The sequence below is a fragment of the Lytechinus variegatus genome, chromosome 4 (assembly GCF_018143015.1).
Source record: "Lytechinus variegatus isolate NC3 chromosome 4, Lvar_3.0, whole genome shotgun sequence".
NCBI classification, from domain to species: domain Eukaryota; kingdom Metazoa; phylum Echinodermata; class Echinoidea; order Temnopleuroida; family Toxopneustidae; genus Lytechinus; species Lytechinus variegatus.
Window position 1 is genome coordinate 60,314,095 of NC_054743.1, and position 141,944 is coordinate 60,456,038.

At 36.7% G+C, this 141,944-nt stretch overlaps 2 protein-coding genes and 1 long non-coding RNA gene across 3 annotated transcripts; 2 read left to right on the plus strand and 1 right to left on the minus strand.

Annotated features, from left to right (window-relative positions):
- Positions 1-38,909: 38,909 nt before the first annotated feature.
- LOC121414429 lies at positions 38,910-50,516 on the minus strand. Its single transcript, XM_041607605.1, has 2 exons — positions 49,987-50,516; positions 38,910-41,172 (listed from the first exon to the last, which is right to left on the minus strand). Exons 1-2 carry the CDS (start codon positions 50,303-50,305, stop codon positions 40,607-40,609), a joined length of 885 nt encoding a protein of 294 aa, XP_041463539.1. The 5' UTR covers positions 50,306-50,516; the 3' UTR covers positions 38,910-40,606.
- A 3,800-nt stretch (positions 50,517-54,316) lies between these two features.
- LOC121414431 (putative glutamate synthase [NADPH]) lies at positions 54,317-119,079 on the plus strand. The gene is made up of 38 exons (XM_041607606.1): positions 54,317-54,750; positions 59,375-59,520; positions 61,352-61,482; positions 63,964-64,090; positions 65,739-65,864; positions 68,959-69,054; positions 76,012-76,148; positions 79,230-79,434; positions 80,034-80,145; positions 80,812-81,089; positions 82,395-82,555; positions 84,152-84,302; positions 84,585-84,719; positions 85,471-85,631; positions 86,278-86,584; positions 87,342-87,452; positions 99,370-99,567; positions 101,419-101,591; positions 102,187-102,403; positions 103,203-103,403; positions 103,875-104,055; positions 104,708-104,841; positions 105,565-105,681; positions 106,463-106,630; positions 107,440-107,564; positions 108,205-108,343; positions 109,329-109,514; positions 110,021-110,136; positions 110,674-110,851; positions 111,664-111,935; positions 112,283-112,405; positions 113,301-113,478; positions 114,048-114,323; positions 114,750-114,909; positions 115,287-115,450; positions 116,390-116,557; positions 117,438-117,708; positions 118,470-119,079. The coding sequence occupies exons 2-38, from the start codon at positions 59,392-59,394 to the stop codon at positions 118,658-118,660; spliced, it is 6,303 nt and encodes a 2,100-aa protein (XP_041463540.1). The 5' UTR covers positions 54,317-54,750; positions 59,375-59,391; the 3' UTR covers positions 118,661-119,079.
- Positions 119,080-132,356: 13,277 nt separating this feature from the next.
- Positions 132,357-138,921, plus strand: LOC121412776. Its single transcript, XR_005969669.1, has 4 exons — positions 132,357-132,585; positions 136,723-136,906; positions 137,668-137,814; positions 138,744-138,921. It is a non-coding gene; the product is annotated as an uncharacterized LOC121412776 (long non-coding RNA).
- Positions 138,922-141,944: the final 3,023 nt, after the last annotated feature.

The following is a 141,944-nucleotide window of genomic DNA, read 5'->3' on the forward strand; positions in this document are numbered from 1 at the left end:
ATACTTTTAATATTGGCGGGATGTAAAAAAATAAATAAATAAATAAATGGAAAAACAAGGAACTTAACAAAAAATAAAAGAAAGGCGTCTGCAATTTGGCTTATTTCTGTAGTTTTAGAGGTTATAAACAGTGTATGAATATTGGTGATTATGATACTCTTCTGCTACAACTATTAGTTAAAATAAATTGATTAACAAGCCAAAATAAATGAAAAAAAAATATTCATAAATTTGATAACTGGAAAACAGAGATAAAAAGTCGGGAGCTACGTGCATGAGAAGAGCAAGTAAATCTTAATTGGCCTTAAGTTTAAATAGGCATGCTTTTGCCGAAAGTTCTTTATGTCAATGGAATGTGTATAGTTTACATGCAACACCAAATTAACAGAATTAGGGTATTTACACGCACAATACAACTCCGGCTTAAAGAGAATTAGGTGATTTTAACATGATCCATGACAAATCAACCTGAAAAGGAATTATGGGTATTTTACATGTCCCAACGCAAGTCCAAAGTAAAAAGAAGTATGGGTAATTACAGGTGCCAATTTAACTTCAACTTAAATATAAATCAGAGTAGTTGCCGTCAATATGAGTTTATATCGCCAGAGATCTGGTACATTTAAATGAATCGAATCTTGTGGAAACATGAAACCTAAGCCGGTTATCAATTACCATGGGCAACGCCAATACAGGCAAATAAAGGAAAGGACTAGACAAATCCGTGGAATGTATGCTTACATGATCTTTGATTATTCATCAGAACTCACAATTTCTTGCAGAATCCACTGGCATAAATAATGCTCATATGAACAGATGTTGGGGTCATTTTTCAGGTTCAGTAAACTCACTACCACAATTGATAGTTATTTTTGAATATCATTAAGGGTATTTACATGCCGTGTCCCAATGCAACTCCAGCTTAGATATAATCATATATAATTACATTTACCATATTATATCCATACATCTGGATACCAATAAATTTTCTCATACTGACATGCATGTACGGCATAGGCTACCATAAAGAATATATACTCGGAAAGATTTCTGGTTTCTCCTTGCAGGGCTCGAAGAATCTGGCTGTTTGGCGACAGCTTACAATGAGGGCTCGGGAGAGGGCCGTCACCACGGGGAACCACAACCTTGGGGGCTGATTAAAGGCTACGAGGTGTACTAGTTGGTGGAGCCGTGGGGGTACTACGCTTCCCAACTACCCGAGTGACCTCCAAGGGGGATCGACTGAGATACAGCCCCATACCAACCTTAATAATCATTCACGTGGGATCCAATGGATTCAATGATTGGGCAGCTATATAGTGCCAAAGAAAGTAGACAAGCTGGAGATAACGCACTGAATTCAACCAGAGCTCTACGGACTTGGTGCGACATATGTTTCTCAAGCATCTTGCCACGCCTTACTATTATGCACAAGAAAGAACTATCACCTCACAGGCAGCTAGTGACAATGTCAGGAAATCTGTGAACGAATATATATGCCAAGAGAAGGATTCGGTGCATGCACAAGGCGTCATTTATCAACCACATCTTACACTATCATGAACACCGGTACTACAACAGAGGTGGCATCCAACGGTCAGACGAAGGAAGTGACATCCTGACTAGTGATTTCAATAGGGCAGGTTAATTTGCCCTCACTGGACAAGACTTGAATGAATAAGAGAGCTCTAAGAGTCCCAGGATTGGCGAGTGCGATTCCTTTAATTGATCTGGGAATAGCGAAGGAAAGACACTGGACGTGCAGGGAAGTGTAGTTTAATTACACAACCCATGATATGGCACTCATACTATTATAATGGTTTTTCTCATGCTTATATTGGTTCGTTATCTTTTTAACCAAACGGTTCCTTCGGCTCATACCGAAGAGAAATACAAGAGAAACATTAAGATTTAATGAACGAATGAGTAACACCGACAAATAAATTCAATAGATCAATAGCACGAAGTGCTCAAAGGTTAGCAACTGGCATTAAGACAAGCTGATAGTTTTTAATTTAGTTTGGTTATACCTTACAATGCAATCACATCTGTCATATTGGCGTGGGTGCATGGACACTCGCACCTGATTGGACATGGGTAATAGTGAAAATAAACTTGGGAGTTAATTAATGAACAGAGAACCTCTTTCTGCAAAATGGCAAGATATACAGAAACAGTGCCTATCCAATGGTTCTTTTCTTGGTACGAAATTTGCTCTGGTCAGTGCTTAATGGTAACTACTTTGGTGCAAATGAACAAATCAAAGAACTGGCAAAAAAAAAAAAAAAAAAAAAAAAAAAAAAAAAAATTATGGGTGTTGTTTGGGGGCATTTGTTTTGGGGGTGTTTTTTAGTACTTGGCAATTTCATTATCATTTCTCGAAGCATGCAGGGGATGGAATGACCAAGAGCTCTGTGAGCCAATGGCGGGGAAAGGCCAAGATTATCGGATATTTCGTAGGGGGATCCCCGTCCCAGGCAACTGGGACACTGGGTGGAGCCACCATCCTCCCAGCTGGTCACGTGACTCGTGACCCGGTTCCCCCTATGTGGTTAATTCTTAGCCTTACTCTCTCCTTCCTCTGCAGGCATTGACATTTATTGATATTACTGCGATACACATGTTTGTGAAGTATTGGTGTATTAATTAATGTTTGATATTACTGTGATACACAAGTATGTAAAATATTTGGGTAACAATTCCCGAACGGAAATTAAAAGTTGAGAATATGGCAATATCTGGTATATCGTGTAGTATTTCTTCTCACAATATGTTTATTCGATTATCGAATAAATTCTATTGGGAGAGAATACAAGTTTTAGTATGTAAACAAATATTGACTATGAACCAGTTCACTGCCCTTCAGAAGGAGGTCAAGTTCACGTGTACTTCTGTTGGGGGAAGTCGGTCAAAACGCGCACCCGGAAGGATTGTATCACATTAAAGCGTGCGCGGTAATTTTACACATCCGAAATGCGCTAATGCTCTGAATGCGCGATCAGCGCGGATGAAATCGAGTCATTCACTTTTTAATTTCCGTCCGGGAAAGACATTTTCCCACCTCCCACCCCTCATTCCTCATGTATTGATGTTCCTTAAGGTGCATTTACGGATTCCGTCGATATATCTAATCAGTGGATTTTCTTTTTAGCCAAGGGTTGAAAAAAGAAAGAAAAAAAAAATAATATATATATCTTATCAGTATAACATGCGAGACGGGCACGAATGGGTAGCATTAATGAAGTAATTAGCATTCACTGTGCTAGGAATGGTAAAATATGATTACTATGATACATAACACATGTAATTGGTAGAAAACCTGGACTATTGGCCAACAGATGGTTGGTACAAAGCTATTACCTCATGGTTATACTCTAGGGGAAGTTTGGACTTTCAGTTGTCAATGGGGTGGCTAAATGAGTTTGCATGTCTTGTTGCTTAGTAAGATTCATTTATGTATCTTCATAGGCTGATTTTATGTTTTTGTAAAGAAATGGATGGCTGGTTGGGGTTGTACCAGGAGTAACTCCTTGGTTGTATACACATATTTTGGTTGGCTGGTTGGGGTTGTTTATTATTTGGCTGGATGGTTGGGGTTGTTATCAACAAGACTTTAGGCCAACAGATGGTTGGTACAAAGCTATTACCTCGTGGTTATACTCTAAGGGAAATTTGGACTTTCAGTTGTCCATGGGGTGGCTAAATTAGTTTGCGTGTCTTGTTGCTTAGTAAGATTCATTTATGTATCTTCATAGGTTGATTTATGGTTTGGTAAAGAATTGGATGGCTGGTTGGGGTTGTACACATATTATTTTGGTTGGCTGGTTGGAGTTGTTAAGTATTTGGCTGGATGGCTGGGGTTGTTATTAACAAGACTATTGGCCAACAGATGGTTGGTACAAAGCTATTACCTCACGGTTATACTCGAGAGGAAGTTTTGGACTTTCAGTTGTCAATGGGGTGGCTAAATGAGTTTGCATGTCTTGTTGCTTAGTAAGATTCATTTATGTATCTTCATAGGCTGATTTTATGGTTTTGTAAAGAAATGGATGGCTGGTTGGGGTTGTACCAAGGAGTAACTCCTTGGTTGTATACACATATTTTGGTTGGCTGGTTGGGGTTGTTTATTATTTGGCTGGATGGTTGGGGTTGTTATCAACAAGACTTTAGGCCAACAGATGGTTGGTACAAAGCTATTACCTCGTGCTACTCTAGAGGAAGTTTGGACTTTCAGTTGTCCATGGAGTAGCTAAATGAGTTTGCATGTCTTGTTGCTTAGTAAGATTCATTTATGTATCTTCATAGGCTGATATATGGTTTTGTAAAGAAATGGATGGCTGGTTGGGGTTGTTAAATATTTGGCTGGATGATTGGGGTTGTTATTAACAGGACGTTGTAACCTGTAAACGACATGCATCTTGGGTGTTTTTTAGTACTTGGCAATTTCATTATCATTTCTCGAAGCATGCAGGGGATGGAATGACCAAGAGCTCTGTGAGCCAATGGCGGGGAAAGGCCAAGATTATCGGATATTTCGTAGGGGGATCCCCGTCCCAGGCAACTGGGACACTGGGTGGAGCCACCATCCTCCCAGCTGGTCACGTGACTCGTGACCCGGTTCCCCCTATGTGGTTAATTCTTAGCCTTACTCTCTCCTTCCTCTGCAGGCATTGACATTTATTGATATTACTGCGATACACATGTTTGTGAAGTATTGGTGTATTAATTAATGTTTGATATTACTGTGATACACAAGTATGTAAAATATTTGGGTAACAATTCCCGAACGGAAATTAAAAGTTGAGAATATGGCAATATCTGGTATATCGTGTAGTATTTCTTCTCACAATACATTGATTCGTTAACACTTTTTTTTTGTTTTGAATAATGTTTTTATTCTGATTTCATGAACATAACATTTCAATTTAACATTTCAAATCATATATAATACTTTACACTTCATATTTTCACTCTTTTCCACTAACTTAACAAAATCAGGAGTCATATATATCTTTAAAAAAAATCAACAATGAAATCAGTTATTATAAACACTTTTTTTTTAATAATATTTTTATTTTCTTCCTCTTTCAAAACAATAAGTTGACAATCACAATTCATATAAATAAAGATTCTTTGCAAGTATACAATCAATTAACAATCAAACAAATAAATATATCAATATCAATTAGATTACAAATATTTTTAAAATGATTACAAATGAAATCAAACCGCCAAATTTCTCTTCTATAACAATATGAAACTTTTAAGAGAAAAAAAATTACCTCAATATCATGTTAATATCAAAATTATGTCAAATCAAATAAGAAACTCTACAAGCCTTCAAGAGGAAGATTACATATATATGTTTCACTCACCCACGCACCCCACACTCCCTACCACACAATATACCACCCCCCCCCCCCAAAAAAAAAAAACACACACACACACGCACACCCACACACACACACACACACATATATATATATATATATATATATAAACCCCTCAAAAAAAGTTTGGAAATCTGTGTTTGGCCATTAATTTCTCCCAACTCCCAATTTTACACAATGCATATTTTACATTACTCAAGAGATAAATTCAATTCTCTTTAAAACGATACCATTCGTGTTATGATCATGCCATCATGAAAAGAGCATGAGTCAAAAGTTTTGGATAAGGTCCGAATTGAAAAGCTGCAAAGCGAGCCAAAAAAAAGTTTGGAAATCTGAGTTTTGCCTTTAATTGTGCATGAAAAAAAATAAAATAAACTGCTGAGATACTCACTCATCACCACTGAAAAAAAGAACAGTGACATTCAATATTGTGTCATTTTGCAACCTTTAAATTTTGACCTTGCCCCACATTTCAAGGCACCGCACATCCATGTGAACCATAATCATATCATGTAGGGTGTCATTTTTAAGAAAATTAAAGGTCAAGTCCACCTTAGAAAAATGTTGATTTTAATCAATAAAGAAAAATCTGACCAGCACAATGCTGAAAATTTCATCAAAATCGGATGTAAAATAAGAAAGTTATGACATTTCAAAGTTTCGCTAATTTTTTAACAAAATAGTTATATGAACGAGCCAGTTTCATCCAAATGAGAGAGTTGATGACGTCACTCACTCACTATTTCTTTTGTTTTTTATTGTTTGAATTATACAATATTTCAATTTTTACGAATTTGACGATTAGGACCTCCTTGCCTAAAGCACAAAATGTTAAAATAATGGTATTCCGCTTGCTCAGGGAGGAATGAAACTTCATTTCACATGACAATGACGAAAAAATCAAAATATTTCATATTTAATTTAATAAAATACAAAAGAAATAGTGAGTAAGTGATGTCATCAGTCCCTCATTTGCATACCGAAGGAGATGTGCATATATATCTGTTTTGTGAAATGAAGCGAAACTTTAAAATGCCTTAACTTTATTATTTTACATCCGATTTTGATGAAATTTTCAGTGTTATGCTCGTTGGATTTTTCTCTTTTTATTCAAATAAAGTTTTTGTTGGGGTGAACTTGTCCTTTAAGTAATCTATTCACTGATATTAATAACACATTGATATTCACCAAAACCGATGAGGGATTATCGATCAAAACCCACCGAAAAACTTACTCATCATCACGGAAAAAGGACAGTGACTTTCAGTTTTGTGTCATTTTGCAATTTTTTTATTTTGACCTTGCCCCACATTTCAAGGCACTGTACCTCCATGTGAACCATAATCGTATCATGTAGGGTATAATTGTAAAGAAAATTAAATGATCTATTCTGTTCAATTAATTACACATTCATATTTACTAAACCCGCGGAGGGATCATCGATCAAAGTCACATTTTCAAACTTTTTTGAGGAGTATATATATATATATATATATATATATATATATATATATATATATATATATATATATATATATATATATATATATATATATATGTATATATATACATATATATATATATGTATATATATACATATATATATATATATATATATATATATATATATATATAATAGAAAGATAACGTTAGAAAGTTATCTAGATAGTTCTAGAAGCATTTGGTCTAAAAGTTGGAAGCCTGTCTATTCCATACAATCCGGATGAATCTGGTTCCCAAGACAATTTCTCATGTTTGGACCACCTAATTTGCATAACCAAATTGATTGCCAAATTGACCATTCAAAATCTCATTTTTACCATATTATTTTAAAATATTCGCTTCCACAGACATGCTATACCTCGAAATCACGCATACATAGCGTGCACCATTCGAGAAAAAAAATTGTTTGCGGCTAATTAATTATGCAAATTTATGCATATTATGCAAATTTCTCCCCAAACATTTATCATTTTTATCATTATGAACAATTTTACGGCCCTTAAATATAATATCACAGTCAATGTTCACGTATTTAATTGTTCTTTGAATTGTTTATGTACTTCTTTGTATTTTCTGCCATTTGTTTTATACATGTTTTGCAATATCGTTCAAAAACTACTTATCCATTTATCTATTTATCTATTTATGCGATCCTTCACTTAGAATGCCGAGTCTGAGGAACCCTGTTCATTTGGCGTAATGCGTGTCTATATGTATGTGTATTCATTGTGAATGCATGTGTGTGTATACCTGTATATATATCTCTTTATAGTTATTCCATAGAGCTATTACATGGTTATTCAGTCTCTGCATTCGATTTTTATATAGTTGACCTAATGTTGTTTCAGATTCAATGCATGCCTCACCGGTCTGTTTCGTCTTTTTCTTTGGCCTCTAAACTCTATACAGTTTCATTTTTTTATATACACATAGTTTACTGTCACACAGTCAACCTACTTTCATTCATGCTTTTCGGCACGCTTTAAGGGTACCGAAATTTTATAACCTGCATTTCTGCGAGCTTGTTCTGCCTTCAAATCTTTTTGTACTTTACTATGCTATAAATATGGAGGCCAAAGAAAAAGACAAAGAGAATGATAAGAAAATGAAGTTGTAATGATAGTTACTTAAAGCTACCACCACAGCTTTTTTATGTTTCATTTATAATTAGTCTCATTGAGTGTATTGCAATCACTATTTTAGGGCATCTCGCCAGGAACTTGTAAAGATGCTCCCCCTTTTCTTTTGTTCGTTTGTTCGTTCGTTCGCTAAGCCTACGAAGACTTTAGTTGAATGTTGTTGTTACCTGTGCGTTCATGTGATTTTTCGTTTCGTCTTGTGTCACTGTCATTTTTCTTTTGCATGTCAATGTTTTGTTCCTCCCTTTCATTTATTCATGTATATGTTTCTCTGTAAACCCATTATATATGTTTTAAGCAGGACTCGACATTTTCTTTTTTTTAGCACTAAGACGAAATTCAATTATGAGATTTTGCTCAATCTTTCACGTCTGATTTAGCAGATAAGCCATTCTTTTCTTTGAATGATGATGACCTTTTTGATTTACTCCAATCTTCGCCAACTAGTCATACAAATTCTAACACTGATGCTGCATATAACCATTTTGTTGCAAGCACCTTAAATTTAGAAACCGAAACTTTTGATTTGCACCCTGATGAAGACGAAATTCTAAGTCCTTCATCTGAATATATAACCCAGTCTCAATTTAAAGAAATTACTAAACAATTCTCCATAGATACGTTTTCTCTTTTACACCTTAACATTAGAAGCATAAGTAAGCATTTTGAGGAATTTCAATTGTTAATAGATAATCCTTCCAAATTTCCTTTTTCTATAATTGGACTTTCGGAAACTTGGTTATCCAGCGAGTCTAACCTTCCATTTGCCCTGGATGGCTATGACTTCATCGTTAATAACAGGCAAAATAGGTCTGGTGGAGGGGTTGCCCTCTACGTTTCTAAAAATTACGATTACATAACTCATAAAGAATTTATTAAATCAAACGAAATTGTAGAGTCTCTTTTTATAGAAATAAATATTCCCACTTCTAAAAATATAATCATAGGCATTATGTATAGACCTCCAAATTCTAATTCAAATGATTTTCTCCTCTACCTTTCAGATTTGTTAAAAGATCCACTCTTTGTAAACAAAGACGTCTTTATAATGGGAGACTTTAATATTGATATTTTGAAACATGAAAACAATAACATATCCCATGAATTCCTCGATATTTTCTTGACTGCCTCATTCTTGCCTTTGATATCGAAACCCACTCGTATGGCGACTCATTCCGCCACACTCATAGATAACATTTTTTGTAATACCCTGCCTTCGCCGGATTCTTCTGTAGTCATATCCGACATAACTGATCATTTTCCAATCATGTCACATTTCACCCTTAGGCGCCCACTGAACAATCTACACCGGCCATCAAGGCGAAGACCAACTCATGAAAACATAGCCCGACTTGACGCTTCTTTAGAATCTTCAGACTGGTCGCGTGTCTACAACTCAGATGATGTTAATGCATCATTTGAAAACTTCCTTGATATTTTTTGTAATAAATTAGATACTTACATTCCAAAAGTAAAAGACAAAGAAACGGCGTACAAAAAAACACCAAGACTTCCATGGATCTCAAAATCAATTTTACGTTCTATTAACAGAAAAAACAATTTGTACTATAAATTTAAGACAAAAGGTACCGAGCAAGCTAAAATTAAGTATTCCAGATATAAAAATATTTTAACTAAAACAATACGACTAGCAAAGAAAAAATACTTCGCGAAACAATTACATTTATACAAAAACGACATGCAAGGTACATGGAAGATTTTAAAACAAGCCATGAATTTATCAAAGAACAAAACAAGCATAACTAAAATAAGGGATAATGATCAAATTGTTGAAGACTCAGAAATTATTGCCAATATTTTTAACAACTATTTTTCCTCTATAGGGGTAAACTTAGCTCATGAAGTCCCTCCTTCGAGCAAGCATTTTTCTGATTATCTCGGCATACCTAATACAAATTTTATATTCTTTACCCCTGTTGTTGAACAAGAAATTATCAACATTGTGTCTAGTTTGAACAACAAAAAAGTCCTGGCTATGATGATATCAACAATTTTATTTTGAAGGGTGTAATTTCCTCTATTGTAAATCCTTTGGTGTATATTTTAAACCTTTCATTACAAAATGGTCAAGTCCCCGACAACATGAAAATTGGTAAAGTAATACCTCTTTTCAAAAAAGGTGATAAGCTTAATCTCAATAATTACAGACCTATTTCCTTGTTGTCCTCCATATCAAAAATTTTAGAAAAGGTTGTTTACAGTAGAACTATTAACTTTTTGAAAGCACACAATATTTTCTCCGATTACCAGTTTGGCTTTAGAAAAAAACATAATACTGAACATGCCTTATTAAATTTCATTGACAAAGTGGCACATGCTCTCGACAACTCTTCACACATGGTTGGTATCTTCCTGGACTTCTCCAAGGCCTTCGACACAATCAATCACATATTATTACATAAACTCGCTCACTACGGGGTGCGTGGGAAGGCCTTGGAGTGGTTCAGGAGCTACTTATCCAATAGACGTCAGTACGTAACATTAAACGACTATACATCCAATATGCGAAATATAAATTGCGGAGTCCCACAGGGTAGTCTGTTAGGTCCTTTATTATTTATACTTTACATTAATGATTTTTGTAAATCATCCGATATTCTTTCGTTCATATTTTTTGCCGACGATTCTAATCTTTTTTATTCTCATAAAAATCCAAACACACTACTAAATATAGTAAATTCTGAGCTAGAAAAGGTTACTCAGTGGATAAGAGCTAACAAACTATCCCTTAATCTAAAAAAAACCAAATACATGTTATTTAGTAACTCCATAGACACACTGCCCGCAAACATTGTGTTTGATGATACCCCTTTAGAAGTTGTTTCATTTATAAAGTTCCGAGGCATAACTGTCGACAACAAACTTTCGTAGAAATATCACATTGAAAATATTTGTAAAGCGATTTCATGCAACATCGGCATAATAAATAAACTGAAATTTCATTTTCCTCCACAAACTCTATTAATGCTTTATTGAACTAAGGCATTCTCGTTTGGGGCAATACCCACCAAGTTTTATTAAACAGACTTCTCTTATTACAAAAGAAGTCTCTCCGTATAATTAACCATTCTTCATTTCTTTCACACACAGACCCATTGTTTGCTAAAAACAAGCTGCTGAAAATAAATGATCTATATCTGTTTCACTTAGGCCAATTTATGTATAAATATAATAACAATTCACTTGACCTCTTACTTTGTTCTGTTGAAAATGAAATAAATAAAATTGAATTGAATTGAAAATATCCATGGCAGAAAAATATTAAGCTTTGTTAGATTGATAAACTTTGTTTACAACTGTTAATCGTACTCTGGAACAAACACACACGCACCCACATCCACGTCTGTATAGAAAATAATACATGTATGCTTGCAAGGTATATTAGGCATGCCCGATGCTAATTGATGCTGATCCTATAATCACGAAAATGATCAGAATTCAGTGAACCGGTTTTATATAAATCCTTTATGATAAAACAGATAGTACCAATTATCATTTAAACGTATGTTTTGTTAACATCCTTAAATCAAAAAATAGAATATATTTGGTTCAACTCCATCAGAACTGCAATCATCGCAGATAACCAAAGATTAATTTGTGATAAGGGCGTGGGGCTTGTATTAGCGGATCACTAACTATTTTTTTTGGGGGGGGGGTCATTACAATTTTGTATTTATTCATTTGGCGACAATATATATTTCCCAGAGTCAACCATCAAAGTGATAGCTGAAGACTACGGTTTCTATCCATTCGTTGGAAGATACTTTGCCAAACGATAATATATTCAGAATACTAAATGATAAAAATATGGAGCTATAACATGTATCAGAACAGATTAGCTATATGATAAAAGCATAGGCAAGAACGAGTAAATTTCCAGCTGAGTCAATGCAGAGCGATCTTCACACTGCTTCCTATATGACCGAAGCGTGATAGGGATGCCAGATTCCTACAACATTCCTACAACAATGGACTTCATCATTTGCGAATGTGAGCAAAGCGTTTGATGGCATTAACATTCAGTCAATCACTGTTGAAGGTGCTTACTTCCCGCTGTTTCCCTGTCCCCCGTAAACTAGGTATCACAGGCCTAATTCTTTCCCCATAGACTGGTGTGTTAAATTGGCACTTTAAGAAATTCATAAAAAAATAAGGATGAAATTCGGGGGTCGAATGTTTACTACCAGTGGATAGCATATATATCTGGCAATCCATATCTGACCAGAAAAGGGTCCCTCGACCGGCTCATTTTAAAAATAAATTGTGCGTGTTTGAAGACATCGTCGGGGGGGAGCAGATTCATCAACTCACACAGCAAAATAGCCCTAAACCTTCCGCCAGTCAAAATATAGTCCAAAATTGGTGATATTTCTTCCAAATTTGGGAAAAGGAAGTTCAGTAATTACCAAAATTAGAATCAGTGTGAGACGGATAATCATTGTCAATCAGTCATATCAAAATAAAAAAAATAGCAATGGGTTTGGCTCGAATGAATATCTCTTGCTTTCCAATGTTAATAGGCCCGTGCAGCCTGTAATATCTCGCGTGTATTTTTTTTTATCATTTCAGCCTCCTTGCTATTCCTTTACACCTCCACAGCCACATTATAACAAAAAAATGCACAAATAATTCCAATGTATTTGGTAATGACTCATTTAATGCAACCACTAAATGTGGTTTGTCTTTTCTTTTGCAGTTAATGAGCATTATATTAATATGGAGAGAGAATGAGGAAGAAATGTGTGAGAGAGAGAGAATATTAAATATTAATAAACATATTGAAGAGAAAGAGGGGATGGGGTAAGACAGAGGGGGGGGGGGGTGAAACTGGATGGATAAATGGATCAGTTACTTACCTGCTTACCGCCTGCTGAGCCCAATTCTCCCTCTTTGCTGCATCTCCTGATGATTAAAATGTGGATATTAGTGAAAATTAAGTATTTTTGGCAAGTTTTAGTACGTATTTCATCGATCTACTGAAAACTGAAATTTTCCCCTATTTTTGGTTATAGGTCTCACAGGCCTAATTCATTCCCCATAGACTCGTGTGTTAAATTGGCACTTTAAGAAAATCATAAAAAATAAGGATGAAATTCGGGGGTCGAATGTTTACTACCAGTGGATAGGATATATATCTGGCAATCCATATCTGACCAGAAAAGGGTCCCTCGACCGGCTCATTTTAAAAATAAATTGGCGTGTTTGAAGACATCGTCGGGGGGAGCAGATTCATCACCTCACACAGCAAAATAGCCCTAAACCTTCCGCCAGTCAAAATATAGTCCAAAATTGGTGATATTTCTTCCAAATTTGGGAAAAGGAAGTTCAGTAATTACCAAAATTAGAATCAGTGTGAGATGGACAATCATATGCATACACTTTGTCAATCAGCCATATCAAAATTAAAAAAATAGCAATGGGTTTGGCTCGAATGAATATCTCTTGCTTTCCCAATGTTACTAGACCCGTGCAGCCACTATGCTCCCAACGAGCTTTGACAGTTCCTGCTTCTGGTGGTTTGTTTTTAGACGTGAGATGGTTAGTGACTGGTTTGAGGTAACAGAAGTGCGTCAATGTTGCATACTTAAAGGACAAGTCCACCCCAACAAAAACTTGATTTGAATAAAAAGAGAAAAATTCAACAAGCATAACACTGAAAATTTCATCAAAATCGGATGTAAAATAAGAAAGTTTTGGCATTTTAAAGTTTTGCTTATTTTCAACAAAATAGTTATATGAACGAGCCAGTTACATCCAAATGAGAGAGTTGATGACATCACTCACTCACTATTTCTTTTGTATTTTATTATATGAAATATGATTTTTTTTCTCGTCATTGTCATGTGAAATAAAGTTTCATTCCTCCCTGAACACGTGGAACTCCATTATTTTAACATTTTGTGCTTCAGGCAATGAGGTCCTAATCATCAAATTCGTAAAAATTGAAATATTGTATAATTCAAACAATAAAAAACAAAAGAAATAGTGAGTGAGTGACGTCATTGACTCTCTCATTTGGATGTAACTGGCTCGTTCATATAACTATTTTGTTGAAAATAAGCGAAACTTTGAAATGTCATAACTTTCTTATTTTACATCCGATTTTGATGAAATTTTCAGCATTGGGCTTGTCTGATTTTTCTCTATTGATTTAAATCAACATTTTTTCTGAGGTGGACTTGACCTTTAATACGTAGTCATAATAATTACTCATATGAGGATATTCAAGATTCAAGTATGTTTTATTCAATTTAGCAGCCATGAAGACTGAATTGCCGTTGAACTTACAATAAAAACATTTGTAATGCACATAGACATGAATACAATCTCAATTACAATAATAATCTTAATTCAATTTATACCATATAATAATTCAAATATACAGTGATAATTCGAGTTTACAATAACAATGATTCTAATTTGCAATACTAATTTCGATTAACCGTAATAATTTTAATGAACAATAATGATTCCAAAATAAGAGAAATTATAAGTGTGTGCAAGGAAGCGGATATATTGATGCAACATATAATTACAAGTAGGCCTACTGGCAGGAGTTACAGAAAAATATATATTGATGGAGCATTTTCAAGTAGAACGTAAAGGAGAAAAAAAATGTCCTGCTGAACAAAAAATCGAAAAGGTTCCACATAATGAAGATAAAGATACATGGAACGGGAAGGGGGGTTAAAAACATCTTTCAGCAAGTTATTATTTAAGTTTCAAAATAAAGATGGAGAATTAGGCTATGTAGGATGATCTAATACCACTTGGTCTACTTATCAGTTCGTCCAACTTCATATAGACTAAACCCATTTCGTCTACAACCACTTCGACTAATTCCCACTTGGTCTAATATTCAATTCGTCTAATTCCCACTTAGTTCAATATCCAATTCGTCTAATCAGCAGTTGGGCTACAACCATTTAGTCTAATTTCAAGTTGGTCTAACGCCACTTGGTCTAATTTCCACTTCGGCTAATTTTCACTTGGTCATATATTAATTTCGTCTAATTGCCATATAGCCTAATGACCATTTGGTCCAATTTAACTCGGTCTAATTTTCATTTAGACTAATTTCCACTTGGTCTAATATCCAATTGGTCTAATGACCGCTTGGTCTATATAATGACCACTTGGTCTTATCGCCAAACGTCGAAAATGCCCAGTTGTGCTAATTGTCACTTGGTATAATTTTCATTTGGTCTAATTCACACTTGGTCTAATGTCCATTTATTCCAATATAACAGCATTCATTATTACTCATTTAATGGAGAATATTGTAATGGATAAATAAATACACCATGCATCAGTTAATACGTGTCGCCAATATCATCCGGGGGGTAGAGCCGGGTACGGCTGTTGGGCGCAAAACCTCCCTGTGAAGGACAATCGATGACGAGATAGTCGCTCATCGAATAAATTATTCTAATCAAATACAATTCTCATAAATTAGGCCTATATATCGATTATATAGATGATGATGAAGTTATAATTTAAAATCTCCCACACAAAGTAGCTCTCATTCTCATGAATTCTCTCTCACACACTTTGAATACCAATTCAAACCTTGCAAGATGGGGGAAGGTGACATCAGCGAAATGTAATAAATGTGATAACCGGGAAACGGTTCACCACGTTCTTATCTCATGTCCCGTTGCCCTTGACGAAGGTCGTTATACATGGCGGCATGACAATATTCTTTTGTACATATTGGAAACATTGCGGAAAGGTGCACCAAACCAGGATGTAGATATTACATCCGACCTCAAGTCAGAATCCAAAAAACAGGGGATATCTACCGTCCCATTGCAATGTACGCAGACGAATCTGATTCCTTATATATGTGCATTGTGGAAAAATGAAAAGAAACTAGTGATACTGGAACTTTCTGTCCCTTTTGAAACCAACACAGAAAAAGACATGAATATGACTAAAGAAAATACGCCCCACTCATTTCTGACATTGAATCCAATAGTCGATTTGACATTTTCCGAACCTAGAAATGTTCTTTCCGATGAAGTTTTTTTCTTGATTCGTGTTCCTATGGGGTCCTAGAACAAATTCAGCTTGGTTGCCAAAAGTTGCCGTTTGGGCAATTTTGCTAATTTGCATAAATCCAAAATGGCCGCCGGATGCCATCTTGAAAACCTAACTTTTGAACCCCTGTCCACAAAATGATGAGTAATGACTCGTTTTAGGGGTTTAGAGATGTGTAGAACTGATTTCTGTAATCATTTTTGCAATATAAGGTCATCTTTAGGTCAAATCCAAGATGGCCGCCATATGCAATCTTGAAAAATTGACTTGTGTTCCCCTTGCCCCAGAATGACGAGTAATACCTCTATTTAGGGGTTTTGGGGTGTGCAGAATCCATTTCTGCTTTCTATTTTGCAATATAATGTCATCTTCAGGTCAAATCCAAGATGGCCGCCATATGACGCCATCTTGAAATATCAATTGTTGAACCCTTTGCCCCAGAATCATGAATAATAACTCTATTCATGAGTCATTAGGTATGTTGATTCAATTCATGTAGTTATTTTGCACAAAAAAATAATCTTCAGATCAAATCCAAGATGGCCGCCAACCGCCATCTTGAAAAATTACTGTCTGAGGCTTATACGTGTTAGAACTAATGTAAAGGGATTTCAGTAAGAATACTCATTTCTTTTATTAATTCTCAAGTTCATTTCAACATTAATTGCTCAACTTAGAATGAATCCTCTTTAGGTTTGGGCTATCCATTTCGAGTGTATTTTTTAAGGTCCATTCATACCTTTGTACTGAAGAGGCTTTTAGGGTCTTATTTCAATTTGAAAGTGTTTTATCAATATTATTTTTCTAAATCAATGTGTCCAATGATTGGTAGGCATCAGTTCGCCTTAAAAGACGATGGTGTAGCGCTAGGCCTTACATTTTCGAGAGTGACTATAGAGCTCCACTCTAGAGTGGCAGTCTCTAGAGCAAATTTTTACAGATGAAGGAGGATGGCGCTGAGACACGTTTATATAGAGATGCTGCCCTAGCCTTCCTCCTAGGCCTTTGGTCTGCCAATTAAGCATTATTTTCTGACTTTTTGACCCCTGTACTTAGTAGCTCTCCATAGAATGGATGGCGACTATCATCTACACCTTCATAAGTGTTAGTGTCTATGCCGGCAAGTTTTATGTCATATTTGCATGTGTCTTTAAAACGGAGGTGTGATCTATCGATGGGGTGAGACCAATCACACAGCTTACCTTACCTTGGCGAATCCCTTCTTGGATTCGCCAAGGTTTCATGGGGCAAACATGCCCCAACCACCTGAGGTGCCTTTGACTAAGGAGCGAGAATAAGCTTTTGATGCCAGCACGTACGCTGAAGGGCCTCTGTATTTTTCACTTTGTCCTGCCATTTAACGTGCATGATACGTCCGAGGCAGCTGACATGGAAGGTGTTTAGCCACTTTTCTTGGTCGGCGTACGTTTTCCAGGACTTACTTCCGTGCAGGAGCTTGGCCATGACTGTGACAGATTTTACAATCCTGATGCTTATATGCTTGTCCTGTGAAAGGGGACAAGAGACATATAGTCGGTCCAAGGTAGGTGAGGAGTCCACCATAACCAGACGAGTGTGTGCTGTTGATATACATATCTGGAGGACAGTCGGTGTCTTGAGTCTATCAGGATTTCTGACTGTCTCAAAGTCTGATGGATGGTCCAAACCCCTTACATGCACAAGACAGGCAGCTGTTATGTATGACTAGGTCTTGTACTCCCACTTCTTGAGAGGCAGGGGCGACATCGTTTCCGTAAAAAAATTCACGAATGAGAACAATCCTGACCGTGGAACAGTCTTGGGGAGCCTATCTTCTGCAGGAGGCTAAAGAGTGCACTCCTGCTGACCAAGTCAATGGCTCTTGTCAGGAGGAAAAGTCCAATAATAATTATAAAGGAAGTTAATAATTAAATCAATTTTTTTTGAAAAAAAATACGGAGAAATCACTTTTTAATTCAAATAATACTTTAAAGTCATTTCACTGGAAAAGTATGGTTGCACAGAAATAAAAAAGGGATCAAAACTCCCGAAATCATAGCCCAAACCTTAAATGGTTTAATTCTAAAGTAAGCGGTTAATGACGAAATCTATCAACCATCTGATCATCTTAGACATGACTTGACCTCGAACTAAAAATGGAGTGATTAAAAGAAATGAATCATTCTCACTGAAATCCCCTTACATGAGCTCCAATACATAACAACAACCTTATTAGGGACAGCACTTCTTCAAGGTTCAATAGTCTCGGAAGTAGTTTTTTTTCTTAATATGGCGTTTAGTGGTCATGTTGGATTATTTTGATCTGGAGATGATCCTACATTGCAAAATTATGAACAGAAATTGAATAAACATACCAAATAACTCACGAAAAGAGGGATATTATTCATGATTCTGGGACAAAAACTTGAGAATTAATAAAAGAAATGAGTATCTTACTGAAATCCCTTTACATTAGTTCTAACACGTATAAGCCTCAGACAGTAATTTTTCAAGATGGCGGTTGGCGGCCATCTTAGATTTTATCTGAAGATTATCCTTTGTGCAAAATAACTACATGAATTGAATCAACATACCTAATGACTCATGAATAGAGTTATTATGCATGATTCTGGGGCAAAGGGTTCAAAAATTGATATTTCAAGATGGTGTCATATGGCGGCCATCTTGGATTTGACCTGAAGATGACATTATATTGCAAAATAGAAAGCAGAAATGGATTCTGCACACCCCAAAACCCCTAAGTAGAGGTATTACTCGTCATTCTGGGGCAAGGGGAACAAAAGTCAATTTTTCAAGATTGCATATGGCGGCCATCTTGGATTTGACCTGAAGATGACCTTATATTGCAAAAATGATTACAGAAATCAGTTCAACGCATCTCTAAACCCTTAAAACGAGTCATTACTCATCATTTTGTGAACAGGGGTTCAAAAGTTAGGTTTTCAAGATGGCATCTGGCGGCCATTTTGGATTTATGCAAATTAGCAAAATTGCCCAAACGGCAACTTTTGGCAACCAAGCTGAATTTGTTCTAGGACCCCTTAGGAACACGAATCAAGAAAAGAACTTCATCGGAAAGAACATTTCTAGGTTGGTGTATTGAGCCTATGAGACTGTCAAATCGACTACAACAGCTACTCAGTAAAATACTTTCCAATTGAGGTGGGATCAAGAGGCTACATTACCCCGGATAACACAAAACGACTTAAAATGCTTTTAAATGAATTTGGCAAACCAACCCCTAACAAAATTTTCAGAGACAACCTTTCTACTAAAAAAATAACGTCCAATGGGAAAATCAGATTCCTCTGCGTACATAGTGTAAGTTGTGCACATCAATTCAGAGTGTAATCATGCTAGATCATGAGTCCACATACGTCATGGTCTTATTTTTTTTCTCAATGTTTGGTTTTTATCTAAAATGATTTTATCTACACGCCTATAATTACTTTGATTACAAATTAACTTGATGATTAACAGTTTATTATACTTTCACCGAATGTTCCATCTTATTTGGTATAACTGGAACATTATGTTAATCTGCCCTGCTTGCGTCAGTAATGTGACCATGTCCTGGGCTCTCTTTTATTCTCTAAATGTATATGTATTGTTGTCATTCTTACACTGTTCCTTTATTGCTTTTCGCACAATAAAGTGATGTAAAACAATCATTACATCACAGCATGCACATTTACAGATACTGTGGATTGGGTAAACAATTAAGTTGTGGACCTTGTAGCTTATGATGGTCAAATGCCGGGGTTTCATCAGAATAACATTATTATGAAGAAAGAAACGTAACTGATAGTGTGGATACATATCCGGTTAACATGTTTATGCCTCTTTTATAATCATTATTATGCACCATTACGGACGATACTGGAACTTGACGGAAAATAGGCAAATAGTTATAACTATTTGCCTATTTTCCGTCAAGTAGTTTGGGGATTCCAAAAATTACAAAGCCATTGGGTCATGTAATTTTGTTTTGAATATTTTGTTTATTTCAATAGTTAGTTTGAAGGCAAATAATAGACCAGTTAGACATGTTAGACATAGTTTGATAACACTATGACAGGTGTGTTGGGTTAGCTGCGACAACATCACTGCGACCATCTTGGTAGCAGCAATGACTCATTTTTCTTCGTAGAAGTGGTCACGTGTAATAACATAGTATAGTCTATGCTTGCAGACCTTCATCATTTATCACCACAGTAGTCATTCATCTTATCTTCTCATTCCGTTTTTGTCTCACCTGCATAGTAGACTATATAGGCGCCGCTATTCCATCCGCGGCGGCGTCAAAATCAAATCTTAAGCTAAGGATACATTTTTGAAGTGACATCATAACTTCTAAAGTATATCGACCTAGTTCTTGAAACTTGGACATAAGGGTATTCAAGTATTACCAAATATCCGCTTTATTTTCAGGTGACATGACCAAAGTCAAAGGTCATTTAGATTCAATGAACTTAGACCATATTTGGGGAATCAATATCGAAATCTTAAAATAGGTTAAGTTTTTGAAATGTCATCATAACTTTGAAATAATATAGACCTTGGTCATGAAACTTACACATAAATGTAATGAAGTATTACTAAAGATCTTGCCAGAGTTTCAGGTCACCTGACGAAGATAAAAGGTTATTTAGGGACAATGAACTTTTGGCATGTTGGGGGTATTTGTTGAATTACCATCGTAACTTTAAAAGTCTGTAAATCTGGTTCATAAAACTTATGCATAAGAGTAATCGAGTGTCAATAAACATCCTGTGCGAGTTTTAGGTCATATGACCAAGGTCAAAGGTCATTTAGGGTCAATAATGAAATCAGAGTTATAGATATTCCAGGAAATTGTTTATGCTTACCACACAGAGAAATAAAAATAACACAGTTAACAGACGATACGAAGATATTTCTTAATTTGATTAAATCGCTTCATAATGTTATGAAAGAGATAAATAATTTCGGTAATATTGGAGGTCCAAAAGTAAATTCGAATAAGACAAAGATGTTAAAAATAGGGATATTTAACTTAGAAAGAAGCGAGTTCGATTTTACAGATGACCATGTTAAGTATAGGAATATTGGTGGGAAAAAATGAAGATCATATACGAAAGCTAAATTGGGAAGGGGAAATTGAAAAGGTCAATAACATATCAAAAACATGGAAAATGAGACGGCTTTCATGTTATGGTAAAATAATGATTATTATAAAATGCTTAATTGTGTCTCAAATCATTTTTTGCTGGTTCGGTTATTCCAATGCCAGACTACATATACAAGGGTTTACATAAGATAGTATTATAGTCAGGTCCAGATTTGAGAAAAATAGACTGCCTTAGGCAAATCGTGTTAATGCTGAAGTGAGAACTGCTTTAACATAATTTGAGGGCGCTGAGTCCAAATTTGCTCCAACCTTGATTTTGATGTTAAAATCCTCAAATTGGCAAAAACAAAATGGCCGCCGTTCTACACCCATTTTTACTCTATTCTGACCCCCAAGACTTGTAACAAAAATGTTTGTCAACGGTTTTAGGTACTATTTGATCTCAAAAATAACATACTAAAAATCCACCAAAATCCGTATCCGGGAAAATGGTTATTTTTAAGATGGCGTCTAAGATGGTCGCCATTAACTTAAAATTAAAATAACCGGCACTTTATCTACCCTAGAACCCTAGACACCTTTTCCGGTGCATACATGTATTCAATGGTGGAAGGCGAAAAATGAAACAGTGAACATAAGCACTCCAGGTACCTGAAAATCCAAGATTGCGTAAACATGGCTGCCATGGCCTAAAAATTCATAATTCATCTTTTACGTATTTTAGTGTCTTTTATTTGGGTTGTATTCATTGGTGATTTAAGGAGTCAAGAAGTAAACCGGGACAAGTTACAAGGACAGTCAACAGTCCACTATGTCCAAAAATCCAAGATGGCTTTCAAAATTGGAGTCTAACATAGATGTTGTTATCTAAAAAAAACCAAACCAGACATAGTTTGTTTAAAACCTGCCTTGGGCATCTGATGTTGTTGTCTAACCCATGGTTTAATGGGTCAAGAAATACGTTGGGAAAAGTAAAAAGACAGTCTATGGTCCTCCATGTCCAAAAATCCAGGTTGGTTTGCAAAAATGGAGTATAAATATCCAGGCGCGGATCCATGGGGGGGCCGAGGGGGCCTTGGCCCCCCCCCCCCTTCGGCGAAAAAAAAAGAGGGAAAGAAAGAGAAAAAGAGGGGAAGAGGGGAAAAAAGAAGAAAAAGAAGAAAGGAAGAAAAAAAAAGAGGAAAAGGGGGAAAGAAAAAAGAAAAAGAGAGAGAGGAGAGGGGAAAAGAAGAGGGGGGAGAGAGAGGAAGAGGGGGAAGGAAGAAGAGGGGAAAAAGAGAGAGGAAAGGGGAAAGAAAAGAAGAAAAAGGGAAGAGGGGGAAGGAAGGGAAGGAAAAGAGAGAGGAAAAGGGGAAAGAAAGAGAAGGAAAAAGAGAGGGAAAGGAAAAGGAGAAAAAAAAAAGAGAGGGGAAGAGGGGAAAGGAAGAGAAGAAAAGGAGAGAGAGGAAAAAGAGGAAAGAAAAGGAGGAAGAGAAGAAAAGAAAGGGAGAGGGAGGAAAGAAGAGAAGAAAAAAAGAGGGGAAAGAAAAGAAGAAGGGAAAGAAAAAAAGAGAAAAAGAGGGGAAAGAAAGAGAAAAAAGAGGAAGAGGGGGAAGGAAGAGAAGAAAAAGGGAGGGGGAGGGAGAAGAAAAAAAGAGGAAGAGGGGGAAGAGAGAGGAAAAAGAAAAAAAGGAAAGAGAGGAAGAGGGAAGAAAGAAGAGGAAAAAAGAGAGAGAAGGGGGAAGAAAAGGGGAAAGGAAGAGAAGAAAAGGGAGGGGGAGAGGGGGAAAAGAGGAAGAGGGGAAAGAAAAGGAGAGAGGGGAAGAGGGAGGAAAGAAAAAAAGAGAGGGGAAAGAAAAGAAGAAAAAAGGAGAAAAGAAGAGGGGAAAGAAAGAGAAAAAAGAGGAAGAGGGGGAAGGAAGAGAAGAAAAGGGAGGGGAGGGGAGGGGGAGAAAAAAAGAGGAAGAGGGTGAAAAGAGAGAGGAAAGGAGAAAGAGGAAGAGGGAAGAAAGGAGAGAAGAAAAAAGAAAGAGAGAAAGGGGGAAAGAAGAGAAGAAAAGGGGAGACGAAGAGGGAAAGGACGAGAAGAAAAAAAAGAGGAAGAGGAGGAAAGAAAATGATGTTCGAACCAAAAGGGCGCTGAAATGATGTTCGAAGGAATGTCAAAATGGGGGCAGAATTGATGTTTGAACGGGGGGGGGGGGCCAATTAATGTTCGACGTAGGGGCGCCAAATTGATGTTGGAACTGGGGGGGGGGGTCAAAGTGATACTCGAGCTAGGGGGGGGGGCGAAATGGTATTCGAACTAGGGGCGCCAAATTGATGTTGGACCTACATGTAGGGGCGCCGAATCGAGTTTCGAACTAGGAGGGCGCCGAAATGATGTTCGAAGGGATGCCAAAATGATGTTCGAACTGGGGGCCGAATTGATGTTCGAACGGGGGGGGGGGGCCGAAGTGATGATCGACCTACATGTAGGGGCGCCAAATTAATATTCAACTAGGGGCGCCAAATTGATGTTGGACCTACATGTAGGGGCGCCGAATTGATATTCGAACTAGGGAGGGGGGCCGAATCGATGTTCGAAGTGGGGGCGCCAAATTGATACTCGAACTAGGGAGGGGGCCCGGGCCGAATCGATGTTCGAGGTAGGGGGCGCCAAATTGATACTCAAACTAGGGGGGCGAAATGATATTCGAACTAGGGAAGGCAAATTGAGTTCGAAGGAATGCCAAAATGATGTTCGAACTGGGGGCCGAATTGATGTTCGAACGGGGGGGGGGGGGGGGGGGCAAATTGATGATCGACCTACATGTAGGGGCGCCGAACTGATATTCGAACTAGGAGGGCGCCGAAATGATCGATGTTCGAAGTGGGGGCGCCAAATTGATACTTGAACTAGGGAGGGGGCCGAATCGATGTTCGAGGTAGGGGGCGCCAAATTGATACTCAAACTAGGGGGCGCCGAATTGATGTTCTAACTAGGGGGGCGCAAAACTAATACTCGAGCTAGGGGGGCGAAATGGAATTCGAAGGGGGGGGGCCAAATGATCGAACTAGGGGGGCGCAAAATTGATACTCGAGCTAGGGGGATGATATTCGAACTAGGGAAGGCAAATTGAGTTCGAAGGGATGCCAAAATGATGTTCGAAGGGGGGGGGGCAAATTGATGATCGACCTACATGTAGGGGCGCCGAACTGATATTCGAACTGCCGCCTTGTTGTTGGCTCATTGTTCCATATATTGAAAGTTTGAAGTGCCTTGGCCCTGAGGTTTTTAGGCATGGCCTTGGGGATTGATGCCTTGGTCTTGGGTATTAAAGCCTTGGCCTTGGAGGTTTGAGCCTTGACTACAACACTGATGGACATATTGATAGATATTATTTACAGAAATTTTGAAGTTTACTTGCAAGCACTAAGAAATAAATGTTCAGAATTGAACCCCGAAGGGTTGATGCAAAATCAGCACCCTATGGGTTAAAAAATTGAACCCCTGATTTGGGGTTCAAAAATTGAACCCTGCGGTTGGGGTTCATTTTTGCACCCTGCGGGTTCAAAATTTCACCCCTAGGGGTTCAATTTAAAATTTAGGGGTGCAGTTTTGAACCCGCGGGGTGCAAAAATGAACCCCAACCGCAGGGTTCAATTTTTAAACCCCAAATCAGGGGTTCAATTTTTGAACCCATTGGGTGCTGATTTTGCAAGAACCTTTCGGGGTTCAATTTTGAACCTTTATTTTTTAGTGTGCAATATGTAAAAGAATAAATGATGCTTTCATTGTAATGGTGAAAGTTTCGGATGCGTTTTTTATTTTTTGACGAATCGTCAAATACTCAAATAACTGAAATAACTCTATGGTTTATATCGTTCCTATATTTTTTGTTTCATGTAGTAATGCGTAAAAGACAGCTATATACAGTTGATGATACAACACCTTTTCTTTTCTAACCTACAGTGGGAAATCACGTTTTATTTTTTTAACGAATTCCACTGAAAATATTACGAGGATTTACTCAGGCCTAAACTGCATTGCTATCATTTACATTTATTGTTACATCTTGAAATAGTTGATGTATACAAGATACATGGGACCTTGGAATTCATGTTTCACTAGTATTGTATGAAAGAGAGAGATAAGAACTTATCGTCCAAAATGATGCGAACTTAAGAGCATTGTTTTCATATTTATAAAGACACTGACAATAAAGTATATTTTTACAGTAATTTATCTTTAGTATCTTATATTCTTTTTATATACACCGTTTACACGCATTTTGTTTCTTTTGAAAATCTATTTGGAGTATATAAAATTTGAGCAAGATTATAAGATGCATAACCTTTTGATACTTTATATGATTGTTGCAAGAGCGGAAGAGCCAATGTTTGCTGATTAGGATTGACAAGACAACTCACTGTTTTGAATGGAATTCAAGCGAATAACAAAAGATTATATAATATATCCAAACACTTACAGATGAAAGTAGGCAGTGCACTCCCAATTAGTAAATGCTGAGTGCTGACTACTGAATCTACCTCACCTTTATAATAAAAAACATGTAAATTTATATCTTTTTCAAGAATATCTTACCCAAAATAAAATATTAATTTCTTTCATGCAGAATATACAATTTAGTTATTGCACAACCAGTTTTCATACGCGGCGATACAGGGGCGTCATCCCCGTAAGATTTTTCAACCCCTGAAGCAAAAAGTAGAAAAGAAAAAAATAATGGGAGTACCCACAAGAAAGAAGAATGCCTACAATGCAAGAGAGGTTTCTGTGAGGAGTAACTGAACTAGACATTACCCATTCGGCAATGGGAGTCAATATTTCGGAACGATTATTACTTGACTTGAAATTAGGGCCCCCTAAGAAATCCTGGATCCGCGCCTGGATCCCGCTCACATAATTCTAGCAGGGCCTACTCTGATGAGAAGTTAAACGAATTGAAAGCATCAAATGGTTAAAATAGAAATCGCTCGAGTTTCCCGCTCGCATCGATTATTTGTTAAAGTGATATTACATTTATGCATGAACACATCATTATAAAACCATTATTCAATTGCATCTTCTTCATGCATAGGCGGATCCAGGTGGGGACCCGAGGGGCCCGGACCCCCTATTGGTAGAGCAAAAAAGGGGGGGAGAAAGAAAAAGGAAGGAAAAGAAAAAGAAAAGGAGGAAGACGAATGAATAAAATAAGATGAGAGGAAGACTTGGAAAAAATATTTTATGTCACTATATAAAATTTTCGCTCGCGCTTCGCGCTCGCATTGCCTGTTAAGTGATCAAAATATCTTGTTCAACACGGAGCTTGAATATCACGTTTGGAAGTCAGTATTCAAAACATATTTCTCCTTGGAAATCGAACTTTCATTAATTTTTGTGATTTACATATTGATTTTTAAAAAGTGCTCTGTAAAATGTTAGTTTTATGGTCTGAATATTAACATTTTCCAATTGCGCTGCGCGTTCGCGAATTTGGTTTATCAGGTACCTATTATTTTCATGTATTCCACAAAGTTTTCAAAATATCCCTTTTCAGGTCTGATTATCAAAACGCATCAGCTAGCGCTGCTATGCTTGCATTTTTGATTGGCAGGTTATGTATGTCTCAATATTGATTGTATAACAAACTACTTAAAATCCCCTTTTCATGACAGTTTATCAAAAATTTCTGATCGCGATTTGCGCTCGCATTAATGGTTAAAAATATATCAACTAATTAATGATGCATCCTATTCATGAATAAAAAGGTGCTTGAAATGTTCAGTGTTCAGGCCATAATATCATCAGATTCCGCGCCCTCATTATGCATTAATATTAAGATATCAATTTAATAATTAAATTGTCACTTTTGTTTTATCTCGCGCTTAGCAAGATGAATAGGAAGATATATAGTCATCATATTCATATGATAACATGTCCTAAGGATGTCAAGGTCCTATGTCTCAAAATTAAAGTAATAATGAAACATATTAGCTCTTTATCAAGTGCGATTTATATCCACCTTACAAGTTTCCTACAAAGTGTTTGAAATATCAGATCGGAATATCAAATATTTTAAGCTCGCGCTTCGCGCTCGCTTTTATTTTCATGATAAAAGATTGTTTAGAATGCCTAGATTCTAGGTGTAAATCTGAAACACGCGCGCGCATTTTCATTCAGTTATCCAGTTTCAGATCACAATATCGAAAAATTCTGCTCGCCCTTTGTGCTCGTATTAGGAAGATCCCCTTTCTCATCCCTTTCATGATTTACAAAACACGAATAGAGTTTCCCGTTCAAGGTCGAAATCTCGAATTTTTTTTTACGCTCGCACTTCGCGCTCGCATAATTTGATTGTGAAATATGTAATGTCTTCATGGCTAAATGCAAGCAGTCCTTAAAAGGCACTTTTCGATCAGTTCAAAACGCACTTCGCGCTCGCATCAATTTTTTAGTTACATAGCTATCTTGTTCATGATTACAAAAACTGATTAAAGTTTTCCATTCTTTTAATATGTAGAAATGTCAAAAATTTTCAGCTCGCGCTTCGCACTCGCATTATTTGATTAATGAAATATGTAATGTCTTCATGTCTAAATGCAAGCAGTCCTTAAAAGGCACTTTTCGATCAGTTCAAAACGTATACAAACATTTTCTGCTCGCGCTTTGCACTCGCATTACTAATCTTTTTCATGATTTAGGAAACATGAATAGAGTGTCCCGTTCTAGGTCTAAAACTACAATTTTTCCGCTCGCACTTCGCGCTCGCATCAATTGTTTAGTTATACTGTATAGCTATCCTGTTCATTATTACAAAAACTGATTATTAATTTTTCCATTCTTTATGTAGAAATGTCAAAAATTTTCAGCTCGCGCTTCGCGCTCGCATTATTTGATTAATGAAATATGTAATGTCTTCATGTCTAAATGCAAGCAGTCCTTAAAAGGCACTTTTCGATCAGTTCAAAACGTAAACAAACATTTTCTGCTCGCGCTTTGCGCTCGCATTACTCATCTTTTTCATGATTTAGGAAACATGAATAGAGTGTCCCGTTCTAGGTCTAAATCTAGAATTTTTCCGCTCGCACTTTGCGCTCGCATCAATTGTTTAGTTATACTGTATAGCTATCCTGTTCATGATTACAAAAACTGATTATTGATTTTTCCATTCTTTATGTAGAAATGTCAAAAATTTTCAGCTCGCGCTTCGCGCTCGCATTATTTGATTAATGAAATATGTAATGTCTTCATGTCTAAATGCAAGCAGTCCTTAAAAGGCACTTTTCGATCAGTTCAAAACGTAAACAAACATTTTCTGCTCGCGCTTTGCGCTCGCATTACTCATCTTTTTCATGATTTAGGAAACATGAATAGAGTGTCCCGTTCTAGGTCTAAATCTAGAATTTTTCCGCTCGCACTTTGCGCTCGCATCAATTGTTTAGTTATACTGTATAGCTATCCTGTTCATGATTACAAAAACTGATTAAAGTTTTCCACTCTTTATGTAGAAATGTCAAAAATTTTCAGCTCGCGCTTCGCGCTCGCATTATTTGATTGTTGAAATCTTTAACGTCTTCATGGCTAACTGTATGCAGTCTTTAACAGGACTGGTAGGCCTACCTTTCCAATCAGTTCAAAACGTTTATCAAAAATTTATACTCGCGCTTCGCGTTCGCAGTATTGCAGGCACATCTTTTTTCAGAATGTTCAAATTTTAGGAAAAATGCATACAATTTCAAAAAAAAAATTGCTCGCGCTTCGCGCGGTCATTATAAAATATTGGATTATGATATTATACATTTATGTTGATTTAGAGAATAAAGCTAAGAGGTGACTTATAGGACTACCCCCTTCAAAGAAACAAACGAAAAAAAAATCTTCGAGCGGCCGATCGGGGAAAATGTGGCCCCTTTATTGGCGAAGGCTGAATCCGCCCCTGATTCATGTGCTTATGAAATAAGATAATTCAACATGCATTTAAGGCACTTATGATTGCCTGGGGGAGGGAGGGGCCGCCATTGGCGGCGGAAGCCAAAAAATGTAGGGGGTGTGCACTTGAATTTTTGGGATGGACACAGGTACAAAATTGGACAAGCGCCCCCCAAAAAGGTTATCAACCTAAATTTTAGGAGTTGCTAAACCAAAAATTTTTGACAAGCAAAAAAAAAAAAAGGCCAACAACCTAGGGGGGGGGACAACACACGTTTCAGGGGGAGTCCACGTGAATTTAGGGGGGAACCAGGAAAACAAATTGCCCAGCAAAAAAAAAAAAAAAAAAGTTTATCATAAACAAACAAATTTAGGGGGGACCGTCCCCCGTCTAAAATTTAGGAGGGGACACGTCCCGCTTCCGCCGCCTATGGGGGCCGCCATTTTTCCGAAAAGTACACAGGGGCGCCAAAATCAGGTCGAATTTGGGCCCCCCTCCCTTCGAAATCCTGGATCCGCGCCTGTAAATATCTGTCGTTTATTACAAACCGACAGTTTGTTTAATAACCGCCTGGAGAATATGATTTTTTAGTTTAACGCATGGTTTAAAAGGTCAAGTATTAGATTGGAACAAGTTACAAGGACAGTTAGTGGTTTCATTATCTCCAAAAATCCATAATGGCTTCCAAAAATGGAGTCTATATAGGCCGTTCTCACCGAAAAACTGACATAGTTTGTTTAGTATCAGCCCGGGGTATATGATTTTGGTGTTTAACCCATGGTTTAAAGGGTCAAGTAATAAATAAGGACAAGTTACAAGGACAGTCAGAGGTCCAGCATGTCCAAGAATCCAAAAAGGCGGCTTCCAAAATTGGGGGTCTAAAATGGCTATTGTTACCTAAAAACTGTCATAGTTTGTTTAATATCCGCCTGGGTTGGTTTAGATGGTCAAGTAATACATTAGGATAAGTTACAAGGGCAGTCAATGGTCCTGTATGTCTAAAAATCCAAGATGGCTTCCAATTAAGGAGTCTAAAATGGCTGCTGATACTCAAAAATTGACATAATCTATTTAAAATCCATTTGGGAAATATGATGTTGGTGTCTACACTATGGTTTCAAGGGTTGAATAATACTTTTGGATTAGTTACAATGGTATAAAGCGGTCCATTTTGCCCATTATTTAAAGTTGGCTTTCAAAGTGAGTCTTAAAAGACTTCCATCAGCTAAACATAGTCATAATTAGGTGAACAAAATCTACACTACATGTATTGTGGTTTGAAGGCTGAAATAATAAATCGGAACAAATAAAAAAAGATGGTCAGTTTCCTTTTCGTCGTAAAAAGTCCAAAGCGACTTCTAAAATTGCGTGAAAATGACTGCTGTCCCCTCATCATGAACCATAGGATAGTCCTGAGCACAAAAATGACTTGTCTTTAAATACTTATCAGTGAATTATGGACATTTTTAGGTGAAAGTGTACCTTATTTTTTTTAAGTTTGTTTTTGGATATTTACTTATTGGTGCGCCACCACCTAATTATGTCACTAATTCTTGTAAAGCATATTTTCATGAGTCTTAGAAACAGAGACACCAAAATAGTGGCACTAGATGGGATATGAAGTATTGTCATTTTTGTAACAATGGTGGCCAATTTGAATGTAATTTTTGGAGCGTTCTTCATTTTTTTGACAAAATGGACAACAGTGGTTCCCTGTAATCTGTCTTCACCTATATCATATGACCCTTGAAATCATGAGAAAGGCACAAAAATGTTTTTACGTTGTAGGTAGATAGTACATGAACTTTGCAGCCAGATTTTTAAGAAATAGCAACTATTTTTAAGCCATCATTATTATTTTTATTTTTTTGGGGGGGGGCAAAACTGCACCACTGATAAACCTTGAAATTTTTCCATTGTAATTTTTTCCCTTTGGAATCGTGATTTTTATATGTTTTATTTTATTCTCGGTAGACCCCAAAGTTATTTCTACCAGGTGGATATTATATGAATTTGGACCATTTCAAAGTTACAACGTCCATTATAGACGCCATTTTGGAAGGTAATCTTGGATTCTCTGACACACTCACTATTTACCTTGAAAGCTTTTTGATGATTTTGATTATGTACTTTAATTTTGGAGTTGATGGTACAACGACTGTCGTTGTGGACGGTATGACTGTCCAGATAACCTTGACAACGTTTTGTAACTATAACCTGTGTCAATAGACTTTGTTTAATCCTAACATGCCTAAGTTTCATGAAATAGACATCTAAACCCTAAAAGTTATGAAATTTCAAAAACTTAACCTCGGTTAAGATTTGATGTTGACTTCGCCGCCGCCGTCGGAAAAGCGACGTCCATGTCTTGCTTCTGCTATGCAGGCGAGGAAAAAATGGCGGACACGTTAAAGATATCCAATGTGAATATGCCAGCATCGCCCCCAAATTATCAAACATTTTGCCATATTATTTATCAAATCAGCAGCTGTGAATCATGGCAGCCATCTTGGAATTTAAGATGGCTGACGAATCAATCGGACACATTATGTTTGCAACCCTGGGTATCAAAAATAACGCATAGATCCCAATTTTTTAAATATAATCACCCATAAAAATCGTTTAATATGGGAAACTGCATTAAAAATGCCGCCATTTTGTTTTTTGCCGATTTGAGGATGAAAACGTCGGAATCAAGTTTGGCAAACAGCATTTTTGGGTTCAGCACCCCTGAATTACCTTAAAACAATTGATAAATCAGCATTAACACAAAATGCCTAAAGCACTTTTTTCTGAGCACATTTTTTTAAATCTGGATGTGACTATTACGTGCATGCCAGTATTTTGTATTAATTTTGTCTCTCCTTGATTATGTATATTTGTAATTTGTATGTTTGCATGTAAACAAAATGAATTTCCATTAAGTTGGACAATAAAACATTATAAAACATATTGCTTTTTTATGGAATTCAAAGCGTGAGAAAGTTAAAGGGAATTCAGCCTTGGCCACAAAATGTTGTGTTAGGAAGAAGAAAAATGAATTAAAAAGAATGGTGAAAGTTTGAAAGAAATCGGACAAGCAATAAGAAAGTTATAGCTGCTTTAAGACTGAAATCACTAATACTATGAAGATTTCAAATTGGCAACTGGGTAAGTAAATCATGACAAGTGGCAAGGACAACTTTCCCATAGGCCATGTACTTTATTATCAGGGATTTGTGGTTTTCTCCTAAGTACCCATTCCCTGGGGCAGAAATCTAAATATAGACCAGGTAGTATATTGTGTTATGTCCTCATGAAAGAAAAATATGATTTTAAATAAAACTTTGGGGAAAATGACATTTTAGCCTTAATATGTATTGGAGTATATGGAAGAGTATAGTCCTTGCCTCACATCACTATGACATCCCATATGCTGCAAATTTGAAGTCTCCATGGGTATAGTGATTACCAATATTTACAACTTTTAAAAATTCATAACTTTCTTGTTGTTTGTCCAATATTGGTCGAACTTTCACCTAACAACTTGTCTGATTTTCCTTTTCCTTATAAAAACAAGTTTTTATTTGGGTTGGATTCCCCTTTAAACGTAATATTTGTGTCAGACCGATAGTTGAAGGTGGTCTTGGTATGATCGATCTATAATCGAAATCAAAATGACTTATATTGTCTTGGATAAATTCTTGTTTTAATAATTATGATGCAGTCTGGAAAATACTTTTCTCGTTTTGGTTAAGTTACATAGGAGAAATCCTCTTCTGTTTTCAAATGAACTGTCATCCAAAACACATGTTAAAACTTTGTAAAAAAAAAGGGTTTACCAATGTTTTCTATTGAATTTCTATATACATGGGCTCAATTACGTTATTTAGATGAGCAGAATGTTGAAAATATATATCATGAAATATTATTGAATAATAGTAACATCACAATAAATGGACAACCTTTAAATTTTCAAGAATGGAAAGAAGCTGGTATTTTATATGTTAGACAAGTTGTATATAAAGGTAAATGGAAAGATATATCATTTTTTAGAAACCTTTTTGATGTTGATAATTTAGTATTTAGTTTTAGATTGTTAAAAAAAAACATTTCCTGCTCATTGGTTTGAGAAAATAAGTACGATGAAAGAAAAACAAAATGAGTCTCCAGAACAAGAAGAAATCGATATATCTGTTGGTGAACGTATTAATATAACTTGCACCAGAGCAAAAAAATATTATTTGTTGTTTTTACAACAAAATAATGTTGATTTTTATATTTTGGACATCTGGGGAAAACTGAAATTGCCAGAAAATTTAGTTTGGAATAATATACTTTAAATTAAAAAAGATAACAGAATTAAGCAATTCAATTTCAAACTGTTAAATATTACCTTCTAGAACCAATTTGTTCAAGTGGAAAATTGTAAATACAAATCAATGCGAAATCTGTAATGAAATCGAGACCATTAGCCAATTTCTGTTTTTTGCAAAAAGATTAAAGTTTATTGGAAAATCATATCGCGGATGATTTATTTTATTTTCAAAGAAGAAATGGTGATAACTATGAAAACATTAATTGGGTATAAAATAGACAACCCAAAATTTAATTTTATCAATTTGACGATCAATGTTGCCCAGTTTGTAGTTTATAATCATTATGTCAAAGGCAACCTTCGAAATCTAAGCCATAGCAATAAAAGATTGATCACGGAATTCGTTTCATTTGTTGAAGTTTCATTTAAATCATTACGAATCTAAACAATTTTCTGTACTAGAGGTCAAGAAAAATATTGATATATTGTAATTCCTGTTATAAATATGATATCATTTGATTCTTGAAAAAAGTATGTAAATATGTATATATGTAAATATTTTGAAACAATAAATCCTCAAGGAAGAGGCAAAGAGAAAAAAAATTGGGGTCAATGAACTTTGGCCATGTTGGGGGTATTTGTTGAATTACCATCGTAAATTTGAAAGTCTGTGGATCTGGTTCATAAAACTTATACATAATCAAGTATCACTGAACATCCTGTGCGAGTTTCAGGTCACGTGACCAAAGTCAAAGGTAATTTAGGGTCAATTAACTTTTGTCATGTCGGGGTATTTGTTAAATTGGCATAACTTAGAAATTTTATGGATCTAGTTCATTAAACATAGACATAAGCTGATAAGGGTAATCAAGTATAAATTATTGTTTTGCACACATCTAGGATAACTTGATCATGGTAAAAGGTCATTTTGGGTCAATGGACATAATATTTTATTATGAATGTTTTCCTTTGATTCAATATCTGTTTTCAAAGTTTTCACTGCTGCTATATCGAATCGCGTAATGCAGGCGAGACTGCTAGAGGCGTTCCACTCGTTTGTTCTACTTCTTCGCTCCCTCCTTGAAATCTGATGATTAGACCAAATAGTCCGGGTTATAATTGAGCAAGGTGCCACACGAAAAGGGAGAAATTTTCATATAGTGCTTCTAGCCCAGTTTTTTACGCTGAATATGAATATATGAGGTAACCAGGCTGTGTCCTGAAAATTAACCCGTGAGGGCGCTTTTTTCAAAATGGCCGCCAAATTTTCAGAACATTTGAATTTTCTTACATAGATTTTGACATAAACATTCCATTGCCACAAAATTAGTGTCATATGAAAGACAAATAAATTTCCTACAATTTGGTACCATTTATAGGGAATAAGTATGTCATTTGGCTGATATTTTAGGTAGAAAAATGCATTTTTTGTCATTTTTTCCCAAAAAAAATCATTAATCAATTAATTAATTAATTAATTAATTAAAAGATAAATAAATAAGTGAATTAATTAATTAATTAATTAATAAATAAATAAATAAATAAATTAAATGAATAACATTCGACTGGGATCTATTTGTTGGAGAGTGCACGCAATCACTCGTCAGCAAGCTCTTTGAGCTTTGTCATACCTTGGATGTTGTCTCGTAGAACCTTTCGATGACGCTTGGCACCACCCTTTCCGAGACCCTTTGCTCTCTGTATTTATTTGTTCCTTTCTGTTTTCTTTTTTTATTCATTCATTGTAGTTTAATGTATTTAATGATGCAGGGAGAGACAAAAAATCTAAACAATGGTCGAAATAAGTATGTTCACATATAATTAACTGGATTGACGAAATAAGATTTCATGGACAACTTCCCCCCCCCCCCCTCCCACCCTACATAATTAAGATTCGAGTGTTTATCAAGGAGTTTCTGCACAGAGGACTTACTTGACAGGGTTGCAGCCTGGTACTGGATGAGGTACAGAGGAGAATGATGAAGAGCGCCATCTTAAGTTATCGTAGTCTACTTGGCCGACTAAAATACTCTGACATAATTTCTTTATTTTTTCTTTACTCTTTAAAGATATTGCAAAAGAAAGTTTGGGTGGAATCATCCCTTGCGTACAGAGAGAAGGGGCTATGGTTCCCCAAAAGCTTCATGTTGAAGAAAACAAGGAAGGAAAAAAACAAAAGGAAAAATAAAAAAAGAAAATGATACGATTTTCTGAGAAATAAAATATATCACAAAATTTTGCACGCTTCGCTCGCCCGCAGTTTTGAAAGGTACTCGTCCCATATGCCATGTCTGTCCCCTTACAATATTTTGCTTATCACGCAGGAGAATAGTTATCAAAGATTATAATTGGATACCACAAAACTAGTTGATTGAAAAAAATAATAAATGCGTTCATTAAACCAGAGGCGACACCGGAAATGGAATTATACATGGGTCCAACACCCCTGTGTATTTTTAAGAAGAGCGCCATCATAAGTCATCCTAGACTTATGGAGCCCGACAAAAACCGGGAAATTATTTTACACCGATTTCTTTCCCTTTCTCTCATTCTCTATACACTCAAAAGACATTGTCTACTTAAAAATATTGGTAAAATAACCACTGGCGCACAGATGGGAGGGAGATGTATAGTCCAAACAAAAAGTTTCATGATCAAGAAAAAAAAGTGAGGGAGAAAATATCAAATATATAATTTTCTGAGTAGTATAACCGGCTAAAATCTATCGCAAAATTTGATGTTTGTATTTTAAAGGGTAAAAAAAAAACTTCGCTCGCAGTTTTAAAAGTGGTTCACTCCGTACGCCATGTCTGGCCCCTTGGGATTTTTGGCTCATTACACCAGAGAATAATTACCAAATATTATTTTTTTCTTTCTGTTGTATTTTATTATATGGAACATCATATTTATAATTTACTCCCCATTGTCAAGTGAATCAGTGATCAATTCCCCCTTTATATGTGGAATTAGCACTGTTTAATACTTTTATGATTCAGTCAAGTGAAAAGTCAGATCCTATGGTAAGATCTGTAAAAAAATGAAATATTGTATATTTCAAACAATAAAAAATAGAAATAGTGAGTGATGGACATCATCGACTAAGATGTGCATATCACTGCTTAATAAGCGAAACTTTAAAATGCCATTACTTTCTTATTTCACAACCGATTTTGATGAAATGTTCAGTGTTATGCTAGTTTGATTTTTCACAAATCGATATTTTGTTGGGGTGGACTTGTCCTTCATAATATAAATATGTTTAGCCCGGACCATCCCGGTTGATTTTATTTTCTTCCCTATTCTTTTCCCCACATTTCCCCCCCCCCCCCCTCCTCCTCTCCATTCCCGGGCTCCATTACTCCTTTCATAATTTCCCCTTATTTTCCTTTTCTTTCTCCCTCTTCCCTAGTCTTCCTTTCTTGTCTTCTTTTCCCTTCTTTCTCTCTCCCCCTCTTTTCCTCAATCCCTCTGCTTTGAGAGCTCCTCTATTTCACAGAATGACGTAAGAGAAATATTACGTAAGATCTCATTATCCATTCGGCATGCTCGACACTCGTGACGAATCCATCTCAATCCAATCCCGGACAATACCTCCAGAAGGCTCCGTTATGCCCCCCCCCCCCCGGCCCCCCTTTCTCTTCCATCTCTAAATATTTTTCTGTTCACCATTTTGGTTATCAAACAAAGAATAAAATGAAATTTGGTGGACAGTTTTAGAAAGGGTATAGATCTGTGTGCCAAATAAAGGACCTATAATCGTAAGTGTGAAAAGAAAGAGGGGCAAGAAGTAATAAAAAAATTTATATATCGTCGGCCTTATGCCAAAAGGGCCTTAACCCGATTTTAGGGGTTCTGAATATTTTATAATAAATTTAACACATTTCATGTAAAACTTAATAACTTAACACGTTTATCGAAATTGGCTTCAAAAGCAAAAAAACGACCACAAACTTTTGATTATTAGAGAGGCCAAAACCTTTATAAGCGCCATTATCTCGGAATGGCCAAAAGCATGCAGTTAAGGCCCTTTTGGCATAAGGCCGACGATATACGAGACCAGCATCTAAGAGTCTGGGACTATCATTCAACATCGATTTTTCCTGTATTCAACACTCAATGGAAATTTTATGTTATACTAACTCCAAGCAAAACGATTTATTCCTTTCCTCCATGTTTAAATATAAAAGGGATGCTACAGGCAGGAGATATTCATAGCTCAAAAGAGTAAAATTCACACAGCGAAATGCAGAAAATTGGGTCTAAATCGGATAAAAAAAATAACAAAGTTATTGATTTTTTTAAGATTTGCATTATTACAGTGAAACACTTCATAGGCATGACGATGTTCATATCCCCAATTGTTCTTTTGTATTTCATTATATGAAATTAGGTTAATTCATTCAAAAATTTTCTACCAAGAACTAACACAATTGGATTGACAACTGAATAAGTGCACAAGTTATTTATTGCTGCAAATTATTTCATTATAATGGAGACAATTGTCATTAACATAATAATGTATGAAAAAGTGAAACAATTATGATTTCAAGTAATAACCTAAGAAAAAGGAAAGTGGGAATGTGACATCATCAGTCCACCCAGTGAATATTCATGACATGCGTATATTAAAGCGTTTTCACCAAATATTGCTTAAGTTTAAATTTCAAAAACTTCGTTATTTGTTATGCGATTTTGATGACCATGATTTTACGATTGATGGCAAAACAATTGATGCAATTACTCCTGTCAGTTATAGGGACGCACCAGGGGGGGGGGGGGGAATGGAAGTTGAAAAAAAAAACAACACTTGACTTGCTATAATTATGAGGAAAAGAAAGAAAAAACTTGACTCACCGTCAGAGTAAAATCAAGTCATCTGAAAGGTGCAAAAGAACTTGCTAAAAGAAGAAAAAAAATCATCAAACCAAACTTCCACCCCCCCCCCCGGGAATCTAATGGTGCGACCCTAACGAGACCCCTGGCCGGAAATCTACAAGAAGTACATATCTTGACCCTTCTTTTCACGATTAGGTAGACTGCATGTCCATATTTGAGCATAGAGCCACTAAGTAGCTCCATGATTTGAGAAAATTTAATCATATTCAAGCCTTATAAAGCAAAGTACCCCCTCCCCCAAAAAAAATCATCATCAAATCTGCATGGGAGATATGCACGTTTACTCTTTCTCCCCCCCCCCCCCCTTCTAAATACTGACCCTTTCTCTCTGCTCCTGTCCCTCTCGTTCTCTTTCGCTCTCGAAATTAGTACCTAAATTTTATAGAAAATATTCATGTATCAATCCTACATCGAGAAAGAGATGATGCTGTAATATATTATTTAAAATCTTAACAATGAATTGAAGAAAAATGAGAAGTAAATGGCAAATACATCAAAATGAACGATATTACCATAGAGCTATTCATATTACATTGGATGCATTTTATTGTATGCAATACACACAAATACATTATCCATACACTAAACATTTTTTTTAAACGTCTTAAATGTCTTTGTGCGGTCATCATGGAAGTCCAATACTGAAAAACATACACGTACATGTTAGGCATACTAAGATAAAGCACTTTTTTGTGAAATAATGATAAAATTCTATCATAACAGGCTTATCATCATAATGTCATCATCATAATGCATATTTGTGATTTATTGATGGAACTGCATTAAAATTAATACAATACCCAACAATGAATTTTGTTGATGCAAACATGCCTTAAATAAGTTATTTTAAAACTACTTAAATGAAATAATCGAATGGCAAGACAACAAAAAAAAACCTTTACAAGTATAAAGAGTAAAACAAAACATCATGAAATATGAAATACTGCATGTTAGCAAAATATGACAGGAAGAGAGTTATGCAAGAGGGCAAGAGATCTTAGATGCAGTAGTTTGAAAGAGAGAGAAAGATTAAGATTGGTTGAGAAGGAAATGCAATGGATTGTCCTAAAATAAAATAAAGATATTTATTGCATTAAATTGTGCATTTATCTTCAAGGTGTGAGGCGGGCGGGCGAAGGGTATTCCCATTCATATTTTAAGATGAATGTCACCCGATTCTTTATCATCAAAATGTTGAATAAAAGCATGGATTCCTCCTTTGATTACAGGTACAATTCAACAGTAGTATTCCTCTGTCATTGATATTTAATTTCACGTTAAGAATAATTCAAATTTCAACAAAGTTCTATCATAAAGTCCATGCGGTTGTAATGTTAATTGAAACCACATGAGCTTTGGATTCACTGAACTAAATATTTTTTTTGCTTTTTGCATAGCTGAAGTTTCGTTAAATATAACACAAAATGTTTTATGTTGTCAACAAAGGAAAATGTGAATATTTTACAAAACCTCTTATTCCAGCAGACGTGACTAGAAATACTACTGTACATTATAAAGTTAGACTCAATGGAATATATACACTAAAACATACATGTTATAAACTTTGGTTTTACAAACGAAGCACATTGCTTTGCACACAATCATAAATGTAGCTGAAGCAACTATTTAAGCTACAAGTAGCTCACATTCACACACATAAATATTTGTTCATAATGATATAACATTATTTAAAGTATTAGAAATACACCATCCCAAACGACCAACCCACGTCTCCTCCTTTTTTGTGGGGGGGGGGGTACTGCACAAAAATATAAACCTGCAAGAAAATCACTCCACATAGATTAACACTGTTGGAAAAAAAATCCAAGAAGGGGAATCTTACCTTTTTTTGGGGGGGGGGGCGGAGGAAAACTGGTGGGATAGCCAATTTGTCTTTCTACATATGTTTACACCATGGAAGTATATAGAGATTAAAAAGAAAATCCTCAAATTAGACTAAGGGGTGTTGCAAGAAAGTATTTGCGATCAATTAAAATATTCTGTTGCAATTTTACAACTGATAGTTCCCCGTTAGCTGTAGCAAAGCAGATAAAATTTCGTGTTTCAAGAAGCAGATTAGCGATCAATCACTAATTTGCAACTAACTGCAAGACATTTAGGGACCAAAAATAGACTTGCAATTGATCGCAAGTTTCTTGCAACACCCCATTAATAAAATATTCAGTCTTTCATACTTTACTCTGTAAGAGCAGGAGCATTATCACCTATAGCCATAGGGCCTGATACATGTATTGTTAATATGAGTCACCATAAATATCGCCATTTAACTTTAGAAACAAGAGTTATGTTTATTCACTCTCGTCGAAGAGTAGACATTCACCGTGTCCAGGAATCTCGACCTCTTCCACGCATCTCGTAACCGCTCTCAAACTTTTGGCACTTTTCTTCACAACAGCGACTCCCATCACGTCCACGATCTCATCTGCTCTCAGCGACATCATCCCGTGAGGCTCGCATGTGTATTGCACCGAAATCTGCATCGCAACAATCACCCTCTTCACGACATCCTTGTCTTCGGTGATCGACGAACTGATCTCGACTTGACGTTGGCTCGTTGCGATGACGGTTGCGCGACCGAATGGACGTCGGTTCTGATGGCACACCACGAATTCATCCCCCGGTTCGACGGCGCTGATGATGAAGGCATAGCCGTTGGGTAGGGTGTCTGACCAGAAGAAGTTTGTGTTGATGTTGGCATACTGGTCCTCGAAGGTTAGGCGCTTCCCGTAGCCTTGTCCGATGCGAAGGAGATGGAGTGCCCTGCCTCCAAACTGGTAGCGGTCCCCATTCGTCTTCGATGGGATGCGCACGCGGTATCTGAACCCGGGAAGTACTCTTTCATCTACATGCGTTCCTGCAGAATTGGAAACATAAAAATATCCTTATTAAAATTCGATCCCATGTAGATTGGAGCGATTCAAACGAAATAGATTCTGCTAGAGTCTAGAAGAGAAAAAAAGGAATATGAAACTCAGCGATGATTTCTAACAATGAAGTAAATGAAGTAAAATTGAAAGGAATGTGTGAGGGGTGGCGGGTGGATTACTGCGATGGCACGAGACAGTCAGATATACGAATGACCGAGTGGTTGGTTAATTACAGGTACGACACTGACGAGGATTATTACTCACGAATCTAACAAATGGGTTACTTCGACGGTACAAGACAGTGACAACAACTAATACTCACCTGACACTTGCAAAGACGATGCCACACGGTAGAAAACAGACAACAGGTTCAATTCTCAGACTTCTAATATTAACAGGTTGACCACGGCGCCGAGTGGGGAGCTTCTGGGATGCAGGTCCTCACTCGATGGCGGTCTTCTCTCTATTATGTCTCCACGGTGTCTACTCTGGATCTCTTCTCAGATCCAGCACCAGCTTGTGTACGTGCTGTGCAACGCACACACGTACGTAGCAGGCGTAGGAGCATATAAAGGCTCCTCCAATCAGGAGTGCTCCTCGCCTACACACAGCACACACACGGACTTAGTACATACATTGTACGTAGCAGGCGTAGGAGCATATAAAGGCTCCTCCAATCAGGAGTGCTCCTCGCCTACACACAGCACACACTGACTTAATACATACATGAACATAGCTCAATACATAGACTTATAGTTATACACATATTAATACATATAGGGTACTGCATGTACATGGCCCAATTACTACATTCCTCCCGGTTCCATCAGATTGCGACATATATTGTGCAATCTCAATAGATATAAACAGATATGAAGGAACCTGACAGAAGAATGTAATATATGCCTATATGATTAAAACTGATTAAATACACGACATCAATAAAATGCCTCCGATACCGTACACATAAAGTGTGATCTGAGCTGGACATAGAATTATTCAATAACAATCTTTCATTTAGAAAAAGATTGCTGGTCCAGCAAAAATAAATCTCATAATACTAGAGACCAACAAATATATACTTGGTGGAACAAGAACAAGTAAATGGTATTTATCTGGCCAAGAGGGCCCAGTCTGGTCTATGTATTGACATAAAGAATATCTTCTTATTTCGTGCAAGTCTGAAAGAAGATGTTCAGCCTTGCCAGCAATTTACATAAAAGATTCTTTAACTCGTTGTTAGTCTGTTCTTTATATTAAGTTGTACATTGTTCAATTAAAAAGACTAACAATGAAATAAAGCCAATTGGCTGGAGCTCTGTCACCAATTAATATAGGCCTGTACAATGTGACCTTTACAAATATGATATATGATTGGTAATATGTTTGAGCTCTTATAAACATATGTAATGTAATGATACTTCAACCAGATCTGGTGCAAATAAATATAACAACCTGGACTTGACATACATACATAGTATTTTCCCTTGAGAAAACACTACTATACTATTTCAACATCCTGATGTATGACAATATTTCCAGGGTTGTTTATAAAGACTTTGCAAACGAGGTAAAGGATCTATGGTTGAAATATCTACCGGTATATCTTTATGTAGTATAAAATATATACAAATATGATAAAAGAATTATCTATTGCATAACCAATGTTTGCACCTCAAGAGGTAAAAGCTATTAAAATTTAGAGGTGTGCCTTCACCTTCTTGATTGTGTTCATAAAATTAATTATATTGCCTAACAGAAATTTCAATTGCAGGACTTTCAGCAACTGATCAAGGAGATACTACTCCATTCCAGGGGTGGTGGCCAGGGAGGAAGGAGCCATGGACAAGATAAATGGAATTGGCCATTACTTAAACTACAGACATATCTCTGGTTCCACCAGAGGAGAGAACTGAGGAATTCAAGGATGGACAGCTTAGGAGGGGTACTTCCCCAAAGCAATTGCTCAAGATAACTCTGCCCATGCTTGGTATCCTCAGTAGAGGCTCGACTGTCCTCTGACACAGTTACAAGACTTACATTATCTACACCTACGGTATTTACAGTATCATCACTTGCACATGTAGTATGTACAGTTACATCATCTACACATGTGATATTTACAGTTACATCTTCTACACTTAAGATACCTACATGTTTCACTGCTAAACGTTCTGGACAGTTTCTCTTAAAGTGTCCAGACTTGTGACATGCAAAACAAACATCACGACAAGACAACTGGGATTCAGTGTCTTCTGTCGAAGGAGAACCTGTATGCCTATTCAGCTCTGGGACAGCAGTTACCGATCCCTGGACTGAGGACTGGAAGGACTTCATCTGTGCCCCTAGAGCAGATTGAATATTATCAACCTTCTTCTCCAGATTGGGCACTCTGTCCTCCAGACTGTCCTGACAGGAGGACTGCTGAGCATTAGAGGCATGCCCGGAAATGCCTATACAGTTATTTCTGAGATCCTCCTCGACAGTATCGTAAGACCTTTGTCTTGCATATTTTAGCCGATGCTGAAACCACCGAACTAAATCAATGGCATGATCAAGATTTCGAGGACGTGATTGGATAGCGCATTTCCCCGCTTCTTGATCTAATGAACCCTGACAAAACTTTTGCACTATTTGCCTCTCAACAATCTCCTCAGGCAATCCGTCAAAGACGCGTGAAGCGTAGGATAGGACACGATCGGCCCATTCCCCCCTTGTTTCGGTTGTTGCCTGCTGCGCAAAATCGAATTGCAATTGTGCGACAGGAAATTCTTTAGAAGCAAATCTTTGCTCAAGCTTCTTAACAATATCTGTATAGGGAACGTTTATTTTGGAAGAAACAATAATTGATGCGAAATATTTGATTGCATCTTCGTCAAGACAAAAACAAAGTTCATTGAGCTGTTGGGCTTGATCCCAACCGCGATCTTCCGAGTACAGCTGGAAATTACGTATGAAAGTGTGCCAACACCCTCTACCATCGAAGGTCACGGACTTGGGCAACGCGGACACTCGCGCACCAGGAGTATACCCACGAGAATAAGATCTCAGGGCATCGCAACCTCGATCTAAGAGCGGAAGCCTTGAATCCAAAGCAGATGAATGCCGAGATGATTTCAGTTCTTCTGACAATAATTTCATTTTAACAGCCAGACAGTGCATCATCATTGCCATATAACTATCATCAGCTTTGGAATGATCATTAGAAGTATGAGAGGAAGATTGTGGATATGAATCATGTTTATTTGTATTCTGAACCCTGCTGTTTGTTCTGGGTTCACATTGAGTATAAAGTGAATGCAAATTATCAGCCTGAGGCTGTCTACCAGTATTGGGTTCAACATATTTATATTGGCATTTATTAACACATTCATATACAAGATCTGTTAAATCAAGATCAGATAAATAATGTATCCTTGAACAATCAAACTTCTCATAAACAAATTCATCTACAAAATTTCTTGAATAACCAAGCTTGTACAGATTATTTGCCAGTGAATACTTGTATAAGTATCCCCTACCAGTATTACGACTGTCTATAATGTCTTCAACTAATCTTTGTTTTACTCTGGCAATGTCACTTTGCATCATTATGAAATCCAAATAAATTCAGAAAAGTATTATTGATTATCACCTTGGTGATTCAAAAGTATATTCTTAAACATATTGTAAATACTGTCATAAATTCAAATTCAATGATCGACAGTGTAACGTAACAGAATATAGCTTGCAGATCAGTGAAAGAACTTAACTAGGTTTATACTCAATCTTGTGTCACTGAATACACTTAATGCCAAGGAAGGAGTAAAGTATGTTAATACTTGTACTGCAAGAACAATACTAATATAAGTATGTACACACTCCTGTAGCAATGGATGTATTCAGTGAAAGTATATTTACAAATTACAGTGCAGCTTTTCAAGTTTCATAGACTACACGTGTAGAATAGAATATCAAACTTCTACTTCTCTGAGTAATCACAGAAGTGACAATAAGTTTTACTTACTCTACGACTACTAACAGAACCTAACAAGAATTCAACTTATCGAAGCCTTAACAATTACAAGAGTAGCATTCAATGACAATTGTCTATTTCTGATGAATGCAATATATAAATGTCAAACACACATTTATCCTACATCCGATTTTCTTTATTTTTCTTTTGTCTTTTTTTTTTTTTTAGAATGTGGATAAGTTACCCCCCAAAAAAAATGAAAGTGAATGGCAACAAGCCTAAAAATGGCTCTACTATTTAGAGATAAACTTGCGCAAAATGACAGCAGTGAATTTGAATTTCACTGAAGGATTGAATTCTTGAGCCTGAAATTTGCATTCTTGCGCTGAAAATTTCTATTCTGGTTCAAGAATGATGCTCCAAAAATACAACAGAGCAAACCGTATGAAGAAAAGGATTTTTTTTTTTCAAAGAATATTGATATCAAACATTGATTCTGATATCAAAGATCAATAGTATCTGTACCTTTCACTTAAAATCAGAGTAAAGAGTTGGTTTAATTAAATTAAGTATCTTAAAGAGCTTATTAAAATTTAATTCAGTACTTCTTGTACCTTCAGTTGAGATCTAATTAAATTTACAAGAATTATTCCAAAGAAAAATTCCTGATCCAACAATGCTTGTTAAAATTAATCAACTAAGAGAACCTGAATTTCAAACACAGAAAGACAATCCAGGATAACCTCCAAGAAAAATTTCCTACAATTTAAGAACTAAGGGGCCCGAAATTAAATTCCAAGTCCTCGTTCAAACAAGTGTACACCGAGTCAAAAGGCAAAGCAAAACAATTGCACTTGTTGACTCCAGGTATACACTGTCAGGAAATTACAAACACCTGAGAGATTAAATTATCTGCAAAGAAAAATCCCTAAACTATTATGAAGATACTAGATTAACTAGATTTAAATGGGATCAATTAAATTCTCACGATGGAATTTTTCTGATATGAGCTTACAAAAATCAGAAAAGACAGAAGCGTCAAAAAATCTGAAATATATTTTAGGCAAGAAAACCAATCCACAGCTCTAACTCAGCTGATAAGCTCAACTTCAAGAGGTTAAATGAATTTAAATAAATTCTTTTAATTTCCAGCAAGAGTCAAATTGATCTCAAAGACAAAAATGCAAAGTGCTACTGCACAGACACTCAACGCAGGTACGGTACCGGTATACGGCTACGTAAAGGTCGTTGGCTGGTGACTACTACTCGACACCAGACAAAGTTGGGGTGATAAAGTTAAAGATAGATCTAAAAACATGAAATATCAATATGGGAATATGGAATTTAGCTACACTGCGTAAATATTGTGTCAAGAGACAATTGGCGGCTAAATCCAGCAAATTGTCAGTAAAAACTGACGAAAAGTAAACTCGTTCAAAATTTGCCTTCACGAAGACGATAGCTAGCTCGTGAACGTTATCCCTGCCTGGAGTTACGGGCCAGACAGAGAGGTGCGTTGCGCTGGGGTTGGTTGAAAACCGCGCGACGTTAAACCTAAGATTAACTAATAAAGAATGTTCTAATTACAAAATCAACCTCTACGAGTTCCTACTTAGAACTAATCTTCAAAATAAATCAACGGTCAATCACTATAATAGTATGAAATCAGAGTTCAGCTAATTCTAACTCTGATCGACTGTGTTTACGACGAGTCTCGATCTCGTCTCTCGATCAAGTGAAAAATATAGTCACGTGATTCGGCTCGGCAGTGTTTCGCCGAGCGAGCTAGGCGATCGAAGGAAGATTGTCAAATTTGCTCAAAAACAATCTTATTACTTTTTGACTTGCAAATCAAAGGAAATCAAAATCAACCTAGATTTATCAATAGTGTTGATTCGATTTTAGTTCGAATCAAAACGACACATAAACATGTAACATGAATAACATAGAGAACAATATATCTAAGTTATCAAGAAATTAATAGCCTACCGGTTTCTCTGCAAAACTACACAATTTCAAAAATTATGGAGCCTACACACAACCAGCCCAAACTACTAATTATTCGATATGGAAGATATAATTATTCAGACTTCTCTTTCCCAGTCCCAACGGGTCTGACACTGGTAATGATGACAGAAGTCTATTCACATAAATATTTCAGACTTCTCTTTTTCCAGTCCCAACGGGTCTGACACTGGAATTATTATACAGAAGTCTATTCACACAAATAATTCAGACGTCTATTTTTTCCAGTCCCAACGGGTCTGACACTGGAATTATTTATAGAAGTCTATATATTCACACACAATTCTACGAGTGGGTGAACAATTATTTTTAGCAACAATGAATAACAATAACTTTTAGATTGAATTTCAGACAATAACAATCACAGTTATTAAGAGAAACAATCACAATATCAGATGTGATGAATGAAATGCTTTAAAGAAAATTCACAAGATGTGTATTAATTAAAATAATATTCAAGAGTATATTTTTCAAGTTACAGGTAAGATCCGAAGCTCAGAAAACCCACCTATTTTTCTAGTAACAGGTAAGCTCTGAAGTTCAGAAAAAACCCACCTATAACCACCGACACAAATGTAATTTCGAGTTGGGTAAAAGTTTGAAGTAAATTCAGATTATTACTAAACTCGGCAACCAGAAGTATTAAAACTTCTAACACTCTTTCTGCCACTCAATGTGCATAGAACTGGTTGTAAAAAACACTTGCTGAATGTCGATAGAAAATATATACTGGAAAATGTATAAAAATATATGAACAGCAACTCTACGCCCTCAAAATATTGGTATACACTGCCCGATATGCAAGACTATGAAATTCTAGGAAACGTATACCATCTGGATTAATTACCGAGGATCGAGGGAAAAATTTTAAAGTTCAAATTAACTTTTCCAATCCACTAAATCCACCAAATACTCACACCCGACTTTTTTTTTGAAAGTGGTGTGTGTGAATGTTCCGAATTCGGAAGAAAAGTTAAAGACAATGGCGGACTAAAGATATTCAACCCAGAGGCAGACTTCAAAGAATTCACAAACAAAAGCAACGAGATAGTGAGCTACGCAAAAATATGCAAGGAACGAAATTCTTGACCGCGAGCCAAACAATAGAAGAGACTCGCGAAGAATGCGATCAGAAATGCAAGTATAACCAAACAATGAATTGAAGGGCGTGTGCACCTTTGGTGTACTGTGCACAGAGAATACCACGTGCGTTGCAATAAAAATGCAACGTAGTGGACATGAAATAACTTCCTAGATATGGCAAATATATATCAAAATCCACTTGTAACAAACAAGAAATGATATCATGTACGGAAAAATGATAAAACTAAAACAAGATGTGTGCGAGATGCATGCGAATCCACGCAATCCCGGCACACAAATTAAAAATTCTCGAAAACTTCTCACTCACTCTCCGTTCGTTATTCACTTCAAAATCCCTCACAAATCAAATTCGTGAGCAGATATGAAATACGAACGTGTATGAAATGATGAAAATAAAAATGACAGGCGCACAGGACGATCCGAAAACTCGCAATCGCCAATGAAGTAAAATTGATAGGAATGAGTGAGGGATGGATTACTGCGATGGCACGAGACAGACAGATACGAATGACCGAGTGGTTGGTTAATGACAGGTACGACACTGACGAGGATTATTACTCACGAATCTCACAAATGGGTTACTTCGACGGTACAAGACAGTGACAACAACTAATACTCACCTGACACTTGCACAGACGATGCCACACGGTAGAAAACAGACAACAGGTTCAATTCTCAGACTTCTAATATTAACAGGTTGACCACGGCGCCGAGTGGGGAGCTTTTCTGGGATGCAGGTCCTCACTCGATGGTGGTCTTCTCTCTATTATGTCTGCACGGTGTCTACTCTGGATCTCTTCTCAGATCCCAGCACCAGCTTGTGTACGTGCTGTGCAACGCACACACGTACGTAGCAGGCGTAGGAGCATATAAAGGCTCCTCCAATCAGGAGTGCTCCTCGCCTACACACAGCACACACACGGACTTAGTACATACATTGTACGTAGCAGGCGTAGGAGCATATAAAGGCTCCTCCAATCAGGAGTGCTCCTCGCCTACACACAGCACACACTGACTTAATACATACATGAACATAGCTCAATACATAGACTTATAGTTTTACACATATTAATACATATAGGTACTGCATGTACATGGCCCAATTACTACATAAATACACCCCCACCTCCCCCTCATTTTGACAAAGATTCTTGGGCTGAAGGCTGGTAAATTTCAAGTTATTAAAAGATAAAATAGAATGTTCTTTCAGAACTGAGATGGTGGTGGTGCTAATGGTGGTGGTGGTGGTGATAGCTGATGATGACAAATGATAGTGATGATGATGATGATAAATGATGATGATGACGACGATCAATTAATTTATAATGTGATCTTAATTGATAGTGAAGGCGATGATTATTTAGATCTGCACGTTTCATGATGATGATGATAAATGATGATGAAATGATTATGGTAGTTGACGACATGATTCCTAGATGATATTATATTAACAACAAATTTTGTTGGGAGTAAATTAGTTTAGAGCATACAATATTGAGTATACAGACATGACAGAAACCTAATTTAAAGAAGATCCCCATAATACTGTAAATTTGGTTTAACGGTAAAGAAGACCTACCAACCCCCCCCCCCCCCCAAAAAAAAAAAGGAGACAAGTTGAATTACAATTTCAAGCCTATGAAACGATTAGAAAAGTGGTAGATCTGTATCATGATTTGGGCTATGATAGGCCTAGGGCTAGGCCTACTCGACTTACCACAAACGGCCATCTCGTGTTGTCCAAGATGTTCCCCTCCTTCTTCGCAATTGATTCCAACGCCATATTTTCTCCACAAACATTGAGATGAGGGTGGGTACGATTTCCCTGATGTGAAAGAGTTCGAAAGGCGAGGAAATCCAGTGTCGAAGGAGTCCAAATTTTCGTTGATGTCTCGGGCGACACTGAATCCGGAAAGACTGTCCAACTCAACACCCGGTGACTTGAAGAGGGAAGGCACTTCTTCTAGAACCTCGCTATCGGGTGTTTGGCGGTGGATGGCGATTGGACAAGATTGAAGCATGGTAGAATTTGCCATCAGAAACAATGTTCGCTTTGTCCAGAAGAACCGAGAGAAGAACAACTGATTGAAAACCAAGCGGTAAACTGTCGACGATGGGCAAAGAAATAGTAGTAAAAGACTGTAACAGACACAATGATTGCCAGAGAAAATAAGAGAACGCTAGAAGAGGACGTTTCTGTGGTGTATCGCCTTGGAGAAAGCAGCAACGAATACTGTTCGTTCGATTCCAATTCCCGCCGCGCGCCTCCGATCCGCGATGTACTTGTATCCAAAGCTTACACAAAGATGCGGCATCCGTCTCGCGTGGAGTACAAAGTGACCTTCACGAATCGTAGTAAAAAACGCACGTGGAGATGTTTACATAGGCTTAGTCACAAACCCAGAAATTTTATAAAGTTAAATTTCCGGGAAATTTAAAAGCATGAGTAGTATGAATCCATCTCATTATGAATGAATATGAAAATAGAATACATTTAGGGGAATTAATTATTAGGTATTACTTTTTAGATATTTAAATAAACTTTGCAAAATAACGTTCTTAATAACAATGTCTCACTAAGTTAGACTAGCGGTGATTGGCGAGTTTCGTAATGACGCCTCGCGAGTCTGGTAAATTCAGACTCAATACTCGTTGGAAAATTTCATTGGATCTGCTTGAAATGGAAGACGGAAAAAATATTATGAAGCGAGATGAGTCAAGGTCTACACATTTCTCCTGGGGACATTTCTACGGAATTATGGTGTCACATCACAGCCTGTCTCTTTTTTCTACGGAATTATAGTGTCACCTGTCTCTTTTCACCACCCCTCTCATAAAGATGTATATGCCTATATTTAAAGATGAAATCAATGATTTAAAATACAAAATGGACAAAATTAACTGTCGACCAATTTCATTTTGGATACAATATTCGTCAAAGCATGGACCTATACCCACAGTAGGGTGTTCACTAGGTGTATGCGATATCAAATTCGGAGAGGACAAGTTGGCCTATACGCCAGGCCTACAATGATGATCGATATTGGGGGGTACAATGTATCTATGGGTTGAAACCGAGGGCCCAAACCATCACGTGCATGGGGGTACGCCCTTCCAAACCCTTCGATCTGCCCCCGACCAACCTTTTTTTTTTGTTATGACGAGCGCGATCCACAATGTGTCTGCATAAATGTTCTGAGCGCGAGCAGCGAGATTGTCCGAAGAGCGACCAGCCGGTGGAGGGATGAGGGGGGGGGGGGAGGTGGGAGAGGTGAGGGCGGGGCTGTAATCATAAGGAGAGATACATGTATACAGTATTATGATAATAATAATACAGGGTATTTATATTGCTTACACATCCACCTTATTCGGTGCTCAAGGCGCCCCTATATTACCCGGCTAAGCTAGGCGTTCATAGCGCACACAGCTTTTTAAAGGTCAAGTCCGCTTCAGAAAAATGTTGATTTGAATCAATAGAGAAAAATCAGACAAGCACAATGCTGAAAATTTCATCAAAATCGGATGTAAAATAAGAAAGTTATGACATTTCAAAGTTTTGCTTACTTTCAACAAAATATATACGAACAAGCCATTATCCAAATGAGAGTGTCGATGATGTCACTCACTCACTATTTCTTTTGTTTTTTATTGTTTGAATTATACAATATTTCAATTTTTACGAATTTGACGATTAGGACCTCCTTGCCTGAAGCACAAAATGTTCAAATAATGGAATTCTACGTGTTCAGGGAGGAATGAAACTTCATTTCACATGGCAATGATGAGAAAATCAAAATATTTCATATTTCATATAATGAATCAAAAGAAATAGTGAGTGAGTGATGTCATCAACTCTCTAATTTAGATGTAACTGGCTCGTTCATATCATGGACCTAGGTCCATGTTCATATTAACTGTAAGTTTGCTGAAAATAAGCGAAACTTGAAAATGCTATAACTTTCTTATTTCACATCCGATTTTGATGAAATTTTCAATGTTATGCTTGTTGAATTTTTCTCTTTTTATTCAAATCAAGTTTTTGTTGGGGTGGACTTGTCCTTTAAGGAATTACTTCCTACCGGTACCCATTTACCTCACCTGGGTTGAGTGCAGCACATTGTGGATCAGTTTCTTGCTGAAGGAAATTACGCCATGGCTGGGATTCGAACCCACGACCCTCTGTTCCAAAGTCCGAAGACTAATCCACTGGGCCACAACGCTCCACAGCACAGAGTATCAGAGTAGTCTGGTGTGCAAACTCTAATTCACTCTAGTCAAGGGTCTGAACGTGCAGCCTACAATGGGTTAACTACTGAAGGCCCTCTTGAAGTAGCAAGTTTAGGAGGCCTGTATGTGCTAGTCTTTGCGTGGAGACACACTTGTTAATCAAAGCTTCAATCCGATGAGGGTCATGTGCCTGAAGACTATAGTGTAAAAGTTATAGGGATGTTATTTCTTTTTAATGATCAAAGAAATGAGTCCAATGAGTCAGTTGTAAAATAAATAAAATCTTGTCAACTCACTAGGGCCTATTTTGATTCCGTGATCAAATCATACAATGCAGGTGAGATTTTGATTTTAAAGGACAAGTCCACTCCAATAAGAAGTTGATTTGAATTACTGAAGAGAAAAATCCGACAAGCACTGAAAATTTCATCAAAATCTGAGTAAAATTAAAGTTTCGCTTAATTTCACACAACAGGATGCACATCCTGGCTGGTATGCAAATGAGGAGACTATGAAGTCATCCACTCACTATTTCTTTTGTATTTTATTTTATGACATATAAGATATTCTAATTTTCTCATCATTGTCAATTGACTTGACCTTTAATAGGCCTACCTCGATCTTCCCATTTCTATCCTGAAAAAAATGACATAGGCATATATACTCTTTCTGTATACTGATAATAGAACAAATGCATCTAAAATATGCTTGCTCAGCAACAGTAATATTGTTCTATGATGTACAGTATACATATTTTTTTTAATCATATACATATTATTATTATGAAATTTACTAAATGCAGGTGGTCGCCGGCCATCTGTGATATCCAAATGCCCGGTATGGCCATATTGAAATTTCAAATTATATTTTAACCTTTCAATGCCCTGATATTAGATTTTCGTATGAGTCATTTATTATCTGAATTTCAGATTCCTGGCTGGTTGGTGCACGTGTCAGGACATTTGTTGTCGAGTGCCCCCCACCCCCCCCCCCCTCCCCCATTTCTTAAATGTAAACAAATACACGTGCTTTAAATTTCAAAACAACACACGAATGACGGTCAACAAATTCAGCATGTCGATGGCTCATGTCTTTTCTTGAAATGGAAATGCCGCTTCATGTACGACCTTTCTACGCGTTTTTCAATATTACTTACAAATCACGCTTGGATTGTGGCTTCGGCTGCATGCTCATTTGGAGGAGTCTGGAAAATCGAGTTTTCTGATTGGCTAGAATATCACGGCGCTCGGGCTCAATATGGAAGTATTGTTTCCAAATAAGGAAAGCAATTATAATATCGTGCGTTGATTGGCTGACCAAGCTGAGCATCGTGTGAGAGCGTGATTGTGGTACCTGAATGAACTGCAATGTTTTGATTATTTAATTATTTCCCACGTTTTAGTCGTTGTGCAAGGTAATCATGAATAATTTGTAATTATTTGTTATGCAAGATAGAAATTGCCAGAATCGTGGAGCGAGCTCGAAACGATCCTATATTTATTACATGTAGATGATATGTCCATAATTATTTTTACGACCTTTACTTAGGACAAATTATGATGATTATTATAATGAAATGCCAAGACGAATATAGCACCGGGTATAGGTACGGTATATTCAGAGCAGATCTTTTTTAACCCGTATTTTGCTCGGGCTCAAATACTTGTTAATTTAATGAAAAGAAGAAGAAACAAAATACCAAAGCAAAACAATCAATGTCAGCACTCCTTTTATACATGCCTATAAATAAGTAATTATTCACATTTTTCATCAATTTGTTTCTTTTAAAAAATATTTCGTCTCGGTACGCGGTCAGTCATAGCAGCTATCTCAGCTCATTTTTGTTTAGATCACAGACTAGCCGGTCGCCTGCACGTGTGTGATCCCCAGGCTAGCGGGGCCATTCTGCATCAACCAAGCTCATGCACATAAGCCATACAGTATACAGCGCGCTATACTTTGTATCGTAGAGAAGACTGAAGACAGCAAACATTTGAAGACGATTGGAATTGATGTTCCATTAAAAAAAAATTGCTTGTCCTCAAGCAGTTGGAGAATAATCAAGACTGTTCAAATCAGGTGAAAGTCACATTATTGATGGTCGACTCCTGAGACTTTGCAACATCAGGCATCAAGTTCCAATTCCAGCTGCTTCGATCTTCTTTGGAAACGACTGTGACTGTGAGTGTGCGCTGTACTGTACCGGTGCTGCTGCAGATCAGCGATTCACACATAGTAATACGTCGTCGGTCAGGTCAGTCTAACTTCTCTTCCACCATGTCTACCTCCATGTTTCTATTGTTATTTTTGTAGTAGAAATAAAGTTTACTATGTTCATAGAACCGTCTTCAGATATACTGTATTCCAGGAGGCAAACATTAAGTCATCATATATAGATCTATTTATCATTCATCAATTACCATCACCAGCATCATCAAGACAATAGCATCATCTGATCATATTTACAATAATCACCAATCATGCCAATCATCATCGACATCATCATTATCCGTCTCATTCACATCATTATGTTATTGTTATACCAATTTTTTTTTACCTGACTGCTAAGAAAGTACAAATGCCTGTGAGCATGGTGAGTGTGAGCAAGCAACCAGGGGACTAATGGCTTGAGGTCCTCTCCGAGGGACTTGGTATTATTGGTAATGAGGATAAATGCCTTACCAAATGGCACTAGCGCACCACTTGGGAATCGAACCCGGGTCACCGGAATCCGAAACCCCCACTCTACCGACTGAGCTATCGTGCCTCCGTGAATCATCATCATCATGCTCCATCACATCAGCACAAACCACCACCAACCAACACCACCATACAAAGCATCATTTATCATCATCGTCATCAATTAAGTAACAGTAGTACATCTAGCTAAGTCAACAATATGTATTAAACAAGGGGGGGGGTGTAACCTGGACGCTTTAACATTTTGAAGCCTCCTTTTTGGCTTTGAATTACAAACAAAGCAAAATTAATTGAATAGTTGTAATCTTCAGTTTTGTGAATACGGTACTAGAAATTTATGTGACTTTGCTTTTTTATTTTTCCAAATGGCTGGACACACAACTTGTCTGGACACACAACAGCTGGGCATGCTGTTGATTTATGATGTTATCTTTTCATTGATCTTTTTTTTTCTTGTTTATAATCTATTTCTCTTTTGTTAATTTAATTTTACCTTTACATTTATATAGTCATTATATTCTCCAGCTGAGAAGAAATATTTCTGTCATTACTGACTTTACTGTCACTGGCATGGCATTTTGTTGTTGTGGCAGATTGGATGAGTCTCTGGACTTTGAACTACAAGGTCCAAGGTTCAATTCCCACCACAGCACTCGCGTCCTTTGGCAAAGTGTTTATCTGCATTTGCCACTCTCCACCCAGGTGTAATCAATTCATGTTTTTGTGCAATTTTGGGTCTGCATGCATTTACAAAATGATGAGTAATTTCTTAGCTGCGTACCCGGGGGTCGCAAATTTGGTCTCAGAAGTTGCGCGAGACTTGAATGTAAAAAGTCCGTGAGCGACGCGGTCAAAAAATTTTGCGCGGTGGATTCATAACGAAAAATGTCGAGGGGGGGGCTGAATCAGCCCCCAGTCTTTTTAGGGTTAAGCGCTATATAAATGTTGCATATTATTATTCTTCATTATTAGGTCTACATCACGATCTTATCTCCAAGATTTCTGAATGAAACCTTTCAAAATTTTTCCTTCATTGAACTGAGAAGAGAAGGTCTCTATTACAGTATTTTCTCATCATTAGATTTAATTTTGTGCAAACTAGACTTTGCACTATTTTCTGGTCTATAATATGTTACCATACTGCATATGAAATAACAAAATTAATTGGATTATTTAAAGAATAATCAAGACTGTACTATACCACAGAATAATTTATTCCTCAAGTAAGCAGTATTGATTAGAAATGATTTCACAAAGTTCTGCTCAGTCTGATAATAAAACATGCTTCCAGTATGCACAGCAAATTGTTGTGATACAAGGAATATTTTTCTCTGTGAACTACTGTACACGTTTGGTAAACGTTTCTTTGTACTGCATTATAAATAATACAAAATCTATAAATGTAATGTGTGTATGTAATCCATAATGGTAAACAATAGGCCTATTGGCCTAACATAATGAATACAAAATTATATTATAAATCACCTCTTTATTGATAAATCATATAACAAAGGTAATAAACATAATTAACCCAGAATAATGATCTGAGCATAAACTTCATTTTTTGATAATGTTATAAAGATATTAATTAATGAACGCAGGAGACCGCCATTGATAAAATCATAAGAATTTATCTGATTTTGTATCTGATATACATGTAGCTGTTGTCTGAAATGTTATTTTTTCTTTGTTCTTTAAATTGAATGTATGAGCCTGGCCCCGACATTTTTTGCTTTGTTCGATAAGTTTAAGTGAAGTTTGATATTGATCCACCCTTCAAATTCTCAAATCACATGCAATGTCAACAGAATAAATGTGTTTTTGCATTTAGGGGCATGGAAGGGCATGGCATGGGATTGTTTTGTCATTTTAATGCCTTTGTTGTTTTATGTGGCACCAATGACTTTGATCATGTGATCAAATAGTGACCTGGATGATGGACGGAGTCCAAACCCAGGGTCTTGCGCAATTTCCACTCCTGTTTTCAAATCATAGTGTAAGAACAAATCCCCTTCTGTCATAGCTTTGGAAGTTTATCGTCTTGTTGGAATGCTCCCCAGGGAGTGGAGATAGTAGTATAGTACATTTATGTATGCACATTGTGTGCTGGCCTGCATACAAGGATCCAATAACTGGGGTAATAATTAAAATGTAAAGTGCTAAAAGAACGCAACGTTATCATTATTTAATATCCAGTTGAGTACATGTAGGCCTAGATGCACGCTTGCATATTGTTTTTCGATTGTTGTACTGTAATGTTCAAGAAACACTTTTAAAAATGCATATTCCAGTCTGGTTAAAGTTCTGCTTTATTGAATTGATTGTTTGCATTCTTGGGTTACCTTCCGTACACATAAATTTTAATTTGTAAAGTACCGGAAACCTAAGGCGGTGCTGCACCATCCCGAGTTTGCTCAATCTCGAGATTTTAGCCCGATTGGCCCTCTTCACGATTAATCTCGAGATTCAAGAAACCCCGTCTCCACCATCGCAAGAAGAGCGATTCCTGCTCGAGCGAGGTATTGATGCTTTATGGTCTGACGCCGTGAATAAATAAACCCGAACTGCGTCTGGACCGACGAAATAACGCGTTAATTCGTAAAATAGTGCGCTATTGCAATCTCGAGCCGATCATTGTTCAGATCGGGATAATTTGTCGGATCAGAAATAGCGTGCTAATTTGAAAACTCGGGATGGTGCAGACGGCCCTCTACAGATTTTTTTTTTATTTGGGGAGGGAGATAAAGGATAATATATGGTTTTATTTGTTTCTGGCAAAATAATGATTTTTTTTTTTATTATTATTATTATTTTTTTTTTTTGGGGGGTGGATTGACAGTTTGAAAGTAAGCCTAGAATAGATCTATATGTTGACTATCTTATATGACATGCCTGTATCCTGTGACCTCATTCACCTCAAATTCTTGTCCGATAATGACCGTCCTTGAATGCTTGTCCTGAAAATGACCTTCGATTGCAGTGGAAATATATAGGGGTCAGGTCTGTTGGCTGACTCATGTGTAATTGAACACTGTCAGGGTTTTTTATTTTTTGCTATTATTTTTTGATCGCTCCCCTATGCAATGGAGATGTAGATAATAATTAGACAGTGCATTATTAACAAGTCTGTGTACGCTTAATAGGCCTGTTAAATGTCTTTGGCCTACTTTCTCAAGTTCATGCAGAAGACCTCTGTGGGTGTTTCACAAAGTATTTTTATGACTTTAAAGGGGAAGTTCACTCTGAAGAAAACTCTGTTGTAAAAATAGCAGAAAAAATAGTAAAAAATATTGGTGAAGGTTTGAGGAAAATCTGTTAAAGAGTAAGAAAGTTATTAGAGTTCAAAATTTGGGATTTGTGACGTCATAAACGAGCAGCTGCGCCATGTGTTATGTAATATAAAATGTATGAATTTCAAATTTTGTATGGTTCCTGATGACTTAATTTTGTTTTCTTTTCATGATCGGGTGTGAAATGATTTGTCTATTGATATACAAAAGTTACAGTGAAAACCATTTTCAATTTTATGAGAAAATGACATTTCAGTGATTTTTTACCATTCGCTATGTAGGAATGCTGCTCGCATATGACGTCACAAATCAAATAATTGAAATTCTAATAACTTTTTAATTATTTGATGAATTTTTCCCAAACCTTCGGCAATATTTTTTATGATTTTTTCTGCTTTTTTTACAATAAACTTTTTGTCAGAGTAAACTTCCCCTTTAAGTCGCACTTAATACGCATATACGAGACATTACACATAATAATGATCAATACACAGTGTGCATCCTCTAGTCTTTAATAGCATAATATGACCAAAGCAGTCATGCCTTTAATACCGCACACAGCAAGGCACATACAGTAGGCCTACTTATGATTGTGACCCCCCCCCCCCCCCCCCCCCCCCCCCCGGTCATGTAATATGCATCTATAAGGTAATAACCTTTTTAATGGGGAAATGGCAATTTTATTTCTGTTCATCTTAGCATAGAATCCAAACACTTCAACTATTAATACAGTACATCTACATCCAAAGATCTGATTATTCATGATCAAAACAAAAAAGTATTAAAATGATATCAATTGTTGTGGGTTTCATTTTGCAGGAAAATGTCTGTCATATATATTTGGATGAATGATGTGTACATGTATTGCATTTTTTTCTTGTTTTACAGGTCAGTCTTGCTTGACCATGGCATTACCCCATCTGGACACCAATACAGGCCTACCCCCAGCCCAGGGTCTGTACAACCCAGAATATGAGAAAGATGCGTGTGGGGTTGGATTTATTGTGAATATCAAGGGAGAACAATCAAATAAGGTGGGTAAGAATAAGGTGTTGATATCAATTGGTATAACAAATGTGTTTAAAGATGTTATCTCATTTCTTTTCAACAATTTTTTAAAATTTGCCTATAAAGGCAGCCCCCCCCCCCCTCTTCTTTCCAAATCCATAAAATGACCATGTTATGATGATTTCCTGCATGTTCAGCAGCCCCTCTCCCCTTCTTTCAAAACTGTTCCGCAGCCCCTGGAAAGTCCTCATGATCTGGTAATGAAGGAGTTGCAATCCATTTACAGTGTAGTCTCAAATCTCCAACTTTAATGATCGAAAGTTATGAAGACTTTACACAATAGGAATTTTAGAGCATTTGCAATTGATTTTGAATTTTGAAAGCGGGGCTAAAGCTCATAATCCCTTGCCTAATGCCACATTTTTCAAAGTGGTGACTTTGATAGCCCTATTTTTCTACGAAAATGACTTTGAATACTTCCACCATGCAATACAGTATTAAAGATTTGATCATAGGTTTAAACATCGATTGAATTTATAATACATACAATGCAAATGTGTCAGATTCATAGAAATACATACCGGTAATGATGATTTTTTTGCACATTCATTGCAGGATTATCCCTCGATTGCTGATACTCCTTTCATAAACCTATCCTCCAATTAGCCGCCTAAGAGTAATGCGGATAATTCAATAAAAATTGCGTTCACAAACTCCGAAAATAAGCTGCATTATTTTTACGAGCGCCCGTCCTGAAAAAGGCGGATAATCGTCATGACAACTGGACACGCCCCCTCCGATGCGGTTGTGTTGGAAAAGGGTGACCTTGTGACCGCACCATGGCAATTATCCGCATTATTTGGAAATGCGTTCATAAACTCAAAATCTTGTCCCGATGCTGCTATTATGCGGATAATAGCAGCATCAAAATAATGCGGATAACTCTGGTCCTCCTCCAATTTTACGACCAAATTATGCTGCTATTAGCCGCATAATTGGGTTTATGAAAGGGGTATGAGATGATTTTTTTGTATGCATTACGCTCATGAATGTTAGTCATAAATCAGCATGAAAATTGTAGACCACTTCAGGTGGACATTAAATTTGATGAGCATTGACCTGCACTCATTTTTCTTTTTAGATTTTGGTTCATAATGTGATTGTTCCATTAAGAAGTAAGGCAGTGCAGATGTGCTTTATATTGTCTGTTGGTAATATTAAAGGCCTACGTGTTTTCTCCCGAGGTTAAGAGAAGGTCAATCCAGCCTAACAGTAATTGTATATGTACAGCTATATCAGATAACGGCATATTAATTGCTTAGTCAACGGTCAAGTCCAATGTGGAAGTCCAGCCAAAACCCTTTTTCTTTTTACTTGTCTACTGGTGTAATGGAGGCAAATGTCCTCATTTTCTGACAAAATTTCAAACATTTTTAAGGAGGGTGGGGGGGGAGGGGTAGACTGCAAAGACAGGCTCAAATTTGGCAGTTAAAAAACAAAAATTATATCTATTCAATTCTACTGTTATTTTGATCTGTAGAGTTGTTGATTGATGTACATGACAGACTGAAATTTGACCGTCAAACCCATGCTCTATGGTCAAACAAACAATACCATTCTACAAGTGCACTTTTGTTTCATTCTGTAGATTTGTTCAATGTTCTTAAGATAGAGGGGTTTTTTTGTAATGTACAGAGCAAAAAATGTCATATACATGTATTTATAGCAAATCTGCTGGTTCAGTTCTATAGTCAAGCCTGTATTAGGTTCATTTGAAACATAATCATCTATGAGTACAGAGTACTTGCATCTTGTAATACTTTCCTGGAATCTTTCTGTTTTACTTTTTCCTTGTAGATCATAAAAGATGCCCAGACTATCCTATGCCGTATGAAGCATCGTGGGGCTACAGGGGGCGACAATGACACTGGAGATGGCGCTGGTGTTATGACAGGCATACCTCACAAACTATATGCACGTATACTCAGGTAGGTCAAAGAGCACAGAAATGTTTAAAGTGTTACTGTTGGTGTTGGGTGTTTGGTGATATCATTCTCAGCACCAGTCTTATGTCAGGTGTTGGTGTTGATGTGTGGTGCTTGTGTCAAGAGTGTGCTATCACATCAGGTTGGTTAACTCAGCTTCTACTCTGGACAAGAGTTGATAGCTCAGCACCAAGTGATATCAATCTCAGTACCAGTCTTATTTCACCTATTTCAACTTCAAGTGTTGGTGTTTGGTTTTTGTGTTGCGAGTGAGAATGAGAGACTTTCACTTTGCTGAACTGAGCTTCAACTCAGAATGTAGGTTTGCTATAAAAATTAAAACAAGGTGTTGATAGCCTAACACCAAGTGATCTCAATCACAGCACTGGTCTTCTGTCAAGTGCTTATAATGATGGTGTATGTGTTAAGAGAGATACAAACACTAAATGTAGGTTTGCTACCAAATATTGTACTCGAGGTTTTGATAGCTCAACACAACGTGATATCAATCTTAGCACCAGTCTTCTTTCAAGTGTTGGCTAGTGTTGAGTTGTGAATACCAAATTACACCAGCTTTCAACACCAAAGTTTAAATCAACCCAGTGGAGAAAGAAGAGAATAAAGTGGAAAATGACCATGGCATATAGCAAGTTTTGAACCTGAAGGTTTCCAGGAAGAAAATGTGTTGATAAGGAGGGGGGTGAGATGAGAGAGAGAGAGAGAGAAAATGGGGGGGGGAGGGGATTGAAAGGGCTTGGACAGGGGAACTAATACATGTACATGTACATACATGCAGATATAGAGCTTGGGTCCTGGGGAAGGAAACAAACACACCAATTTTTTTAATTCAAATATTGGTTGGGTAATACTGTGTTACTACATGAAGGCCTAATTACCAAAATCAATACAACTTTAATGTTGTTCATTTATGGAGTGGGTTGGTGTTTCTCTTTAATCTCACATATTAATTTGAAAACCATACTATAATAAAATGCAATACAGAGTACATGTACAGCTAGTACCAATGGGGAAGTCCTGGGACCCTGGCTAGCTCCCAGCACTCTCCCATGAGGGATGAAATCCTTCCTGAGCTGCTCAAGGCCTGACCTAGTTTTACCACCAGACACCTTTGCCACGTCAGACTATAAACCTGTGCACCAATACCTTATCATCTACATATATATATATATGTAGCATCATGTAGGCATATGCCGGGCGGTCTCCCCATCTCCTCCTCCCCCTTTCTCTAGAAAGCAAGCCTTTGAGACACCCCCCCCAAAAAAAATGGATTTTGAATGTCTGCCATTCATTAGCCAGTTACTCTGTAAAAACAGTTGTTAGTGATGATAAAATGACTGATGCAATCAATGAATTAGCAATAAGATGCAGTTTCCCTGACCCCCCCCCCCCTTCATTTGACCCGTAGTGGAAATAAAGTCAGAGGACTATGCCCCCGTCATACCCTGTAGGGTCCATGACCATACCCATTCCTTGTCTCATGTTCAATCTTTTTTCCCCCATTTGCTTTTTTATCCTTGTCTCCTTTTCCTCTTTCTGACTTAATCTCCCTCCACCTGTCATCCCCTCTCTTAGCCCCCCCCCTTCATCTTATGTTTAGATCCCCTCTTTATTTAAGCTATTATCTTCCAAATCACTCCTCTTTTTCACTGTACTCTCTATAAAACTCTATCTACTGTCTTTCTTATACCTCTTTCTTTGTCTCTATCCCCCTCTCCCCCTCTGTTTTTCTGTTTCTCCCCCTCTTTTCCTCTTTATTTTCCTTTCTCCCCTTTCTTCCTTTGCTCTTCTTCTCTCTCTTTCCCCCTCTCCCTTCATCTTTTCATGTCTCACCGTGCTATCACCCAGACCGGTCCTTCATTAGAGTCTTGAATGATACATGAAGGTGAAATGCAAATAAATTTCCATTCAAGCTCTGTGCTATGTACATACATTTACAGAGTATGAATGGAGGTCATTTTTTTGTGCTGAGGGAAAATGATATTTTGAAGGTTCAAGTAGCTGAGTTCTAGTAGGAGTAGCCATGTACTAAAAATGAATTGGCCCTCATTTGCTATTAAGGAAATTTGTTTTTGTCATGTTATAAAATCGTTGTGCCATATCATGTACGCGGTCCCCCCCCCCCCCTAAATGCTAGGGTGTTCATAGGGTAATTTTTGCAAAATTTCCACAAAAAGCCCCCCGCAGATCCTACATAAGTTGCAAAAGGGGGGTATCTCCTCCCCCTTCTCCCCTCTCGATCTTCTCCTCTAATGTGTTCGTTAATGAGCCCCCCCCCCATATGCTGTTATTCAAACTCCATTTTTGGTGCCATATTTACTATCCTCCACCTACAAATAGAAGCCATATTTATTGCCCTGAACCCCCCCCCCCCCTCCTCACCCCCACCCCCAACCAAATGGTGAAAATTCATGTTTCAAAAGGGGGAAACATAAAATGTTTCTTCATTTATTTTTATTCATGCAGAGATGAGCAGCAGGTAGAGCTCCCAGAGCCTGGTCACTATGCAACGGGAATATTCTTCTTAGATCAAGACACAGCCAGCCACTGTGAGAAAAAGTTTGAAGAACTTGCCATTGAGTGTAAATTAAAGGTAAAGGGAATTTCAGTATTAAGTATTTACCCCCCCCCCCCACAAAAAAAGCTAGATTGATCTTTTAAAGAATGATTTGCAACACTATAAGGGTGGACGATAACTAGTTTCTCCATCTCTTTTGGACAGTAATTTGCTGTTTTCTTCATTTTTTGTCTCACCTGCGAAGCAGAGTGAGACTATAGGCGCCGCTTTTCCGACGGCGGCGGCGGCGTCAACATCAAATCTTAACCTGAGGTTAAGTTTTTGAAATGACGTCATAACTTAGAAAGTATATGTACCTAGTTAATAAAACTTGGCCATAAGGTTAATCAAGTATTACTGAACATCCTATTAAAGTTTCATGTCACATGACCAAGGTCAAAGGTCATTTAGGGTCAATGAACTTAGACCATGTTGGCGGGATCAACATCGAAATCTTAACCTGAGGTTAAGTTTTTGAAATGTCATCATAACTTAGAAAATATATGGACCTAGTTCATGAAACTTGGACATAAGGTTAATCAAGTATCACTGAACATCCTGCACGAGTTTCACGTCACATGACCAAGGTCAAAGGTCATTTAGGGTCAATGAACTTTGGCCGAATTGCGGATATCTGTTGAATTACCATCATAACTTTGAAAGTTTATGGATCTGATTCATGAAACTTGGACATAATAGTAATCAAGCATCACTGAACATTTTGTGCAAGTTTCAGGTCTCATGATTAAGGTCAAAGGTCATTTAGGGTCAATGAACTTTGGCCGAATTGGGGGTATCTGATGAATTACCATCATAACTTTGAAAGTTTATTGGTCTAGTTCATTAAACTTGGATATTATAGTAATCAAGTATCTCTGAACATCCTGTGCACGTTTCAGGTCACATGACCAAGGTCAAAGGTAAATGAACTTTGGCCGAACTGGGTGTATCTGTTGAATTACCATCATAACTTTGAAAGTTTATGGATCTGATTCATGAAACTTGTACATAAGAGTAATCAAGTATCACTGAACATCCTGTGCGAGTTTCAGGTCACATGATCAAGGTCACAGGTCATGTAAGGTCAATGAACTTTGGCCATGTTGGGGTTTTTTGTTGAATAACCATCATATCTCTGTAAGTTTATTGGTCTAGTTCATAAAAAGTGGACATAAGAGTAACCATGTATCACTGAACATCTTGTGCGAGTTAGAGTAGTATTCAAAGTCAGCACTGCTGCTATATTGAACTGCGTGGTGCAGGTGAGACGGCCAGAGGCATTCCACTTGTTTAAAATTATATCTACTTATATTTGTCTGGATGTGAAGTACATGTATATTATGCTTTATTGTGTATGGTGATACCAGTCAATCTGGCAAAAAGGTTTCAAGGGTTACTTTCCACCTTCTGTCAAAGTCTGCAACATTGGCTTTACAATGTAAACTTTAATTTGCAGTGAATGGTTATTTTCAAGAGCTCTTTTTCATTTTCCTAAGGCTCTATAATATATATATTCCAAGGCTCGTCTGAGCATTTCGTGAGTGAAATCGACCTGAGCCCTCCTGCATTTCCTCCCCTGCATCATATATGATATTTTTCTTCTACTCAAGCGGTGCCCTGAATATAATCAGATTTCTTCCCTTTTAAACTTAAACCATGGACTATTTTTCTTTGCTTTATGTAGGTACTAGCATGGCATAATGTTCCACATGATACAAATGTTCTTGGCCACTCTGCGAGAGCAAGGGAACCGTTGCTACGTCAGGTCTTTGTGACTGGCGAGCAGGAGAAGGAACTATTTGAACAGCGTGTAAGTATGAAAGTCAATTCGATTTGTTTGAGTGATACATATAGGCATAAACAGAGGGAAAGGGGGATCATATACCACTATAAAGATCTCGCTGATCCGGACCAGTCTCGGGCTACATGTGGCCTGCATGTAAGTGGTAAGACTTTGAGTTTATGAGTGGCGCCATCTATTTTGACGCAGCTGTTATCAGCACCAGACCAGCACCAGGCCCATGGGCCCGAGTTTTTTAATGGGTGATCTTAAAAGTAGTGCTCTGCTATAGTTTCTGAACGCAATGGTGCAGACTCTTTTCAGGGCGGGCCTGGTGCGGAGCAAAAAAAATCATAAGTTACTAAAAACAGTATTGAAAATGGTACATTTATTCAACCTCCCATCCAACAATTTCTTATAAACAGTTAATTCCTTTAGTAGGAACAATGAATTTCCTAAAGGTCAACCTGACAATTCAAATCGGGTTCTTTATTTTTCATATGAAATATCATTTGCCTGTACCATTTCAATCTTAAGGACTTGCCCTTTACAAGGCCATTGTTCTGTTACTCATAACCGATGGAAAGCGAAACATTTCAAGATCAAAGCCAAATACCAAACAATGTAAAACAAAGGAAAAAAAGGAAGTTAAACATATAAAAAACAAACACATAAATAAAAACGTACCTCTCCTTGATGGAATTTACATCTGTAGGAGTGAGGCATAGGTCACAGTCTTGTATGAAAAAAAAGACATTGTAATTGATGGTACAACTGATTTCAAAATAGATTGCACATTATGTACAATAATGCACATTATTTACAATGCAGTAAATGTCAAATTCAGTCGTATAATCAATTGCTGAGATTGGTGTAACAGGTCCCAGGTATTGTATGTCAGTGTAATACTGAACTTGAACGTACAGGAAGTAGTAACTTGTTTACTGGATTCTTAGGAAAAGTCCCAAGGTTGCTATGTGTTTTGAATGGTGCTGTTGACCTTATTTCTTATTTGGGTCAGAGAAAACAGGGGATGGGAAACTGTAGCACGGAGGTTTGCGATCAATCATAAAATGACATTGTCCAATCAAGATCACTGTTGCATGTGCATTATGTTCAAAAGTCTGACTGTTGACCAATCAAAATTGTTTTTTTTTAAATTTCAAATAGAGTGCAAACCTTTCTGTTACGGGGTATACATCTGCAAGGTTTGCAAACAGTCTCATATTGCTAATATTAAACTGTTAATTGTTTCTTGCTATCATTGTTCAACATACGCTCCATTTCACTGTAACACTTTGCCAAATTTTTTTGTTTCTTGGCTGATTTTCCAATGGGAATTCTACTCTACATATACTCTTCAAATTATGATTGTTTTAAATAATAGTTTTAATATGAGTTAAACATACATGTATATGTAACTATGAGGCAGACTTCTCAAACAGAGTAAATCAATATCAGGTTAAACAAATATTTGATATTTAGCAGTGATCAGGAGCATCACAATCTAAAGATGTTTGCGTAGTACACATACAAGTTATATGTACATACATGTATAGTAAAGGATATCTTCAATAACACACATGCTTTGTTCCCCTCCCCCCCCCTTCCTTTGTCTATTTCTTCCCAATATTGTGTTCCAACTTTGAACTATTTCTCCCCCTTTCTTTAATAAAGTTCTACTCATTTTCCCTCTTTGTGCCCTTTACCCCCCCCCCCCCCCACTGCCACCATTTGCTACTGTCCTCTGTGAAGCAACACTGAACATACCAAATAACTGACATTGTTTATTTTCCTTTTTACCCCTTCAATGTCCCCTCCCCCACCCATATGACTGTTTCTTTGGTCTTACTCTGAACTTATCTATTTCACACTGAACCATATTCCTTTTTAACAGTAACATTACTCATTGTTAAAGTTTGAAGCTGTATTTGCTCAGAAGCACCTCAAGCATAGATCTAATAGAAAGTGCTACTCCTTCACCCTAAATTTACCTTCCTCGCAATACTTGTTCCATCCCCCTCACCGCTAGCCTAAAGTATTCAGGCTGAAAATGGAATCACAAACCAATTAATAGTCTTGAATAATTAATTGATATATTTGCAATTGTACTATTAAATTCTATTATATTTGAAAGAACATATATGGCATTTTGTATGTGTATGTAATCCCACGGTATTGAAAGTCTATTTCATTCTGTCTATGTGCATATATGTATTTGTAATTTTGTAAACCCGATGTGAAAGGAATTTCCTACACAGGACAATAAATACAATCAATTCAATATCGTTATTACTGTAATTCAGACAGGATCTAAAGTCAATATTTTGCTCATCATTCATGAAGTATCTGTTGTAATATGACTATTAGCCAGGGGTATCATGATAGAAGCACGTGCTAGAATTCTTTGTTCATTGAATTCTGAGGACTTTGATACATATGCAGTAATAAAGGTCAAATCATAAAGGATGATAAACATCAACGTAAATATGTCAAAGACAGAGTCCAAGGTGTCCTACATGAGAGCCATGTTATTGAAAACAAGTGATAAAACAATTCAATATTTTTTTTAATGTAGGTGACATAAGCATAAAGTTAACAATAAAGAATCAGCTTTAATACTTCATCAATTCGAGAAAATACAGTTATCTGAGTACATGTAGATGTACGTGTGATTATTTACAAATGAATACAGTATAGAATTATGAGCACATGCTAATAAAATGCCTGTATCAGTCTATGTACTGGGGAATAGGGCAATGCTTGGAATGTAATGTAGGGTATAAATGAACACAAAAATATAAAAACAAAGTATGATGTATGTTACAAAAAGTATGATCAGATATTCATATTCTTTTTAATGCATGGGCTAACTGTCGCCAACATGTATAAAATACTGTTTTATATACATGTACACCTGTATACTTATTTTGTTCCATGATTTTTAAAATGGAAACATTTTATTATCAATTTTCTTCAACTGTTACCTGGTCCAAAAAGGCCACGTAATGCAATCACATATGCAGCGAATGTTTTGATCATGTTCTTTCTATACAGATTACTTTGTATTACATTACATTTTCTTCATTCAAACGAAAGAAACTTTGTCCTTATTTTCCCACAGGTTTTTGCCTTGAGAAAAAGAGCTACCCATACCATTCCTCGAAAGGATCTGCGTTTCTACATCTGTTCTCTCTCCTCAAAGTCCATCGTTTACAAGGTATGTGGTATATTCATGAAAAGTAGCAGAAAGAATAATAAAAAATATTGCCAAAGGTTTGAGAAAAATTCATCAAATAATTAAAAAGTTATTAGAATTTCAATTATTTGATTTGTGACGTCATACGCGAGCAGCATTCCTTCATAGCGAATGGTAAAAAAATCAATGAAAATTGAAAATGGTTTTCACTGTACCCTTTGTATATCAATAGACAAATCATTTCACACCCGATCATCATGAATAGAAATCAAATTAAGTCATCAGGAACCATACAAAATTTAGAAATTCATGCATTTTATATTACATAACAAATGGGGCAGCTGCTCGTTTATGACGTCACAAATCCAAAACTCTTTAACAGATTTTCCTCAAACCTTCACCAATATTTTTTCTGCTATTTTTACAACCAAGGGTTCTTCAGTGTGAACTTCCCCTTCAATGTGCACCCCACCCCTCCAATAATATTTCATTGTACCAAGTGATTTTGGGTACATCAACTCCCTCACTCTTATAACCAAGCCTGTATGTCTCTGTACAGTACAATCATGTACATGCCATGATGCCCAATATCTTGATAAGAAACCCCCAAACCCTGTTTGATGAGGGGACTGTGGATGCATGCATGCATGCTGTGTCAACATTAAGGAATGGGAATCAATATTCAAGAGTGTGTATCGTATCCCTAAACCCTGATTGCTCTGACGTCAAGATGAGTGGATGAGAGAGCATGAGGCCGTTCTCATTACGCTCTCTAAAACTAGTTTACTGGAAACCGATTCAGGAAACCATTTTGGAAGATCGCTTTGCTAGCGATCCCCCTTGATCGTACGAAAGTTCTTTTCAAAATCACTTCACGCAAAGCGCTCTTGTTGCTATGGAAATGCTCTCAGTGGGATGACACGTAAACCGCAGCATAGGCATTCTACACCTGTCATGTGGAGTAGCACACTCAAAATGTGCGAAGATCGCTTCCCGAAGAACGGTCGTGTCCTCATGCTAAAACCAGTTTAACGAGGCAAAGCGATCTTGAAAACTACATCGCGAGGTGGTTTTCCAAACTGGTTTGGAAGATCGCTTCCAAGACCGCTTTGACCGTTCTCACTACTCGTTAAACTAGTTTTAGGAACATAGTGAGAACAGCCTCCATAAGCTTGGGATGGACAATCTGTTCAAGAATATCTTTGGAATGATATTTTTAACCTTCATTTTCAACCCCCCCCCCACACACACAAACAGTTATTACAACGATGTACAAAAACATAAAAAGTACCACCTTGGCCAGCCACCCCCCCCCCCACACACATAAATGCACTTTTTAAAAAAATCCAGCTGTCCCTGGACTTTGTGAAAAGATCATTTTCTTTTGATATTAAATATATATAGTGCTTATCAAATTTGAGTTATTTGTGAGATGGATGTTTTCATAGTGTCAGTTATAATACATGTACATACTTGTTATAGTCCAAGTCAAATGCAATATTTGATACTAGAATATGCATTGCATGTGCTTTTCACATCTTAAATAATACAAATTTCCCCCTTGATCAGATTTCTTGAGACCCACAGATTCAACAAATAGATTAAAGCAGGTCTTCTTGCCTATAGCATATTCATTGCATCAGCATTAAAGAGGTTATTGAACTTCAATAGAGACTGTGTAATAGTTCTAAACCCTTTATAAGAGGTGGTCAAGTCCAGTTAGAACTGGATATCTGTCTATGCTGTAGATGCTGCTTGGAGCATCTACTTGTAATGAATTACAAAGATGCTGGCAGTTCAACACCTAGCCTTTTTAATATACAAAAGTGATAAACTTTAATATCCAAACAAAAGCTTTGGCTGGGTTTTATTGTGTGTTGAGATTTTCTTGTGCTCAGGTCGTAAAATGCAATTAAGAAATCTGTGGTTTGGCCATACCATCAATGAGATCATTAAAATCATGTGGTGGTATTAATTCAAGCCATTTTCTCATTCACTGAATATCATGCTGGTATGTTAGCAGTCTACCTTGAAACAGATGTTCAGTGTATATAGCTGGGCTGTATTATGCAATGCTTTTCTCTTATAAAAGGGTGATTCTACCGTGTCATATGGGACATTTAACCAACATTTTGCAGTTTCTTTTCTTTTTAGCTAATTGCTTTAATAGCATTTTTTTTATTTTGGCAATGATATTGGTTTAGTCATGAGAAAAAATGACAAAACAACGTTATGGGTGAGTTTAAGGTGAAAATATTGGGTGTCGTACGGGATGCAGAGGTGTCCTGTACATCACTCAACATTTTCCCCTATGGACAACAGAGTTTTGTTGGTCACTTTTTCACAAGACTACCCAGTAGTACCCTAAAAGTGAAGTTTCTTTTTGTTTGAAGAGTAATTTAAAAATGTGGTATTCTAAATGCTAATAAATGGCTATAAAATGATTAGCATAAATGCGAATAATTGATTCGCATAGATTCGGAGTGGTTCTATCCCATTACTAGTAAATGGCTGATTTAAAATGGCTGATTTATTACTGCTCATAGAATCATCCCGAGCAAGTACATGTATTAACCATAAAAGTATATGTATATATACACATGTCAAGTCTTCAACTACTCAAATCTGGCCAAGTTCCTAACCCATAATGCAACATTCTGACCAGTGTAGTCTTGTAATGTAGGTACACTTGAATGGAGTAGGGATACATACATGTACTTCAGCTTAAAAAGGGAGTATTGTATTTTAGACTAGAGTTAATGATTTAAGTTATAAAGTTTTCATCACCACATTCTCAAAATTTATCAAAGAGAATAACTTTGACCTTTGACAGAAATTGGTGATTTGTTGATGAGTACCTACATATAGATTTTGCTCAACTACGTGCCTTTATGGAGGCCTTATATTTCCAATTTTCAGGGTAGACTGTCCATTTTTTTATTCATGGGCGGATCCGGGATTTTCCAAAAGGGGGGCACATTTTTCCAAGGAAAAATTTGACAGGCAAAAAAAAGGTCTTCACTTTCAAAAGGGGAGCACACTTTACAATTTAACGGCATTTTTACATTACAAATTTTAATTTTGCTTCTCAAAAGGATCCTGAATCCACCAGTGCCGTGATTTGCCCATCTTTATCCACTTTATATTGGCCATGGTCATTGGCGGCGGAAGTCAAAAAATTTATAGGGGGGTCCACCTGTAAGTTTGGGATTGAGACAGGTAAAAAATTTGACTAGCAAAAAAAAAAAAAATTAGGGAAGGGGGGGGACCTGTCTGCCCGCTTCCATAGCCTATGGGCATGTCTGAATGTACACCTGTGTGTGCTTATGAAATACATGTACATGGTTTTCAGGTGGCATTCATAGAGACGTAAATATACCCTTTTAAAATATCCATAAATGGTGTTTAAAATAGCTGTCCTTCCATAATCTTTTGGCATGTGCGTGACAACTGCGTTTTCATCTCATAGAAGAAAGTTAAGTACAGTACTGGCAGCCATCTTTTTTGTTGATACTTGAAATCAAATTACACACCCTTGGGGGTCACTACCAGACTGATGGTGGAAACCCAATCGCGTGCCATTAGATTGGATTGTGTAAAAGGAGATACATGCACAAGTATCATGTCGGACGGTGAAGGCCGTTGACTTGTTTTCTGAAGTGCCCTTCTGATTATCAAGCAACACCTGGATATTGTATGCTTCTTGTGTCAACATATCACATGGGCTGTGCATGACAGTATTGTACCAATTGTATTTTATATATTGCGATGATATTCATACATGTTTGTGTCAAATGTTATACATGTATATCATCAATTTTATCTTCAGGAAAGAAATGAAAAATAAATACATAATCATTATAATTCATAAGTACAGTATTCCACTGTATGCATTCGTGACAGTACAAAAACGGAAATACATTCACTGGAGGTATATATACATGTACATATGTTTTTAATGTATACGTGGTCCAGTAAAGTTGCAAAATTAATACTTCCCGTAAATTACCAATTCTCTACAAAGGCAAATTTGGAATTCAGATTATAAATGCTTGTCCCAGTTGCTCTGGATTTTAGTGAGGGGGGGGGGCAACATGATTCAAAGGTAATATTAAAGTTATATTTTTTTAAATTTATATTTCTGTTCATTTATTGATTAATTGATTGATTTATTATTTTATTTATTTATTTTTTTTTTGGGGGGGGGCTGGATTGTTGTACCAAGGCATATTTTCAAGAGCAAGCTCTGTTAACAACCACCTGTTTCCACCCCCCCCCCCTTCCCCATTTACAAATTTATGCATCACCCTATCCTTAGCATGATTTCCTATTCCACATCATGCAAAATATTTGATATCACCTGCCTGAGAAAGACTACCAGTATATGTACGTAATGTAAATTGTAATGTACATGTACATTACATGTACATGGATCTCACAATGTCATCTTCATTAGATGTGAAACCATTCTCACTTTGAATAAAAAACCATATGAAGTATAAAACAAGTTATTTCTGTGTGTGTGTTTGTGCCTCTGGTCATTCTGTAATCTACATGTTCATGTAACTATTTGAAGCATCTTGTTGAGTACCGTGGTGTGCTATTCAGTTTATATTCAATTCAACCAAATACATGTAGCTATACAACTGCTATTCTAATTACACGAGTACTGTTGCTTCTTTCTTATTATCATCATCATATTGTTATTGTCATTATAAATAAACAATGTTTTCATTGTTATTGTTAAGTTTAAACACTAATTGTTGTTATTATCATCATCATCATCATCACCACCACCACCATCATCCTCGTCCTTCTCTTCATCATCATCATAATTTATATCACTGTTATTTTATTTTTCTTATTTTCATTACATGTACATGTATTGTCATCATCATCATAGTTGTAACTTTGTTGTTACACTGTATCTCATTCAAAAGAACTTCATATTCGCAGGAAATTAAATCATTTCAAGCACACCATTCAACAAAGTGTGATGCAATTTCCTTCCTAATTAAAACCGTTCGAATAACCCTGAGATGGGGATTGCTCGGAGAGAAGCCATTTGACGTCAAATGCCACTTGATTATCAATGAAGGTAGTCCTCAAGGGATGTTGACTATAGTGCGTTGGCTGGCCAAACAGACGCAAATATGCATAAGATGGCATCAATTACGTGTTTGATCGTGCATTAGATGAAGAGAGAAAGACTGAGAGGAAAGGGGGGGGGGTAAGGATTAAATGTACATGTAGTATGTGGGACATTGTTTTGATGCTGAAGAAAGTGAAGAAAGCTGGAAAGAAATGTGTTTTTCACAGGGGGTGGGACAGAGAAGGGCCATAGGGGGCAGGTGGGGATGAGGAGGGGGGTTGAGGGGCATTAAGCAAGAGAGAGGGAGCAATAGAGGAGGAGAATGGGAGATTAATCGAGGAGAGAAAAAGAGCAATGGGACCAAAACCAAGATGCTAAATTGAGACAGAGGTCGTCCAAAGGGCTAATGGATGGATATATATACATGTATGTAGATGCAGTATTCAGGAATGACGTAGGTAGGCAGCATGTCTGCCAGGCTGATGTTTTGATTTCAATAACAGCTCTCAACTCATAATTTGGGGCAATACACTGAATCGGTGTTACAAAGCAAAAAGTCTTGGGTCACTTGGGTGAGATACATGTACGACTTAAATGTTGGCTATGGAGGCATACATGTACATATAATCCATTTTTCTCAGTCCAATTTTAATTTTCTTATATTTCTAGCTCATGGTATAATTCAGTCAATATAATTCTGTATATACTACATTATGTACACATGTATGTGACATACATAATTGAATTTGCAAATAGACTCCTTCAGCCTTTGCTTCTGAAAAACAGGCCTTTATAATTATATAGGCCTATATTTCCTACTGACAGGATCATGCATAAAGTATGCTCTCATTTTACAGGTCTTAATATGCAACTTGAACATAATTTTGTACATAGATTGTCATGTGTACACATTATATTGATTGTACTGTTAACTGCCCACTGTGTATTTGAAACCCCTATAATCCCATGATAATCCCCTATCCTTCCATTGTAATCTATCTGATAATACCACCAATAATCTGTCTGGTCAGCCTCAGTTTAACAAAGGAATCAATTGTTGGTCAAGGTTTAATTCCCTTATAATCCTCAATCAAGTATAATTAGAAGTCCTATCATTCAGAAAATTGAATTTGAAGTTCAGTAGCAGTTAGAAATGATGAAGGGACACTGTAGCCTTCATTATTGTAGTACTTCAGACACTTCAAAATTTATTTTAAAAATGCACATGCTACTACACAATGCAATGTGTTTACAGTTCTTTCAATTTTGTGTGTTTAATCCTTGTAGTACAGGCCAAAACATTGTACTTCGAAAGAAAGGAAGATCACTAGACTAATCTCCCCAATTACCTCTTAATCGAATAATGTCAGTTTATTTGTTATTTATTATTCATTTATTCAATTTATTATTATTTTTTTTTTGGGTGGGGTTAAAGTTAGGAGGCTCAACTTCTTTCAGCTTTCTATTTAAAACATAGATATCCATTGCAAGCTGGGTATGGACATGTACATAATGAACTTAAAGTACGTTTTTCCTAGTGGTTCGAAGAGATTGGATTACAAACAATTAAAGACAGACAAATTGAAAACAAAATTTGAATGTCAGATTTCTAGGAAACAAACAAAATTTACACCATGTATCATTTTTATTATACAGCCATGAAACGATTTTCAGTGTCTTTGGTCATAATTAGAATGAATAAAAATTGTTTATTGCAAGTAGGAACAGCCTCAACAAAATAGTGTCTATAAAATGAGATTCAATCCTGATTTTAAGATCTTTACAGTTGATTGCAACATGTTACAATTAGCTAAAAAAAATCAGAAGTTCTTTTGCATTATCTTAAACTTATACTTTATTTTCTGTCTTTCCATCTTTTTACGTAGGGTTTGCTGACACCTCTTCAGCTATGGGAGTATTTTGCGGACTTTGTAGACCCGGATTACGAGACTCACTTTGCGGTGGTTCACAGCAGGTTCTCGACCAACACCTTCCCAAGTTGGGAGAGGGCACACCCCCACAGGTAATCAATCAAAATAATCAGGACATGGAGTTTTTTTTCATACATTGTATTAATGGGACAGATTGAACAACATAAAAGCCATTGAAAATGAACATCAAATGTCAAAGAACAGCTGGGATGCCTTTGTCGAAAATTAGTGAACCGTATCAGCAGTTCCGTCCTAAGTTTCAAACCTGAAGAAAATTTCCAAATATGTTGGTTGTCCAGAGTCCAAGATGAAATGTGCTGTTTTGATGTACCAATTAATATTCAACAAAGACTTCTTGGGTTTGCTTTGTCATAACGGGCATTTGGCAACATTTTCTATGTTCTTGAATTCATCGTGCATCATGGAGTGAAAAGCAGACTTCTCAACCATTCTGAAATGAGAGGCAAGAATCTGAATTTTTCTCTCATGACCTCTAATGATGTTGTATCATTTTCCTATTTGCCTTGTTGACCTCTGCGCAATCTAATGCAAAATACATTTTTTTGTGTGTTTTTAAAACATAATCAAGGTCCCAATTCATGAAGAATTGTTCGTATTACAAATGCACAATAGATAATGCATTTAAACTCTGACTGATTTCAGTACCTTGAAACTGTCATGGCAAATTTGTTTAATTAAGAAGTTTTATGAAATGGGTCCTAGCCCTATACATGCACAGTATTCCTGTAACATGGGTGAGGAGGGCTACATGAGGAAACATAAATTGTTCTTGGTCTGGGAAAAAATTGATTTTTTATCTAATTTTTTTTATAAATTCACTTTTTGTCAAAAAGACAAAATACAATGTGCTGACCAACCCTGATGGTTTTTGTCATTTTTTTTTCTTTATAAATAGACTAATGTTGATAAATAGCTAATAGTGCAAAAGAATATCGTCCACATCCATAGCAGGTAACCCTTTTGCCTGAGCAAACCTCAGTCCTCACAGGTCTTGGAGCACTTTCATAGGATACCTGGAAATAAACGAATGAAAGAAATACTGACCGGTTCTATTTTTTCTCTCCATTATGGTCAAGTGTATTGATACAGGTAGAGTAAATGTGATGTGCCCTTTCAATTCTCTCTGAAACAAAGCTGTTCAAACAGTTCAAGTGGGTATAGAAAGATTGACACCGTTCTCATTACAGTCCTAAAAATAGTTTATTGGAAACTAGTTTAAAGCGTAATGGGAACAATCAAAGCAGTCTTGGAAGTGACCTTCCAAACACCAGCTTGCAAAACCACCCCCGAATGTGGTTTAATATCAATACAGCTTTGCCTCATTGAACTAGTGTTAGCGAAGGTAAGGACACATTTGTTCTTTTGGTCTTCGCGTACATGTGCATGCATATGGGGCGAGCTATTCCACGCAACCTATGTAGAATGTCTACGCTGCAGTTTCAAATTTCGTGCAAAACTTGTCATCCCACTGATGGCGATCCCATAATCAAGAACTCTTCATGTTATTAGTTTTGAAAACTACTTTCGGGTGATCAGATTGGGAATGCTAGCAAAGGGATCTTCCAATTGGTAATCCAAGTTGGTTTCCTGAACCGGTTTCAACTAAAATAGTTTTAGGATTTGTAATGTGAATGGGGTTAGAAATGCACTTTCTTGTACAGCTGTCCCTAAGACACCCAGCACTTGTTTTAAAATCTAGAATACCCACTCGCTAATTATTTGTAGAGGGAGCTATATTGCACTTAAGAGTAGTGACAATGAAAACCTTTCTTGAGGTCAAGTGCGTTGATCTAATAAACTGTACCCTCTTAGGCTCTTTAAAACAAGCTGTTTAAACATTGTGTAGATGTAGATATGCAAACACATTTCATATCTTGTGAACAAAAAGTGATCAAGGACAAGCCTTTAAGCCTTCACAACATGTACTATAATTGCTCTGAAATATTTGTAAAACCAAGGAGCTAAAGCTTCTTGGAGGAACTAAAAGTAAAGTATATAGTAAGCATAGAATTATCTGTGTCAGTTTACCATCAATTATCAAGTGTTTATTTTGCTTTTTGCCACAAACAGGAAACATACACACACATGTACATGTATTAGAGTAAATGGCAGTCTCCCTTTCCCTACTTGGGTCCTTGGGTATATTTTTATTGTATCTGTATATGAAAGAAGTAGCCTGTTGTTAGACCACAAATGCAGGCCATTTTCGAGCATTGAAGTTGCTTTGTAGAAATAATAATGATATTTATTGATATATAACCAATACCTATTACAAATATGCTGAATGAAATGTGTAGGTAGTTATACAGAAGTATGATAAACATCTACCATTAGATTTTGAATTAAGATAATTAACCCTCATATCATATACTCCTTATGGCTTATCATCCATGTATAATTGTATTTATTCATCCAACTCTCATACATGTATGAGCATGATAAAATAATACACCACATTATCAGTAATTCTCAAAGGTTGCAATAATACACAATAGAATAGCCTGTTAGAACTTGAAAATACATATTATTTTACTATTAAAGGGATGCTCCAGGATGAAAATAATATGATTTTAACAGAGAGAAAAATCAGACAAATGAAACAATTACTCTAGCTCCTGTATCCTTTAGTGACCTGAATTTTGATAATTAACAATCCAATCAAATTCAGTCCAATTTTTTTGTTGTCCTTTTAAAGATACCATGCCCACAATGGAGAGATTGGCACCATCTATGTAACAAGAGCATGATGAGGGCCCAGGAAGGGGCTTTAATTTTCACAAAGTACAGTCTTTACTTGATGATTAACAATTCAATCTAATTTTATCCATATTTTTGTTCTTTTAAAGATACCTTGCCCACAATGAAGAGATCAACACCGTCTGCATCAACGAGAACCTAATGAGGGCTCTGGAAGGGGTCATGAGCAGCTCAATGTACAGTGTTTTACTTGATGAATAACAATGAAGTTCAACATTGACCATACTTTTTGTGTTTTAAAGGTACCTTGCCCACAATGTAGAGATCAACACCATCCGCAGAAATTAGAATTTGATGAGGGCCCTTGAAGGGGTCATAAGTCGCTCAAAAGTACTGTGGTGTACTTGAATATGAACAGTCCAGTCTAATATGTCGATATTTTTGTTCTTTTAAAGATACCTTGCCCACAATGGAGAGATCAACACCATCCGCGGCAACGAGAACTTGATGAGGGCTCGGGAAGGGGTCATGAGCAGCTCCAAGTACGGTGATGAGCTCAAGCTTCTCTACCCAGTGGTGGAGGAAGGTCTTCCAGATTCCGGCAGGGTGGATAATGTCCTGGAGTTCCTCATCATGGCAGGTGGACGATCGTTGCCAGAGGTAAGCCTGACATAGCATTGCATGTTGATGATCAGTCTGTTGTATTTGATGCTTACTATGGACCGTATTCTCAACTTGGGTTTATTTTAGTCCAGTGTCCATTTCATAAAGCTGTTTGTAAGTTAAGAGCGACTTAAAGAATGACTGGTTATCCTTTCTTTCTTATGAGCTAAACCATTGCCAATGAATATACTATTTACCATAAGAAAGGATCACGAGTCCTTCTTAAAGTCACTTTAACTTACACCCACCTGGGCCCTTTTCATAAGGAGTTGCGACTGTTGTAACTTTGCCATTATGGCAACTACCATGGCAACAGGGCTCAACACCCAATCAATGGTATTTGCCCAAATGGCAAAGTTACAACATTTGCAACTCTTTATGGAACGGGCCCCTGGTTTGGAGTTGTGGTTTTACTCTGGATAGCCAATTGTGGCACAAATGCATTTACTGAAAGTATATTTTAGGATTAGCTTTTTTATACCACTGTCAATGGGGGATAAGACACAGTGTTGCATGTTTTGTTCGCTGCTCCCTCAAGTACTTAAGTTTCTGCTGTTTCCATTTCACAATTAAGTCTTTCTTGCTCTTATGTCTAGGCTGTAATGACCATGGTACCAGAAGCCTGGCACAAGGACACGATGATGAGTGAGGAGAAAAGGAACTTCTACCGCTGGGCTTCGTTTGCGATGGAAGCATGGGATGGACCAGGTAAATAGAGAAGAGGAGAGACTCTTCAATCTTGATTGTATAATATTTTAATCTGCATGCTATCAAATCGAATCAATGCTATCAAACAACATTTTTTATTTGTTTTGAGTGTGAGAGATGAGTTGCCTTGATGATAACATTCTGTTCTTATATAGCACTTAACAAGGTCTTTATTACAAAGTGCTTTACAGATATTACATTACTCGATATCATATTCTAGCTTGCCATCTCACATTTAGGAACTTTCTCCATTCCCTGAGGAGTATTCCATCAAGAGACATCGGATTTCGCATTTTATCTGGCTCCCCATGCCCGCGGGGAGAATGTAAACATTTTTGTGCTTTTGATGTGACCTTGTGCTTGTACCCTGAAAAGGGATTTTTAATAGAACTATGGTGGGAAAAGCTCAAATAATGTCACAAAAAATGATGACGAAGATGGTGATGATGACGATGATGATAACTAATGATCGATCAGAGTAAGCCGCATTGAGGGGGGGGGTGGAGTTGGTCGGCCTTTCCCCCCCACCCCCAATAAAGTTTGTACAGCAGCATGTGGGTGAGGGCCACCTCCCCTTCCCCTCCCCCCTCAAATTAAAGTGACACATCTCAAGAAATCAGTCTCCATGTGCTATACTGTTTTGTGTATTCAATTTTATTTCATCAGCTCTGTTCACATTCGCCGATGGCCGCTACGTTGGCGCCATCCTGGACCGGAATGGCCTCCGACCCTCCCGCTACTACATCACCAAGTCCGGCTTCATGGTCATGGCCAGTGAGGTGGGCGTGTGGAATCTTGCCCCGGAGGACACCCAATCCAAGAGCCGTCTCAAGCCAGGCAGGATGCTGCTGGTCGATACGGAGCTTGGAGAGGTCATCAACGATGTCGACATCAAGCATCACATCGCCACCCTGAGACCTGTGAAACAGTGGATGGATGAACAGGTTTGTCTTTCTTTGTTGTTCTCTTTAACCCTTTGTGTACTGAACTTTGTTATTCCCTTAGGCTTTGTACAGGGAACATCCAGATCTGCAGGCAACAAGTTAACAAACATCTAGTACCTTGATAGAGCAGGGGATGAGTCATGAAGCCATTTGCAAAGTTGCACACAATGTTGTGTCTGAGTATGACTGGTGACCCTTTCTTGTGCAGACTTCTCACTGTTTTTAACATAATGGGAGTGCAAATCTTATACATGGAGCTCTGGTCAAATATTGAATGTACCATTCTGATGGATCTTAAAAATGAGAATTTGTCTCTTTAAATGACTGCATTTTATCCGTAGCTGTCAGGAATGAAAGAGATTATATGGTTCCTGTGGTCCGGTGATAAGAGCATTGGACTCAAAATCGCAAGGTTGTGAGTTTGAATCCCCACTCTGCCATTGTCTCCATATTGATGAAAAGGCCTGAGAGTAATATCTGTCATCTGTAAGGTCAGCCACTATGACTGATTATCCTAGACGTACAATGTTTCCGAGGTAAATGATGATATACCAGCTTGGCATTCACCAGCAAAATGCTGTCCTGCCAAGTTCCTACGAGAGTTACCTAACAGAAACAGAAAGAGAAATGGTCACTAGTCATGTGTGAAGGTGTGCATAACTTTCATGAACAGCTTCATGAAACATCCACCTGGATGGGCCCTGTAAATATTGAAATTTACAGTTTCTGTTTCTGTTATCGTAACTCCTAAAGGAACTCGGCAGGACAGCTTTCTGCTGGTATAACCCATTGCATAGGAAACATGTCTAAGTCAATCATGGCTGCATATTGGCTGACCTTTTAGACAACAAAAATTACTCTCGGGTCTTTTTATCAAAGTGGAGACAATTGCAAAGGGGGAATTCAAACTCACAACCTTGCAATTGTTAGTCCAACCCTCTAACCCCTAGACCACATGACCCAAATTTGATTTTTTTATCTTTTTTTTAAATCTTGCCCAAATATGTGGTTTTAATCTGTGGTGTGAAACCATGACTAATGCCACTTTTATGGCTTACCGGTATATTGGTATGGTATCTATTATACCCTACCCTGAGTATTACCCTTTTGAGCTAACAATTTAGGTTCCCTAGCAGAGTTATGCTTTCAAAATCGCTGGTTATTCTTTTTGTTTTAGTTAGCCGGCAGTTAATTTGGAATGTGAACTTTTCAAGTTTTCCCAAACAATGAAAGAAAAATCTTTAATGTCCTTGACCTGTGCATTAATCACAAGATCTTCACCTTGCCTTCCCCTTTTACCCACAGTCCGTCACCCTGGACGACTTCTACAAGGCCCACATGGAGACCAGGGGCGAAGAGCCAGAGATCGGTCCTCTGGTCCCGGTCCAGTCCGACCATCGTTTGGCCATGTTTGGCTATAGCGTGGAGCACATCAACCTGCTTCTCGTTCCAATGGTGAAGAACAAGTAAGCGAGCTTCAAGAACTACTGTACCCTCCCCCTGACTTGCTGTTAGCGTGTCGTCATAGGTTCAGGTCCACAAACTCCAAGTCTGGGCCTGTCCAGGATAACCCTACAAGATTACAGATTTCTTTTTTCTCTCCTCTTCCCTTCTTTACCCTTTTTGTGTTGTTGTTGTTTGTGGGTGTGTGTTGATTTTCACTGCATCTTTTGTGACATGTAAGGTCTGGATTCACATATTTTGGGGTTTGCAATCACAGTTTATGCAGCTTTGAAATTCATGTTAAGATTATGCTTGATTTTAGTGCGTAAGTTGAGAAAGAATTATGTTTAGAGTTTAGACCTGTGCTCCAGTAAGGATCATTGTAGGTTTTATTTGGAAGAATTTAAATGGTCCGGATCAGTCTGCTGCATTCACTAGTCTCCAACCATGTGTAATAGGTAAACCTGGGGCCTGTAACACAAAGCTTAGAAATCATTGTAGAACCCCCTAACCTTTGTGTTTAAACGGACCCTGGTAGATCGACACTTCCAAAAACATAAATTCTTCGAATTCATGCTTTGAACAACACATTGGTTGTCTAGCATAGCCTTGATATGATAGATTCTGGAGCCTCATTTAGGGGGATATATTGCAATGCCATTTGGTTTGAGCACAAGTTTTTATTGAGGGGATATTTTTTGTAGCAGGTTAACTTTTCAAGAATAGCATTATGTTGACATTTTAGGGGAGCATTTCATGAAAGGACTTGCCAAAGGTTTTATTGGACAAGTCCTGAATTATTTGACAGTTGCCGTGGTAACTGAGATACGTGGCCAATAAAAATAAAGGAAAGTTGTCAGATCTGACAGGTTGTTGGACAGAAATGTTAATGAAATGCTCCTCTGATCCCAATGAAATCATTACAGGAGCATGTGTCATACATCCTTTAATTTCAGAAATGAGAAACTGACAAAATAAGCTAAAGAAACAGGAAAATGGATAAGAGGAGAGCATGGGTTTGTTGCACAACATACTTTGTATATGATTTTGACCCTCATGTTTTTTGCAGGTAAAATATCAAAATCTTATTACACTTTGAATGCTTTCTTTATTAAAGTTGTAATTTTTTGCATTTTGCTACACAGCAGCTATTTGTTATTTTAAATACAATGTAACATTATCACAGGGAACTAGTGAAGAGTTAGCTCTTAGGTTGAAGGAATGACCTTGACAGTGGTAAGTAAAGTGCTCTGGGTTTCTGAGAATCTTCGCCCACGGTGGGCTTTTAAAAAGACAATATGGTTCCAGAAGTCAAAAGATAAACTTGTTGACTCCTCAGTTCTATAACTCTTTGTGCAGACACGATCTGGTTCCAGGAGGCAACAGATTGATTCATCAATTCCGTAATTCCCATTGGCTTTGCACAGAGACCATTTTGTTCCAGATTGAAACAGACTGACTTGTTGACTCCGAAATTCTTCATAAACTCCTATTGGCTTTGTGCATAGGCGATCTGGTCCCAGAAGCCAAAGGGTCTCTTGCCACAGGGAACCATTGTAGTGTATACCCCTGTTTATCATGAAAGTAATTTTTTATTCCTCACATCTCTTCCAAACCAGGAAAGAGCCCCTAGGTTCGATGGGTAACGATGCTCCTCTTGCCTGCTTGTCTCAGCGTAATCCACTGGTCTTTGAGTACTTCAAGCAACTCTTCGCCCAGGTCACCAACCCACCCATTGACCCCATCAGGGAAAGCATTGTCATGTCATTGGTAAGAGACATATCTTCCTCATTACCTTGGAACCTCTGGATCAGTTCATGATTTTCACCAGCCATTGGTTATAAGTTACCAAAATCCTTGCGTATGAGTGGGTCAGAGCAAATTTTTCAGTGGAAAATCACTATTTTTTTTGTTATAAATAGTCCCCAGATCCAATAAAGACAGTTTCATTCAAATATTATTTTTAACTTGGAAGGCGAGCAATGGCACGATTATAAGATGGCGCCCCTATTTTACTTATTGAAATTGTTTTAAATCTCTTTTCATTACTAGGCATGTCCCATCGGCCCTGAAGACAACATCCTAGAGCCAAGTGAGAAGCAGTGCAACCGTCTGTTCTTGGATGCTCCGATCTTGACCCTTCATGACCTCGAGATCATCAAAGACACGTCTCTTCGTACATGGAAGGTAAATGTTTCGGATTTGTGGTTGTGGCCTTCCATTTGAATAGGTGTTCAAGAGCTTGGTTCCCTTGGATATCATGAAAGACACAATCCCTTCACATCTCTTGGGCTTTTCATTAGGTTGTGGAAAGGTCTTTTGGTGATACTGATTGGACCTGCCATTTTGTTTAGACCATAGAAACATACTGAAAAGAAATTTATCATTTTACCTGTATATGTACCAGTGTTTATACTATAAATGCAGTTTTATAAACTTTTCAAATCGGGTTATTTCTTGGAAGCAAGAAGAACTCCCTCTTGTTACCTGGAATATTTTTAGATTTTTCATCCAAGCTATTTGATTGTTGACTTGCGTATGCTGCAGGCTCCAATGGGGGGGGGCATCCTGTGCCCTTGCCCTTTAGAGAGACATAATTTTTTTTTCAATGTACATGTAAATGTGCCATTTTTACCCAAGTGGGTCCCCTATGAAAGTGGAGGGGGGGGGGGGGCTTGTCAAATTTCCCACAGACGAAATGACCTTCAGAGTTAGATGAAAACTTTTTTTGTTCTGCTTGTCAAATTTTTATTGGAAAATGTGCCCCCCCCTTTGGAAAATCCGCCCCTTGTTTGCATAGATACTACTATTAGCATTGTTGCTGTTAATTGGTTTATCATAATTATACTTATTATATTTATAATTTATATTTATATATTTATTATTATAATTATATTATTAATTGGTTTATCATAATTATACTCTTCAATATTTATAGACCAAGACCATTGATACCACATTCCCAGTAGAAGCGGGATTTGCAGGACTTGTTCCAGCCATAGACCGGATCTGTGCCGAGTGTTCTGAAGCAGCAGACCAGGGCTACACTCTGTTGGTCTTGTCTGACAGAGCTGCCGGTCCAGAAAGAGTGCCAGTCAGGTACATTCAGATGTTTCACGAAAGTTGTCATTATTGACTATTTACTAAATTGTCATCTCTGAATGGCAGTGAAATAAATGGTTTTGACTGCTAAAAAGCACAAGTCTTTGACTGTTTATTACTGTAATGGTAGCTTGATATTTTAGAATGGCAATTTGTTGGTGCTGAAAAGCTTTAGGCAATAGCTTCAAGAATGAGCAATTATTAGACTTGCTATCATTTATAAGCCATTACTACAGGTAGGTACATGTACATGTATTAAACATTAGTCTTGCAATTAATTGCAAATTTTGCAATCAAATTGTGATTTTGCAACTTAGCCGGGAAAGTTTCTTGCAAGAGTATAAAGTTTAAATTGATTTTCTGTGGTTTTAAAATTGATCTATCATTTGTAAATTCCAATGAAATTATTTATTGCATTTTGCAACATCTTTTTTGTGCTGTGAACTTCTGAGAAATGTTACCAACACCCCTGTATTCAGACAGTGATAGATCCCTAAATATGCAAATTACTGACCAATAACCACTCACATGCTAATGGTTTGTGGTACAATTACTAAATTGATCATGGGAACATCAACATCCTTTCATGTATCATAATTTCCAAATGTAATTGGAATAAATATCCAATCTGCTCATTTCCCAGCTCTCTGCTATCCTTGGGAGCAACCCACCACCACCTGATCAAGACTCGACAACGTCTCCATGTCGGTCTCATCGTCGAGACCGGGGAGGCCCGTGAAATGCACCACCTCTGCCTCCTGCTGGGATATGGTGCTGATGCCATCTGTCCCTACCTCTTGTATGAGTGTCTGATCAGCCTCCACGAGCAGAGTCTTCTTGGAGTGGACTTCGGGATCAAGGAGATTCAGAAGCGGGTCATTGCAGCAACGGAGAAGGGCATCTCTAAGGTGATGGCCAAGATGGGTATCTCCCTTCTACAGAGCTACAAGGTGACATTGCAGCTAGGATTATCAAGAGGTTATCAATACATTTATCAATGAAAATGTTCTTTAGAGTAAGAATTAAGGTAAAGAGTAAAAACTAGTCTGGAGATTGGATTCGTCAACGAGACATTGGGTATCAGAAAAAGGCATCACAAAGGTGATTGCCCAAATTTGTATCTCCCTTCTACAGAACAACAAGGTATTAAAGACTGCTTCTACAATTACTCAAAGATTTATTGTGTGAATATTTCAGTTCTCGGCGAAAGGGTAAATGTATAGTCTGAAGGTTTGATTCTGAAAACGTCACCAGGTAATTTCAGCAATAGACAAAGGCATCTCTAAGGGTATGGCTGAGACTGATACTACGATTACTCTGTAGCCAGAGGGTTTTTATGTGAATGACGTTAATTCTTTGTGGAAGGGTACAGATTAAGTCTTTAAGATTTGTCATCAGGTCATTACAGCAATGGAGAAGGCATCTCTAAGGTGCTGGTTAGATGGGCATCCCTCTCCTCTGAAGTTACAATTGAGAGCGCTACTAGAGTGAAAGAGTTATTATAATGAAATCTTTTCTGTGTAAAATGGTTTCAAGGATTCTCTTTAAGATGAAACTTAGCAGATGGTTTTAATGTGATTTAGTGATGGACCATGTACTATTAGAATTTCAATTTTGTATTTTAATGAATGATTATTTGCTTGTGAAAAAATAAAGTTGATATTAACACCAAGTTCCATTCTTTTTGTTCTCATAATCTCTTTATAGGGAGCTCAAATCTTTGAAGCAGTGGGTCTTTCTCAGGAGGTGATTGAAAAATGTTTTGTTGGGACAGCATCTAGGCTTGGAGGGGCTACCTTTGAGATCCTAGCAGAAGAGGTGAGGAAATACATGTATACAAAAATAAAAATTATCACATTAATAGCATGTGGTAAGCATGCTCTTCCACATGGGCGTTAAAGGGGAATGAAACCTTTGGAACAAATAGGGTTGTGTAGAAAAATAAAAATCAAAGAATAAGAATAAAGAAAGTTTGAGAAAAATCGGACAATAAATGAGAAAGTTATGAGCACTTAAATATTGCAATCACTTATGCTATGGAGATCCTTTCATTGGCAATGCGACAAGGATGTGTGATGTCACTGATGAACAACTTTCCTTTTGGTGGACTATAAAATACCCTCAAAATGTCTCTTTGCTTTTTCTTATGATGATACAAACTCTTTATCCATGATGTATTTTAAAAAAATATGTATTACATGCCCTCATGTAGAAAGAACACATGATCTCTGGATAGATGTGATAAAAGAGGCAATTCAAGTGAAATATATACTAAAGTAATGGGGAGAGTTGTTCATCAGTGACATCACACATCCTTGTCGCATTGCCAATGGGAGGATCTCCATAGCATTAGTGATTGCAATATTTAAATGCTCATAACTTTCTCATTTATTGTCCGATTTTTCTCAAACTTTTGTTGATCTGTTTCTTTGATTTTTCTGTTTTCACACAAGCTATCTTGTTCCAATGGTTTCATTCTCCATTAAAGGTTCAACAGTTTAGCGGATTTACCTTTCTTTTTTTTGGGGGGGAGGGGGTGATTTTCACATTGATTCATCTGATTGTAGCTTGCCTCTGTACAATATTGTGTGAGCTCTTTTCATTATTCAGCTTTTTTCCGATACTCTTCAGGTTTTTCATCTCTTTATTTGGGACCACTCACACCTCTGTCTTCACCAGGGCCCCATTTTATAAGAAGTTGCTGTGATAGCTACCCTTGCTGGGATGTCAACTTTCATTGAAAGGGCCAATTAGGAAGCACTGTTTTCACTGTTATCATGGTAGATGAAATTTTAGCAAGACTTGCTATCATAGCAACTTTTTATGTATTTCGCTGGGCTGGCTGGATTTCTTAGTAAACAAAGCCTTCAATGTCTTACTTATTTGCCACAACTTTGCTTTGCCAAGCTCCCAACTCATGAAAAATTTTTTTTCTTTTAAAATAATTTTATTGCTAAAAAAATCACATGAAATAGTTACATAAAATGTAAACAATGTCAAACAAAGCATGAAATATTTTCTTCAACAATACTGTTTTCAAAACTACACAAATTCTTACTTTTACAATGCTTCTCTATTTCTAAACGATTACAAATCAACCTTTTGAATAAACAAAGTACAGTCCGACCTCTCTTATCCGGCCTCCCCTTATCCGGATCTCTCTATTATCCGGACGCACACTTGCCGAGATTTTTTTTTTTTTTTAATCTAGTACAGGTACGTGAGGAAATGAGATTTCAATCTAAACTCAATCCTATACATAAACCCACTCTGATTACATATATTTCCAAACATAGTCACCCTACACCAAACATATTTTTCATGAAAATATCTCACCCAAATCACCAAAAGAACTTTAGGAATGATAATTTCCAGTAAATCAGGGTGCAGCGCAAACATTTCATCACGTTTCTCTTTTTGCTTCGCGGGAAAGTCTTGCTAGCTAACTTTAGGCCTCAATACGGACAGCGCCATCTATCATGTTTGAGCCTACAGTCAGTGGAACAATGGCTGACATTGCGAAGCTGCGATACCCGCCGCGATGATCTAATTTTAAAACTTGGTTTCATCGAGTCATTCACTTTCTTTCGAAGTATTCTCGATGTATACCTCAGTCATTTTAGCAGGTAAATTATCCAAGAGTTTTGGCCATCGATCGATTTCATTTCAATAAAAAACACTGCCTATAATTTGCACTGACTCTGCAGTGAATATTGTCTTTACCGTACGCCCACTACAATAGTGCAGTGTAGCTACCGCCGGTGGCCTGGGGAGGCAGCCGGCAGCGCAGCTGCGTGTATTTAATATTGGGTCTCCCAGATCCGGATAAATCCCTTATCCGGATTGGTGCTGGTCCCAACGTGTCCGGATAAGAGAGGTCGGACTGTGTTCCAAAATCATGAATTCTACAACTCTGACTTTCTGTTCGAATAAAAATGGAATAAATAGTAACCTTGCATACATGATTAGAATATTCAAAACTCTATGCTTTTTGTTCTTAACTCATATCCTTTTATCAGAGTAGCAACATTAAAATCAAAAGTAATGCCTACAACTTTATACACAATGCTACTAAATTGTTTCCAGAATAATTGTTTTTTTTACAAGTCACAATTAAATGAACGCTGTCTTGAATTTCATTGTCATGTGAACATAAAGGATTATCTATTAACTTCCGTTTATACAAATTACATGTATATCTATGAGGTAAAATAAAAAATTAAACTCTGTTATTCTATTTTCTTTGATAGTTTGTAAATTAAATAACCATACAGATTTCCAATCAATCTCTTCTTGTAAAATATTTCCCATCTTTCTTCAGCTTTAGGCTTAACCCTATCTAGGCCGGGGGGGGGGGGCCTCGGAGGCCCCCCCCCTCAACGAATCGTGCGATATTTTCGCCGTGCGAATTTTTTTGACCGCGCCGCTCGCTGAGTTTTTACTTTCAAGTCTTGCGCAACTTTTGAGACCAATTTTGCGTCACCCGGGTATGTGGTTCCGAAATTACGCAACATTATGTAAGTGCATGTCAGACCGAAAATTGCTCAAAAACGTGATTTCGTGTACAAAGTCAATGCAAATTGTGTTTTCAACCAAATTTCATAAATGTATGATTATTTTTAGTTTTGCTAGTCTAAATGTATTCATTTTATGCTTTTTATGATCACAGAAGAGTCCCCAACAAATTTCATTGAAAAAAACAATGAAAAACAAAAGGTCAAAAAACAAAGAAATACATAAGAAATTGCAAAAAACAATATAATACATAAGAAAATGATTTGATATCACATTTTTTTTCATGTACTCTTGCTTAGGACACCACAAAGAGTTTCTATACCAAAAATTAGTACATTTGGAGCTTTATTTAGGGAGTTAGAGGAAAAAGTATGATTTCGCATACTAATTACGCATAAATTAGCATAATCACTTAATAGCAATTTGCATGAAATAAATTACTATACAATCTTGTAGATTATGTCCCAGGCAACCCGTGTGCCAATTTTCGGCGCGATCGCGCGGTCGACGGCCGAGATCTTAGGGGGGGCCTGGGAGGCCCCCCCCCGGCCATAGGAACTCCCAAAATACCCCGGCCTAGATAGGGTTAATACTTATCTTATTCAAAATCATGGTGTAAAATAACTTTGAACCTCTTTTCCTATTTACATTCATCAAAACATTCTGTGTATTATCTTCACTTTAAGGTTGCAGAATCTCAAAAAGTAACTCAAACTTACATTCCTTTTCCAAACATTTGGTATGGCATTCATTACAATGTTATACTCCTGAAAAAGACTTGCATACTTTTTTCAAATAAAACTTCTATTTCCTTTAATGATTTGAATTTGGAATCTAAAATAATGTCTTTTACCTTAAGAATTCCAATATCGAACCATCTTTTAAAAAACAATACATTTCCATTGCGATCTTTTATTTTCGAATTGAACCACAAATTTTCCTTCTCGATCTGGATATTCTGAAAACCTGATTTATCTTGAACAGTTTGCTTAAAATCAAACCAAGCGTAAATGATCGCTTTATAATAATATGGCATTTTTATTTTTTCTACATGTAATATATGTTCTTTTTTCTGTACAATTACCATGTAATACAAAATCAAATCCTCCATATTGAGAAATATAACTGTCAATAATTGTACTAAATTTCGATTCTTTGTTATTATAGTAATACAAAATCCATTTCAATAATAAAAAAAACTCATGAAGTTGAGATAAGTAAAAATAGTTGCAGTAAACACTGATTTCACAAGAAAGTCTGTAAAGTTAAGATTAAATGTAACAAGAGCACCATGGATCAAGATCTGGTATGAAAGAAACTTAAACTAAACTTTGTTATTGAATGATGAAATCTGAGCTTAAAAAGAATCACACTGTAGATTGCCAACACAGATAAGCATATGTGGGACAGTGCATTATCATTGCTTGAAAGAATGCCTGATAATTTGACTTGAATGTTTATTTTGCTAATTTCTACCATTTGCATAGATTCTTCTAGAATCCTTTGGCATATATTTTTTATTCAGACAAACAGACACTTGGATGGTCATTCTATTGGATTCTAGTGAACGCATTTTGCAATTGTCACCACGACTGGAATTTATCATTAAAACATTATACAAAAAATGTATGAATCTACTTTGTGATTGATTTGGATAGAAATAGACAAGAACTTTGGAGACAATGAATGCCAATAAAAATATGTAAAAAGTTTGAGCTAGTTTTATTTGGTGGAGCTAGTTTGCTTTCAATTTCAAACCAATTTAGTTTAATTGGATTTCATTTTGCATCAATTTAAATGACATCGAATTATATTTGACAGATCAAATTTAACTACTCACTATGGACATTATATTTAATACAACATATTAAATTACAACATGTACCTGTATGTGGCATTTTAAAAGATGTTACATGTATGTGGGGATTAACAATGGCCATTGACCTAAAAAGGTCAATCCTCAAATTGAGCACATGTCAAAAGAAAATAAATAACATATAAACCGAAAAGATAAAACTAACAACACAAAGATATGACACACATACTACACTAATGAATTAACAAATGAAATTTCACTTCCATTGGATGGCATAATTTACATGCATTCTTTTTTTTTTTTTACAAGATTAGAAAGGGGTTTTAGTGATAATTTGTACATCCTTACAATAAGGCGGTGTACTTGCTGACAAGTACACCGCCAAAATGACATTTAAAAAACAAACTTTATATATGTCTTTTGGCCATGTGAAGAAGACCTCAAATATATCTGAAAAACCATGTCCCCTTTACATTCATGCGTTCATATTGTGCAAGAAATGAATATTTCACATTTTTATCAATATTTTTATGTTAATACGTACAAGCATGAACTACAGTGTACAAACTGAATGGTATGCATGTAGTGTATATCTGAAAAAACAATCCTTTACATTCATGTACATCTAGTGAATGCATTCATTATTACATACAATTATCAAAACCGGACAACTTGATAAGTAGGGGAAGGCGGGGTAAGTTGTGACACTTTTGCATTTTGCATGTTAGAATTGATATGACTAATAATATTGTAGTATTAGAAAATAGTGCCTTGCCTTTAACGATTCTTGGGAAATATTTTTCACCTATAACTTTCTACCCCCACACTGAAAGTCATTGTGACCTTTAAAAAAACTATATCAAATGACTCAACTTGCCCCTTCTGTGGGGTAAATTGTGCAACCTTCTGGCATAAGTTGAGCCACAAAAACTATGTATGTGGGAAGAACAGGCAGGTCGATTTTTTATTTAAATTTTTTTCACTTGCTAATTCTCTATAAATACTAACATCCTCTAAAAGTAAAAGAACTGTCATGTGAATTTGCTTCGTTCTGCCTGCATATCATTGGATTTTAAGGTTTGTTTGTTTTGTTATTATATATTACCATAAAAATTACCATGGCTCAACTTGCCCCATGTTGGCTGGCACAAATTACCTCAGTCCGAACTTAATGCGATAATTTTACATCCACACATTTCTTATGCATCCATCATGTAAAAGACTATGACAAGAATGAGCACCCATACCTGGACAAACTCAAGCAGAAGCTCATTGCATTCAAGGAATTCATCCTAACTGGTACCCATTTACTTCTCCTGGGTCGAGTGCCGCACAATGTGTATATATTTCTTGTGAAAGGAAAAAGTGCCATGGTTTGCATTGAACCCACAACCCTCTTTTTCAAAGTCCGGAGACTTTTAATCCACTTGGCCACAATCTGCAAGCCTTTTGTTATTTCTTCATATTACACACAAAATTTCCCAAAATCATATAAAATTGCTCTAATAATGTAGAAAATGTAATTTATACCTCGGTCACATTTGCTCTACGGCGATCATACGGCTAATGAAAAAAACAGCCATTTTATTCTTTATCCAACCTAAGATAGAAAAATGTTAAAACGGCTGACTTGCCGTACAGCTGCTGTAGAGCAAATGTGACCGAGGTATTAGCATCATGTACAGATAAAGACAAAGAAAGGCCAATGGCATTGCAAGACTACTATACCTCCTTTAGTAAAATGTATAATTCATTTCAATTAATGTTCTCAACACAAAAAAGGTATACACATAGGCCTATATATATATGATATAATATAGACATTATAATATTTAACAAAAATTTCAGCAGAAAAAAAAAAGGAAAGAATTACCTACATGTAACAACCCATACGTACAAACAAATCAGATTATAATGAAGTCTAAAATGAAGAAGTACTGATGATTTCATATTATTCTTCTAAAAAACGTTTAGAGAGAGCAACTATCATTTATTTGCTTTGATAAAGCATTCCAATATTAATGGTCCATTATAAAAGATTGAATTTTGAAATAATTTGGTTCTTACTTTAGATATGTACATATATGAAATTGGCTGTCACCTGTGGTTGTATAATTATGTACATTTTGGTTTAAAACAAAATAATTACAAATTGACTAGGTAATAGATATTTATATTCATATTGAACGAGTGTGCCTAAATCACTTTTGTAAAGGTTCAGAAAATTCATGCGTACATTTATGATCTGTTTTCACGTTTAGGTCTCGCCATCTGAAAAAGTATTTTGTCTTTCTTTTTGATGTGATAATACTGCCTATGAATCACAATAATTATCTTAAGAATTAAAATGAGAACTATTATAATTACATACATGTATGTCAAGTGGCTTGAACTAGTACATGTACATATACACGTAGGGTCATTTTTGTTGACATTTGCTGATGTTGATGGTACAAGTTCAGGGAAAGTGAAAGTAGGGGCTGTTGTATGCATTTCATGGTGATCTGACTTTAATGGGCCACAAGGATCTACCATTGAGCTCAAGTTTTTATCATCAGCTAATTTCCATACAAAATCATTACATTCACACATATCTCTGACATTTCTTTGCAAAGATGCACAACAAAAAACTGGATAAGTTTTCTTTGCAATTATGGTTTGCTTTAAATCTTGGACAGTTTCAATTGGTGATGTTAATGGGGGCATTCTCTCTCCATTTTGATAGCAGTCAATTTGACCTGATAGACTCCCAACTGGAGCCAAACAGTCTAATGCTACCCAATTCCCAGTTGTCCTTTCTTTATTTTGTGTACAGAAAGCCTTTCCAGGAAGTAAATCAACATCCAAAGCAATTCTTTTAAATGAATCACCATGTACATTACCCTCCCGATAGGCAAAGAAAATGTATAATCCTTCATCACTTCTAATTACAGAGATAATTGTAACAAGTAGTGTGCAATTACCATGTTCTTTTCTTATTTTGAAAATGAATCTGTCCACTTCTACTGGTCCAATATCAGCATCTGTATCTCTTAAAGTGTATAAAGGGTCTCTTAATCCATACTGTAGTGTGATTAGTGTACTGTTACATGGATATGGGAAGTGAAAAAGTACACTATCTCCTTCTAAAACAGTCTTTCTTTCGTCTTTGGATTTGCACATACATGTATCACATGTGACAAGGATAATAAGTATCAAAACGGTTACACAAATCATTTTGACCTTATACTTTATATAAATTAATCATACAACTACTGCTGATATCAATGATAGTCTGGTAAAAAGTACAAAATCCACTCTGCAGAGTGTTCAAGGTGCATAGAGAGTTTAGAAAAAAACAAGTTTTGATGGCTTCAGGAAGGCTTATTCCACAAAATGTGTCATGCATGAGCCACGGATATTTCCCCCAATTTTTAAAGATAAAATCATTCAAAGTTTGTCTAGATTATCAAAAGGAAACTTAAAATCCACAGTAAAATCCAGGCTTAATTCTTTTTATAAATGTACTTTTTATAAAGGTGTTTGAAATGAGTCAGGTCCAGTAGATTATTTTTCTCCCAAATGCAAGATATGACTTCCTTGTAGATTACATGTACTTGCAAGTTTTGTTCCGTCTTGGTGGCTTAATTGGCTTCAGGATGATGTCTTTCCCCAAAAACAAATCCACTTCTGTGTTGAATGCTGTAGTTTATATTTTGATGAACTAATTTTCTGTAGTACTCTGTAGGTGACTCTCTGTCCGTACTGATATTTGGGATGGTGTATCAACTTGATGACAGTACATGTATTTCTTGATCTCTAAAGAAAATTTGCATTGTGTGACTGTGCCATACAGCTTTGATTTGAAGAGATGCAATATGTTGTGTGGTGTCTGTAGAAATAATATGAATTACAACAAGTACATCATCATCTTTGCTGTATTTTCAATGTGATACAACATGGGTCAGTAGCGGACCGTGACCCAGAGGAGACAAAGCAAGGGGGGCACTGCATTGTCTGAACAATGCTGTGCCCCCCCCCCCCATGCTTTGTCTCCTCCGGGTCACAGTCCGCTACTGACATGGATATTAAATAGGCAAGTATTATTTCAATTTGAAAATCAGGAATGTAATACCCCTTTCATAAACCCAATTATGCGGCTAATAGCAGCATAATTTGGTCGTAAAATTGGAGGAGGACCAGAGTTATCCGCATTATTTTGATGCTGCTATTATCCGCATAATAGCAGCATCGGGACAAGATCTTGAGTTTATGAACGCATTTCTTAATAATGTGGATAATTATCCGCCTTTTTCAGGAGGGGCGCTCGTAAAAATAATGCGGCTTATTTTCGGAGTTTGTGAACGCAATTTTTATTGAATTATCCGCATTACTCTTAGGCGGCTAATTGGAGGATGGGTTTATGAAAAGGGTATAAGTCTTCCAGATTTTTCATTTGCGTTTTTATCATTCATTCAAAAGAGATAATTAGATTCATTTTAATCATCATACAATAAGATATGGATTGAAAAAATTTTAACCAAAATCTTGATTCAAATTTAGTCATTTTGTACATACCAATAATCAATACATTTATTTTTACTCTGTTTTCATATTGTATTTATATTCAAATGTTTTATGTACATGTTGGAACTCATACTCTACGTGCACATTGTAACCAGGGGTGGATCCAGGATTTTCCAGGGGGGGGCACATTTTCCCGAGGAAAAATTTCACATGCAAACAAAAGGTCTTCATTTTCAAGGGGGGGGGGCATACTTCTGTTTTAAAGACATCCTTACATGTCAGATTTTAAATGTGCCTCTCAAAAGGGGGTGTTGCATCGGCTTTGCCCCCCCCCCCTCCCTAGATTTGCCAGTGATTATAACCATTTCAAAGTGATAAACCAAACCATTAGTAACAATAATTGCAAATTAAAGCATCATGTCACATCACATTCCTGCATTTACCCATACATGTATATAGTATGTATAAAAGATAAAAGAAAACTTTAAAATTCAGTTAAATACTGCCACATGAGTAATTTATAGATTTTGATCGGCTGATGACAGAGCTTTGTCTGTATTTCCATAGGGTACAGAACTTGTGTCAAATTGTAATAAAATCATTGTATGTCTTCCCCAATAAAAAAGTACATATGACTCACAGCTTTTTCTTTAAAAGTCCTTTTGCTTGCAGTTCTCTAAATGATATGAACTTTGATATTCAAATTAGAAATTGTTTCATCCTTTCCGATATCCAGGTGATCAGCTTCTCGTTGATTCACGGTGCACATGTTTTTCTTAGAATTTTATCTGGCATCCACTGATTGGCCAAGCCTTGGTTTTTTTCCTTTCCGGGTCTCCTGACCCAAGGTTAACGATTGATCGCTACTTTGAAAGAACAGTTCTGATTGGTTTCTCGTCAGTCTACTGAGCAAAAGGCGCATGCAACCATAAGCTTGAGAGGCCATTCCAAAGGTCTTGTTTGTACAGCTGCATCCCTTTATAGTATCAAGTCAGTTGCATCGGTTAAAGTCCCCTTCCTAGTGCTGTAGCTCGGTTCCTTCAACTCGGTCCGAACCCGGCTCGTAAATCTTATCAGAATCATAGCTCGACCCGGAGAGGCCCGGTAACCCGGTCCGGCTAAAATTGATTTATGTCCATGCAAAAGTACAAAGTTTTGACCTACTTGACTCTTATCTGTGACCGACATCACCTTCTGACCTTGTTCTCAAAAGACGATACAAACCCCCAAAATATTTAATTCATTGTTTATATCATCCAGTAGTAATGTAGAGAGGAATTGAGAGTTTGAGACGATACAAGGCCAAATCGCAATTCCTCACATCACCAGTGCAGCGGTCAACAGCACAGTCTGTGCACCGCTAGTGATTTACTACGAAACATGTGCTTTGAGATGATTTTTGTGTGTGTGTGTGTGTGTGTGAAATCAAGAGGCAGATTACAAACCACATTGTTTATTACGTTATCATTCTGGTGACCCAATTTTCAAACAGGCTCTCACAGAGATTGTTTCTGTCTATCATAGGGCAGATTTTTTTCGGAGGGGTGGAGGTGGCAGAAAGAGTTAATTTCTGAGCGTATTTCATTCTTCATATTTGCTTTGAAGCAATAGAATATTTTAATCAAACTATTTTTTGTGTATGATTTATTTTTATCTGTCTTATTCTAGCCTTCAGCTACCAGTAATAATATTTTTAATAAAAATATTTTTAATAAAAAAAATGAATCAAAATACATTTTTATTTCATATTAAACTTTGACAATCGGTCCAATATCATCCTACCCCCATATCATCCATTTAGTCATCTCTCACGTTTTTTTTTTGTTTTTGTTTTTTTGCTCTTGTACACATACCCCCGCCCCCCCCCCCCCCCTTCTCTCTCTCTCCCGGTAACGGCACCCTCCTCTTCTCGTCCGTCTCGTCCACCCTCTTTAATGTATCCTTTAAATGGGAATTAAATTGTTTTGCACCCACTCCCAGCTGAGCTATTATTTTCGGATCACCGACTTTGTGGAAAATGTCAACACAACAGGGTTTTGGGGGGAGGGAGGGCTTTTATGGTTAGCAGAAAAAACTGGTATAAAAGATATCTCAATAAACCGGACAGATTATTTTACAAAAAAGAGAGAAATATTCTGCATGTCATCACAGTCATAATATCAAAAGGAAAACTTCTTGAGTTATGACCATGCCTAATGGACCAACTGGCCTTTACTTGTAAACAAATTGGACATTCTCACCCAGTGAAACCATTACTCTCAGCCAATCACATGACCAGTCAGACGATATCACATGGCAGGTACTGTGTGCATGTGCGCCGTTAGCCGGCTAGCTATATCATCTCGATCCCTCACACACAAGGCCATAACTCAGACAGGAGGTCCGATCATGATGGGGAAAAAATGAAAAAAAGGTAGGGATGGTTGGCCTTTGACCTGTCCCCTCGACCATCACACTAGGTGGATGGATTGCTTGTTAAAAATAGTTTCACAACTTTTATTGCGGTGACAAATGACACCTCAAATATTATCAAACAATCCGGGTTTATTTTCCGAAACCCAGCCCGTAAAGCTCCGAGCCGGTCAATGCCAACTAGGCAGGATTCAGCCGGGTAAACAATCCGAGCTACAGCACTACCCCTTCCCCATATAGTGCCCTTTTGCGGAACCCAGTGCTATAATCTGTGCATTCAGACACTTCCAAACTCATGATGACACTTTTTATACTGATATGAGGAGAAAAAAACGATGAGGGAATAAGATACGAATGGATTATATAGGCATCTTACAACAGCGAGACTGCTTATTGATTATTCAGTTCAAACCTTAAAAATTACAAAGTGTGAATCATCTTGAAGAGGCTTTTAGATTTTCTTCATTTCTTCCTCTTCGTTTGCAGGCTTTTGAAAGGCACAGAGTGGCATATGCTGAACTACAAGGAGATATATCTACCAATCTCGAGGGTGGATCATACCACTGGCGTGATGGTGGTGAGAAGCATGTCAACGACCCAGTCAGCATTGCCAATTTGCAAGATGCAGCACGGAACAAGAATCAGAATGCTTACACCAAGTTTGTAGAGTCACAGAAGGAATCAGTAAGTGCTTTAAATCTCAAGTAAATTGATTTGACATCAGATCTATTATTTTGAACAAAAGTCTAACATAATATATCTATATATTTCAAAAATACCTGGTGGGTGTTTTATAAAGCTGTTCGTTTTTTAAGAGCGGCTTTAACCCTAAAATGGCCGGGGGGGGGTTGAATCAACCCCCCTCCTCAACATTTTCTGCGATCAGTCTGCCACGCAAAATTTTTTGACTGCGCCACTCACAGAGTTTATACTTTAACATGTAAGTCTCACGCATCTTTTGAGACCAAATTTACGACACCCGGGTATGCGGGTCCGAAATTATGCAACATTTCGTAAGTGAATGTCAGACCAAAAATTGTTCCAAAATGTGAGTTTGTGTACAGAGTCAATGCAGATATAGTTTTTTCATCTTATTCATAAAGATATGATTATTTTTACTTTAAACAATAATAATAATAATAATTGGCATTTATATAGCACTTTATCAATCTACGAGTTATTATTACCCGGTCACTGGATTCATAGCTTTCCAAGCAGCCTCTTAGGCACAAACTTGCTAAACCAACCACAATGACCGTTGTTTCCTACCGGTACCAAATTAGCACCTGGGTGAGAGTGGCAAAGTATGGATTGACGCCTTGCCAAAGGGCGCTAGGCCATGGTGGGATTCGAACACACGAACCTCTGATTACAAGGCGAGAGTCAGAACCACTACACCACGGCGCTTCCACCAGCTGAACTCAATTGATTTTAGCATAATTATGCTTCAAAAAACTTGTGCAATAAATCTGGTGAAAAAACAAAGAAAAACAAAAGGTTGAAAAAAAAAGAAATACATAAGAAATTCATAAAACAATAAAATACATGAGAAACTGATTTCCAAAACGAAGTTTATTTCAATTGCAATTGTTAAGAATGCTACAAAGAATAATTTCACAAAAAATTAGTATTCTAGGAGCTTTATTTAGTTAATTAGAGCAAAAAGTATGATTTTATGCATAAATTAGCATAAGTAATTCATATAAAATAAAATCTCATTATTTTGGAAAATTTTACCATACAGCTTTGTAGACTACATCGCACACTACCAGCGTGCAAATTTTTTGCGGTGCTCGCTCGATCGGCGGCCGAGATCTCAGGCCACAGAACAGCCAAAAAGGCCTGGCTAGTTAGGGTTAATAATGGCTGTTAAACCTTTCTTATGCACTATGGTAGATATCGTTTACCACAAGAAAGGATCACCCATTCTTAAAGTTACTTGTAACTCACAAGCAGCTTTATGAAAGTTTGAAACAGCCCCAGGGACCCATTTTCAAGTACTATAGTTACTTCACTGTTATGGCAGCTAACATGGTAACAGTATTCAGCACCCAATCACAAGGTTTCCTAGGTAGGTACAAGCTCCTAGGGAACAGTGACCATACTTACTGTAGAGTCATAAATCTTTATGAAACAGGCCCCAGGTGGCCAGGGCCCAGTAACACAAAGGTTAGCAATTAATCACTAATTTGAAATTACAAAAACTGATTGCCTCCTTGTCAGTCTACAGACCAAAATGAACATGCAACAGTGGTCTTTAGAGGCCATTTCATGTAACAATCAATCTCTAACCTTTGTGTTATGGGGCCCAGGTCTCATCTGAAATTATGCTGGTGCTTAGAATGTTTTAGGTTGTTCCAAATTACACAAGGTCGGATGAGCAACCACAAATTAAATGTTTGAATGCTCATCCACTTGTCTTTGAACCTTGTTGTAGATGATTGTAGGGATTAACCCATGTGTGGTAAGACTCATCGGAAAGGAGACGAAGTGGTTGTAGACCAATCAATAATTTGCCTTTCTCTTTTACCTTAGGTTCGCATGTGTACCCTGAGAGGTCAGTTGGAGATGGTACCGAGCGATGAACCTCTGGACCTATCATTGGTGGAAGAAGCTGCGTCTATCGTTAAGAGGTTCAACACCGGGGCCATGAGCTTTGGCAGTCTGTCCATAGAGGCACATAGCACACTGGCGAAGGCCATGAACAGGTAAGTGGCTCTTTGCGTCATTTGCTTGACCATAAGATCAAAGGCTCAATGTTCTGATACATGATCCTAATTTCAAGAGGTACATACACTGGTATGAGCTATTTTAGTCTCTCCATAGAGACACACAGCTTATTAGCTAAGGATTGGAAGTCTTGGTTGACCTTGACTGAAGATATGGGACAGGGGGTATCCCTCGTTGTTTTATGAAGTAGAGGAGAAAGAGATAAAAGGAAGAAACAAAGAATGGTATAACATAGAGAGGTCAGAGTGTTCTAGCTCTATATTCTTCATTATTCAATTAAACAAATAATTATGTCACCTTAAAGTATCCTTATATGACTAATGGATTGTTTTAAGAATTTTGCAATTTTGGTACCTACATGTAGATTAATCATAAGTCTTGTAATTAATTGCAATGTTTTAATTGATCGCTGTCTGCTTCTTGTCCATGACATTGACTAGTGTGAATTTATTTGCTTTAGTTCAAATTGATCTATCACTTGTGAAAGTGCAATTGATTGTAAATAATTTCTTGCAATACCCTCTAAGTAGGTTTCATGCTCAGGAAGATATCCCTTCTCTCCCCCCCTTTCAGAATTGGTGCTAAGAGTAACACAGGAGAGGGTGGAGAGACAGAAGACCGTTACCTGCACACCGATGACCCAATGGACAACACCCGGTCGGCCATCAAGCAGGTAGCCTCGGGAAGGTTCGGTGTAACCAGCTCCTACCTGGCCCATTCTGATGACTTACAGATTAAGATGGCCCAAGGAGCCAAGCCTGGGGAAGGTGGGGAACTCCCAGGATATAAGGTAAGGCTTCAAGGTTAGGGTAAAGAGAACTGAAGAAGAAAGAATAAAAGACAATGTTCCTGGGCAGTTCCTTGATTTGTGGGCATCCAACTCTTCTATATGCGGGACCTTTTAAGTGACTGGTCTCCATCTTGTTTTGTAGTTTTAAGTTGATAGGATCAACTTTTAATGGTCTTAAATTATCATGGCTTGAAGAGTGAGTGAAAGAATGGAGAACAATGAAAAATGAGAGTTGGAATTTGGATGTACTAAAATTTTGATTTCTTAAAAAAATGGAAATGCCTACCTTTGATATTCCATTGACTTTGTTACAGCAAATACTGATTTTCTTGGTGTGGGAATTTGACACAGAGCAGCTGGCTCAGTAGCAATCTTCATGCATTTTGTTACTAGTACCTTCACTAGTGTACCTGGGGGGTGTTTCACAAAGATTTAAGCATGACTTAGGTCGCACTTAAATGTCGACGTGTACATGATATGCAACGCGCAATCTTATTGATCAATACGCAGTAGTGCGCGTCCTCTTGGCATGATCTGACCAATGCTGTCATGCCTTTTATACTGCACGCAACTAGACATTTAAGTGCAACTCTAAGTCATACTTAAATCTTTGTGAAACACCCCCCTGGAAAGCTGTGTTAGGGGTCCTGGGGAAGGAGTGGGCAGGTGACCCTTTCATATCGCTTTCTCTCTCCAACAATTTTTTTTTATGGGGGGCCTTCATTTGAAATTCATCTTTCTACTAGTGGATTTACCAAGAGACTACCGTTTCTTACATATTCATTCTTCTCCATCACAGGTCACTGAGGACATTGCCTCCACCCGTTACTCCATCCCTGGGGTGGGGCTGGTGTCCCCTCCCCCTCATCACGACATCTACTCCATCGAGGACCTTGCGGAGCTCATCTACAACCTCAAGTGCTCCAACCCAGAGGCTAGGATCAGTGTCAAGTTGGTGTCAGAGGTTGGCGTAGGGGTCGTCGCTGCTGGGGTAGCCAAGGTAAGTCTTGATTTGAGGAACTGATCTCCCACTTCTTTCTGACTCAAAACTCTACCTTGGTAGTAACATTTTGACATAGACGCAGGGGTCGTCGCTGAGTCCCTCTGAAGGTAGGTGACCTTGCTTTTGGGAACTGGCCTAGCACCTTATTACTCAGAGACCAAAATTTGATGATTACCAGAGAAAAATCAATTGGACTCATTATTTCATCAAGATAATGAAGTTCTGACAGTTTTAAGTTAAACTTTAAGTTCTTAGGGATAAAAACTTTAGTAAACAGAGTTTGAGTAAAATTTGCAACATGATTACACACATGTGGGCATTACCATCTATTGTACCTTATAAAAGGGTGGTGAGTCCCCATCTAATACACATGTAGGACATCTTAGCAAGATGAATCTTTGTATTGACTGATGACAACACTCTGTGTACTACACACTAAAGCTTTCTCAAATATTACATTGTTTATAGGGTAAAGCTGAACACATCACTATCTCTGGTCACGATGGAGGAACGGGAGCTAGCACATGGACAGGAATCAAACATGCTGGGTTACCATGGGAACTCGGTATAGCAGAGACTCATCAGACGTTGGTTCTAAACAATCTGAGGTCAAGGGTTGTCTTACAGACCGACGGTCAGCTGAGGACAGGTGAGTGGCTGTATAAGAGAAAAAAAACAACCCTGTATATATCATTGAGCATTTACATGAAAATGCATAAATCTCGACGATTATTCTGTTTTGTCCCAAAAGTATTTTTGCTTATTTTGATTATTCATGTACAGTGTATTCAGTCAGCATATTGTTACCTTCATCTGTTCTTCATGTTGACAAATCATATCATTATTGATCAACAAAGGATAATAATGATAATAATTACAGGGAATGTTCAGAGGTCCTGAAAACAAGAAGCACCCCAGAATGTACAAAGTATGACGGATGATAAGTACATTTGCGATTATAAACATAATCCGTTCTTCAACAAATTATTCGTATTAAAATCACAAGTTCATAGCAAAGTTTCCTGATTCGTAATTATTGACAGGTTGCAAGGAATTTTGTAGGCTGTCTAAATTAGTGAAAACCCAGACGGTCTTATTTTCGGTAAGCAAGTTTTAACAATAGCGCTGCTTACAGCATCTCTGATAAAAAGGAATTTCAAATGAGTATATTGACATTGTAGAATTGCTCCCAAAGCAAATCTTTTTTGTGCATTGGAACACCTTTAATTTTTTTTCATTGGTAAACTATTAATTTTACATGTTTGAAACCCCATTTCGAATTCTTAATTCCTGATATGCAGGTCATGATGTGGTGATAGCAGCTCTCCTTGGGGCGGATGAGTTTGCTTTCTCCACCACACCTCTGATTGTCATGGGATGCACCATGATGAGGAAATGCCATCTGAACACCTGTCCTGTGGGTGTGGCTACTCAGGTACACGAGATGGTGATGGTGGTAGTCGTAAGTGGTGGTGATGGTGGTGGTGTTGATGATGACGATGATGATGATTATGATGATGATGATGATGATGATGATGATGGAGATGATGATGATGATGATGATGATTATGATGATGATGAGGAGGAGGATGATGATGATGATGAAGATGATGATGGAGATGATGATGATGATGATGATGATGATTATCATGAGGAGGAGGAGGATGATGATGATGATGGAGATGATAGTGGTGATGGTGGTGGTGTTGGTGGCGGCAGCGGTGGTAATAAGGATGAAAGATAATGTTATTGTTGGATTTGCTGATTGTGACGGTGATCGTGATAACTGATAATGGTTGTAGTTGTCATGGCAGCTGTCATGATGGTGGTGATGATTACGATTATGGTAATAATGATGACGATGGTAGTGGTGATGGTGATGATGATAATGGCATTGGCGATAATTTTTGACAAATATAATGACAAGAATTACAAGACAGTGGTGATGATGTTAGTGATGTTAATGATGTTAAAGAAAATATTGAGAACTTACCAAACAATGGTTTATATCATTTTATTCACCCTGTGTGTGTAAATGTCCTGAATTCATTGTGTAATGAATGCTTTTGTGTAAGTAAATTGGTCAGATCATGTGATTGCTAGTACTTTTCTTTAATCATTCTTTTTTCTTAATCCTTATTCTGTATGTGTTTTGTAGGATCCTGAGTTGAGGAAGAAGTTTGATGGTCATCCAGAGCATGTAGTAAACTATTTCTTCATGCTTGCTGAGGAGATCCGTTCACACATGGCAAAGATGGGATTCAGAACCTTCCAGGTTTGTTCACATTTGACACTTATCCTTCAGTTAGGTCCCTTTGTAATGTATTTCTCTATGTCATCTTTGATCTTCGACTTGACAATTAATTTGCCATCAGCCTTTAAATGGAAATATCAAAATGGGCTATCAATTTTCCTACCAAATGTATGTTCATTAGGAGATGGCAATTTGCCATTCTTTCTGGGTTGGCAGAGGCCCATCTGGAATGTACATGTATTAAGGAAAATAGTCTTAAGTGCTTCATGAAACTTGTACTTTTTTCGAGCCCAAAAACTTGCAGAGTTTGAATTCTATTATTTACAATGATTTAAATTGATAGAGAATGATCAGAACTGTGCATGAATGTGGGGATCATTTCACAAAAGTTGTTTGTACCGACAAATGGTTATTCTCTGACAGTTGCTAATATCTGTCTGAGGCCAGTGTTTCTCAAGCAAACAACAATCCTGAATTTATTCAACACTGACAGTTGTTGCGGATGTCGATGTACACCCCCCCCCCCCCCCCGAACCATATACCATCAAAATCTAATTTAGTTTACACAAGTGCATGTCTCATATAAGATCTAGCTGTAAACTTGTGTAGTGCTTTCCTTCTTTTTCCTCTTCCCTGTTTTTTCATCTGCACATTATACAGGATATGTTGGCCCATATTTTCATAACCTCATATTTCCTCAAGAGAGATTTTTTTTTTTTAAAGGTAATTATCTAAACTGCCTTCTTTGAGACAGCAGATTATATCAAGTAAATTATTTCATTTTTTGTTGTTTTTTGTGCAGGAGATGATTGGCCGATGTGACATGCTTCGACCCGTCCAGGAGAAGACCAATGGGAAGAGCAAACTGCTCAACTTTGACCAAGTCTTGACCAAGGCTTCTGACCTTCGACCCGATGCAAATCCCATCGGAGGCACCACCAAGCAAGAATTTGCCCTGGATAAGAGATTGGTGAGAAATTAGATTTACAAATTGTATCATTATGGAGTGATTAGAGTTGTAAACATTGACTCATTTTTTTTTGGTATTAAAGCAGTTTAATAATATTTAGAATACTTGATGGTATCCAATTATGTTTTGGGGGAGAGTAAAGTGATGCAGAATGCCATTATATTTTTTTCAGTTAGAACCTTTGAAGATAAAGCAATAGTAAGTTTCTATCAAATTAATGGATATTTAGATTTGTAAAGAAGTCAGATTTACATATATCATATTGTTAAGGGGTGATTAAAATTATTAACATTGACTCATTTGGTTTTCATTTGTATTTAAACATTTAATACTGAAATGTTAGGGTTGGCCTATTTATTGATGTTTAGGGGGTGAGTAAAGTGATGCAAAATGCATAATATGTATATATTTCAGTTATGACTATATGAAATAGGATGAAGATATAGTAATTTTCATTAGAATTGATTGGTCCTGACAGGTTATTGTCTGTTGGTCATGGCATATTATATCAAACTCAAATTTTCCAGATAGGCAAATAATTCCAATAGGTTCCTCTGATACTACATGGATTATAGAGCATATTTAAGCAACATTAATCCTCATCTCCACCCGGTAGGGCACAGTGCTGCCCATGTTCCTCCGTTCAGTGTAGATCCAGAGGGACTAACTACACAAAGCAAGTAATGTGAAATGACCTCAAGTCCAGTTTGATGCGTTGTGTATACATGTATCTAGTGGTCCATCACCATAAGTTATTTACAAAAATTCCCAAACTTGCAATGCATGATTTTTTTTTCTTTATTGTATAGGACAATCTTTTGATAGAAAGGGCAGGAGATGTCCTTAACGGAGCCAGCAAGCACGTTGAGATTAACATGGACATCACCAATGAGTGCAGGGCCTTTGGAACGACCCTAAGTTTCCACATCTCAAGGTAATGATCTTCATTATCACCATCATATGATTCATCATCATTATCGTAGCCACCATCATCATTGTCATCGTCCTACCAATACCACCACCTCCGCCATCATCATTATCAGCATCACCATTATCATTATTATCATCATCCTCATTCTATTCATCATCATCCTTGTCATCATTGTCACCGTCCTCATCATTACCTCCGTCACTACTACCATCATCAACATCATCATAATTGCCAATACCACCACCACTATTCTCCTCCTCCTCATCATCATCATCGTTTTAATTGCTATCAATAGCATGTTCACCACCATAATCATTAATCAGCATTTTCATCATCATTAATGATATCATCATCATCATCGATCATCATCACTAGCATCATCATCGTCCATATCATTATCATCAATGTCATTGTCATCCTCACTACCAACATCCTCATCATTACCACCACCATCATCAAAGTCTTCCCTACCATCACGATCATGAAGAGACGGAGGAGGAAGATGATAATGATGATGACACATTTGATTAATTTGTTCTACAGTATATTCATACTTCACCTTGCACAAAATTCCAATTCCAATTTCTGTGCATCATACGATATTCAAAATAAAACCGTTTATTTTTGTCCTCTCAATTTTCAGGAAGTATCGCGAGAGAGGCCTTCCAGACAAGTCTATTGAGATCAAGCTGAAAGGATCAGCTGGTCAGAGCTTCTGTGCTTTCCTGGCCAAGGGTGTCCATGTGGAACTAGAAGGTGACAGTAATGACTATGTAGGAAAGGTAAGGCTGTAAATAACCTACCTTTCACCACTCATGCTCAAGACTACATGTAAGTGGTGGTTTCACAAATTACACTTGAAGTACCAGTTGCGCTTGGTGCTCATGTGCAACCATCAATGAGATTTTGTGTTGAATTCCATGTGTGCTTTGGCACTTAACCGGGACGTTTAGTCAGACTTAACTCATTTTTGAAACACCACCTTTGTATTACAGTTATTTGAGGAAACTTCACTTTTTTTTTATCTGGTACCCATTTAACACCTGTTTGGAGAGTGGTCAAGTGTTGATTGATGGCTTGCCAAAAGATGCTCATACTGTGGTTTAATCATTAATGTTACAAGAGCTCATCCCTTGAACTGTGATGAAATTATCCTGCATGAGTTTCACGTCACATGACCAAGGTCAAAGGTCATTTAGGGTCAATGAACTTTGGCCGAATTGGGGATATCTGTTGAATTCCCATCATAACTTTGAAAGTTTATGGATCTGATTCATGAAACTTGGACATAATAGTAATCAAGCATCACTGAACATCCTGTTCGAGTTTCAGGTCACATGATCAAGGTCAAAGGTCATGTAAGGTCAATGAACTTTGGCCATGTTGGGGTTTTTTGTTGAATAACTATCATATCTCTGTAAGTTTATTGGTCTAGTTCATAAAAAGTGGACATAAGAGTAACCATGTATCACTGAACATCTTGTGCGAGTTAGAGTAGTATTCAAAGTCAGCACTGCTGCTATATTGAACCGCGTGATGCAGGTGAGACGGCCAGAGGCATTCCACTTGTTGTTAATTACATTCTGCATCCTCCACTCAAACAGGCCTTGAAGGCATCAATGAGCTGGATCCTGTTGGAAGTTGTTCCAGTCTTTACAGGTTCTTGGTGAGAAGGGAGAAGACTTGTAGGTTTTTCACTTAGTGTTCACATATATCCAGTTAAAAAATGACTTATTTAGTAAACAAATATTTACTTTTTTCCCCTAGGGTCTTTCTGGTGGGACTGTGATCGTCTACCCACCCCGTGATGTCCCCGAGGGTTTCGTATCCGAACTGAACATCATTGTAGGCAATGTGTGCTTGTATGGTGCTACAAGTGGCAAGGCATTCTTCAGGGGATGGACTGCTGAACGCTTCTGTGTCAGGAACTCAGGAGCTCTTGCCATATGTGAGGTAAGACTTTAACAATAATAATAACTATACCTGCTTACATAGCGCTTGCCACTTATTTTAACAGAAGTCCTTGAGCACTATACAGTAATAAAGCCCAATTACCCTCATGGCTTTAGCAGAGCAGCTGTTTCGTGCACTGCGTTTCAAGGAATAAATTCCTACCAGGTACCCATTCACCTCACCTGGGTTGAGTGCAGTAAAATGTTGGTAAATTTCTTGCTGAAGGAAAACACGCCATGGCTTGGATTCAAGCCCATGTCCCTCAGATTGAAAGACGAGTCATAACCACTAGACCTTAATGCCCCTATTCAGAGCTGTAAATGAACAATTTGACAATTTGCAAATTTGTATAAGAACTAGAAAACTGATAAATAATGTCAGGAAATCCTAATACGATTGTAGGGGGTCAGACGTACAGCTTTTACAGAATTGCATATGAGTATTTTGTGGAAATTTAAGACTTGTATTGATGCTGTTCTCTCTGTCTAATATGGTTTATTCTGTAGGGTGTAGGAGACCATGGCTGTGAGTACATGACGGGAGGTAGGGCCATCATTCTAGGGGCTACTGGAAGGAACTTTGCTGCTGGAATGTCTGGTGGTATTGCCTATGTATACAATGTGTAAGTATCAGATTAGTGATAGGGACGTCTCTGAATAGCGTAATCTGTTGATGAAAACTAGTCACAGCTTGTCGGTTGGTGAGTAGTGTTAAAGAGGTACACTTCCCTTAGAGTTTCACTCAAATAATGAGTGTATTCAAACAAGCAAAAATGAAAACTATAACCCCCATAAAAAGAGGAAAGAAAATGAGCATATTATATTAAAGAACAGTGTATATGAATAGAAGAAATAAAGAATGAATTGAAATTAAGTGAACACAATTAACTGTAATGAAAGAATAAAAGAAAAATAAATGATGATAAAAATATTTTGTAATTAATAGACAAAGATTATCAATATCTGACAAAAAATAACAGTTTTGTAATTTTCAAGTAGTACATCATTTTGTGAAATAATAGTACACTTGTATGCAAACAATGTAGCATATGAAGGAATCATACCATTTATGTTGTATTTTCTAAATAAAGTAATGAATACATTCTGTACTATTTTGGGATTTTTTTAATGCTTTTGTTCTATTTCTTCTCCTTTTTTAGTTGGAATGATTTCTATCCAAAATGCAATACAGAGTCCGTTGTTTTGGAGCCTCTCGTCAAAGACATTGACATTACCTTCCTCAAAGAGAGTCTCGCTGAGTTCATCTCGTACACGGGGTCAAAGGTCGCAACCACGATACTTGACAACTGGGAAACAGAAAGCAAACGATTTGTAAAGGTGAGATTTGGTCAAGTGCACTGTAGTGGAAACTAAGTTTAGGTTATTTTAGGCCTGGCTCCAATGCTTAGCTTCAAAAAGAGAGACCTGCACTTATGTGTACATGTATTTGAAATTGACAACCAAAGCGATATAGTTTTAATTCATTCTGAAGGAAATTTAAAAAATACATGTGTTGTTTTATTGCTAAATATTAAAATTGAATGTTTTCTTAATTTCATAATTGATAAATGAATAGGTTATAAACAAGATATATTAGTAGTCAGTTTGCATTGTTTAGAGCCCTGTAAAATACCCATTCACTAGAATGTTACCACTTATTCAGCGTTTCAGATTTAGGCAGTAGGTCGTGAAAAGTAGCCACCGAAAGGAAGGAATGAATTTTTTGCTTGCTTGGATAGTAGTGAAGTAAAATCGATTGGGAAAAAGTTACTAGATGTTACTCGGTGTTTCAGATTAGGCAGTACATGTAGTTCGTGAAAAGTAGCCACTGAAAGGAAGAAATGAATTTTTTGCCTGCTTGGAGAGTAGTGAAGTAAAATCGATTGGGAAAAAGTACTAGATCTTCCCTAAAGAATACTTTAGAAAGCTCTCTGAAAGGAGACAGTTAGGGAGGAAAAAAATTTGTTCAGAACTTCCTTGCAAATATTAATAATAATGAAAATAATGTCATATGTAACAAGGGTAGTCTCTTCAGGTCCACAAACTGTTCTCCCAGCAGGCCCTGCTTAACATGCTAATGCCAGTGTCTTTACCAATGGCCACACCCCCAGTATATGAAAGTAAACAAAGATTACTTCCCCGTTGCACAGGTCTTCCCCAATGAATACCGTAGAGCTCTCCGAGAGAAGAAAGCCAAGGCACTTGCAGAGGAGAAAGCCAGGAAGGAGGCGGAGCTTCTGCAGAATGGCCTAGCAAATGGCACCAATGGCCACGCCTCCAATGGTGAACTGACCAATGGTGTGAATGGATCGGGAGATGGAAGGCATGTGAAGGAGGAGCCCAAGGTGATAGATATCGAGTCAACGATCCCAGACGTTGACCAGGAGAAGAAGACCATTCAGAGGGTCTTAGACAAGACCAGGTCAGTTCATTGATTTATATTCACAGTTGGTTTACAATCAGTTTGGTCTTATTTCTGTTCAGTCTACACTACACTTGGTCTGAGTCTACGATCCCAGACGTTGACCAGGAGAAGAAGACCATTCAGAGGGTCTTAGACAAGACCAGGTTAGCAAATAAACTAAGCATATAACAGAAATAAAGATATCAAAGATTATAAAAGACAACCACAAATTGCTGTTTACCTTCTGTGCACAGGTCACTGCCAGGGATTTTTAGCTGTGTATTCAGACTCTTTGTTTTCCTTGAGTGAAGGGTTTGCACAGCAAACTATTAAACATATGCCCATTCTTGGATTTTCATTTTCAGAGGCTTTGTCAAGTATGGAAGAAACAACGACCAGTACCGTAGTGTGGAGGTTCGTATGAAGGACTGGGGTGAGATCTACAACCACCGAGGAGTCAAGAAACAACTCAAAGTACAGGCAGCAAGGTGGGGCAAACTAGATTTTGTTTTATATTAATATTCAGCTTTTTATGTAGCACTCTATACATCAGTGCATTGTCTCTAAGCACTTCACAGATATACATTATTATTATAATCACTACCTTGGTCATTGGATCTTGCTTGCCTGCACAAAATGTCTGCCCTTTCTCCCGTCACTGCCGATCATTCCAATAAGAGTTTGCTGCTAGGCATACTCTTGGTCGTCCACATCCCACATGTCCCTGGTACCCATTTAACACCTGTTTGGAGAGTGGTCAAGTGTTGATTGATGGCTTGCCAAAAGATGCTCATACTGTGGTTTAATCATTAATGTTACAAGAGCTCATCCCTTGAACTGTGATAAAATTATCCACACAACACCAAAAACAGTAACATTTGACTTCATGTAGTGAGAGTGAGTCTCATTTGACAATTAACCCATGGAACCTCAGGAGTGATAAGTCTAGGACACAATGGGGAAACTAACTTACAAGTTCACTAAAGATTTTTTTTTCATGTTACTGATAACCCTTTACAAGGATTATATTGCAATTTAAATTGCGATTTGTGTTTAAATAATGCATTATGTGTGGGGCCTGGCTTGACTAGCACTTGACTGTGCTATTATCTTGTCATATTGACCACTGTATGTTTCATATATTTACAGTGTATGTATGTGTAAAGTTTGTTTCATAACCTGTAAACATGTGAATATTGTTGGTACATAAATGAATCAAATAACAAAATCAAGTATAGTGTCAGCACAACTCAAACGATGGGTTTGCTGATGAATTTATTGAATCAACGTGAACTGAACTATTTTTCCTCATGTTTTCCACACCTCAAACTACATTTATATTCCTTATGTTTTCCACCTCTCTTCTGCTTCCATTGATCGTAGGTGCATGGACTGTGGGACGCCGTTCTGTCAGGCACACACTGGATGTCCGCTAGGTAACATCATCCCCTCATGGAACGATCTCGTCTTTAAGGATCAATGGAAGGACGCCCTCGAGAGGCTCCTAGTCACCAATAACTTCCCAGAGTTCACGGGTAGATGCTGTCCTGCCCCCTGCGAGGTGAGTGATCACTCAAAAATTTTTGTGTCTATTTACAATGATGAAGCAATTTTCAATCAAGGTGGTTGTTATTTATTTTTATTTTTTATTCATTATTTTATTATTATTTTTTTTTGGGGGGGTGGCAGCTGCTTCCCATCTGTTTTTTTTTTTTTTTGGGGGGGGATGGGGAGGGAGTTGCAGCTACTTCACATCTGGTATGTATGTACCAGTAAATAATCATGCTATCCGGAGTATCAGCAAAGCATTTTCAATGGCTATATCATGCATTTATATTTGCTGCTTGTTATTTTTCAAACTTCTTTTAAATAGGTGAGTCTTTAATACATAATTTGATAAGATATGACCTAGTAGATTTTCTTAGTTTGGGAAGCTCAATCAAGAATATTGTTTTCTCACTGTGAACATTCCAACGTTAGTGAAATGCTCATCGATGATTTAGCTATTGAATTGCATACATGAAGAAAAGAAATATTATTATTATCATTGTCATATAACTTCAAAATAATAATGCAATTGGTGACTAAAGAATATGAAGAGTAAAATCCAAACTTCATTTTTTCATGCAGGGAGCCTGTGTGCTAGGCATCAACGCCCCACCTGTCACCATCAAGAACATAGAGTGCGCCATCATTGACCACGCCTTCGAGCAGGGATGGATCCGCCCCGAGCCCCCTCTCCATCGTACAGGCAAGAAAGTAGCGGTCATTGGTAGTGGACCGTCCGGTCTGGCCGGAGCCGCTCAGCTCAACAAGGCCGGTCATCAAGTGACCGTCTATGAGAGGAATGACCGATGCGGTGGCCTACTGATGTATGGAATTCCAACGATGAAGATGGACAAGAGTGTAAGAGAGAATTTCAATTTTTCATCCTTAGAAATATTTCATTTTTTATTCATTATTACATTTATTTTAATCACTTTTTACAATCCAACCTTGCATTTCCCTCGGTTGTTGGCATGTATAAAAGTTATTATAAAATGGTCATTTGGATCTTAATCAAATGATTGGCTGAAATAGATCACATTACTGGACATTTATCTTTAGGTAACAGGAAAATTAAATAATGACTGGTACATGTACTTTTACCAGTTATAGTCACTCGATCATGGTTTTGAGATGAAGATTTTTTATCAAATAACAAGGATCCTCATCACTCTCTCGTAAAACATACCATAAACATCTTCTTGCTTAGGCGTTATAAAAGTTGTGTGTCATGTTTTTTTTGGTCAGGCATGTAAGAAACTTATTCATTCTACTTTACGTTTGCAGGCTGTTGAACGAAGAATAAAGCTCATGGAAGATGAAGGAGTGACGTTTGTGACCAATGCCGAGATAGGAAAGAATGTCAACGGCTGGGATCTGATGAAGGAGAATGATGCCGTCTTACTGTGCATGGGGTCAACCAGGCCTAGAGATCTGCCAATACCAGGTGGGTTGTTGATGGTGATGATCTTCGTTGTGGAGTTGATGATTCATTGATGATGATGATGGTGGTGTTGGTTGTGGAGTTAGTAATGATGGTGATGATGATGCTGACGATGATGATGATGATGCTGATGATGATGCTGATGGTGATGGTGATGATGATGATGATAATAATGATGGTGATGGTGATGATGATGATGATGGTGATGGTGGTGTTGGTTGTGGAGTTGACAATGATGATGGTGATGATGGTGTTATTGATGATGATGATGATGATGATGAAGACAATGGTGGTGATTTAATTATGGAGAACTTGTGTTTCATAATAATCCATCAGAATATATTTGAACAATAGCTCTTTCACTTATTCCCATCATCCAGGTCGTGACCTCAGTGGAATCAAGTACGCTATGCAGTTCCTTGAACCATGGCAGAAAAGACAGATGGGTAACCAGTCTGATTACATTGACGCAAAGGGCAAGGATATTGTTATCATTGGAGGAGGTGATACTGGTGTGGATTGTATCGGTACTTCACTAAGGATGGTAAGTGATGGTGAGGATGGTAAGTGATGGTGAGGATGATGATGATGGCATGGTGATGCTGGCAGTGGTGGTGATTATGATAGTGATGATGGAGGTGATAGTGGTGGTGGTGGTGATGATGATGATGTTGATGATACTATTGACAATGATGATACTGACGATGGTGGTAGTGATGATGATGGTGATGATGACGACGATAATGATGATGGCAATGGTGATGGTGGTGATAAAAACAGATTTTGATGACAATGAGAATGATGGGTCCAACATTGTGATGGAATGATGCTGCTGATGATGATGGTTGTGGTGATGATTGTAATAATTGCAATGGTGAAAGCCATGATATTGGAGGATGTAAGATGCAATTACTCCTTTCATATGTTGTGATGACAACTTATTATAACTATTGGCAATGATTTATGGCATCAGTAGTTATGATTTGTTGAAGATGCTTACTATAATATGGTAGTGGATAGATGAATATTCCTTTACATGTATTCAACTCTGTAAAATGCATGAATAGTACATTTATATAAACAAAAATGCAATATTACCAACCATTTTCGAAATAATACTTTGTTATATTCATTTTCCTAAATGTCATTCTTGACTGATAATGAACTCATGTTACAATGTGTTGAATATTAACCCTTTGTGTGCTGATGTTCCAATCTTGCACATTCCTACAACTAAATTAAGCAATTATGAATGTTTAGTTTTCTCCCCTACCTTCAAATTAGATAGGCTAATAAAAAGGCAATAGTTCTCGGATCAATGGTGCAATATGGAAATCTTGAATTATATAAAATAACATGGAAACAATCGTCATTATCCCCGAAAAAAATTAATTCAGGGTGCAAAGAGTTAATATATTTTGATTTGATAGGAATAGACAAAAAATGACCACTTACTTCCTTTTTTTTATCCATTTCTTGCCAGGATGCCAAGTCAATCACCACCTTTGAGATCTTGACGGAGCCCCCACCTAGCCGAGCTTCTAACAACCCCTGGCCAACGTGGCCTCGTATCCTCAGAGTAGATTACGGTCATTCTGAGGTCAAATTAAAACACGGACAGGACCCAAGGCACTTTGAGATACTCAGTGAGGTAAGGAGGAGACGAGATTATTTGTGGTAACTTGACTGATTATTGTAAACCTGACAACTTATTGCTTATTCAAATTTTACCCCCCCCCAAAAAAACAAAAAATGAATAAATAAATAAATAAATAAATGACGAAATATATAAATGAATGAATAAATAAGTAAATAAATGAAAAATAAGATTAAAAAATAAAGTAAAAAAACAATAATTAGATTTAAATTAAAATGAAAGATAGTATATGAAATAAAATGAATTAATTTTGAAAATAGTTGAATCTGCAACCTAACCCTAATTTTCATAATTCTTCTGCATATTTAAAATGGTAAATGTTAATAAAAAAGAATGGCGAGGTATAACTTCATCTGTATCGTTGGCTGATGTCATGACGTGCCCTCATCTTCCATTTTAGATGTTTGTGCGTGCCCATTGCTCAGAGTCAGTTTGGATATACATGTATTATGAAGTTTTAGCCATAAGGATAAGAAATAAATGAATTCCTGTTATGGCAATTGACAGATTAACCTTTTTTTTCTTGGGGGGACTAAGCCTTTGCAGACAACCTGTACTTTTTGTAAATTTGAATAACGTAGTCTAAAGTGATTCTGAATGGCTGTTTGTACAATAAAAAAAAAAAACCAAGAGGGTGTTTCATGAAAGTTGTCATCTGTGACCAACTTATCTGTCACCTACATGTATAAATGACAATGTCAGCCAAATCATTGGTTTTGATAGACTGAGAAACACTGGCCTCCAACTGTTAGTATGTAAAACTGTCATAGCTAACAATTTAGTCAGAGCTGACAACTTTCATGAAACACCCACCTGGAGTATGCTATCAAGCAAGGAAGGGATTTCAAGAATTAATTTGATATCAATCCTGCAGGAGTTCCTTGATGACGGCCAAGGTAACGTGTCAGGAATCCGCACCATCCAGATCAAATGGACCAAGGATGCAACCGGACGCTTCAGTATGGAGAAGATCCCTGGCACCGAGAAGATCTTCAAGGCAGACCTGGTCCTGCTTGCCATGGGCTTCCTTGGACCGGAACAGAGCCTGATTGAGGAGCTAGGAGTGGACCAGGATCCGAGATCCAACATCCAGACCCCGAACGGGAAGTACCACACCAGTCTCGACAAGGTGTACGCTGCTGGAGGTAAGTCTTGATCGTTCAATTTTATTTTCCACGTTCTTGATAATACCAGACCTTGAATTCATTCAAGGCCTTCGAAGGCCATAGCTGTGGATGATAATGCACAGCATTTGTGTAGTGCCATATATCTGTCAAAGACATTCAAAGGCATATTTTCGGAGGAGCCAGCCAATCTGGGTCACCTACATGTAGAAGGGAGCGCACACAGAACTGTGACCCGTAGGTCTCTCCTCCTGATGTAACTGGTTGGGGAGATGCAGGTGGACCATTACACCAGGGTTTCCCCCTACTCTTCTTCGAATAGTGCAGTGGGTTCTTAACTTGCAAAGGTGGATGAATGGCAGTAACAAAATTTTATCTTTGATGTAATATTTAGAAATGTGCTGTATGCAAGAGTGGCCTCCTATGGTATCTTGTCAAAAAGTCTGTGTCACGTCTTAAGGCAAGAATCTCGCTATAAAGGCATCATGCGTCTTTTCCTACATTTCCCATTGTTTTGTTTATGATTAATTGTTTTGTTTATGATTAATTGTGGGGATTGGTTATGTAAGGCAGCTTGCAGGATTCCTCCAGGAAAGACGTTGCTCTGATTTTAGACAAGATCCCCAAAAATATCAAACTTTAACATCTGAAATACACAATCATTGCATAGTAAAATGGAGATGATATACAGGGTGTATCTAAAAAACTGAAACAACCACAACAGCATGTCTTCTAGTCATGTCATTTCACAACAATCAATTTACTTCCTTTTCATTACTCAGATTGTCGCCGGGGCCAGTCCCTGGTCGTGCATGCCATCAACGAAGGTCGCCAGGCAGCTAGGCAGATAGACCTGGACCTGATGGGATCTACCAGCCTAGCTGGACCTGGAGGGGTGGTCTACACGCCCGGAACCAAGCTGTCCAACTGCAAGGATAAGCTGTACCAGCCAATCATCGAGGCCATGGCGTAATCAACCACCAAAGCAACTAGCAGATACCATGCACAGAGAGGTTTTATGCGTCTCTGTCCAGTCGAACGCACAAGAGAAATCTTTTGTGGAAACTGAACAACCCAGTTTTGGACTCCAAGTGCTCCTATCATCACAAGGGCCCAGTAAATATCACCAATTTGAAAGAGCAATTCTGATTGGTTCCTAGTCGGTCTACCGAGCAAAATGTGCATGCAACGGTATTCTTGATAGGCCATTGATTACTCGCTGACCTTCGTGTCATGGGGCCGTGGGGAGCGTTTCAGGAAAGGACAGGATGTTTATCCAACAAAATGTGTTTTGTCCGAGGGTTAATTTTGAAATTGTCCTTCTCACCCAATCAAAATCAAGGAAACTTATCAGTTCTGACAACTTGTGTTGATGAAACGCTATTTCATCCTCTCCTCTCAAGATGATGTTCATTGGCTGGGGGAGAGAAGGAGAGAGGAAAGGAGGGAGATAGTGTGTGAAGCCATTCTGAGATTTTGCTTCATACACTATGATGTGACACGATGACCCGTCAATTTGCAGTCTTGTCATTCGAAGATGCCAGTCGCTGACCAGAATTCCTACATGGACACTGAAGTGTTGATTCATGGGTTCCACTTGCCAATGGGAACAGTGGCGTGATAGACTGAATGAGGTCAAGTCCACAAACATCACTGTGCAGCTAGCTGTCACTACTTCATGATTTTGCTCATCATCTAAGAGCCTTTATAAACCTGTTCATATTAGCAGGAAGAGGACCATGACCTCCAAGTATTTAAGGCTTTGCCAAGTCAATTTATGTAAATGCATCTGTTCTAGAGTGTGTGCTCATGAGAAGCAAGATGGTATATCTCTATCTTGGAATGTAAGGTACAACTTAAACGTTGGGTTTACTCAGGGGGAGGGGGTTCCCCTACTCCCTTAGTTATTATTATGTAGGTAGTGAAGGATTATATTTTTAAAGGAAAAAATTTGGTTAATTCTGTTTAAGCAAAAAGTGGGTTACCGGTAGACTTAGGTAAGGTACATAGGCTTTCCAGCTCATGTGCAAAAAACACAAGATACATGTATATTTCATGGAATAAAAAATACTCGTAAAAATACATTAATCGTAGTCTATATGATTGAAAAGAAGAGTTTGACTTGTTTGAGCTGATATGTGGGGCAACCAAATGCCTTGAAGTATGTGTACCAGTACTTATTTGGCGTGTAAGTGTCCTTGTTTATCTCTTCTTTATCTTTAAGTTACCTATGCAGGCAACCGTGTGCAAAATCATGTTCATTTTTCTTAAAAATCATTGATCCATATTACCACCTTATTAATCTGCATTATCACCTTACACAAGCAACAGTGTCTGCCCATGAATGTGTTATCATTGGGTGCTGAAGTATTATGCCAGTGCAATCTCTGATGTTTAATTTTTGTCATTATGCTTTCCAATTTTGTAATGAATCTTGACTATTTTGTTTTCTTATTATCCAACTAGGGGCCCGTTGCAGAAAGAGTTGCGTTTAAACGCAAGCCAAAAAATCAATCACAAGTTCTAAATGCGCGCTGTTGATTGGTTGAAAATCAAGTTTAGCGTGATTTGTAGAGTTGCGATTGATTGCAACTCTTTCTGCAACGGGCCCCAGTAGTCATATTTCTCCTTTTTATCCTGTGATTTGATAGAGTTCTGGGGTCCGTTGCAGAAAGAGTTGCGTTTAAACGCAAGTCAAAAAAATCAATCGCAAGTCCCAAATGCGCTCTGTTGATTGGTTGAAAATCAAGTTGCGTGTGGTTTTTTGGAGTTGCGATTGATTGCAACTCTTTCTGCAACAGGCCCCTGTGCTTTTTTTTTTAATATACCTGTGATGTGCTAATGAAATCCAAAGTGAATTTTCAATTGCCAATGTTTAAAGTGTTTTTTTGCAGAAGCATGTTTTTAAGACTTATGCCTGAGGCTTTATTTTTGTCTGGCACTAATTATTACATGTACTTGGCATTTTTAATCCCAATCATGTTTTATTCATCGAAGGCTTTGCGCGATGCATGTGGATGCATGTAAAGTGAATGGTTGATGAACATTTAAGTATACAAGTGCACTTTGTGCTTAGATTTTTACCTCAAGTGTTCCTGAGAATTATAGTTAAGAAGAGTGCTTGTCGCCTTTTTTTTTTATTTTACAATGTTTTATCACCTATGTGTATAAAAATATATCCATATTTTGATTTATTCCATCCATGATTCCTCCTCATGTTGATACAGAATTTGTGTTATTCTTATGCTAATCATACTAATGCATCAGATTTTGACATTTGAAACAACTTTTCATGAAAAGTAAAAGTGTAGATGTGTTAGAAAGTAATATAGCAGTGATATATCTTAAGAATTTTACAAGTTACATTGGGCTCATCCTTTTAAGTGCTTCATACTTTAAAAAGTTTTATGGTGTTTATAAACAGTCTATGATATATCCTTGTTATGAAGAAATAATCCTAGGGAAAGAAAACTAAAATTTGTGGATGTCATTTTTGCTTGAATTTATTTTCATTTGTTGAAAATTAATGTTTCTATATCTTGTTGCTTTGTTTTGATGTTGTATACAGGTATTTCATTATGTAAATTTATATTATAACATTTGAAAAGAGAGTATTGTAATATACTCAATGTGTGTGTACTATAAACTTATTTTCAACCATGATGAGCTACTGCACTACAAACTTTGAGCGTTTCTAGTTTTCAGAATAGAGAATGGAAGTTATATGTTTTTATTTCAATCACCTTAATTATGCCTCAAAATTGTATCTGTATAATTTACATACTCCAATTTTGCCTGTAAATTTATTGAGTGTGTATGGAAGTGATTTTTTTATTTTTATTTTATGTGATTTAAATTGAAACCGAATGCTGCCATACATGTATTAGATTGTTGATGTACTGTATGTTCCATATAAAATTATGTAATATCCTGAAAAATTATTCATCAAGCCTGCTTTTTATTTTACATCATGAACTTAGACAAATGCTGATTATGTATAACACATGATTTTTTTTTAGAATGTGTTTCTTCGTAATTTTATGAACAGTCACAGGTTAGGGACTTAAGCAATAAATGACAAATAATCTAAAATCTCATTCACAGAACTCAAAATTATTGATTTATATTGTATACATGTAGACATGATTATGATTAGTGCTGTAAATCACTAAATACTTGTTTCAGAGCTGCTATGTAGTATGGATTTCCTATATTTAGTACTGAAAAATGAGAAGAATACTATTGGTTTCATGCAAAATACTGATTTCTAAAGTTCAGCTTTATGTGTTGTCCTATGGAATTTCTTTGAAAATACTGATTTCCTAACCAAAGTTTTCAGCTGATTTTCAGCTTGTAAAATACTGAAATGTTCTTGTTCAGGTTGGCAGCTTTGCAACTTACATTATTTATCAGCTCCTGAAAACAACATGTATGTCAACTTTATTATACAATGTTATAGAAAAATCAATGAAATATGTACCCTCCTGTTAGGTGTATTTAATCAAATCAAAATTTTGATACTTGTAATTAATTTAAAAGTAAAATAAATCAAAGGAAAAGAATTTTTGATAAGATTTTTTTCCAGCGAATCTTCATTCATTATATCACTTTTGGTGTCCAAAACAGTTTAAGGTCAATATTCTTGTTACATCTCTAGGACAAATTTTTTAACATGTTTTTTAACTGAAAAATGTGCTTTTTAATCCCTTGTTGATATGTAATACTAGATGATTGTCTTCATAATATTTTAAATGTGTGAGGATGTGCCTATTTCGTTGCATTTTTTTATAGTTCCAAATACATTGACGTAAGTTTGTGAAGCGTTTCGGTGTTTGTGTTGATGTATCCCTACCAATAAATATGTTTGTGGATACATGTATTTGATCTTTGATAATTAATGATCTTTATGATATCGGTGTTGCTTTTTTCATGTGGAAATGAAAAGAAAATGTTTTTAATCACAAAACACCTGAAATAATATAAACCTTCATAATATTGTCATAAGATGTTTATGTCCTTGTGGATATTTTTCTCAAAACTTACAATATTTACAGCCAAGGTCGTGTAACCACAGTAAACACAAAATAATTGGCCTTTATCATTTATTGGTCAGAAATAAGATGAAGTGTTTAGATTAGTGGCTGAGTTATGATGTAAGTTGTTGAAATAAATTTGTAGGCTTTATGAAGTAAAGAGGTTGAAGCAACGTAAACCAATTTTATTGTTTGGTTTTCTTTTTTTGTTTGGACCTCATGATAGTGGAAAATGACTTATCTCATTTATATGCTTAGCCATTTCTTCTCTTTTTTGAAAATGATAAAATGCTGTATCATTTGGAAGTTTGCAGTGATTTGTAAATTTCGCATGATTGTTATTTTCACTTTAAGAATATTCCTATATTTTCTTCTTGTCGAAGGGTTATGTGATAGTAAAATGTTTTGTTTGTGTATTTAACCAAGCTTGGTGTGAAAGCGAAATAATTGGACAGAATGTTATCATCATTTGTATGTCTGCGTTGTGCTATTGATATTAAAAGCAGTGATCTTTAATAATAAAAATGATTTTATTGTATAGGATGATATTCCCCTCAGAGTTACCTGGAATATGTTTCATATACTTTATCAAGAAAGATATGATTTACCAAAGTATTTGTAAACATTCCTAAGCTATTTAACCAGACTTGATTTACAGAATTACCTGTTATACTTTGCTTTAAAAATTATTATAGTTGTATTTGACAGATATCCCCAAATATTGAACATGTCATAGGAAACTAAGTAATTTGAAAAATAGCCCAAATAAATTGATTAATGTACATCCAAGTAGTTAGCTTCTTCTCTGACGTTCAATAAATTATTTATTGCACTTGTTTGTAGTTTTGTATACCACAGTTAATGGCAGCAACAGAAAGACAATATACTTTTATTTTGTATTATAACAATGTCATGTTATTCGGTTTGTGGTCACCTCATAAAATATATCTCATTATCCTTGCCATTGGCATAAATTAAAAGATCACATTATGGCCACAGCCTAATTAAGTATCACATGAATCTTGTAGTAAATCAGTATTAAAGTTACAATGGTTTGAATATCTTTTGAAATTTTGCACGACAGTATATTAGATGAGCCTTTATGCAATGTGTATGCAGTGAAAATCAATGAGGAGATGCGCACTGTTTACCAGATGAATACACAGTTTTATCAGATGAACGTTCATGAAGGTGTTGGAATATGCATAGAGGAATACACAGAAATATGAGTTTATTTGGTGAATATGCATTATGCTATGTGATTATGCAACAGTATGTTAGATGAATATCCATGAAGGTTTAGACAAGAAGGTGTATGAATATGCATAAAGATTAACATAAAAAGAAAGTATAGAATATGTATAAGATAAATACCCTTGAAGCTTTACTCAAAAGCGTATTGATATGATAAAGTTTTATTTCAAATTAATATACCTGTAGTGTTTTTACATTTTAATGTTTATTTGTTTCTTCCTTTCCAAAAGCTGTATCCAACAACATTTTATTGTTAAAAAAAATTGACTCTCAACAGTGTTCTTGTTTACTTGTTTTTTCATGGGAACTCAATATTGGGATTTTACTTTCACATGTAAAATAAATGTCATCAATGATGTTTCCTTACTTTAGAAATAGCTATGTCTGACAAGCCCTCTTGTCAAGATAAACCCTCCTGTCAAGATAGTGTATAAATTTAAATGATTTGCCCATTGTTGCTCGTTGTGACAGAAAAAGGGAATTAATTAGAAAATTAATTTTGTTCAGAATTGGGAAACAACTTGAATTCAATGCATTGCATTATAATCTCAAGTCTAAATTTTAAACACCTGTTTACATGTATATGCCTGTGAATTGTCTCATGAACATTGTATTTTTGGATGGAATTATTTTGAATATTGAACTGTATACTAAGAATAATGTTGCTGTTGAAATTGTATTGTGTATAGCAATAAATATGGTCTTGTTAAAAACCATGATTATGTTACCAGCTATGATGTAAAAGTGTGTGAATATCCTTAATTTAGACTAAATTTGATACTGAATGCTTGATAAGGACTACACTCCCACTTTACAGTATAGTAAGTGATCCTCATGAGGAAAGTGTAAAAAGAAATAAAATAGAAAAGAACAATAGGAATTAAAGTCAAATTTGAAAAAAAAAAATGAATAATGGAAAACTAAACATAGTTAATTTTTCTGTACAATCCAAGAAAAATATTGGTTAATGGATGGGTCCAACAAGGAAAAGATCCAGGGGAAAATTCAGCTCGGCCTCCACCTTTTCAACAGGATATTGTTTACCATGGATGATATGGTGACAATGTTGTTTCTCCCTCCCCCCCCCCCCCCCTCTCTCTCTCTCTCTCTTGTTTTTATTTTGCTTGGTTATCCAATAAATTATAAAGTAGAAAGCTGCTCTCCCACCCGAACCCCTTATTATGTATGGGAGTGTTGAGTAGTATAAAGCTGAATTTTGTTTTTAATATGATCCAACCTCAGTGAAAACTGGACATTTTAATATGCATTATAACAATAGCATGCTTATACATGTATTTAATTTTACTAATCGAGTTGATATTATTACTCCGCTAGCTGACCTGAATAGGGGGTTATTTAAGGACTGTACTTTACAGGGACTCGTGCAGTATAATGTGAGAGCGGAGTGCGAGCTGAAAATGTTTGATATACAGTGCTTTTTTATTAATCATATAACCATAAGCCTATTCATGATGTGTAGTATATGCCTCATCGGTACCTACGCCTATGGTTTTGTAGTCTGTTATCCAGTGTTTCATAGGTGAAAATTTTCACATATCAATTTTATTATGTTTTATTTTTCTTGAATTCTACTCTAATTACCTTGCAATTCGTTAAATTTTCAAAATTCCTTGTTCATGATTAAAATTTTCCAAAACAAGGAAAATTCCTTGCACATCGAAGCACCATAGCCTTATCCATCTCTATGGGACAGAAATATTATAAAAGTTATAATTATTAGAAAAATAATGCTATTCCACATTAGCTTCCTTTGGGAGCTTACGTGTACGTAAGATCGTATCTCTGAAATATAAACAGATCAGTGAAGGCCGATCAAGGGACCTCGATCAATTTTTTTTAATTGAACTCTCGGTCACATGTGCATTCAATTGAGAAAAAAATATAGAGGTTTGTATAAAACCAAAAATCTGCTGAACGTTAATATTGACTATTCAGATTCTGGATGAATTAATTTATAAGTCTGAATTAATTTATAAGTCTGTGATTCAAATTCACCTGTTGAGATTTAAATATAAATAGGTTTTGACTGGTCATTATCATTTTGAGTTAATCTGCATAATTTCATATCTACTTCAGAACTTTCCTTCACTGAGATATTCTTCCTAACTATGCATATATGTTTTAAAGAAAATTTTCTCACTAGGAAAATAATCAGTTATTTGAAAAGTCTTACTGTTAAGAGAATAAATAGGCTGTTAACATTTTGTGTTTATTCGTTCAAATTTTCATACAGAAATGACCTCTGATGTCAAAATAAAGCATATCGCAGACTACAAAACAGGCATACAGTATGGTAGGCCTAGTACGGGGAATTATTTTTAGGTGGGGTGTCAGTGCTGTTGAAGGAAACCAAAACCCAACAAGAGAAGTAATTTTATTGGAAAGAGTAAAATGAGAGGAACAATTTAAAAAAAGTTTCATCAAAATCGGTTATGAAATAAGCAAGTTATGGGAGTTTGAAAACTCTTGTTGTACTTTCTATGGGCATCCTCAAATTGGCAAACGTGCTTCAAAATGGCTGATTTTGTGGACAACTCTCCATTTGTTTTGTACAACAATTTTCAGATTTTCCTCATTATCTTTTAAATTGCATCTTGCCTCCTTCTGAGTACAACATATGTCATGGGCAAATATAATCCACACCACATATGTCAAGGTCAGGAGGAGATAATATGAAATATGTAAAATAAAGGGGAAAATCTGAAAATATGTGTACAAAGCAAATGGAGAGTTGTCCACAAAATCAGCCATTTTGAAGCACGTTTGCCAATTTGAGGATCCACATAGTAAGTACAAGACTTTTTAATCGTCCATAACTTGCTTATTTCATAACCGATTTTGATGAAACTTTTTTTTAAATTGTTCCTCTCATTTTACTCTTTCCAATAAGATTGCTTCTCTTCTCGGGTTTTGGTTTCCTTTAAAGGGGAATGAAACCTTTGGAATAAACAAGATGGAAAGTTCGCTATATAAATCTTATGTATTATTATTATTAAGTAGACTTGTGTCGAAACAGAAAAATCAAAGGATAAGAACAAAGAAACTGAACTTTGAGAAAAATCAGACAAATAATGAGAAAGTTATGAGCATTTGAATATTGCAATCACTAATGCTATGGAGATCCTCCCATTGCCAATGCGACAAGGATGTGTGATGTCACTTGTGAACAACTTTCCCTTTGATCGGACTGACAGGGTGACCAGACGTCCCGTATTTCCCGGGATTGTCCCGTATTTTGCTCCTATGTCCCGGCGTCCCGACAAACCCTTCCCGGGACGCCTATTTGTCCCGTATTTCAGAATATTGAACAAAATGTAGTTAATACATTTAAAAGTGACGAATTTTTATTAAATAACCAACAGCTGACGAAGCAGGGACAACAATTAAATCGATAACTGTAAACTTTTGCAAGTTCTGCGGTGATTTCTTGCTCACCCAATACATTGCAAACGAACTGGCCTCCTGCCTGTGTGTGGCAGGCTACTAGCTAGGCATGTAGGATCGAAGCAAATTCTCAATGGTGAAAACAATCTCACATGATAAACAGTTTTTCCACCAAAATAATCACAAAATCGGCGGGAAATTCTTATAATTATACTATGGATTCTCAGATTAATGATTTGGAGGTGTAATCGGAGGAACAAGTTATTGACTTTTTATAGATCTAGTTGTTTCAGCTTTCGTTTTGAGTTTTGGTGTGCACGATGCCGCGATGTTTCATCTATTTTTTAAGTTTGACAATATGTTTCACTTTGAAATTTTATTCATTTCTAAAATATTTTATTTTCTAAATTTTAAAAATACATTTTAAAAAACACCAAATAAAATTATTATTTTTATTAGATGATTGGATTTTTGTGTTTACTTGAAGTTTGAACTTTTCCCTTTTTCTTTCATTTATACCCTATCCTTTCTGCTTGCCCTTTTTTGTTCCATCTATCTTTATTTCCAATACTTTATCCGTATTATTTATTTTGTAATTATCTGTGTTATTGTTTAAATATTTTTTGTGACTTGAATTTATTACCTTGTGAATACATCGCAATTCGGCCTTGGCCGCGATGATGTCTTGATTTTTATTAATAAACCATTTATCTATTTCCTATCTTCCTTTCCTAGACATTTTCTTTTCTCTCTCTCTGTTCATTTTTCTTTCTTTCCTTCTTTCTCTTAATTTCCTTCTTTATTAAATATCCTTTTTTATTTTCTTCATTCTTTCTTTCCTTATAATTACCTTGGCTTCCTTTTCCCTTCCACTCTTTCTTCTTTTCTTTATTTTTTCCCCTTCTCATTCTTTTCCCTTATTCTTTGTTTCTTTCTTTTGTTTCTTTCTTTCCCTTCCTTCCTACCAGTTTTCTTCTTTCTTTCTTTCAAAGAATGAAGGAAACATGTTTATTTCCTTTATTATTTCTTTCCTCCTTCTTTTTCTTACTTTCCCCCTTTAATTCTCTCCTTTATTATGTCTTTCAGACATTGATTCATCTTCCCTTCCTCTCTCTTTCTTTCTATATTCATTTCAAAGAATGACGGAAACCTTTTTTTATCTCTTATATTATTTCTTTCATCCTTTTATTCTAACTTACTGTTATTTTTTCTGTTTTCCTTTATGTTCTTTCCTTCTCAATCATCTCTTTTCTTTCTCTCCTTCATTGTTTCGTTCACCTCTTCCAATTCTTTACATTTTTTTCACAAGTCTAACACTTTGTGTGGGGCTTCTTTGTTGATCTTCGTTTGTCAATTGTCCCATATTTCATTTTGTGAAATCTGGTCACCTTTTTGGACTGTAAAATACCAAAATGTCTCTTTCTACTTTTTCTTGTGATTCAAACTCCTTATCCATGACGTATTCTTTAAAAATCTGTATTACATGTATATGCCCTCCTATAGAAAGAACACAGAGTTGTTTACAAGTAACATCACACATCTTTGTCGCATTGCCAATTTGAGGATCTCCATAGCATTTGATTGATTGATTGATTGGCCGATATGGCCTTTTATTGCATCCAAGATAAAATCATACATTTAACATGATAAAACAATATTTACAAGTATTATAAAGAGGCAAAGGGATAAAAAAGCAAAATACAATTTTAGAGATAACAATTACAACAAATGAAAGCACAACATACAAGTACCGGATGCAGGGGACCAGCAAAGGCCAAAGGCCTATCAAGGCTAGTCCCCGAACATAACATAACAATAAATAAATAAAGTATACACCAAATACAAAAGGGCAAAAAACCAGGCAACTGAAAGTCTATTTAATGAACGATTGATTAATAAGATATGATTTGTATTGTCTTTTAAAAAGAGACATTGACTGATAAGATTTCTGTTCTGATTTCAAATTATTCCAAATAATAGGTCCTCTATAATTAATAATGGAACGAGAAAAATCATATTTGTACTTTGGCAAGTATAGATCATTATAGTTTCTTGTTGCATATTTATTGACTGCCTTTTGAAAAATAAATAAATCATTAAAACATTCAGGCAAAACATTTTTAAAATACTGATACATAAATATGGCAACGCAGTACACATTCAGGTCAAATATTTTTAATATATTGAGATTTTTAAAAATTATGTTTGTATGGGCAAGGTATGATGACTTTGTTATTATTCTAATAGCACGTTTCTGCAACAAATATAACCTCTGTAATAAGTATTTTGGACAATTTCCCCATATGATGTTACAATAACTCAACTGTGGCAAGATCATAGCATTATATAATTTCAGGAGAACTGACATTGGTAAAATATATCTAATTCTACTCAATATTCCTATGACACAGGATATCTTACGAGAAATTTCATCTACATGATCTTTCCAAATTAATTTATTGTCCAATTTCACACCAAGAAATTTTACAGATTCTGTCATTTGTATTTCATTATCATCAATATATATTTTAATTTGACTTAAATCCAGGCATTTATTTTTTGTTTTGAAAATTACTAAAATTTGTTTTATCGAAATTAAGTAACAATTTGTTTGCAAAAAACCAAGAATGAACTTTTCGTAACTCAATATTGATGCAATTTGATGCTCTTACTAGATTATCATCAGAAACAAAAAGGCTTGTGTCATCTGCGAATAAAATAAAAGATAATATATCACTAGAGTTCGGTAAATCATTCACATATAACAGAAAGAGAAGAGGGCCGAGATTTGAACCTTGGGGAATGCCTGTAGAAATGGCATTGCCAGAAGAAGTAAAATTTCCAATGCTAACAAACTGTTTCCTGTTAGATAGATAATTACTTATTAAGTCATTTGCAATACCCCGGAAGCCATAAAAATATAATTTCTTCATTAAAATACGGTGATCCATACAGTCAAAGGCTTTCGAAAGGTCTAAAAAAAAGTCCAATCAAATTTTTTTTATTTTCAAAAGCGTTGGCAATCTTTTCTGTAAGATCTAAATGGGCATGATGAGTACTGTGTCTCTTTCTAAACCCATATTGTCTCTCATATAGTATATTATTCTTTTCAAGATATGTCATCATTTGATCACAAAGTATTTTTTCAAAGATCTTGCTAAAAACAGTTAAAACAGAAATGGGTCTGTAATTATTCAAATGAGTTTTATCTCCCTTTTTAAAGACAGGTAAAACTTTGGCAAGTTTCAAAGAATCTGGGAAAGCACCATGTTCAATTGAGAGATTAATGATATAACACAGTGGTTGGGCTATTGCAAAGGCAGAATGCTTTACTACTTTTGGATGGATACCATCATAACCTTGACTTTTATTAGCATCTAGTCCTTTAATAATTTTAATAACATCACAAGTTTTAACTGGACAAAAGAACATAGACGAAGGGTAATTTCCTTTTAACCAGTGACTTATGTCTAGTTTAGGATCTGAACGTCCAGCTTCTATGCTGTCTTGAATTTTTTTTCCAATACTAACAAAATAATCATTAAAAATCTTAACAATATCTTGTTTTTCTGTAAAAATTTGACCATTGTGTTCAATTCTCATATCATCATTTGTAGGCCTTTTTTTGTTCATTACTTCATTAATCATATTCCACAAAGATCTTATATTGTGTTTAGCGCATTCAAACTTTTTCTGATAATATTCTCGTTTTGCTGTTCGAATCATACTATTAATAAAATTACGATTTCTTTTATAAGTATCATGTCGATATAATGTAGGTTTTTTAATGAATTTCTTATATAAAATATTTTTTTCTTTTATTTTTTGTTTTAATTGTTTAGTCATCCATGGTTTAGCTTTATTATCATCCTTCTTTTTTACTATGACAGTCTTGAAATATTCATCATACAATTGTTTAAAAATATCCAAAAAGGTGTCATAGCATTTGTTAACGTCATGTATATCATAAAGACATGTCCAATCAGTAAGGTTCAATTGTAAACAAAATCTATCAATGTTTTTGTCACTATAATCAACTTTCACATATTCATGTGACACTGTATCAACCTGATCATTTAGACCAACAATCATAAAAGGTGTCAAATGATCGCTAACATCTGTTGTTAAAATTCCAGCTCTAATAATATTTTCAACATGATTATATAGAATATTATCAACAGCTGTAGCTGAAGTTGTAGTCACACGTGTTGGTTTAGAGATTTGTGGAATGTATGAGTATGAAAGAAACATGTTTAGAAAATCCTGGACACTTGTTTCCTTACTACATACATCGACATTGAAATCTCCCATTACTATACACTCTTTCTTTTCTCCTTCAATAATATTCAGACTTGGTTGTATTGCATCTAGAAAATCCTGTACCTTCTGACCTGGCGGTCTATACAATACAGTAACTATTACATTGGTAACTTTAGTAACAATTTCAATAAATATGCTTTCTACACTGTCACCGACGAAAAATATCTAAATCAAACCTTCTTTTATATCTTAATCTTTTGGATATGTAAAGACCAACACCTCCTCCTCTCTTGTTTTGTCTGCAATTTCCTATAAATTCAAAATGTGAGATTCCAATAAATTGCAAGTCATTTTCTTTGAGCCATGTTTCTGAGACTCCAACTACAGTAGTAGGATCTTCTATAACATTAAAATCATTCAAAAATGATTCAAAATTACATCTCAAGCTCCTACAATTATAGTGGTATAGTTTTAAATTTGAAATCGCAACTTTATCCCAATATTCAAATGCTCATAACTTTCTCATTATTTGTCCAATTTTTATCAAACTTCCATTGATCTATTTCTTTGATTTTTCTGTTTTCACACAAGCTATCTTGTTCCAAAGGTTTGATTCTCCTTTAAGTTGTTCAACTGATAAACTATAATGTTTATTCAGTTAGAGGGCGCATTATTTTCTTAATAAAATATTCTTCCCTTATTCTCTTCATTACATTACACTGTCTGTGGCTAGATTTTGTGCGAAATTTAAAAAACTAAAATGAAAGAACTCAACGCAACTTGAAACATGTTGGTAGCGATTGTGAGGGCCGGCCATTGTGAGTTGTTTCTATTCCTGCAGAAATAATGATGCCACTTCTGAACTGTGACTAAATTTTTGCCTTGAAATTTAGCTTGTGCATCTCCAGACAAGATTGACAATGTCAGCCAACTCAGCCCCACACATGTAAGTCTGTGTTAGTTAATTTTCTGGAATTAAAAGTTAAACATGCTTGTGTCTTGTGTAACTTTTAGCTACCACACCCGATTCGCATATAACGCAGTTCCCAAGTATCTCTCTCCTTGTATTGTATCCTACCCATGGCTGCATTTCTGCTGCCATGCAACTACAGGAAAATTGAAGGCATGGCGCATTCAAAAATGCCATTTCTGCAAAGGCCAAAGCGCAAATTTATTATTAAGACGACTTACAGAATGAAGTCCTACGAAACTTACCGAACGATGTGAAGTCAATTCCTAAATAATATGATGAATGTCACTCAAATTAAAATGTGTAATTTAAGCGTTGATTTTTTGTCTCGCCCACCAGAGGTGAAGGCGAGACTTACTCAATTAGTTAGGGATCCAAATGTCGTCCGGCGTCCGTCCGTCACAAACCTGTAATGACACATAACTCCACAACCGTAAGTCGCTTTTCAACCAAACTTGGATGATAGATGGACTTGGGGGACCTGCATGTTATGCTGCAGTCTGAGGTCACATGGTAAGGTCAAAGGTCATTTTCAGGTCAACGTTAAAGTTTACATGCAAGACTCTTACGACACCTAACTCCGCAACCGTAAGTCGCTTTTCAACCAAACTTGGATGGTAGATGGACTTAGGGGACCTGCATGTTATGCTGCAGTCTGAGGTCACATGGTAAGGTCAAAGGTCATTTTCAGGTCAACGTTAAAGTTTACATGCAAGACTCTTATGACACCTAACTCCGCAACCGTAAGTCGCTTTTCAACCAAACTTGGATGGTAGATGGACTTAGGGGACCTGCATGTTATGCTTCAGTCTGAGGTCACATGGTAAGGTCAAAGGTCATTTTCAGGTCAACGTTAAAGTTTACATGCAAGACTCTTATGACACCTAACTCCGCAACCATAAGTCGCTTTTCAACCAAACTTGGATTGTAGATGGACTTAGGGGACCTGCATGTTATGCTTCAGTCTGAGGTCACATGGTAAGGTCAAAGGTCATATTCAGGTCAACGTTAAAAGTTTACATGCAAGACTCTTATGACATATAACTCCGCAACCGTAAGTTGCTTTTCAACCAAACTTGGATGGTAGATGGACTTGGGGGACGTGCATGTTATGCAGTCTGAGGTTACATGGTAAGGTCAAAGGTCATTTTCAGGTCAACGTTAAAGTATACTTGCAAGACTCTCTTATGACACCTAACGCCGCAACCGTAAGTCGCTTTTCAACCAAACTTGGATGGTAGATGGACTTGGGGGACCTGCATGTTATGCTGCAGTTGGAGGTCACATGGTAAGGTCAAAGGTCGTTTTCAGGTCAACGTTATAGTTTACATGCAAGACTCTCTTATGACACCTAACTCCGCAACCGTAAGTCACTTTTCAACTAAACTTGGATGTTAGACAGACTTGGGGGACGTGCATGTTATGCTGCAGTCCGAGGTCACATGGTAAGGTCAAAGGTCATTTTGAGGTCAACGTTAAAGTTTACATGCAAGACTCCAGTCTTATGACACCTAACTCCGCAACCGTAAGTTACTTTTCAACAAAACTTGGATGGTAGATTTACTTAGGCGACCAGCATGTTATGCTGCAGTCGGAGGTCACATGGTAAGGTCAAAGGTCATTTTCAGGTCAACATTTAAGTTTATGTGCAAGGCTCTTATGACAAGTGTTTTTCCAACCCAGTCATTTCACAAAGAAGTTTCGATATAATTCTCTTGCATGCCCTCGCAAATCACGATATTTCTGATTATTTTCATAAGTGGGCGAGACACAACCTTGGTCCTTGCGAGTTCTAATATATTTCGTCTACAGAGCGAAAGAGGGCGTGCGATTTATCTTCATATCAAAGACACTACAAAGTACAAGGAAAAGACTAGACACAAAAACTATCTTACATGTATTAATCGATGCAAAGCGTTACGCGAAGTCGGCAAAGTGTCCAATTTTTTTACTGTAAAGAGTTTGGTAGAACGTTAATTGGCAAACGAACGGTAGCACTTGCCGGGCTTCGTTCAACTAGGTATGTAGAATTTCCTATATATTTTTTATTTGTCATCGTTTTGAATATTTTCCAAAAAGTATTATCGTCAGCAAAAATAAGAAAAGCATGTTTTTGTCTCACCTGCGAAGCAAAGTGAGACTATAGGCACCGCTTTTCCGACGGCTGCGGCGTCAACATCAAATCTTAACCTGAGGTTAAGTTTTTGAAATGATGTCATAACTAAAGTATATGGACCTAGTTAATAAAACTTGGCCATAAGGTTAATCAAGTATTACTGAACATCCTATTAGAGTTTCATGTCACATGACCAAGGTCAAAGGTCATTTAGGGTCAATGAACTTAGACCATGTTGGAGGAATCAACATCGAAATCTTAACCTGAGGTTAAGTTTTTGAAATGTCATCATAACTTAGAAAATATATGGACCTAGTTCATGAAACTTGGACATAAGAGTAATCAAGTATCACTGAACATCCTGTGTGCGTTTCAGGTCACATACCAAGGTCAAAGGTCATTTAGGGTCAATGAACTTTGGCCGAATTGGGTATATCTGTTGAATTACCATCCTAACTTTGAAAGTTTATGGATCTGATTCATGAAACTTGTACATAAGAGTAATCAAGTATCACTGAACATCCTGTTCGAGTTTCAGGTCACATGATCAAGGTCAAAGGTCATGTAAGGTCAATGAACTTTGGCCATGTTGGGGTTTTTTGTTGAATAACCATGATATCTCTGTAAGTTTATTGGTCTAGTTCATAAAAAGTGGACATAAGAGTAACCATGTATCACTGAACATCTTGTGCGAGTTAGAGTAGTATTCAAAGTCAGCACTGCTGCTATATTGAACCGCGTGATGCAGGTGAGACGGCCAGAGGCATTCCACTTGTTTCAGTTATTGCATTTATTGGTGTCTCTATTTTATCAAACAATCATTGGAATTGCGCATACAATGAATCAGGAATCTAGTTTTAAAAATACCGACAAGCTGAATTAAGGTTGTGAACTGTATCAGAGCTGCCAAGTAGTATGGATTTTCAGTATTTAGTACTGAAAAATGAGAAGAATACTGATGGTTTCATGCAAAATACTGATTTCTCAAGTTTCAGTTAATTGTGTGTTGTCCTATGGTATTTCTTTGAAAATACTGATTTCCTCACCAAAATACTGATTTTCAGCTTTAAAAATACTGAAATGTTCTTGTCCAGGTTGGCAGCTCTGCTGTATTAGCGCCACCAACGACCTTCCTTTTATTTCCGTGGAAGAGACGTGCGAAGCCACTTTCCAGGCGGAAGTAAGGGATTTTGCTCTTTTTTGTGTCCTTTTTAATTAAAAAATATGTTAAAAATTGAAAATGGAACGCTTTCTACCAGAAAAAGCCCTGGTGAGTAGGGGAATGGATTTCGGCTAACAGCAATCACGTCATGAGGCGATGTTAACAACAACTCTAAAATCCATTGCGTAAACACGTTGGTTGTGCGAGGTTCATATAGCATATATTAACCTCGCAATAGTGTGAGCGATTGTGTCCTACCTTCATTAAAAGGAAATGAAACCTTTGGAACAAGTGCCACCGTATCTGGGCTTTGCCTTGGGAAGTTGTGTGGAAACAGAAAATCAAAGAATACGATGATAAAAATCAGATAAAATTGGACTGAGAAAAATTGAACAAATACAAGAGAGATGTGGATATGACGGAGCCAGAGTTTGTTGGTTGAAGGCTCCAATGAATAGACAGTGAGAGTCTCAATATGAAAAGAAATAGGGAAGAAAATAAAATGTAGGTACACTAAGACTAAGAGTTCCATATGCACCCCCACTAAAATTGAAAGTAAAAACATGGAGAAGGTTCAGAATAATATATCCAGCCCTATATATAGAACTTATATGGGGGAGTTGAATACTTGAAACATATACAAAAATTTGACTGAATAAAGCCATAGTGTTAAATTGTATAATCAACAGGTAATGTAAACAAGAAAATGTTTCAATGTCACAAAGTCATCAATCCTGTGGATATTGGTTTGTGTAAAGCAGGTTAGATGGTTAAGAGTTATTCCACTTCAGAAGAAAGAACTATAAAGTTTTCTCCTAAATTTATGTTCATACAGAGGGAATATAGAGTACTATTCACCAGAACACACTCACAGCACTAGAAAAGAGGTTCCATTTGGCAGAATCGGCCCAGCGGGAAGCGCAGAATATGTATTTAGATTAGGAAAAGGTTTTTGTCACGCTGGAGGATGAACTCGAGAAATTCAGCTCAGATGTCCAGAAGATGCCCAGAAACCAGTGGTAAGTTGTGCAGTATTTGTAATTATCATCTATACAGAGTAGAGATGCAATGAAAATGCGTATTTTGTTCTGCATCAATTGCCCGTGCAGTATCAGAGCTTATCCCTAGAATGGTCTGAAATCCGATGAATATACCATAGGCTCCTGTACAAATTTATTATTGACTATGACAGCATATTCATCAGTTTAGTGCGCATGCGCGAATGCGTGAAAGATAGAACGCGCACAACAATGAACACAATACGCAGCATAAGAGCACAACACTAACATCATAATGAACTACATTCAAGTTGCAAATTGATCTTATGAATTGATAATGCCATATGTGATATGACTTGTTCAATCAAATTTATCCATCTTTTTTGCGGGGGGGGGGGGGGGGCAGGGGGTGGGAAGATGATAATTATATTGGATGGCTTTATTAGCATAGAATACAAAAAATAGTCCATTCGATAGGGCCGATATTACACTCATCTGTGATTCATGGAATCTTTGCCCAAATTCTTGGAATATTTCTAGTATTCCATTCTGAGCCATCCAATATGATATGATTATTAGTGCGTCCCAGAAACATTGCCCCTCCATGGCCTTTGATTATTACATTGTATAATCAACAGGTCATGTGAACAAGAAAATGTTTCAATGTCACAAAGTCAACAATCCTGTGGATATTTTGAAATGTGTAAAACAGGTGAGATTTTAAGAGTCATTCCACTTCAGAACCAAGAACTAAGTCTTCTCTTAAATTTATGTTTCTACAGAGGTGATATAGAGTACTAGAAAAGAGGTTCCATCTGGTAGAATTGGACCAGGGGGAAGCGCAGAATATGGAGTTAGATTAGGAAAAGGTTGTTGTCCCTCTGGAGGATAAACTCAAGAAATTCAGCTCAGATGCCCAGAAACCAGTGGTAAGTTGTGCAGTATTTATAATTATCATCTATACAGAGTGTTTTAGCGATGCATTAAAAACGCATATTTTGTTCTGCATCAATTGCTCGTGCAGTATCAGAGCGTATCCCTAGAAAGGACCAAAATCCGACAAATATCCCACAGGCTCCTGTAGAAAATTTGTCATTGAATATGAGAGCATATTTAACAGCATAATGCGTATGCACAAATGCGTGAAAGATACAATGCATAAAACAATGAAAACAATGTAATGCGCAGCTAATACCATGGTCACATTTGTTCTAAGGCGGCCGTACGGCAAGTCGAAAACGGCCGTTTTATCAATTTTGATTCAAACCACCTATATGTAGTTGGACAAAAAATGTTGAAACGGCAGTTTTCGACTCGCCGTACGGCCGCCGTAGAACAAATGTGACCATAAACAGCATGACACTCAATGACGTCATCATGAACTTCATTCAAGTTCTAAATTTTTCCTTATGAAGTGATGAAGCCATATTTATATGATATGACTTATTCAATCAAATTTCTCCATCTTTTTTGCAGGGGGGAGATGATAATTATGTTGGATGGCTTTATTATCATGGAATACAAGAAATATTCAACACGATAGGGCCAATAATATACACTAATCTGTGATTCATGGAATCTTTGCCCAAACTCTTTGGCAAATATTTTTGGTATTCGATTCTGAACCATCCAATATGATATGATTATCAGTGCGTCCCAGAAACTTTGCCCCTCCATGGCCTTTGATTATTACATTGTATAATCAATGGATAATGTAAACAAGAAAATTTTTCAATGTCACAAAGTCATCAATTCTTGTTTATTGATTTATGTAAAGCAGGTGAGATTGTCAGAGTCATTCCACTTGAGAAGAAAGAACTACATTGTAAGTTTTCTCTTTAAATTTATGTTTCTCCAGAGGGTATAGAGTGCTATTCACGAGAACACAGCCCTGGAAAAGAGGTTCCATCTGGCAGAAGTGGCCAAACGGGAAGCGCTGAATATGGAGTTAAATCAGGAAAAGGTGGTCATGCAGGAGGATGAACTAAAAAAAATCAGATCAGATGTCCAGAAGATGCCCAGGAATGCCACCAGAACCAGTGGTAAGTTGTGCACTATTTGTAATTGTCTTCACAGTGTGTCCCAGAAAAAAACATAACTGAAAATTGAGTATCTGAATATAAGAATGGCCCAAATTCAATTTTTTGGTGAAATTGATTTGAATATGGAAATTGTTCCTATACAATGACTCATCTTGTGTATAAATGATAAATCTGACATTTTCTCGGAAATACCTTAAATAAAGGCGGAAAATCTGGTATGATTGCAAGAATAGTTAACCATGTGTATGAATGTAAAAATGACCCAAGTCCATATGATTCTAAAAACGACCAGACAAGCCACCAGACAAAAGGCCCCCACCCCGACACAAGTAAAGTGAATGTTCCTTAAAAAAGGTACACTTGAATTTGTTTTATGATGTTCTCTGATGTCATTTGGCCAAATAGGCCTATACTTCAATTGCCCATTTTTTTTTCTTGATATGACCTTTTATTAGGAGTGGGCTATACATGGGTCAAAAATACTTTTTTTGTAATTTCAATATGGGAACAGTTTTTTTTTATTCATTGTAATGTATCTCAACATGAAATGACAATATTTTTTCTCTCGGGTCCGAGAAAAAAGTGTGCCGGGCCAAAATCCAAAATGGCTGCCAAAACCCCGAAAAATCACAATTTTGGCAACAACTTCTTTATTTGGTGGTCTTTTTCTTTGGTTTTGGTGTCTATTCATATGTGTTTGGGGGTAGGCAATTTGTTTTTCCTATAATTAGTACTTTTAAACCATTATTTGTAGAGTTAAAAGGTAATTATACCTAAATTTCCCAATTTTTATAGCCTTTTTTCAGCCAAAAAGCAGGTTTTATCGTCCTGGGATTCTTGGATTTTAGATGGTACGAGGTCAACAATAGGAAGCACCTTCATAGAGCGATGTCGTTTTTATTCCTCTCCTATGAGTTTTACGGATATTTGTGAAATATATCTTATTAAATAAAAAAAATGTTAATTATCCATAGGGGCTACAATGTACTGTACATACTGCACTGCATAAATGCATTGGCCACCATGACAAGGCCTGTATAAACTACAGTGTTATACATGTACATTTGTAGAAATGAGCTCTTAGGTTTGGAATAAGATGCCTCAGAAATCGAAGATACATGTATGTTTTGTCTCAGAAACTGAGGACATGTTTTGTCAAATATTCTAATTCAGGGGGCGGAGAAAGGTAATTAACTCCACATCATGGCATTTACACTGTAGCTATTCTGGGCCTCGTTGCATAAAAATTTACCATCATGTTAACTTAATGGTAACTTGCATGGAATCCTTGGTTCTGATCTGATTGGCTGTTGATCAATATTACCATGATAGTTACCTGACCCCATAAACATAGGCCAGTTAGACACCACAACCAGGTAAAAAAGCCTCCAAATGAAGAAGATATGGCTAGATATGTGATGTACATATATGATATATATGTGATATTTTTATGTGCAATTAACGTTGCTGGTTTCATCATGTATATCAGCTGACAAGCAATCAAATTCACAATTCACAATTTAATTTTAAACCTTAGGAGCTTATTTCTAATGTATGACACTATAGTTTATATACAGGCCTTGTCATATGTCATGGTGGTCAATGCATGGATATATAATGCAGTGTAGTATGTACAGTAACAGTACCTTGTATACTGTATAGCCCCTACAAATAATAAAAAAAAATTCATTTAATAAGATATATTTCACAAATATCCGTAAAACCCATAGAAGAGGAAAAAAAAGCGATATAGCTCTATGAATGTGCTTTCTATTGTTGAACTCGAACCATCTAAAATCCAAGAACACCAGGACGATAAAACCTGCTTTTTGGCTGGAAAAAAGGCTATAAAAATTTGAAAATTTAGGTATAATTACCTTTTAACTCTACAAATAATGGTTTAAATAGGGTTGCAAAAGGCTGGAAACTTTCCGGAAATTTTGGGAATTTTCGGGAATTTTCATTTTTTCACAAAAAGTGATAAATTCTTTTTTTTAATACAAATTATAAATTGATAACCTAAAATATCATATTTCCCATTTGTATTTATACTAGTCTTCATTCTTTAAATTGCCCATGGTATAAAATATCAAACTACATGTAGTGTATGAAAATGTAGTAACATGATGGAGCTGTACAAAATGAAGCTTTTCAATTCAACATGAAAAAAAAATACTTTGCATTACACTTTCTTTTTCATTTTTCTTTAAATGTCAATGTTTTTTATGTGAGAACCTGCCACTATATAATAGCATGTTAATAAGAGAACACTGCTCCCTACATGTAGCCTGCATGCACAGACCCTTATTGAAACTTTGATCCACAATTTGGACTTCAAACAAGACTAGCACGAATACAACTTTCTGTTGAACAAAAGGGCCTTCTGTACACTAGTCATTGGCAGAAACCTTAGGCTGCTTATTCAGACCACTTTCCTTGAGTGAAGGGTTTGCCTAGTCTGCTGTGCAAAGCCTTCACTCGAGTTAAGGGTCTGAATGTGCAGCCTACTCGTGCCTTGTGTACAGAAGGCCCTAACGCTCAGGAAACAGCAAGATTTTTTGTGCTAGTCTTTGCATGGAGACCCATTTTTGATCAAAGTTTCAATCAGGGTCTGTGCCTGCAGACTAGGTTTGCACAGTAGACTAATCCCACCAGCAGCTATGGCACTGGCTTGAGTCTAAAAATGGGAAAATCAGGTCCAGGAACAAAAAATATTATATTACAACTTCATTTCTGAGATGCCCCCCGAAAACATGGGGGTGGCAAGAAATATCATTATTAAAATGGGTGACTTTGAAAACAATAAAGATGAATCATTTTTTGCAAAGGGAGAAAAAAAAATGCACTGCTAAAGTTTGTTGACATCAAATGACCTTTGACCTTGATTGAGATTGAGAAACTTGTTATCAATTTCATATCTTTAGTGACATTAAATGACAATCTCATATCAGTTTCATTTAATTTGATCTAGTATTTTACAAATACTGTTTATTACTATAAGGGTTAATTGAACTGAA

Bases quoted from the DNA above. Each gene is read 5' to 3' on its own strand.
- LOC121414429 (XM_041607605.1), bottom strand. From the start codon at position 50,305: ATGGCAAATTCTACCATGCTTCAATCTTGTCCAATCGCCATCCACCGC. The intron at 41,173-49,986 runs GTAAGTCGAGTA...CCAATTCTGCAG, and splicing joins ACACGAGATGGCCGTTTGTG to GAACGCATGTAGATGAAAGA.
- LOC121414431 (XM_041607606.1), top strand. From the start codon at position 59,392: ATGGCATTACCCCATCTGGACACCAATACAGGCCTACCCCCAGCCCAG. The intron at 59,521-61,351 runs GTGGGTAAGAAT...TTTTCCTTGTAG, and splicing joins AGGGAGAACAATCAAATAAG to ATCATAAAAGATGCCCAGAC. The intron at 82,556-84,151 runs GTAAGCGAGCTT...CTTCCAAACCAG, and splicing joins GTTCCAATGGTGAAGAACAA to GAAAGAGCCCCTAGGTTCGA.